We start from the raw sequence: 104,215 nt of genomic DNA, 5'->3' as shown, positions 1-104,215 counted from the left end.
AGAGTATGTATGTAAAACCTCATCATCTTACATAGAGAGTTTAGACCTTTCATGTGCCCGAGAACTTTTTGTCTTTCTATTTGATTTCTTTTCCACCTGGATTTGTGAGAACCTAAGCACCTATATTTATAAGACTCTTGAGGGGGGATCTGGATGCAAGAAAGTTTCTTTGCAGAAGACTCCAGTGTCTTCTGAGGAATTTAGTCCAAGTGTTTAATGCAGCTCAGGTGCCACATTAGTGTCATAAAGCTGGCTGTCTTGGGGAGGCAGTATGCTCCTGCTGCTTCCCAGCCCAGCCTCTCTTGTTTATGATCAGCTCAGATTTCTCCTCGTGGGTGTGCCCAGAAACCTTTGCCATAGAAAGAGATTGTGTGAGGCAATGCTATTATTAGATACCAGTGTCCTTCAGGCACACACTCATCTCACAGAATTTTTTGTTAAATATGGAAGTGGCATTTGTCTGCTGCCTATGGGGATTTTTTTCTTTTAGTAGCCTTCTCATATTAATGTGACTGGTTTTGTTTGCTGTTTGTCTTCTCATTTGGCAGTTGCAAAGCATTATCTATGCTTGAAACATACTGCTGTGAATCAGAGCTAAGTGATTCGAAGTAGTTGTTGGATGTTCAGTGGATTACACCGACATTGTTACGTGCTGATTATATTGCATATTCCTAGTATTATATCCCTTCACAGAACATTGGCGTTCCAAAATGCATGTTCTGCATTCCAGAGAGATATCCTATCAAGCATCATTCTGTTCTAATACTGGGTGCATCTCCTGGTATTCAGGAGAGTTTTGCAAGATTCCCTCCAGACATGAAAAGTACTCTGGAAGTTTCACCTACAGCACAGTCTTACAAGCCTTCTTATAGCCTCTAGACAGTTCTCTTCCTTGAAGACACTGATATTTCTCCAAGGTAGCACTGGTGAGTACTAAACTTCTCAGAACAGTGAGTACAAACAGGCTACTGCACACACAGTCCAAGTCACGTGAATTCCTCAGAAATAGGATTGCAAGACTCTAGAATGTTATTCTCAACCATCTATTTTATTTTCAACAGATATGCCCTTCCTAAGACTATTGGTCACTGTTGTTGCTCTGTCACTTTGGACAACTCAAGGTTAGTATACAAAGTTCAGTGGTAGGCTTCAAGCGAGCTGCTCTCCATACACCATTCTTAGGAGTTTGGTCCAAGGTGTCTGAACTGTAGCTTAGGTTTTCTGCCTAGGTTTCCTATACTGTTGAGGTTAATGAAGTGGGTGGAGAGATTAAGATAGAAAGAATGGCATTTTAATTATGATAGGGGCCGATAAGTGCAGACATGCTGTGGGTGTTTTGGAAAACAAGCTAGGATATTGCAACATCAGGCTAGTAATTACATAAGCATACTTGCAGTTAGTTGTTCTAGAGAATAATTGCCTTGCCTTGCCTTGCCTTGCCTTGCCTTGCCTTGCCTTGCCTTGTCTTCCTCTGAGTTGGAAATGTCCTGGTACAATGGAGTATCCTAGCTCACAAAATCACGACAATTTAAATTGCTGTGAAACACTGAGCTCTGTTTCTCCTCTTTCTGGCTGGCAACTATGTCGGAGACATGTTATTGCATCATAGTGGTGATGATTCTACACTTGCATAGAAATCATCTGAGTGTGAACTGATATTGTGCAGGTATTGTGTTTTATTTCCATGGTTTCTTTTTCAGGAAAGCTAGCTACTTTTTCACTCTCTCACACTAGTCTGTGGGAAAGCTAGTCATCAGTCTGGAAATAATGGAGTTAAATCATTAGCTTTTGTAATTGTAAAACTACTGAAGACCAATACAACTACATCAGTCTACCTATTCATATCAGCAGTATAGCCCATTAACACTATAGTGTTACACACAGTCCTGAGAATGGGGATCTAGCTGAAAAGTTTTCAAAATTTGATGTATTTAAAGTATTGCATAAATGAATAAAAGTAGAGAGGACTAGTTAACTCTGAGTCTTTAGGCTGACATTTAATATTATTTGATTTTTAAACAAGTTATGCTCTATTTCTTTCTTGTGTTTTTCTTTTTTTCCTCAGCGACAATATCTTGTTTTATTGTATGACTCAGTCTTGAAGGAACTACTACAGTGAAAGGTGTCAAGAAAATAAAGGGAGCACCAGCCCCTTTTTAGGAGCACGAGAACTTCAGATAAATCCCCTCAAGAAAGCTGAACCACAAAATTACTTGGTTTTTTTTTTTTATTTCAAGGGCTTGTCAATACTTGAAAGGTATTCCAGATAAAATGTAATTATTAAGTACTATGTTTTGTGCCCAGAAACAGTTTTGTACATTAATGGTGCTTTCATTACTGGTAATTATTTCCTGCATTTGCAGCCAGAAGTGGGAGGATTATGAATTTCTAATCCATACCAATTTTTGCTAACTGATAGTGGTACCTGTCCAGTAAATGATGTTGCTTTTCAGCTATTTGGATTGTCAAAGTTAACCTGACCAAATGGTCAGTTGATTTTAAATTAATGTTTTTTTACACCACCCAGAACTATCTTTCCCATCTGCCATCAGCTGCAAATTTCACATATCTGTTTGTGATTATATTTCTTACCCATGAGTATTCATGCCACCATTTTGTGACTCAGACTGTATTTACTTTCTTTGCAGAAATCTTGTAAATACACTGCTACTCTAATAAGAATCACACAAAATCAGTATTTTTTAATGTGATTGTGGACAAAATGTATGAACAGAGACTTTTCAAAGAACAGACATAGACTAGAAATTTAATATCAGCAACAATTCTATAACTAGTTTCTCACAATAGCACATAAAAAGCATTAAGCAGCAGCACAAAAGCCCCATTAAGTTCAACCTATTGCTTAGAATGGATAACAGGAATAAAAAGGGGCTAAAAAGCATTAAGATTTAAGCATTAGCATTAGCATTTTGCATTAAAGCATTACCATTTAAGCATTATTCCTTAAAAGAAAGAAAATAAAAGGATTGTACTAATACCCACAAGTGTTTTCAATTTTTATAAAAAAACTTAGTAAAGTAATTACAATTTTTGATCAGAAGCTAGGATATGTCTCTTCAACACAGTGTTGTCAAGTAATTTGCTACCTGCCTTTCTCAAAGATTTGCTTTTAAAGGAACACTGCCAACATGCGGATAGACTTTCAGTGAAATAAATACACCACTGAAAAATTCACCAGAAGCAAGTGGAAAGAACTCTAGTTTCTGAATATATACTTGAAATAGAGCTCAAACACACTGGCCAGACTTTATGCTTTCTTATTGTCTTGAGATGCTCTAAGTTAGAGTACAGTGGCTTAATAGATGCCACTGGCATGTGCACTTTGTTTAGCATAAGGTATGTTTTCTGTCCTTTAACATATGCTATCTGACTGAAGGCTACATTTTTTTGCAAGTGAAAGCTCTACAGTTTACTAAATAATTTAAGACTATGAGAGAGCATAATTTTATTTTGCTACAGAAGTATGTCACGCTGTTTTCGCACAATTTTCTTTTATAATCTTTTTAATGGGTGCAAGAGGTTTTGCCCTCATTGTCCTGTGCAAATAGAATCAAACTAGGGGTGTCAACACTGAACACTTCAGAGAAATACATGTAGCAATATGGGTGTGTTACACTGACCATTCCACTACACTTTGTGCTTACTTCTGCTTTATGGAAGATTGAGAACACATCAACCAGCTTAGTACTTCATGGCAGGCATGTTCACAGAACTCAGCATATCAGGAGGAGTTACTTTGGATGGTTCATCAGCCTCATTTTTCTCATATTCAATATTTGCTGATTCACATCACTTAACTTCATAGTTCTAGACAAAGAATAACAAACACATTAATAAAAATACATGAAATAAATACTGCTGGTTTTTCATTGGATCTGATAAGTGGCTGATAATTTCAGATCATAGCCCTTCAGCAGCCCTCCAGTTTGAAAAGGAGAAAGTAATACTATTCAGTTGCTTAATGGGGTACTTTGGAGATGAGCCTTGAGCACAGATGACTTCTTAAATTCCAGTGTTATTCCGGCTCTAAAATATGGGATAATTATGCTTGTATCTTATTTATTAAGCATCCTGTTTATATCTTATTCATTAAGCACAGTAATTGAAGTTCTCAAAATCCATAACCATTGCTGCTTTACTACTGTTGATGTCATTCAGTATTGATTAAAAAAAAAAAAAAGAAAGTCTTGTCAATACTAAGTGCTTTTAAAATGCCCACAGTGGATTTATTCTGGGCAGACTTCCTATTTTATAAAACTTCTGTCTTAGTGAATTAATTTACTACCATTTCTTCTCAGTATTTAAGAATGGCTGCTTTCAATGCTATATAGCTTCAATTTATGGTGGATAAGAGGAAGTGACTGCATCCTGAGCTGAACTGAGAATGGAATCACTGGAAAGAGAGACAAATATCTGTGGATCAGCTGAAGAACAGAAGTCTTAGGGGCAGACTGGCATAGACAGTTTACTACTGGAAGCAGAGGAGAATTCTGAGATGAGGTTGCTTAGGCACATCTTTACGAGCCCTCATGTTGCTATTGTTATCCAGATACTTTGCAGATTCTGATAAAACTCTGTGACCCAAAATTAAATTATCCATACTTTGGTGAACTAGTTTTCTGCCAGACTAGGCAAATGAAGAGTTGAAATCAGCCCGCAAAGGAATATAGTTAGTGTAAGGTAAGCAATAAAACATGAGGCAAGAACTGAGCAGGGAAAAGGACATTGCCGTTTTGGAAACTGGCAAGTTGTTAGATCTGTCGAAATCATCACACTTAACTGTATCTTAATTTCTCCTCTGGAAAAAGCAACTTTTGAATCATGCCCCATAGCATTCCAGTCACAAACACTGGCAAATTATTTCTGTGCTACCTGACGGATATATTTATAATACATGATAGTTTCTAACTAGTGCATGCTTTTTTAAAGAAATTGAATACTAGATGCAGGTCTCTAGAATTGAGATATTCCAAGAATTGAGCAATATTCCAAGAGAAAGAGAAAAATGCACTGGTTTAATTTTAGGGCCTGAAAGTTCTTACAGTAGTCTATTTATTTTTATGGATTAAACAAAATCAGTAAAGCAAGAAAAGCACTTATGGCAAAATGACTAAAAAACAATAAAATGTTCCAGTGTTCTAACCCTGTTATGACTGTTCTTTGCAATACCTTGGGGTTTTTTATCTGTAATGTAGCATTGTAATCTACCCAAAGGCTCATGTGCCAGAGATGTTTATTTCTACTTGACTATTGAGAATGGGACTGCAAGTGGGTCTAGGCACTGTGTCAAATCCTTGCTCTAGGCCAGAGAGCATAAAAGCTTCCTGGATTCTAAGAAAATACACAGTGGTCTTAATGCTTCTGAAAGAGACATGGCGAGAGGCAAGGTAACAGTGTGAACTTAACAACACTGTTAAAAAAAAAAGAAAATTAAAAAAAAGAGGAACATATATCTAGGAAGTATTGCAGACAGCAACAACACTTCTGTGGAAGCAATGCTTCTCCTACCAAGAATCTGCAATGAGTTAAGAAAGGCAAAAACAACCATGCCTCATTTACCTCCACCATTCACAAAATTATTTACTTTAATTATTTAACTGGTTACACCTGTACAAACAGATAGGCATATAGATAAGGATATTTATTTTGCAAACACAGTGCTATGGATTGCTTGGGACAGTAACTCTGTGCAAAAAAGTGGTTACAAGTGGCTGTAATTCCTGCTGGCAGGGGACAAGGTTGTCAGGTTTTTTCAGAGTAGTGTGCACACCAAAGAAACAATTTTGGCTTTAAATACAAAACTTCACATTCAGGAAGAAGTTAATATACTAATCAGTAATATTAACCACTTCAGTCAATGAATAAAAATAACTTCCCTATTCCTTATCTCTCAGCTCAAGCTTTAGGCATGAGTATTTGTTGGGACAAGTTTTTCATGTTATTTTAAGGTTGTCAGCCAAATGATTCACCAGTTCCACACCTGAGTCTGGGCTACTTCTGACATGTTTTAGCAAGACTGATGAACCCTTGCCTCCCAGCCCCTGGAGGCCTGGCAACTTCTCAGCTACAAAGCTTTACTGTGTGTAGCTGTTAATTAGGTGTAGATCTGGTTGAAAGCAATTGAAGACTTTCCACTGGGTCAAAAGCACCCAAATATCTACTGACACTTGTACTGTTCATAAAATCCCTGTGCCTTTCACAAGAAAAATAAACTGGAAAAAGACACTCTGAGTCATGTTTCCAGGTGTCTAAAAGCTGGAAGATCTAAAGCATTCTTTAGAGATGGCTTGTCTTCAAAGTTAAAAAAGGTGCTGGCAAACATATTTTAACCTATGAAAAAGTCTCAATTAAGATATTTCTGAATGGATGTAACCAAACTAAGGCACAATACAGGTTATTGCAGTTGCTCTAAAGATCTATTTAGGGCTTTGAGCAATCCCAGAAATGTTTTATTCTGCATCTTAAAAGAAAGAAAAAAGAGAGAGATTGTGGTAACAGTTGACTTATAATCTGAAGAAAGAAAAAATTTAAAATTCTTCACTTCTACAAATCACTCATAAGCTACAACTAAAAACTGTATTTACTTTATAGTGGAAAGGACCTGAAACTTTTAAGCACTTCTTAAAATAATATTGTAAAAACTCTAGCTTTTTACCAACATGAGCAAGGACGGGCCTTCAAATTAATTCAATTTTTTTCTAAATGACATTATACAAAACTACAGTGAAATCCTTATTCTTCTATTATAGTACAAACAGTGCTACTGTGAAATGAGCTCCATACTTGACTTATTCTGTATGACTAATTCCCATTGTATTATCTTAAAACTTGATGTTAATATGAAAATCTGGATATGGAAATCTCTGTACATGTAATGAAGCATTATCTTATTTTTTTTATCATCCCAAAGATGTATTATATTAATTAAGGATTCTTGATTGGCAGACATGAAGAATGGTGAAAGCAAGTGACGAGGTGCTCAAAAATACCATTCAGGCTTTTCTGTAGTCTCTGCATGACACTGTGTAGAAGCCCAGCAAAGTTAGTAATATAGGTATTGCTTCTTCAATTTACTTAAATATAGGCCAGACAGGATTAGCTCTGGAGAGCTGTCATCCTATCAAAAGAAATGATTTGATAGTTTAATAATTTAAAGAAGTTTTTCTTTTGAGGATGGGCTGTTGTGATATGTTAAGAGGTGTCTGAGAATATGTAAATGGCTATTAAAACTCACTTAGCTCTGTGCCAACATTAGGGCCAGTGTTTAACTCCAAAGACTTAGCGTGAAATATGACTTTGACCTAGATTGTGCGACAACGTTGTCACCATAACGAAGTCTGTGAAACATGATCATGTGTGAAAAAGTGCTCTTCTAGGTTTATGAAACACAGAGAGGAGTTACAGGGTTGTACTAATGCCTGGGATTTTGTGGACTACTGGCCCTTGTCCCTTTCTTTACTCGAAGAATAATTAATCTCAGATTTTTCTATTTTAAAATAAATATGGGGCATTAAATTTGTATTATTTGGGAGTAATCAATTTCCATTTTCTCCTTTCCCAAAAAATCAGTGTTTAAAAATCTCCAGTGTTAAGAAAAAAAGTTAGCCAGTCAATCAGATAATAGCAGAAACGTAGCTGTCAGGGAGCAGACAAGTCAATAATGAGGCTAGGTATTGAACACATATAATTTATGTATGTTCCTTTTTCAGGTTAAGTATACACAGCTGGCCACCTTGATCAACATCAGGAAAATTTTGTCCCAAATTGATGGTATGTGACACACCACACACCATAATTCCTATGTCATCTCTACATACAATCCCTCCCTAATGCCAAGAGGATTGCAGTGGCTTTAGGTTCATGGTGTTTGCCTTCAATCTTGGCTCTTTGTTGATATTCAACCATAATCACAGGCTTTTGTCTCCCATATCTCAGTTCCTCTGGGGTTACAGGGGTTGGCAGCAGGAGTTACTGTCACCTATCAATACTTCATTACAGGTATTAATACATATTATAATAAACACAGGAGTACAAGATGATATGTGGATATTAAATATTGCATAGGTTAAGATGATGCAATACTATGTACTTTACTAGCAAACATGTGCACAATGTTCACAGAAATAAAAAGTGCCCCAAAACCACAGAGCATGGGCAGCCCTCTCTCCTCAAGCTGGAGAGACCCAGGGCCTTCACAATTGCCACAATGGCACTTCCCATGTGCACCAAGTGGAAAACCTATAAACAGAGTATTTGTACCATCTTTTAGTTCTTGAATTTGTTCTTGAAGATGTTTGTACTTCTCTACTTTCCCCACAGTAGCCACTTATACCACTTTCATATTACATGGTGACATCCACCATGGATGCCTGGCTCCCTTTCAAATACCAGGTCTGATTTGTATAACTCATTGTTTTGATCTCCTGTGTTTGGTTCCAGGAACACTATCCAGTCTTTCTTTGCAGCATCACTTGACCACATTTCACGCAGTCGGCTGCCCCTTTCGATTCTTGCGCCTTGCACTGCAGAACACCGGATGACAAGGGAATTATTTCTTTAACTGTTTAAATAAAAAGCAAGGTTAAATTGCAGCGGAAGGCACGCGGCAGCGAGATGCAGGCAAGGCCGGCCCGGCGACACGGCCGGGGCCTGCGCGGCCGCTGCGCAGCGGGCCCGGAGCCGCCGCGCTCGGTGGAGCGGCCCACGGGCCGCCGCGCTCCCGCTCCCCCGTGTCCGGAGCCCGCCCCGGCACCCCCGGCGTGAGGCGGGCCCGTGCGGGAGGAGGCGGTGCCGCGGGGCCCAGCCAGGGGCGAGGAGGAAGCGGGCGCTGAGGCGGCGGCTGGGGGTGGCTGGCAGGAGCTCCTCTCCTGGAAAAGCTGCCGAGCAGGGAGGGAGCCGCGGGCTGTACCGCTGCGGCCCCGGCGGGGCGGTGCTGGCGGTGGGCACGGACCGAGCCCGTCCTGGGAGCATGCGGCGGCAGGAGGAGGAGGAGTGAAGAGCTGTGGCAGCGCCTCCGCTGAGAGCGGACTCCGGGAGGAAGATGGAGCCCTTTCCGAGCGGTGAGTACCCGGGCGGCAGTCCGGGACGGGGCCGCGGGGCCTCCCGGCCGAGCCGCGTCCAGCGGGAGCTGCTTGCCAGGGGAAAACGAGAGGCTTCGTAGGCTTGCTGCCTCCGTGGTCCGCTTGAAAATCGTCTCAGGTTAATTAGGAATAGGTGTCTTGAACGACAGCGGTGAGAGGAGCTCCCTCGCTTTCTCGGCGCTGTTGCGCGTCTCACTGACACCGGGGGCCGGGACCACTTGTGTGCGCACCAGGTGTACACTCGCCGTGTGTGGCACCACTGAAGGAGCCTTACGGCGTCTGTAGTTCCAAAGCTATCATGATTCTGATGGGAAGTAGGAAGCAGAACCGCTGCTCATGGCGTTTTCTTGATCGGGGCATTCTCACCAGTGTGCCCTGCACCTCCCCACACTACCCCCGCCTCCCCCGAGCGAAAGGAGAAATAAAACACAGAAGTAACAGTGGTGTACGAAATAGTATTTCGGGGTGTTCATGGACGCCAGAAAGCTTTCAGAGCTGTCCTTGCATTGACAGAAGTGCTTAAAATACCGATGTGGTTGCATATGCTTAGAGATAAGAATACGGGAGCGTTTGCTGGCATCGTGATACAGCAGTGTGTGTTGCATCCTATGCTTGTGCCTGAAATGAAAAGTCCGTGTTGCTACTGCCTCTACTAATAGTGCATTAAACCCATCGAGGACAGAGGAGGAAATGAAGCTCTCAGATCAAACTGAAACTGAAGTGTGTTTGGTTAGATTCACCACCATGGCCAAATATGGAATTAGACAGTGGGTAAAACAACAGCCTTCCCTGCTGAAAGCGCAGCACTTTGATTACAGGTGGGATTTGGTGTGTTAAATGATAAGCATGTTTAATAGCCATTGCTTAAGTACCAGGTAGAGTTTGCTGCATTGTATTTTAACTCCTCAATGACCTGCGAAGTCAGAATATGAAACTTGAGTCAAATTCAGAAAAAACCCCATGCATTTAAAATTAAATGTTCTATGTCATGGCAAGGGGGTTGGAACTAGATGAACCTCAAGGTTCCTTCTGATCCATTTTATGATTCTACAAACGATGTTATGAATCTTTAAATATATCTTCATCGCCTTAAATTTCCCTTTTTTCAAACACATGATATATCCCCTATCATTTGATGCTGCTGTTCAGAATCCAAAAGAAACTTAGGCTTATGAGCTTTGGGCACATTTGGTAGCACAGCTAGCAAGAGAGACCTTTTCCCTCCTTTTTTTTCTTTTTTTTTTTTTTTTTTTTCTTTTTTCCACCTCTTTGTATTGTCTTGCTAAAATTACAGTTTATACAAGCAGTTGATGTTTTGATTCTCTAGTTAATCCTGGCCTTAGTACCAGGTCTTTCAACTACAGTCTGTTTCAGTCACAGGGTTCTATTCTGCATTCTTTATATGCATTGAAAACAGAGCTTGTCTTTAATAGTACTGCAGTTTAGGGGAGAATTTTATTTTAAGGTCATCTTGCTAAGGTCATTCCCTTTGAAAGAGATGAAATGTTGTTTTAAAGGTCTGTTTACATAATACTATACTGCACTGTGCAGCAAAACTTTTAAAAAGGTCTGCTCCATGCAACCAGAAGAAATGGACCTGTGGGCTTGAGCATGTAGCTTAAGGTACTGAAGAGCAATATTCATGCACTGAGCACCCTAATTTTGTTCACTGAAATGAAAAGCCTTCAGATGATGGTAAGACTGTAAGAAAATGTTTTGCTGAAGTTGGCCAGTAAGTTTCTTCCTGAAAGCTGGCTCTGCTGGCATGGACACCACAGAGAATGTGCAAATATTAGAGCAAAGATGTTTCTTCTTATTTCTGATCTTATTTCGGATGATCTTGAGGCATGTTTGATGCTCAATAGCAGCTGCAAAAATCTGAGGTGAAAAGGATGCTTACATTATTGGCTTTTTGAATAGAATTTTCATTTGCATACCTGGTGGTTTGGAACCTTTTTATTTTTCAAATAAACTGTGTTTTTTGTATACCATAGTTATAAGTTCTGTTTGTAAGTCTGTATTGACTTCCTATGTAAAGTGCTGTTTAAATTCAGAAGAAAGGATGCCTATCACAGGAAGCTTACAGTATTATACTTGTAGATTTCTCTGTAGTTCTTTGGGGCTTTTACACTTTTAAGACATAGGGAAGAGGGAACAGACTAGTTCTTAAGATTTTGCAATAGCATTTTAGTTGGATTCAGAGCTCTGAATACCCATTGGGCAAACTAGCGATGAGACAATTTCTTGTTTTACTTTATGGGAGTAGAGCTGTGTCCAAATGAGTATATATCTTAAAATAGACTTTAAGGCATCAAATGCACTAAAGGGAATATAAATACCGGTTTTTCTAGTTCGCTATTTGGTGGGATTTTTTTTTTCCATAAATAAAAGAAGAAATACAACATTTCAAAAGTCAAACCCTTATCCTTTCCTTGAAATCCTAGTGGGTGTGCTGAACTCTTTACTGTTTGAATAGCTTCTCCAGTCAAAATGTTCAGATAAACTAAATAGACTTAAGATTTTTTTTGTTTTACTTCACCCCTCACCCCTGTACTGTAAACTTACTTTTGGACCTATTTGTTGAGATCTAGGCTGTGTCTTCCCCATTGCCTAGGAATTTAGGTGGAGATAATGTATGAGGTCTGTCTGAGGAAGAACAGTTAATTGCATATTTATTTTTAGCGCCTGGAATAACTGAGTTAATCATAGAATATCTCAACATGGAAAGGAACTATAAGGATCATTAAGTCCAACTCCCTGATCCTCTCAGGGCTATCTGAAGCAAATCCATATAACTAAGAGCAGCATCTAGACATTCTGTGATCTCTGGCAGGCTTGATACCATAACCACATCCGTGTTCCAGTGACCAACCACCCTCTCAATGAAGAACATTTTCCTGATGTCTCATCTGCACTTCTCCTTGGAAGTTATGAATGCTATAAATTAGTAAATGTTCTAGAAATGGTAGGAATTTTTTTTTTTTGGGATGGATTCCTCTATTTTGCATGACTGTTCTTAATTTGAGATTTTTCCCCCAAGAACGAATAATCAAAGTGTAATTAGAAGTTTATGAAAGTCTTCCTTATTGTTACATGCAATTTTTCCCCTCTAAGTTATATAATCTCACATTCCTTTGAATTCTGCTCTGAATCAATGAGCAGAATTTATTTCTTTTGACTAGTTGTTTGTTACCTAAACAGCGTTACTAAAATTTAAAGAAAAAAAACCAAAACTAAGTGAAAGAAGTAAAATACAGATTAAAGGGAATATGTAATGTAATTTTGGACATCTCTATTTTGGACATCGATACAAATTATTTTGCAAGTCTTTTAGTTATTTTTTAGGTTGTATGTGTTTCTGAAAAGTCATTTCATCATTTCCTGTTTAATACATTAAATATGTAACTTCTCTACTTGAGATGGAAGAAAGAGGTAGAAGTGACCTATTACAGAATTTCTTTTGTAAACAGGTGACATGAATGAACTTTCAATTGCAGATGGGATAGCTTGTGATGATCTGCTGAAGTGCAAATAACACTCACATCCACTGACATTTCTGAATTATTTTTATCCTTTTCATATACAACAGATGCAATCTTTGATATTAATTACATTACTAAATTGATGAATGAGGCAAAAAGACTTCCATGGGAAGAAGTGGTGTTTTTCTTGGAAAGTAGTAATTAATCCAGTTAGGTAATGCTCTTTACAAAATGAAAATGTCATCTGCAATGTCTAGGTATTTCAGGTAGTTCCTGTCAATTCTAAAATGTTTTTGTTCTTTGTGTTAATTTTGTTCAGTGCAGAAATGTATTGGAGGTTTCAGGGGCATGTTCCTGTGTGCATAGCTTTAATTCTGTTGGGGACAGCAGGCATAGCCTTGACTGCCAATGTTTTACACTGTTGTGTCATGGAGCAGAAGGGTTCCTGTTTGTCTTAAACTGTTACTCGGTCCTAAAAAACAGATTGAGTAATCTTTTTTTGGTAAGATGGTAGATAGAAAACATCAAAGAAGTCTGTTCCTAATGTATTTTTTCCTGCCCTGTGTTTTGCCTATTCCAACAATTGTTACTAGGAAAAAAATGCTGATTTAATCTGTTCCTAAGTGCGAGTTTTATGTTGTCTGAGTACATGGTACTGGGTAGTAGTTTTCCACAAAGCCATGTTGTAGTATCTGCACTTGTGTTCCTGTGTCAGCTTAGCTGAACAGGAACCTGCTTTTTCAATGTGTTGGGTATGTGTTTGCTTTTACTGATTCACTGTGAACTCCCTGCCAATCAACAGATGTTTGGCAGGGGTATTCAGTAATTTAAAGAATGTCTACAGATTAGAGTATAGGTGCTCACTGCTTAGACTTCTGTCCAACAGTACCTTAAAATAAGATCATACTAACTTTTAAAATACACCAGGATTTTGTGTGATCTGGGTTTTAATTCCCTCAAAAGTATTTTAAAGAGTATTTATGTACCCTTTGAGGTTGTGTTTTGACTGCTTGTGATACTGCTTTAAACAGTGGAAGAATATTAACCTAGAATTGTAATAATCACAAAAAGATTGTGTGTCTTCTTGCACACAGAAGGATGGATACTCCTAAAGGAAGTTTGGAGTAAGGGGAGGAGGGAGCATGTCTGGAAAACTCATCCAGTTGATCAAGGAGACAGGTATTTCAGGGTTATACAGTGTGTTGGGTTCTGTGCAGTTCATGTTCCTAGGGCACAGCTGATCCTTTATTGCTTTATGAATGTTGTCTTAAAATAGATGTTCAAGGAAGACTTCAGAGCCCAGCTCTTCTTCTGGATTATTGGGGCATGTAGTAGCCTATTGAAGCAGTAGTCTGCTTCACTACATCTGGTGGAGAGTGAAGAGGTGGCATCTTGATTCCACTGAGGCACAAGATGCTTTCAATCAGCCATTTGTTCATGTGAAAAGTGAGTTTTGATTTTGGGATTTGGTTTTTTTTATTCCAATCAAAACTGCCACCAAGATATTTAGAGAAGTGTTTCAGTGCACTGTACTAAGCATAACTGTGTGCAGAGAGCTTTCCTTTGGTTGTAATTGCTCTGATATTGAAGGAATATATTCTGTTAACTGGTGTTCTTGTGTAACAATATTTCTACCACAGTGCCATGGAGTTTTATGGAGAATTGATTTTGTTCAAAACTAAGAATGTGCCTAATTCACCTTCTGTTCTAGGGCCTAATAGTGGTTTTTATTTAAGCCTTTCTTTCGTATAAAAACTGACCATTTCTTCAGTAACAATGAGTTGGTAGCACATTAGTAGAACCACTTTTACTATTTTTCACGCATGAAAAGCCAAAGTTCTGGACATAGTAAGATTTGTGTTAGTGGGAGACCAAAATGCTTTGATATGCTTTAGAGGCCTCATACTTCTGATCTGTGAACCATTATAAGAGAACAACAAGAGCAGGTTTTTAGAAAACGGGCCTGCGAATACAACATGTATAAACTGTCAGTCGCTGTCAAAACTTGTACTTTTTATCATTGATAGAGATATTAATGAGGCATTAGTGTCTCTTTTGGCACAAATGAATAATCATAAGTGTGAATCATTGAATGATTTAGTTTGCAAGGGACCTTCTGAAAAGTGTCTGGATCTGAGATGTCCACACCCCCGTGGGTGTTATGATGATAATTTCAAAGCTGTTATATGATACCTGGAAAGGGTTTTAGAGCAATTTAAATTTCAGTGTGTCTTAAGCTACCAGGCAGACACACTGCCACTTTTTTCTTTATCAATACTCTTTTTCATGTTATATCATGAGGCTGAGAAAAATGTAGGTAGATGTATTTTTGCTCCATTAAGATGATAACAAAACTTACTGTATCAGGAATTATAGGCAGTAACCTCTAACATTGTTACATCTTGCTTTCTGTGAAGTGGACTACCAGTTACAGAGCAGTGAATATGTAATGTGTGCTTTTGACCTACAAATGGTTTGGTATGGTTGGAATTATTGTGTATGTATTAAGTAACAATAGTCATCCAGAAGGCACATTGGGTTGCTTCTGTATGGAGTGTTCAAGACAAGAGGATATGATTCTATTAATTTATTGCTAAAAGCAAACAGAAGAACAAAAATATTAGGCAAGCATCAGTTTGTATACAGTATATCAGGTTCTATATCTAACTGTAAGATGTTTCAGAAGACTCTCAAAAATTTTTTCTTCAGAACAACTGGTACCAGCAGAGAGATGTTTTGTATCTGCAGTTGTGATGAACCTGGTATTTATCAGACATGAAATTTATGGACAGATGTTGTGAAGAGGATAGTCAGCAGTTCTGAATATGGGAGTTGAGTAGCTCAAGAAATTTGAGACACAACTTCCCGTGTGTCTCTTAAGACTCAGGACCTTTTCATTAGACCCCTGTGGTTAAACATTCTATGTGATTTTAATTGCAAAACGTGTCTTTGGTAAGATTGGAAACAGGAAACTGAAACAACCATACTGTATAATTAAAGCCAGAAGCTTCTTTCCTATCCTGTTTTTTGTTCAACAAGTGGCTCAGTATTGAAGACTGCCTCAACCTGGTGGAAGGTTTTCCTTCTCAGTAGTATCCAAAAAGGAAAGTATCATTTAAAACCACGTCCTCTTTCCTTCCCTCTGCTTCCCCTTCATTTTCTTGTAGGAAACCTAACTAGTACTAATTTTAAACTTGAAAATATATGGTTAAATGTGAATGGATGTGATATATATCTTTCGGATATCAAAAATCTAGAATAACCTTGGTTTGGTCAGCCTTAGGTTTTCCTCTTATTTCCTCTTGGCTCCAGATAAATCATTATGACAAAAATAATTTATATTTTTTTGCCAGTTGTATAGATGGAGTATTCAGTAAATGTTTCACTCAGTTTTCCCCCTTCTATGATATTTTCTTTTTGTTGATAAAATAGAAGTGAAGATTTGAAAAGAAGTCTCAATAGTGGCCAGGCTATTTACATATGAATCTAACTGGTAAATGGGGAAATGTGGCTGATCCATGTAGTTCTTCAGCCTGAGGTCCTGCCAAAGAAAATGTAGTGGTACTTTGCTTAAAAATCCGGAAGAGACTTTCAGAGAACCTTTTAGAAGCACCCAAGACTAATAAACAATTACTTCCTTGAAATTATGTTCCTTGCTCATGTTTCTTATGGCAACTTCAGATAAGAGAGGGTCTTAAAATACATAATCACACATTGTTTTAATTTCCATGATACAGTGAATTGAAAGGGTTTTGCTGCAGATGCTTGTCACTGCAGTATTTATCTCACATTCATTTTAAAAACTCACATAAACAAATAAACAGCAGAAGTAGACCTTGCAGTATAGCTTGAAGGGATGAATAACCTTGTAAGGCTTGGAACTTGAGTTCTCCTGCGTATTTTGGAATGGAAAGCAAAATATGTCCTCTGTTGCAATACAGGAAAATTTATTAATTTTCAAGTTAGGGTGGGTTTTCTTTTTAAGAAAGAAAGGTTTTTTTGTTTTTTTTTCACAAAATCAGCATTTGTTTTGAAGACCTTTTGTCTGTCCATTGGAAGCCATGATATATTCTTAACTCTACAGATTCTTATAAACCTCTACCAGTTATTTGCAATCAGTTGAAATCAAACCTTTGCAGAGTGGCATATGTGCTTCAAGTGATAAGCAGATAATAGGTACTGTCTGCCTTTTGATTTATTAAAATAATAAATAAATAATGATTTATTAAAATCATACAGAGTCATCATATCTGTTTGCATATAGATGTGGACACTACAAAAAGCAGCACACCGTGTTTCATTTTACTGGCATGTGTGTGTGCCTTTTCAAAAAAAATTTTAAAAATTCTTGATTTTTTAGTTGCATTCAGCATATGAACGTATACATAAGCGTATATATGTCCGGTTTTGGTCTATTAAAAATAAGCAAAGCATATGTAATCTTGCTGCATAGTGGGAATTAGATACATGCTCTTAGCCTACCTGTTGCTTGTCTTCTCTCTCTAAGAGGAGGCAAATCCCATGGATGATTCAGATTCTCATAGTAATGCTTCATATTGCCTAATACTTCTTCATTTTTTTTTTATTTTTTCCATTGGATTATTTCTCTTTTTTTGTCTGAATTCAGTAATTTGAGAGAGAAAAATGGTGACAACTATCTTGTAGCAGCCTAACCTTTTTCTTTTCCACCAGGAATGTTGTTCTCCTGTAAAGATTCTTAAAGTTAGGTTTAACACATTTAAAATAACTGTAGGCATGAAAGTTTTTGTCCTAAATGCAAAGACTTTTGCTTTCCTGTAGGTGGCTATATATTAACCCTTTACACTGACTATACCAGTAAGGAAAAATTCTTTTTAAATGTTCTTATTGTAGGTAAACCCTGATAGGCAGCTAATCCCCACGCAGCCATGTGCTTAATTCCATGCAGCAGGGTGGAGGAGAGAATCAGAAGGGTGAAAAAAGGGAAAAGTCGGGAGTTGAGATGAAGATATTTTTTTTGGGAAAGCAGAAGCTGCATGTACACAAGAAAAGAAGAGCCTCAGCTCCAAAATGGTAGGTGAAACCATGGTGAAATGAAGGCAAAGGGCTTTCCAGTAGTACTTGTGATTTCCTTGACATTCCAGTGGCTTGTGGTGTCTTTTTTAGCTGAATAAAGGTTATAACTGTTTTCTTACTTAGGTACAGATTTGAAATGGCGTGAATGACTTTGCGTACTGTCCTGCTTTAGTAAGAGCAAATAGTGTTTCTATGTAGAGTTGAATTATTTTCTTGGTCAGAAGGAACTTACAATGTGTGGAATGATTAGGGAGACACAGTAGGGAAGAAGGAAATCTTTAGTCAGAATCTTAGCATAACTAATGTGTTTGTGGACATGGGCTTTGTTTGCTGAACAAGCTTGTTGGAAAAGATAAGATAAGCTTTTCTTCATTCCGTCCAAACACAGAATTTTTAATGGATGAGTTGGAGACAGCCCAGAGCATAACAGTGAGGAAGTGATTCACATTATAGAAGGAAGAGCTAAATTGATATGACAGCGAATAATAATCATAAACTAACAAGTTTTTAGAGCATGCTGAAAAGATTGTAAAATTAAAAGGCAGCCTTGTAAAAAAATGGCTGTTTTTTTCAAGTCAGTAATTTTTAATGTCTGATGTGATATATCTATTGATACTTATCCACAAGAAAAACAGTGTAATGCTATATTTGAGTGTTAATACAACGACCTCAATCACTGCTTTTACAAGATACAATTCTGCAGAAAGAGTTTTGAAAAGATAAAGACTTTTACTTGTTTTACTCTTCTGCTTATGTTTTACTTACTGTGTTTTGTTTGTGGAACGTTGTGTATCTTTTAAAAATTAGATTTCATAAGTAAATTTTTTGGAGTTTTTTTGCCTGTAAATGTGAACTCAAATTTGAGCATGTCTTGAATTTAAGGACTTGTGCTTGTCTCCTGTAAGATCCATGCAGCCAGTCTTTAGAGATTTTATGTTGAGTTCTGGGTCCAGAAATGCTGTAAGATGAGTAATTTACTTTCACGAAGACTTTGAATAAATATAACTTTTTGCTTGATGTTCCTCCTCAGATTTCCTTTCCTCTGGGGGAGGAAGGATGGAACCAGAAACATCACTGCTTGCCTGGCCCACGAAGGCTTGAGGTTTTAGTTAGGATTTTGGATAGGTTTCCCAATATACTCAGACATTTGGCATGTGATCATCAGGAAGCTGTTCCAGTACCTTTGTACTCTTTCTGCAAGTGAATTTCTGTATCCCAAAGAGCAAGCAAGTGGCAACAGGGGTTGTTTACTGACTGTGCTGTAAATCAATTGTCTATGAGCAAAATTCAGCAAAGCTGATATAACTTCTGTTGGGTGATATTTTAGAACAGAAAAGCAATTTTTAAAATTAATATTTGTTATTTAAGTATTTTTCCACTTCAAAGTGTTTTTTTTTATAGCTTCCTCCAAAAATTTTAGGCATTTGTTTTCAAGGTATGACCAGACAAGACATACAGTGGCAGAGGAGAGAGAGCTGGCAGTTAAAAAAGCTAAGTGAGTCCTATATCTTTGCATGGAAACCAAGGTAGGGAGGTAGTTAAGAGTTTGTCACTGTCCCAAGGTTTCAGAATAAGGAACTAGACTAATTCCAGTGTTAACTACTCCTGGAAGTAGATGTACAGTCCTACAGTGGATCAGTGAATGTAGCTCAGAGGAGAAGTAGGAAGAGCTTGCTCAAGTTTTTAATTGCTTAATCTTGTAGTGGATAGCAGCAGCTGGATGTCCAGAACTATTATTCTAAAAGGAGAAAAAGAACAAAGGAAACAATGAAAAACAAAACACTGTCTGCATTATTCTGAACACAGGTGTCTGGGATAGGATGGTGGGATGTGGTGAGGGTGTGATGCACATTCTGTTAGAGGAAGTGGTGAGTTGAGTGGGGGAGTAGGCCCAGAAATGTTCAGTGATGTTCTACCAGTTTTAACAGCTGGGAATATAGTATGTCATCAGCAAATAAATTGGGATGGTCTATAAATTTTGCAATTTACTTAATTTATACCTAGTATTAGAAGTTCCCATGCTAGACAATTATTTATTGAATCATAGAATAATTTAATTTGGAAAAGACCTTTTGGATCATGTTTTACAACCATTAACCTAATGCTGGCAAGTCCACCACCCAACCAGGTTCCTTAGTGCCACATCCACATGTCCTTGAATACCTCTAATGATGATGACTCCATCACTTCCTTGGCCAGCCTGTTCCAAATCTTGATAATCCTTTTGGTGAAGAAATTTTACCTGATATCCAATCTAAACCACCCTTGGTGAACTTGGCCCCATTTCCTCTTGTTCTGTCACTTACTACCAGAGGAGGCCAACACCCACCTCGTTAACTTCCTTTCAGGTAATTGGAGAGAAGCTAAGGAACTTGGTAAATTCCAGTCCTACTTAACTGTGGTTTGTTTTTGTGTTTTGATCTGGTTTTTGTTATTCTTCAAAATGTGTAATTGAAATTGGGTGTAAAAATGGGAAATCTCTATCTTACATGGGAACTGGCATTTAAGTAACATACATTACAGTACATTTAAGTAACTTAGCTCAGCATTTGGCAGTAAATTTTTCTTTATTATTTCAATTCACTTAGTTTTAGTCTAATTTACCCATTGATAGAGCAAATGAAAAAGAAATATCCCAAACCAGATTTAACTAAATAATAATTAAATTTCTGGATAGAGGACATTAAATTTATATACTGACCTGAGTTCCTTCATCATGAATATTCAGCAGTGGCTCTGTGCGTTGATGAGGTAATTACTTAAACCAAAGTTCTGCTTTCCTTTAATCCCTATGAAGACAAACTGCTTACTGATAATATTTTTTTCCCAGAAGACTTTTCATGACGGTAACTGAACGTTGAAGTTACACTTGTTTAGATGTTTTCACCCCAAGCCCATACTGTAACTCAGACTCTCTGAGAACTAGGTAGAGAAATGCAAATGATAAAGTTGGCTGTCAAGTCTCTGAATTGTGGCTTTTGTTTTTCAGCAAGAAATTAATTTTAGACTTCTGTTTGCTTGTATCTTCTTCTTTTAAATAACCCACTGTTTGCCCATATTTGATGTATTTTAACTGCAAAAATCTTTATGAACAGGTGTTTTCACTCAAGTTTTAGATTGAACAGCTACAAAAGCAAAAGAGCTGAAAAGTGGAAATGTCAGTAACAAATCATTTTCTGAGTATTTTTGTTGATCTTAGTTGGAGTTTGCATATAATGAAATTGGGAAAGTGGCTCTATGGGCCAAGAAAAATGGATCCATGAACACAAGATGCTGCATGACTGTTTTGGGAAAAATTTGAGAACATCAAAATACCTGCTGCATGGAAGAGAGCACAGATGAGATGCTGATTTCACTTGGAATGCTGAGATTCAGCATAGTTCATATCAGAAAAGATCATTGCTGAACTATCAAATAACAACTTTATCTCTTTTTTAAACCTCTGTTATGTAAGAGGAGAGAGGCCTCTGTCTTGAAGAGCTCTCATCCTTAGGCAGCTATTGTTAAGCATAGCCTTTGATTTTATTTTTCTATTGTCTGCTTCAGCAATTTGAGAAATCAGACTGTCAACTCCTGTGTAAAGATAAGTTTGTAATACGTATTCTACAACTTCTAGGCCTGTTGAGCCATTAGAAGCCTTTTGTCTTCACTTAACTTTTCTCAAACCTCTGCATGCTGCTTTTGACTCAACAGCTGTTGCTGAAGGTATTTACTCTCCCTGCAGCCTAACCTACAGGCCTTACTAAACCTTTAGGCCTAGATTGCCTTGGAGCAACTTACTCTAAATGCAGCTAAAGTAAGAGCAGATATCTTCAGAGGAATTTTCTCAATCCTATATACTAGGGAAAGCAATTTTAAACCTGTCAGAACTTTTTCCCCAGAATTTTATACTCTTGGGCACGGATTTATAGAATGCTGCTTGCTCAGACTGTCCAGAACAGCTTATCAGCAAGCAATGAACAAAGAATTTAAAACAAAGTTCTTTCAAAAGTAAATACCTCTCAGACAAAATCATACAGCAATTCTCCTGTTTATAAGCATAGGTCTGATCAATTGTTACTACCATTTTCTGCGAAATGTTTAAAATGTCTGCCTTTTGTTTTTGTTCAGTTTCAACTCTTTTGTTCCTTTTTTTTTGAAATCAATCTACAGCAACTGCTGTGTGCTGATTTTGACTATCCTAATTTACACAATTCATCAAGAAAAAATAAGACACTAGACCACAGCAATTAACAGTTCATGCAAAAGGCAAATCTAATCCTTAAAGAATGGTTGCTACATTGTAGCGGGGAAGCTACAGTTCTAGGAGTAATTGCATGCTGAGCATGGAATATTGCTAGCAAATAAACTGCAGAAACTTTCCAAGACTGTCTGTAGCATTACTGATACTACTGAGGATTTATTTTTCAGTGCACCTTTTTTTTTTTTTTTTTTTGGTGTGCTGAAGACTTTTTCCTTGGGATAGCTGAGTAATCAGAAATAGACAGAAGGTAGTATTAAGGCTATGTAAAGGGTTGTAGGATATGGCTTCAGATTCATATTTTTTTCACTTTTTTTGGGAAATGGAATTGCATGTAACCTCTGGATTGACCACCAGTTGTTTTGGGTGTTTGTGACAACAGCAACAACTGTATTGCATAGGTCCAGTCTGGGTCCAGTCAGTACTGTACTCCTACTGTTAAATTCTCTGACTGAGCAGAGGTGGGAGGTAGTTCTGCTTCAGAAGTAATTTTGGAGGTGGCTGCCTTTCATCTGTCAGAAAGTAATGGGGCTTCTACATGCTCATACTCAGTGTTCAGGTGGATTGAGGGGCTCTAACCCATAGTTCTGGATTGGCCATGAACAATAAGATTACAAGCACTTCTGCGTATGAGTGGGTCTGTTTGTTAATCTGTTTGCTTAACTGATTTAAAAATATAGAATTCATATTTATGCTCAATGGTGAGAAAGCCTGGCTTTCCTTTCCTAGCTGCTGATGCTTTACCAGCAGTGAATTACAGTTTAAAGGTTAAATACCAATATGGTTGCTTTTAGCCAATTGATTTAAGTGTCTTTTTTATCATTTTTGTTCCTGTTTTGAAGTGCTTGCCTGAGCAAGCAACCTGTCATAAGCCTTATTACAGAGCTGAAGTTATTTCTGATTAGTAGGTTTTGAAATTGCAGCAACACAGAAAGCAGTTCTGAATCTGCATCCAGATGTAACAGAATGCTATTTTGATAGCAGGAGGTTTTTTCCGTCTTAAGCACTTACTTGTAGACTGAGCATTACTGGCATATACTGCCAAAGATCAATCAATGCTAATTATTTGTATTCTTTGAGAATTTTGTAGGTAAAAATGAGATGTCACCTAGTGAGAGATCTGTCATTTATGTGTTCAAATCCTGTGCCAAATAACTTATAATACAACATATAAATAGAACAGAATAGATATATATGGATTTGAATGATGCCCAAGTAAACAGGAAGTGGGACTGTGAAAAACAAAAATCCTATTGCCTCGGTAATCTCTTGAGGGTTTTATTCTTAAAATATTTATCTTTCACAAAACTATTGACATAAAATACTATCAGTTTTCTAAATTATCGCTTCTATATCTTGATCTTTATTTTCCCTCATTTTATTTGCTGGAGCGGTTAAGTAGGGTAGAATGTTGCTTCCTTCTCTGCTGGAGTTTTGGAGCTAATTTCTGTCATATTAGATTATGGAAAACATAAACAGCATTAGCTAAAATTTCCAGCCTTATTAAACCTCTTCAGGTTTAGAAAAGGATGAATTTTATATCTAAGAAAACGCTAATGGTTTATGTTTTAAGTGTGCATTTTCAAAGTCCACCAATTCAGGTGTTTAATTGTCAGTTAAACCTCTTCTTTGCTGGCTACTTTATTCCTCATCTGTTGAAAAAAATTCTGGTTGACAATTGTATTTTATCTGTACCCCTGACTGTTCTTATTTTTGTTTACTTAAACTCTAATCCTGATTTGCAGTATTAAAAACCCTTAACTAGTGATGTTTGAAACTAGTGATCTTTAGTCTTCACTGAGGAAGTGATTGCACTTTCTGAAATATTTCTCACCTTTTGGGCTTCCAGTGTAGTATTTGGAATCAAAGTTTTTTTGAAAAGGCCTGTGTATGCCAGTTTGAGTATCTGTATCAATGAATCTGTTTTTGTATTCCCCTTTTTGGCCTGCCCATCTCCCTTCTCTCAGACAATGTCAAAATAATAACAAGGACAATAGTTTTGGGTTTTGGATCAAGTCTCAGACAATGAGTCCAGCATGAAATGCACAATTAAGAGTGAATGTTCCCTTCTGTCTTCTATAAAAACATTAATGTTTGACAGTTTGGAATTGAGTGTTCGATTTGCTGCTTCCCGTTAAGTAGAATTGGTGATTTGCCATTAGTAAGAGCAGAGCCCAAGTATATAGTTTTGATTTTTACAATTCTGTTGAAATTGTCTTTTTACTAAGTAACTTGGCATAAATAAATAAGCTTATGACTTTTATTAGTTAAATGTGGAAGTTTGGCCTATGCTTAATTTAATTTAAAAATCGCCCAAATTTAAAAAAGGTGATTGAATAACAGATGCTATGTTGCTTTTCCATAGAAGCAGTTCTGAAGTTTTAGATAGGACAGTTTGGAGAGATTTGGTGTATTAAACATTTCTCTGTCTCTACTGTCCCCCTGTTTGAGGTTGAAGATGCAGATTTGCATCAGACAGTTGAGGAAGAAAAGTGTAAACCTTTAATACTGTTTCTAAATCCTTAGTACCTCGGATGTCCTTAAACACATTTTAGATGACTCTTTAATGTGAAAAATCACAGTTTTATTTTTACAGTCAAGTCTAGCCATTCTAGGAGAGAAAGGAGCCTTAAGACTTTTTTTTTTTTTATAGTGACAGCCTTAGTGGTTTGTGCATTTAAAATGTTGAGTTATTTTAAATTTAAACAGAAACTGATAATAGAAACACATAACATTTCTGAAATCTTGCTGAATATTCATTATACTGTTCTCCTATAGCTTGTTTTGTTCCTTCTTGCGTGGAAACTGTTCAATGCAAGTACATCTGGATTTAATTAGGTCTCATATTTCATCTTTTTCTGGTCATTAGCTTGGGATGACTGAAGATGTAAGATATGTGTGAGAAATTTCAATAGGTATATTTTTGCTTTCCTCTCTCATAAATATAGATGAGTACTGTATGGGTAGTAATGTGTTCATTTTTTCCTAAAATAACAAATTCTATCGCAGGTACACCTACTACTTGCAAACTTTCTAGACCCACATCTGCACAAATCATTTTGCCTCTTAAAGACAGTGCAGTTGTAGCAGAAAACTTCAATACATCTGTCATGGCTAATATAATCTTTTTAATTTGTGCAGTGTTTCAAATTTTTTTTCAGATACAATGAGAAATTATTATTTCACTAAGCAAAATAAAAATTTTAAGTTACAGCAAATTTTTTTTTTTTCATATATAATTTTCAACCTTTGTTTTTTCTTCTTTTTCTAGGAAATAGTTTTACTGAATTTAGTGCTTTTGATACAGGAGAAGGCAATGACTCCATATGTATCATTATTTCTGCAGAATTCCTATATGGGCTTTTCCATGTGACATAATATTAGTTACTGACAACTACTAAATGACTTAAAGAGCAGTAACATTGGTGCAGTTTTGTATCCATGGCTATATATCAGTGACCTGCTTTAGTCATAACTACCTAATTCCTTTCCTTTACTGCTTGCCCAAAGGCCAGGTAAAGGAGAGACAGTTAGCTTCCAGGTACTCTAACCAGTCTTACTATTTTTACACTTAAGTTAAATGTGCAAGCAAGCGTGCATCTCTCTGCTTGGAGCATGCTTACATGCTATACACAAAGTATTTGCAAGTGCTCATAAGTGCTTCAAATAATTTTTTAGAGTCTTGGATACAAGGAATTTTATGCTGTTTGCTAAACCTTAACAGTATAGAGCTAGTTCTCCAATTCTTAAGTATTAGTAGAACCTTTGTTCTTTTAGTTTTCAACTGTGTGATGTGGTATTTATGCCCAGTAGCATCTTCTTAAACTCATTTTACCATCCTGGTAGCAAGCTTATTCATGTTTTAGGAATAACGTACTCCGATCTTAGTACCTGTGCTGAAATCTTGCAAATGTTTCACTGCTACTGTATCTAAGGCAACATTTAGACAGGTACATGAAGATAAAAAATATCTTTAAAGAGGAAAAGTCCATCTCAAGTTGCTTTTTGCCCTGCTGGATGGCCTTAGCCAAAGCAGCCAGGCTTTTAATAGGAGCAAATTTATGTGGTTTGTCTATAGAATTTGCTGGTTTTTTCAGCAGCTGTTTCTGCCGAAAAAAAGGCCAATGCTTTCAAATTTGGACATAAAAATTATATATGCAAAACAGTATTATGGCTCACAGTAGCTAATGGCATTGTTAAGCAACTATTCCTGAAATCATTGGATGAAATTATTCTTTGACAATATCAGTGAGTCGCTTGGTAGCAGAGGAAGTACTTGGCTCACAGTTTTTTTATGTTCTTTCCTGACCCACCAGGCATGGATGTCTGGCTTAGGGCAGGCTTAACTCTGCACCTTCTCTCCCATTACTTATATGCAGCTGAAGTAGTTTACATTCAGTGGGAGTCAGTTTTTATTCCAGTTGGTTTTTTGGCCCCTTTACACTTTTGGCCTTGGGTTTTGCTACTTCTGCTGGTACATGCTACCCAATAGTTGTTTTGCTCCTAGGTTATTTCAGAATTACAGAAAGGTTCTCACTTATTTGTAGTGGGAGTTTGGTTGCCACATTGTGTCAGATTTTACTGTAATTCCTTTAACTTTTTTTTTCTGTCAAAATATTGTATGATATCTATTCACTGTTTAAAGATTGTATTGTGCTGAATTTCAGTTTCAGAAAGTGGCAAGTTTGTCTGAATTGAGTAAGAGTAAATAGGATTTTTAGGTTTTATAGTTTTAGCCTCTTAATCCGAATTGAGAAATTGAAAAGTAAAATGAGGTTGGGCATTTTCTGCATATCTTTTAAAAAGGAATGAACTCAATTAATGGGTTACTTAGTTTCATGTAAGAATTTTGAGTGTTGAGATTTCTGCTCTGAGGTAGAATACCCAGACATGATAGACACAGACAAGAGACTACTGATTTTGTTTTGCAAGGGAAAAATAAATACTTCTAGAACTAAACAGAGGTATCAATAGCATTACAGGAAGATACTGTCTCTAAAATATAAAGGAATAATTTCTTTTTGTGTTCTACGGAATATTTATAGTGGATTCCAAAACCCAAACATCATGAGATGTCATTGTACACACTAAGATTCAAAACATTGTGTTGCCTGTTAAAGTTCAGGGAAAAGCTTATATTCTCCTCCTTAGTGAGATTGGAACCTCTTCAGACAAAAGAAATACTTGGAGCAGGTACTAGTCTACTGTTTTATTCCTGAAACCTGATTGTTCCTGTAGGATCATGTTTCATACTGAACTTGATTATTGTGGTAAAGTTGCTTTGTAAGTTTAAAGACTACTTTGTGAAAGGATGTAGAAGTGAAGTATATACATCTTGTATAGGAGTAAGCTGTGTGGTTATTAATCACTTGCCTTTGTGTGCCTAAGTCATGCCGCTCTATACCACCTAGGTCACGTTATCAAAGCCCATGGGGACTACATTGTCAAAGACTGCAGTACACATAGCCAGCTCATTGTACTGTTGTCTTGGTGCAAACTGCATTTGAAGTTTGCGTCTAAGCATTTCGTTCTCTTCACAGGAAATTATAAACCCAGCTTGTTATGATCCCTGAATATTGTAATGAGGTGATATCTTACAATGGGTTTTTGGGAATCTGTGCTGCAGGAGGCAGCTCTAAAGAAACTTTCAGAACCATTGACTTTGAGGAAATGTCTTCCTTCCTTCAATTTTTCAGTACGAGGAAGATTAGTTTTCTGGATTTGTCAATCATTTAGTTGTTAACCTCACATCTTTTCTCAGGATTGTTTCTCACTGTAAGTATTCATATTATTCACCATTAAATGTGATAACAGATCATGTATTGGGGAAGATGTTTAAAATCTCTTGTTTCCAGACTAAAAAGTTGTAGAAGAATTGTTTAAAATCACTTTTGTTTGGGCGTGTTAAAGCTTTTAGCTGATGGAGGTAAAAGCTTAAGCTTCAACCTTTAGGCTCTTAGCATTTCATTTGTTCTATGTAGACAGCAACAACACTCACCTCCAAGACTTTTTTTTCTTTTACCTCCTTGTTTGCTCTTGCACTAAACTTGTGTTCAGCAAAGGTTTAGATTTAAATTGCCATGCCTGATAGCAGATAGCTTTGTAGTACATTTTAGCAGCTCAGATCAGTACTTCACTGGCGTGACTACAAATGTCTCTTGTGCACCTGCAACCCCTGGAATGACAGTGGTAGTTCACTGGAACCATGCAGCTTCTTTCCAGGTTAATTTTCCTACTCCTGTGTTTATACTTATTTGTCCTGTGTTGTATTTGGAATCTGAATTAATCTACTTTGTATGTGTTTTAAAATGGGAATGTTTGCTGCTTGGCCGTACATAGTATAAGAGATGACAGTGAAATATGATGCTTGCAATTGTGCTCCTCAAGCTGCTCCTTATTCCTTGTGGCATGTTTCAGTTTAAGAATACTCTTTTCTACCCCTTCATGTGGCTATTTAGTTCATATTGTAATGGCCCATGGGTTAAAATTGAAATGTCATAAAAGTTCAATTCACTCACACTATCATGTTATCAATGCCAGTGAACCAGCAGGAAGCAAAGAGTTCAGAGTTTATCTGAGTGTTAAAATTTTAAACAAATTTTCCGTGATTCCTCTCCAAAAACTGTATTCTGTGAATAGAGCAAAAGACTTTTATGTAAGCATAAAATAGCTCTAGTAACCTTTTGATACTTGGTCTGTGTTCTTTCCAGTGGAGATTAGTAGTCTGGTGATACTTTCGATATGCAGTAAAATTTTGATCTGACGTAGTTTGATTACTTACAATTTGTGCAAGTATTTCTGTAGAAATTTGCTATAACTGTTATTTTCCTAGAAATTAATGTCTCTAGGTATTAAAACTATGAATTGTCTTGAAGCTAACTTTTAGTTTAACTTTTGTATCTTAGTTTCATTTTGAGATTTTTTGGTATAATTCTTTCTCACTGAAAAAGTTGTTAGTACCTGCATGCAACTTTGAAAATACTGTCCTTGGAAGAAAGTTATTAGAGAATAAGCTCTTCAAAAAGCAAACTGTTCTCTAAGCATCAGAGCTGATGAAACCTACTTTCTGCTAGATTTATGCACTTCATTTTTCTCCTCCTTCCCTCTGCAGTGCCTCCCCTGTCTTCTACCTCTTTTGCTGGCCATGCAGCTGCACATGCCATGGCTGGGGTTGGAGCTGTGTACTGATTGACTGCTACCTTTTGGAGTGGTTAAGATGTGAGTCTTAATACCTGCATTTTCTACATAGCAGATATGGATTTGGGTGTCTTCCACCAGCAGCTGGTTGTTTTGGGGTGGGATTACATTGGGACTTGAAGAAATTTGGTCTTGGGTCTGTTTTCAAACTTGATCAAAGCTAGTTGCCAGATTTCAAAAGCAACCAGCTGAGGGGAGTAATCAGGAACTTCTGTTAGTAGTAGTATAGTGAATTCTTGATAAACTGTTCTTGGACAGAGGAATTGTAGAAGAATTTCTGCTGCACAATACTTTCTTTCCATGTTTTTTCCTCCACTAGTTTGCCTATGCGTTTTCACTTGTAACTTGTAAATGTAGCCTTCTGTCCTCTCTATTCTGTGTGGCCCCCAAACTGTTGTGGAAGTACACATGCTGCAGTTTAGAGATCATAGTGCTAGGCCACTGAATGCAACCACAGCCTGAAGGCTGGCACTTGAGCACTGTACTGGGAAATGCCATAAGGACAGAAAATTCTGGAAGCTGCTTTTGCCTAGAGGTTGGAGCAGATGACCTCCTGTAGTCCCTTCCAGCCTCAGATACCTTGTGACCCTCTGATTCTACTCCTTTTTAGAACAGGTAGATTCAAATGTCACCAAACTCTCTGCTTTCATACATCACTAATACCTCCTGTTCAGGTTGACTAGTGTACCTTTCTCTTACTGAATTTTCTAGGGAAGGATTTTTTTGGGTTTTTTTACCTTGTTTTAGGGCCTTTTCATTGCTACACCTACTGACACTTCGATTTTTCCGAGTTTATGGCCTTGAAACAGGAGTCTTGATACATTTAGAGTAAATGCTGAGGAACTTAGTATATCTGATTTGAAAATATTTTTGCCATATTTTCTTCAAAATGTTTTATTTTCACTTTTGAGATATTCAGCCATTTAGAAACTTGACTTTAACAAAATGAAAAATAAAATAAATAATACATTGGAGGAACAGTTATATTCTGGGTTGTTTATAGATTGGCAAAATGTACATTCTTGCCAAAATTAATAAAAGTCAACTTTACAATAAGTTTACATCCAGAGCAAAAACCAGCTTTCTTCTTCTGGAAACAAATTGTGTGGAGGATAGAGGTGTGATGTGAATATTGTCCAGTTGACAGTAGACATGCATGTCTGAAAGAAATTAGGTTCATTTCTGAACACTTGCAGTTGAGCAGAAGTACTGTGTAGTCCCTTGGATAGAACCTGTGATGGGAGACTAATTAGCTAAAAGATAACCTTTTTAATAAACAATGGCAGATATGATCAGAATTTTCATTAAAATGTAGCTGCATGCTATAAAAATGTGATTTCAAAATTTGGTTTGGATTTCAATTCCTCATTTATATTCACTGGTCCATTATCTGTTAAGTACAAATTTTATGGAGGCAGACAGTCTGATTTGCATTGATTTGACTTCTTAGATATGTGGATTGTTTCAAGGATTGTATGAGCTAGATCTTAAATTAAGATGTCTATTGGAACTACAATTTTTTAACTGCTATTTTTGTGTGAGAAATAGTTCTACTTTTTTGCAATGTTTATGAAAAATTAAGTTTTAAAATGTCAAATAGATGTTTTATTTGTGTGGCTGCCATCATATTAGCAGATTTTCTGCTCTGCTAAAGAACTCAAAAAGTAGCATATTTGAAACACTTCTAGAGCTGTATTGGCTGCTGTGCTTTACTGTGCAATGTAAGAAGTAATCCCACTGAAACAATTTAGTTGAGTACAAGTATAGTTTACTGGAGTAGAGGAAATGCAGCCAAGCCAGTGGCATCAGTGGGCTGGGAGAGCAGTGCTCTGGTGTAGCTGACCTCCAGATATGATGTAAGATGCTTTTGATTATGTACAAGGAAAGCATCCTTTTGAAGATACTGAAAGCAAAATTATGGTATGCAGAAAAGCATAGAAATATTTCCAGGAAACAAACTTAGGAGAGAAGATGGAGGAGATCATGATGGTATGTACTGGAAAGATGTTTCCCATGCTGTAATTCAGTGAAATATCTTTGAGGCCTTACACTCAAGCCTGTTGTTTATGATGTAATATATGGTAATATCTTTTTCAGATCGAGTCCCGTTACCCAGGAATATGATTGAAAACAGTATGTTTGAAGAGGAGCCCGATGTGGTTGACCTGGCAAAGGAGCCTTGTTTACATCCACTGGAACCTGATGAAGTGGAATATGAGCCAAGAAGCTCCCGTCTCTTGGTGCGTGGCCTTGGAGAGCATGAAATGGATGATGATGAAGAGGATTATGAGTCATCAGCAAAATTGTTGGGGATGTCCTTCATGAATAGAAGCTCGGGTCTGCAGAGTAACATGTCTGTATATAGGCAAAATCCAAATGGATCATGCTCAGTGCCCTCTACGAGGACTATGGTGGTTTGCACAGTTGTTTTTGTGATTGCATTTTCATTAATAATAGTGATTTATCTTCTTCCCAAGTGTACATTTACCAAAGAAGGCTGCCATAAAAAAAATCATACAATGGAACTAATATACCCTTTGGCAACCAATGGAAAACTATTTCCATGGGCAAAAATTAGACTTCCTCCTGATGTTGTACCACTGCACTATGATCTTGTCTTGCAGCCAAATTTAACTACTCTGAAATTTTCAGGCTCTGTAAAAATAGTGGTCAACATCCTTCACGTAACTCGGAAGATTGTACTTCACAGTTCAGGCCTTAATATCACCAAGGCAATGATTACTTCAGCACAAGGGCATCAAGCAAAGCCAGTTGAATTCCTGGAATATCCATTGCATGATCAGATTGCACTCATTGCTCCAGAGGCTCTCCTTGCAGGACAGAATTATACTGTCAATATGGAATATTCATCTAATTTATCAGACACCTACTATGGCTTCTACAAAATTTCTTACGAGGATGAGAAGTCTAAGCAGAGGTATGCCCACTAATACAGCTTCTCTGTTCTATTACTTCTAGATTGTGCTTTGATAATAGAAGTAAAAATGTTGGGTTTTTTAATTGGATATTTTATGCAACTTACTGTTGTTGAGAAAAATCAGTCTTTAATCTCTTGATTAATCTACCCGAAAAATATCTTTCATGGGTGAGTTCCTTAAGTCAGGGCAGCTTGTCCTACAGTGAAATGTACTTCAGCATGGAGGTTGTATGTAGTTGTAGGATGACTTTTTTGATTTGTTAAATTTTTAGTTTCTTTCTTTGGAATTTCTCCCCATGATTCTTAAGCCCTTGAATCTCAAGACAGGGACTGAGGAAACGATGTCCTGTCATCATAGGAGGAGGCCAGGTTCAAGACCACCAGAGGAACCCAATGGGGCCCGAAGGGATGCGTCACACAGTCCTAAGGGAGCTGGGAGATGTCATTGCCAAGACACTCTCGATCATATGTGAGAAAGTCACGTCAGTCAGGCAAAGTGTCAGGTGACTGGAGAAAAGGGAAGCATTGCACTTATTTTACAAAGAGTAAATAAGGGCTTTTTAGCAGGAAGGGTATTTAAAATTAGCCTTCTGCCCGCACTTCAAATGAACCTTATGCTGGTCATATACTTAAGAGTGTTCATGCCTTTGTGGGCAAGTAACTATCCATGCAGGTCTTCTAGAAAAAGTGTGGTGCAATAAAAAAGAGGAAAAGCGTGTGGATGAGCTAAGCATCTTACTGCCAGCATTAAAAACATGAATTCCCATGAAGCAGGCATAAGAGTACAGTGGGTGTAAAAGGCAAAAATCACCTAAATGACTGGAACTCAATGTTTTTTTTACTAATCTGATGTAGCTGCAGCTTTCTTTTCTTTTTGTATTTACATTAGTAGAAAGAGAATGCGTAATTATCCACAGAGAAAAAATATGATCTGTGAGTAATCTTTTGAGGTTTTGTCCTCCCTCAGTCCAGTGCTACCTGCTTTTCTTCAGGAGCAGGATGTAACACATGTTTTAACCTGCATGTTTTTCAGTACATCCTTTTCAGATAACTCTTTAGTGATTTCATAATTTCCATTGTCTTGCCTGACTCTTCTTTTTGCAGGGGCATTGTTTCTGTCTGCTTATTGTCTGTAGTTTTACAAATGCAGAGTTCTCTGATAACCTCTGTTGTTACTGTGCTTTCTGATTAAAACTCAAACTATGAAACTGATTTTGCATGAAAATATATGTTCTTTAGCTTAGTTTTACTCTCTTTTGAATATTTTTAATATTGTCACAAAAATACGAAATTACCTGATGGCAAAATAACTTACTTAACTTATTGCCAAAAGCAAAAAAAAAAAAAAAGTACCTTATTTATATTTTTATGCAGAGTGGTTCTTTATTCTTTGTTTTTCTTCTACACAACCTTGGGGTGAAACTGCATTCATTTGTCAGGGAGGAAAAAAGAGTAAGAAGTTGAAAGTAGGTATGCAGTAGGCATCTTGTGAGTTGTCAGCACTGTGCCTTCTCAGAAAAGCTGTATGTCCAAAAATGTTTGAATCATGGTGCAGAACAAATAAACTCCTCAAACACTTGCAAGTAGCTTGGCAGTAGGTTAAAAAAAAAAAAAAAACCAAACCAAGGAAAAACAAAACCACAGTATGTACCATCTTCTCCATTTAGTTCTGGTAAATACTTCAATTAGTGGACTTGTTGAACTCTGTGTTGTCTTGCAAGTGCAGAAGTCAGTGCTCTCCATCAAAAGCCGTATGCTAGTTGGTATAAAAATATTAGAGAAGGAGCGTAATCTCCTAGGAGTCTTCTTGTGATATGAATAGCTGTCGTATTAGAGGCAAGACAGTACATGAACTTGGACAGAATCCCATCTACTAGCCAGCTCAGGGGCAGGCATACGGTTAGATGAGCTGTGGGAACATCTGCAGGAAATGACCTGGCAATTAGATGGAAGAAGCTTCCTTGCAGACCTACTGCAGAGGTCTCCAAACTCTTATTTAGTAGGCACACTCGCTAATTTAATTTTTCAATCTTCTTTTTGTTTCCTCTCTTTGGCAACTGGCTGGCTTATATTTTGATGACTTTTTTGTGAGTGTGTTATTCCAGGTGCGTTGTTCGTTGTTCAGAAAGCAGAAAATAGCCAAGAATTTTACTCCTCAAATAAGTACATTACTGGGTGTTAATGAAAAAATTGTGAATGAAACATTTATTCTGACTAGCCTTGTCATCTACTGTTCAAAAAGCTGTTACCATAACAAGCTCTTAGAATGTTTGGGAGGGAAATGACTGTTCTATCCTAAATAAACTGACATTTATGCTTTCAGTAATTCTTATTTTGCTCTTCTTCACTCTTTCCATTAGGTGGTTTGCAGCAACTCAGTTTGAACCTCTGGCAGCAAGGTCTGCTTTTCCATGCTTTGATGAACCAGCACTTAAAGCTACATTTTTAATCAAGATCAAAAGGGATGAGAAACTTTCCACTCTGTCAAATATGCCAAAGGTACTGCTTTTGTAGGGGAATTTTAGTAGAGCTGCTGCCTAGGTAATCTGTTTCAGTGGTTTTGATTGTGTTTTTATTTCATTAATGTCCAGGGCATTGACCTGAGTGGATAAGCTATAAACTATATGACCTTATCAACTGCTTTCTTCTTAAAGACTTGAACTTTGTAGGAAAAACAGCTGTTCAATTCATTGCTCAGTGTAGGATGTTACTGAAAGACAGTTGAATGACTGAAGGATTCCTGCTGAAATTAAATGAATCATTATTTTGAAAAGGTTATGTTATTGGTGGCATTGGTCTCAAGAGCCCTTAAGGTTTGCTTTCAAGTTTTCTATTAGCTGCTGCTGCACATGTGCAGAGTACTGAAGTACCTTCAGCAGCAGTTTGCATAACTAAGCACCTATCTTTGTGAAAGATGGGCCTGATCTTGAAGGATGTGCTTCTGTGGTTAAATGAGGAGAGGTGTGGTATAAGTACAGATATAGTCAGCTCCGGAATGTGAATGCGGGATCTAACATTCCTTCAGCTGGAATTTTTCAGACTAAATCTTGTAGGAGCATATCTGAATTTTATGGTGATGTTTTATGCCATAATGCCTTTGGACAAACCTTTACGGAGGCCTTATTAATTTAGACAGATGAGAAGGACTAGCATTACCTAGACTGTCTGAGCTAGGTATTCTCTCATCAAATTATTAACACCATTTATCACTCAGCAGAAACTCAGTACTGATACTGGTCTAATCAGTAATGAAGAAATTACACTTTTGGTGTTACTGGAACATTTATGTACACTGTGCAGTGTGAGTTCCCGGAAGTTGTCCAAAACTCAGGTGTTGATGCAGATGCCTTGTTTTTGAAAATCAAGCTAATAATTGGAACCTTATGAAAGAGTATCTATCCACGGTGTATGAACATTTATTTGGATGTGTATTGATTCTTAGCTATTACAAGAAGAAATGAACTCTGGTGGGCCACTCTTCAGTTTATTGTGAACGTGAAAGGGTGCTCACTCACTCTCCTCTGCTAGGAGCTGGGCAAGTGGCTAAGATATCTTTCTACAGCATCCCAAGTTCTTCATGTACAGAAAGTAAATGATGGTTTAGTACTACTGCATACACTCACAGTTAGCTCTGTTGGGTCAGAGCAAGGTACTGATAATGCCAGGGTTATGGGTTAGAGCCTCATATAGGCCATTCACTTGAATTTAGATTCCATGGTCCTTATAGGTTAGGTTCCGTCCGTCTCAGAATATTTTGTCATGTGTGCAGCAGACATTGCTGGAGTACTCATCTATAGCTACATGAGCAAAAGGTCTCAGAAGCAGGCCTTGTCAGTTAGTGTGTACATCACTTGGCAATATATAGTGTCTGACATGGATTAAGGCTAGAAATAAACTGCGTATTTTGGGCCTATAGAGCTACCTTTTGTGGTTTTGTTTGTCCTGTTTTTGGTTTATTTGATTGTTTTTTGTTTTTAATGAGGATAGCTAATTTTTAAACCAGTTTATCTGCAGCTGCAGTAGATTTTCTTAAATAGACTGTCACCTCCTTATGAAACAAAACCTGTACTAAAGGCAGAAATTTGTGAGGTATTCAAAGATGGCATTCTGCTCATATATTATGGTCAGATTAAATTATTTTAGTGGTTATATCTTCAGGTTTAAAAATCCATTTCTCTTTAAGCCTGACAGTTAAATTTTCAGTGACAGTTAAATACCAAAACATTGTTTGGTTTCAAATGGTCTTGTCTAAAACTAAGGTTATTGTTGGTTTTTCAATGTTTGTGGGCTGTGAAAACAAAATCATACGTGAAGTTTCAGAATTTATGTACTGCCATCTCTCTCCAGACTTGGTAATATTCTGCACTATAGTGGTTTTAAACATTTTGCTTTATTATTTTTATATTTTATGTTTGCAAAGGAATACATAGGAAAGTACTTTAAGGCATATAGCCTGCTTTTCTAGGACTAGTATTAAAGAAAGCTTACAAAAAGTAAGTTTCGGTACAGTACAGTATGTTAGTTCTGTGTGGTATCTCACTGTGTGCACAGGAAACCAGGCAACTGCTTTTGTCAGTGTGGATTTAAGCTGGGCATGTTTTTGCTTTGAGTAACTGAAATCTTGGGATTTCCTCAGTTTTTAAAATGTATTCTCTTTTAATTTGTAATAGTGCAATCTGAGGATTACTTTGTTCAGTTTTAAAATAGTAGGTATGTCTGGTTACCTAGTTTTGCTGAGACTTATGGAAAGAGACAAATATTTAACTCATGTAACACCAGTATTTTTAGTAGGTTGTGCTGAACTGTGTCTCTGGTCTAGCCTAATGCTCCCTTGAATTAATGCTGATGTGTTGGTTTTGGATTATACTGGGATTTTATATGCAAACCAAATTACATTAGTTTCATCAACAGAGTAATTGTTTGATAATACTACATGATAAAACTTGGCAAACAATTTCAGTGTATATATGCATAAATGTTTAATGTCTTCTTAAGTTTGTTATATTGTTGTAAATACCATCAATCCCCCTGAAATACAACAAAAATATAAAGATATTATGTAAGCTTGCCTATAAACGGTTTGTAGCATGAAATAATTCTTTAACATTGATTTATTTTATGTCTTAGTGTTCTTTTGTCTGCATTAATAGTACTTCATTTCCCTTGCAGAAAGCCACTATACCTGTGACAAACGGAATTGTTCAGGATGAGTTTTTTGTGAGTTTGAAGATGAGTACCTATCTAGTAGCTTTTGTTGTTGCAGACTTGAAAAACATCAGCAGGATAACTAATGGGACTCTGGTATGTGTTTGTAAGTTCTGCTTCAATCTTCTCAAGCTGACCAGGCTACTAAACAAAACAAAAAGATCCCCAAACCAGCAAGCAAACTCTGTCTCTTTAAAATTTAATTATCTTCTTCATTTCATTATACTCATCATAGCTAGGGGAAAAAAGCCACATGTGGACTGAGGTGATACCAGAATGAATGTACTTTTACAGCAAGAGACTCTGCAACAGGTCTTGTTAACAGTGGAAATTTACAAAATGTAAAATTCCTAAGAACTTTCAGAGCTGGAAGGTTTAAACTCTTCTTTTCGCTGCTTCATCCATGAACAGTAATGTCGTGCAAACCAGGAATTTTTCTGAGGATGTAAAGAAATGTGACAAGTTTCAAGGAACACCTACCTTTCAAGAAGTGCCACAGAAATTTTCTCTACCTGCTAAGATAACGTATCTAAAAACTCATGCCCTACAGTAAAGCAAATTTAGGCTGACTTTAAATCTGCATTTAATCACTTAAATGCAATTATTTAATTTTCTTTTTCCAAAGATTTCAAATATCAAACAGTGGGTCTCCTGCTTAAGCTTTGTCCTTTGCAAGGGTATGGCCTGTTTCTACAGTGTGTGCAGTTAGAGCAACTAAAGAAATAAACATGGTAATATTAGTGTATGCTGCTTAATCTTATTTTAGAAAGTGCAGAAGTTTCATGGTAGCAACGACTTTCATGACTCTTTAGCAGAAGCTGCCCCTTTGTGGTGAAATGTCAGAAGTGCCCTATGTACCTAGAAAAAGCCAGAGGGAACATTGCTAGTAGCATTGCAGAAGAAGTCCTCTCTTTATTCCAATAAACAAATACAAGTAAAGATACTAGACAGGCTTTGATTCTGATCTAGACAAGTATTTCTGTTGAAAGCTGAATAGAACAGATTGTTACACTTTTTTTTTTTTTTTGCCTTTGTCATTTATTCAGGTCTGTGTTTGAGCTGTACTCTGGTAAAATCATACAGTCAATTCTTTGAAGCAGATAAATTTTTAACTTAATAAGAATACTTCTTACTTGTCTGTAATTTATTGTTTTTAATTTCATATTTTTTAAAAAAAACTAGTATTTTAATCTTATTAAGAGTACTTCCTACCTTGAAGGGAAGAAAGCATAAGAAAACCAAGTAAGGTCAGAGTTTTAGTAGGTCTAAAGTAGTCTCATCAGTGTCTAGCAGGCCAGGGAAGTCACTAAAAAGCAAGCATGTATTGACATTTTCCAGGAAATACTGACTCAAAATGCTTCCAGCATTTTATGGCTGGGAGATCCAAGGAATTTGAGCTTCACACAGAATAAATTTATTGTCATGAAAGCTTTAAGATAGTGTAGAGTTGAATTAAAGTTGTTTCATGCTCATAATGCAAAGAGATTTTTCTCAACTCCAGACAATCCTGGGAGGCTCTTATGTTTTTTAGCTTAAAATTGGCAGTGAATAATACTTTTGTACTCCAGGAACATTAGACTAGATTCTTATTTATATGTGCTTCATTCAAACTCAAAAATTGAAAGGACCTTTTCCATCTATTTGAAATGTCGTTTGTTGAACTACTTTATAGCACAGGAGGAGGGAGTCCTTTTTTTATAGAGCTGGGATGTGGTTCTCCACGTATTTCTATGTTCGTGTAAGAAAGGGTGTCCTAAATGTGAATCTGCCTGTAGCCTAATTGAAGATGTTTCCTTGATAGAGACAATTCAACATCAGTTTTTATAAGAGTTTCTTACATTGTGTCTAATGTGGCCATAACTTAGATAGGGATGAGCTTTATGGCAGTTACTATTTTTTGAGATAATTTATTGCAGAATATACTACTGCTATCATACGGTAAATTCTATCATAGCCTAAAGATTAGTTGAGGTGTACAGGGAGGGTCACTTAATAACTCATGGGGGATTTTAAAATTAGTGTAATGTAGACCGTTTTTAAACACTTTTTGTAATGTTGTCATCCTTGAATTGTACTTTCATACACACAGGACAGTGTCCCTATATTTTGACAAGTTAAGAAGCCCTAGTAAGAAAAATCAGGTTTTTGTTGAGTGGCTTCATAACTGCTGTACGTAATTTATGTATGTACTCACAAAAATATGTCTTATCTGTTTCAGGAGCTCTTGCCAGCTGCTCCTTCAATTCTAAGTCTTTCATAGCTACAAGTTTCAAATATTTTCTCTTCTTTGTTTGGACTAGGTATCTGTCTATGCCATTCCGCAGCATCTAAACCAAGCTGGGCATGCCCTAGACATAACAGTGAAGCTTCTGAAATTTTACCAAAAGTACTTCTTCATGAAATACCCTCTTGAAAAATTAGGTAAGTTCTGTAGGAATTCAGAAAAAATCCTACAAGACAGAAGCAGCTCTGATCTGAAAAATGCATGGAAATTTTAATTTTTTAAGAAGTGTCACAATGATTAAATTATTAAATAATTGTAAAAACTAATTGCATGTTTGTCTGAGTGCAAGTATTAAGTGAGTCCTGAAGTTGGAAAGCTTTCGTGAACTTTTGGAACCAGATTTCTTATATTTTTACGTAAATTTACACGGAAGAATTTCTTTGGTGTTACTGAACTTGGTAGTGAGGAAATTCTGTGAGCCCTGTTTACAGCTGCAAAATGTGCAGCCTGACTCCTGCATTCATCAGTTTGACTGGAAAGGTAGTGAAATGCAGTCTTCTAAGACACTACTTTTCAGCAGTGTACTTTTAAGCCATCTCATTTCCATGTTACTTTTGTTCATGCAGGATCCATAGGCAGGGTCTTTTTAAGTTGTTTGTGTCAGAGTACTACTAGAGAAACATCATTATAAATCTGTGGGCCTTATGTACTTGAGATTTGAGTCTATGTTCACCCCACAGGATTTAAATAATTAATTTTTAATGATTATATCGTATAATTGGTAGGCTCGAAAGACAGGGTTGCTTTAACCAGCAGTTTTCTTAATCTTTCTAATCTTTTCCAGATCTGGTAGCAATTCCTGATTTTCAGGCTGGTGCAATGGAAAACTGGGGCTTAATCACCTTCCGAGAAACTGCACTCTTATTTGACAACAACACTTCTTCAGTGAGGGATAAAAAGCTAATAACATCAGTGATAGCACATGAGCTTGCCCATCAGGTACTAGTCTGGAAAGGTTATTGTTTTCTTTTTTAATTTCTTTGGTTTTTAAGTGTAATTCTGTCCTTGAATTTACCTCTCCCCTCACTGTGACTGGGTTGTGCATTGTATCTGTTCAGAAAATCTGTGAGTGTATTTTCTAGAGCAGAGCATGCAGACTACAAGTCTCGTGCCGTGCTTAAAGAGTTGCTGCTGCAAAAGCCTTACTATGGCTTTGACTGACCTTCATTTTACAACAAGATAAGGCAGAGGAGGGATGGAGTACTTCTAATTTGATACATTCTCATTTGATTTTAATTCTAAGAAAATAATGATGGTTTTGGTCTTTTGTAGTGGTTTGGCAATCTAGTAACTATGGAATGGTGGAATGATCTCTGGCTGAATGAAGGATTTGCCACTTTCATGGAATACTTCGCCATGGAAGAGGTTTTTCCAGAATTGCATTCAGTAAGCAATTTCTGTAATTACATTTACTGTATCTTACTATTATCTGTTTATACTGCTGCCTATAAATGATTGATACTTACAAATTGATATTGAAATTAATTTTGGGCACCGTTGAGTTCATTATACATCTCTGCTTTGGCATTTTATTATATTGGAAGTGGCTTTGAGAAGGGTACATTGTTTCTGTGGGTTTTAAAATTTTTTTGCTTTATTTTGGTAATAATCTACATGCTGTCTACTGTGTTTTGTGCAGGTTAAAGTATTCTGTGCAAAATAGTAGGTGTTAAAACATGTAGATGTCTATATATCAAATTATAACTTAAAATCTTTCTAGAACGAATCCAGACATGTTGTTGAACAAGTTTGTCTACTTCTGCTTTTCCTAAAAGACCTAGGAAGCTTTAGGTTATTGAATATGCCTGAGGTTGCAAGTATATGAAACAAACACAGTCCCAGTCATGGTATAACCAGACATGTTTATTAAAATATTATAAAGCTATTACATGGCTTTTTTTTAGAATAGCAGGAGCCTGGAAAGCCAATAGTATAATTGTTAATAGGCTTGCCAGTCAATAATATTAGTGATCGATTCCCTAATTGCAACATCAGACTTTTCTCTCAAGGATAAATGCTTATATAATAGTTCTTTTGGCAAACTACCTGCTCCTGTGTACCTGTTACTTGTTACATTTTTTAAGACTTTATTACAGCTCTGCTGCCTTGACTGAATAGTCTTTTCTTTCTAGCTAAATGCTTTATTCTCTCAATTACAAGTTGTTTTCCTTCAGTATATTTCCCCCTTTCTTTTTTACTTAGTATTGCAAAGCCAGTACAGTTTGTGTCTGCATAAGCATTACCTGCTTTACATTCTGATGGATAAGATGTTTAATACAAGAAAATACACATCATAAACATAACATAATCATAAAAAGTGATTTGAGTCCTACTACAGCAAAACCAGCTACATGTTTGACCTGAGGTCCAAAATTAAATCTTCACAACCGGGAGAATAGGCCAAAAGGATCCCATCTCTTTGCAGTGGTTCTCCAGACAGCTCCTTCAATTCTTGGATGCTTTTGTGAATGGATTCAGAGTGGTCATTCTGTTGCACATTCTGTTGAGGTCGTCACATCCTTGTCCCTGGGCTAACATTAAAAAGTTGATTGCTGCTCTGTTTTGCAGTGTCGCATGATGTACTGAGTTGACATCTGTTAACAATCCTGTTACAGCATTACTAGTAGCATTATTCTCCCTTGCAAGCCAACAACCTAGTTTATTAATTGTGTTCAAGGCATGTGCAGTATCAATAGAGGTAACAAAGGAACTAAAAAAAATCTCTTTGTTTCATTCCAGAATTCAACTTCAGAGTTACAGTCCTGGTTAAATGACTTAGCATCATGTTTATTTTGCTATGTTGTAGTGCCCAAGTGGTTAAGAGTTTCAAAACTGGGATGAAACACAGTCAAACGACCAAAAGTACATGGACTGCATTATTTGGAATGCCTTTCCATGCTCTGTTGCTAGATACTAAAAATATGTTATCAGGCAGACTTATTGCACTGGTCTCTGTTCTGATTTGTGAGGGAGTAGTAAAATTGCACCAGGCAGAGGCATTACAGTAAATGCCAGTACCAGTTATGTCAACCCCTGTGTTGTCTGCTTTTGGATCATTAGCATAGTTAAGGTAAAAATACAAAGGAGGTTTCACAGAGCCAAGTATGTCCAGCTCTTGAGGCTGCAGTGAGAGAGCAGGAAAGTTACTTGTTTTTATCATGCCTCCATCAGTATTGCCCATATACCTCTTCACAGACTGGCCAGCATTAGACTGCTGTGACTCCAGACACCACAATGATCTACACTTACCTGAAGTTGTATAATCACATGTAACTGATTGTATAACTTGTTCCAATTAATCCTTTGTCAAAAGAATGCCAACCAGACATGTTTGAAATGGATTGCTAGGACTGGTGATGGATATGCAAAGGGGAGATTGGTTAATTGCTTTGGCTAATGTGAGCCAAATTTTGATCTTCGGTGGTGGTACCCATGCTTCGTTCACATTCATTGAGAGTATGCTGAGGATGATAAAAGGGTTGTGCCCAAACCCATTACAACTGATTACCAAACTAAAGTTGTGATGCCTTCAAGTATTCATCACTTCTGTGGTGGATTTGATGTTCTTCACAGGTAACCGATGAACTCCTGTTGATAGAGAAACACAGCCGTAACCATGTCCCCATGTTAACAAAAACACAGGGCCTAGCCATTTTCCACTCCGCAAGTCTTTATAATAGACAAATGGCCAAGAATCTGTTAAAGCATCATGGAAAACTTTCTTTCACTTGCTGTTTTGTTATCAAATCTGGAAATACTTAAAAAAATTAAAACAAAATTGCTTTGTCCAGTTGTTTCTGAGGTGTTATACCAAGGGGATCCCCCCTCTTTTGTTTAAGAACATATTCTTTAAAAGGGCATGTATTTGTTCCACAACAGCTTGACCTGTTGAGAAATGAGGTATATCAGTTAAATTATGTATACCCTAAAAATAAAGAAAGGTTTTCATTGGTTGTGAAACAGATGCTGCACCATGGTCGATTTTCACTACTTTTGGGACTCCTAAGATAGCAGTAGCTCACAATATGTGTTCAATGACATCTCTTGGCTCTTCACCTTTATGAGAGAGGCAACCAGAAATTTGGTATATGTGTCAGTTGATACATGCACATATTTTAGGGTGCCAAAAGAGGAAATGTGGGTAACATCCATTTGCCAGACTTCACTGACACCCAAACCTCTTGAATTTGTACTTACTGTGGTAGGTAAGGGTATTAAACAAATACAATCAGGGCAAGAATGAACAATTTGTCTGGCTTGAGAAAGGATAAGAACAAATTGTTTACTCAAAGCTTTTGCATTCTGGTGATAAAAGTATTGTGACAACTTTACTTGTGTAATTTGATTTGAAACTGTTGCCATCATCATCATCAGAGCATCAGCAGCCGCACTGCCTTCTGCCAGAGGTCCAGGCGATGATGAGTGAGACCTGAGATACATAACATAAAAACAGTGAGATCTGCATTGAGCGAAACACAGAGTAGATAATTGCATAAACAAACTGCTTTAAAAAGTCATGTTCAATACAGTTTAATATAGCTAGTCCATACAAGGAATCTAATATTAAGTTGAAAGGTTCATTTTGAAACAATTGAAAAGCTTCTACCATGGCTGCTAACCCTACTAGCTGTGTTGACCTTGGCTGAAAAATCAGTTTTCCCAATCCCCTTGGAGTTTTTCCAAACAGCAGCTGCCTTCTGAGCTTTCCCAAAACCATTGACGAAAACTGTCTATGCTCCAGACAGGGGCTGTGACAATGTCAGAAAACATGTCTGTAAAGAAAGATCTTTTAAAGATTGCAGAAGTTTATTTTTCGGCAAAGAATTAACAATGTTTCCAAAAAGTCTGTCAGGGCGGCCTGTAAAGATGATGATGCTTGGAACATACCTTGAAAATCTTTTGCAGGCAAAGGACTGTGGATGTAAGAATGATCTTCCCCACTTAGGGTCTGGCATCATTTTCATACTGTGGGAACAAGTCTAACAATCAAGTCAAGCAATGTAGTTACTGTTTTTGAAATAAAGTGGGTATTTTTACCTCATACTATCATCCACAGTTGTTATTTATACACCACTGTGGTATTAGTGCATATGATTAGAATTCAACCAGGTTAAGAAAAAGCCTCAGTGGTAACTGCTTGTCATTTGAGTACAAAAGAGATTTAAATTTTATTTGTTACAAGTGCAATGCTTCACTGGCTTCTGCATCCAACTTGTGAGGAGAGGAGATACTAAATCTGTGTCTCCTTTGAGTAAATTAAACAAGGGTGACAGTTCCTCTGTGGAGATACCAAGGGTAGGTGTGAGCCAACTAATAGTTCCTAATAATTTTTGCAAATCATTTAGTGTTTTAATAGAGGTCCACAGCACAATGGGCTGAGGAACAATTTTCTGCTCAAATAATTGAAACCTTAGGTATTTAAATTGTGGGACAATTTGAACCTTGTCTGCTGAGCAAAGAGCAAATTTGTCAAGAGGAAAACACAAAATGACAAAACAGTTTTGCAATACTACAGGGTCATCTACTGCTAGCAGTATATAATCCATATAATGATACAACAAAACCTTAGAAAACTGCTGTCACACCAGTTGTAAAGCACTTGCTGGCAGAAACTGACATGATAGGACTGTTTTTCTTTCCTTGTGGTAACATAATCCTGTGATACTTTTGTGTAGGTTCACTGCTGTTCAAGGTTGGTAATGAAAAAGTTAAACAAGGTGCAGTATCAGGGCGTAATGTAATTGTGAAAAACAATCCTTTAAGTCACTAACTAACATTCCCAATTTTCAGGTATCATTGCTGGATTAGGAATTCCAGGTTGCTGTGTGCTGTTAGTGCACTGATAGCCCTCAGATATTGTAATAGTCTCCGTTTGCCCATCACTTTGGAATCATAACTCTTAGGATGTTCCATTGGCTTGTAGGAGGAGCCATATTTCCCAGATCCAATTGTTCTTTGACCAGTTTTTGTATTTGTTGAGCCATTCCCCTCTGAGGGGCTACTGAGGAGTGCACCACAGAGGGGTATTAGTGTTCCATGTGAGTTTAAGTCTCGGATGCACATCAGTGGCCCCTTTTAAAAATTAGTTGTCAGTGTCAGTCCCATTGTGATAACAATCTCTTCCCACAATGTGCACGTAGTAGAAAGTGCATAGTTTGAGCTGTGCCTGTTTCCCTTGTGGCCCATAAGTGCCTTAGCTGACTGCTGTGGCATCTGCTGACCTCCGGTGCCTGTGATGATCTCTGATGGCCGTGACAAGGGCCAGGTGGGTTCACTGATGGTGGCTTTGTCAGCTCTGGTATGAATCCTGTAAAAAGACTTGTATCTACAACACAGGTTAGAAAAGGTTGCTGTATGGAAATAAATTCAGACCAGTAAATTTGAGGAGTGCCCGTGCTCCCAAAACCTCCAGTGCCTCTGTCAGCACAGACAGATGGTATCGATTGCACGTCTGGTAGTATAGGAAGTGGGATGAGTTGAGCAATGCATGATCCTGCTGGAATAGTGCAAGGTGCATTAGGAGTCCAAGCTATGATTTTTATTTCACCCCTAGAATCAGAGTTGATTATTCCTGGTAAAACAAAAAGTCCACTTTTAGATGATGCTGATCTCCTGAGTAACAATGCATGACATCTAAAAGGAAGGAGTCCATTTAAACCTGTAGGTATAAGGTGAACCAATGTCATTTATTGTGGTTGTGGCATCCCAACACTGCCTGTGGTCCCCCTGATGTTACTTGAGCTTGAGCTGTGTGGGTTTCCTGCCACTGGATCCTGTTTTGTTGTGGGGCACAGGATTCCAAGCCCATCTTCAAGTTTCCCTTCTGTGGCAGAGGTTTGCCATTTCATCATACTTAGAATGGCATTCATTGCTCCAGTGGTAACCTTTCTTGCATCTAGGGCATGGTTTACTAGGTTTTTGTTTCCTCATTTGTTGTTTGAGCATGTTTTTTCATATGACCTTCTGCTCCACAGTCAAAACATTTTAACTGTTGCCCTAGCAACTTGTAGCTGTTGAGCAAAGGCAGCTGCTAGTAAATCTGCTTTGTATTGTACTGTACCAACATGTGCACAAGCTTCGATAAAGTCATGTAAGGAAACTTCAGGTTTGTATTTAACTAGATCAAGTGCCTTGTGACAGTCAGGCTTAGCATTTTCATAAGCTAAGGAGTTTGAGTAAAACTTCTGCTACATCTGATAAATCAATTTGCCTTGTCACAGCTGTTTGCAAATGATCAATAAAAATAATGTAGGGCTATTGAGGTTCCTGCCAGGTTCAGCTTATTAACGTCTGGCACTCTTTTCAGAGTTCTTATAGTCAGCTATCTTACTTGGTTATATGTTTCTGGGGGCAGTCTTAATTCTTCTCTTATCATCGTCTGCTCCAGTCCCTGTCAAATGATCCCTTGTTATTGCAGCATTAGAAGTGTTTACCTTAGTCTGCGCTTGGTCTTCACAAAGCCCATTGTACTCTGTCCACCATAGAGAATATTGTGCTGCTGTCATAGTCGATTTAAATAAAGATTTCCAATCAGCAGGTAACATAACATAGCTCTCTGTGATGGCTCCTGTACATCTCAATGTATAGGAAGATTGCAACCCATTCTCTTTCATAGATTTTCTTAATTCTTTAACATTTCATGGAAAAGTTGCTTGTGTAGAGGCTGATTGCCTTGATAAGCTACAGGCAAAGGATGGAGCAATTCAACATCCCCTTGAAACAAACCTGTTTTTCTACAGTATCTAAAAAGTCAGGGAGCAGCCAAAATTCTGTCATGAAGGGCTGCTTTGGCACCTTTGCATCAGTAGATGGTGCTGCAGTCATAATTTTCAACTGTTGCGAGTATAGAGTACAAATCACAGATATTTTTTCTCCAAGTTCACTTTCTTTTACCTCTGAAGTGGTCCCCTCCACATGCAAAACAAGCAAATTAGAGGGGGAGCATCTGCTGGAGAATTTACAGCTGGGAGTACTGTGTCTTTGGAGTTACGAAAAGTTTACTATGCAGAATACATACTTTTCCATGTTATAAATTCATCTGAGTTAATCTCAGGTGCACATGTTTGACGTGCTTTTAAAGCATCCCTCCACTCACTTCCAGTGATCGAGATCATAGGAGCCTTTAGGGGGGTACCTGGCACAGTTAGTTTTCACCCATATAAGGAGTTGTATTAGTTTCTTTTCCTGGATTTCAAGATTTTGCTCTTTTGCTATATGTAATAAGCAGTTTTTATGGAAGGCTTCTAGTTTAGAAATATACTGTTGCAGGAAAGGACTGTATCACTAACTTGCTTATTAGCCAGCAATGAAAGGACATCCTCAGCGATCCTTGAAGCTCACCATTGGTGCAGTCAGGATGTGCTGCTGATCCAGGATTGCCTTAGAAGATTGTATGTCTCCTCTTCAAGGAGACATATGTGAAATGGAGACATATGTGAAAGAAGCACTGTCCCCATTCATGGTATAACCAGAGACGTTTATTAAAAGTGTCCATAGCTTTTATAATATCTTCGCCATCGAGTTAGAATAGCATGAGCTGGAAAGCTCATAGTGTAACTGTTAATAGGCTTGCTAACCAATAATATTCGTGATCAATTCCCTAATTGCAACATCAGACTTTTCTCTCAAAGGTAAATGCTTATATAATAATTCTTTCCGCAAACTGCGGTGCACCTGCTGGTGGTTACATTTTTTTAAACTTTGTTACATCTTTGCTGCCTTGACTGAATAGACTTTTCTTTCCAGCTAAATGCTTTTTGTTCTCTGAATTACAACTTCCCTTTGTTTTCTTTCCCCACATGAGGTAACTCCTGTCTTCCCATCATCATGGTACTTGCTTGTTTTTGAATCAGTATGGGTTTCAGGAATGAGCGGACCTGGCATAAAAGTATCAAATGGTCCACCACAAAGGATTCTGATAGCCTTGAGTTACATTTAGTACAAAGCACTGCTCCCACTGGCACTTCTGTTTACATATATAGCTGAAGGATAGAATATTTCTGATAAAATAATTTAGCGATTATTTACAAACTCACTCATGTAGTAAGTGACTTAGCTTTTCAGACACTGGAAAACATAATGGATTCAAATTTGGTGTCTGTTCTCCTGGGAAAGCATATCAACTCCTGCTATAAAACTTTATTGTTACTGAGAATGACAGGCAGATAAAAAAAGGTCAGTGGAATTAAATGTAGAGGGTAGTGGAGAGACTAATTTTGCATTCTGGATAAATATATTTCCAAGGAGAGGAAATACTTTAGCCCTGAAATAAACTTCTAGGAGTGTTTATGTCTTAGTCATGGGATTAAACACCTGGTTTATGCCGACTGTGTTCTACCTGACAGAATGTGTTCTTCTCAGCATTCTGAAGAAGTGTGAGTTTTGAGGTCTTAACTCACACTTATTAGTATTAAGAAACTTGAGTTGCTAACCTGGTCCAGTAGAATTCTTTTACAGCACTGAATGTTTCAAAACTTTTCATGTGGCCTAGTTTGGTTGTTTGGTTTCATTGTCACCAAAAGTACGTAGCCAATCTGCTTCTTGGCTGCATATGTGCTGAGAGTGGGACACAAAAGTAATGTCCTTTTTTAGCAAGGACACATTTAACATATGTGTACTTCATTCCAAAAGCTGTGTCATAAGCTGCCTTGACCAAAATCTCATTTCATTATTTGATGGTGCCAGAATGTGTTTTGGTAAAAATAAAAGACATCACCCAGAACTTCTCCATTCAAGAATAACCTTAACATTTTAAACTTTAACAGTTATTTTTATTGTATTTCACAGAGGGGTTTTGTGAGGTTATTATTGTTGTTGTTGTTATTGTTGAGTTTTTTACTGTATGGAGAATTGTTTTCTTGCCATGATGAAGTGAAATGGACAAATACCAATATAGATCAGCTTCTTTTCAGTGTTTGGGGTTTTCTTTATCTGGTACCAATGTATTAAATTCAAATATCCTCATTCTGGAAAAAAAATAAGTGAGAGGCTTTGGTAATCACTAGATAAGGTGCTGTTTACATTCTCCCAAACATTACTGTAGTAAATAATTTCTCTAGACTTCATGCTTAAAGTGCATGAAAGTCATATTTTTATATTCCCTGCTGCCTGTAAATGAACTGAGAACAGTGGTCAGCCAAATGAGAAATTTGACATACACTTATTTAGAGGGTGCATTTTTGTCTAGTGCTAATGGCACACTTGCCTGAGACAGGCTTAAAGCTCTGTATAATAATGCAAACTCAGAAGTGAGATTCCATTGCTAATATGTGTCAGGGAAATAGTAGCTTTTAAAATTGATAAACTGTCAGTTCTTTTGCTGCCTAGAGCAATGGAGAAGCAAAGCAGAGACCACTTTTATTTTTCTGCTTGACATGTATGTTTCAGGTTCCTAAACAGCAAAAAATATTTCTCTTCTAGGATGAAGATTTCCTTAATTTAATTTTCAAGGCTATGATGAAGGATGTCTTGAATTCTTCACATCCAGTCTCTTCTGCTGTTCAGTCTTCAGAGCAAATCGAAGAAATGTTTGATGCTCTTTCTTATATCAAGGTAACTATAAAAACATTGCAAAATATTTGGATAGTGATACATTAGCTATTGAAAATATAAATGTGGAATCACAAGTAAATACTTAAACAATGCAGGATTTCTCAATTATGTTTTTAAGCATCTATGTAGCATTTAATTAGGAAAATATTATCTGTATTTGTGGCCTTACTTACCATCTTGTTGAACGCTTGAGCACAAAATCTAATACTCATGAAGATGTGAGAGGGGAACCAATAGGTAAAACAACATAAACAGTTAGGCATATATTCTTCTGAGAGTAGACTATAACAAGTTTAAAGATTAAAAAAAGAGTAAAAAAACACCAAAGTAATCACTCAATCTTATATTCTCCCTGGTATAAAAAAAAAAACAAAAAAAAAAAAACAGTATTTTAGAAATACCCTGTGCTGGAAGCTTGCCTCTGAATGCAAATTATTTTACTGCATATTCTGGTTGTTTGAAACATAATTATTTCTAATGTCAAGTGGGAGTTGTGTGTGAGGCTTATGTTACTAAAGCATCTCAGTGCCTTGCTTAAAAATGCATGAGAGAGGAAATACCTGTATTCGCAAAATTTTTATTCACATTGTCTCAGGTTTTACATACCAGATTTTGGTAGTGTTGAGGAAAGCCTTTTGTTTGTTTATTTTGGATTAGCTGCCACTTCTTTCCATCACTATCTTGTATTTTCATCTAATTAGAAATCATGGGGACAGCTGTTTTCTGCTAGAAACTAGTCAAATGCCATCTTTTCCTCTGCTGAGTGGAATGCAGTTCCCATGACAGTCTTGGTTTGTTTCCTCTGACTTTGTTTTGCAAGTCTCAACTGGTCAACACCTGTCGTCTGACATTCTTGAATAGTCTGGGATGCCAGATAGATCTACAGTAGTGATGTGCTTCCGTTTATTTTGGACTCTGTTTTCTCACCTGCAAGAACAGATGTGTGTGATTTCCAGGTTACCTTGGTTGACAAATGAATTTGGGTTCTCTCCTTTTATCGAAAGGCATGGCTGTTGTTTCATGCTTCAGAGGTGCTGTCTAAAGTAATTCCCTTTTTGGTGAACTTCTGGAAGCTATGCGTTTGGCACAATTACGTCTGTAGCCAAATAACTTTAGAAATACAAATTCGTCTTTGATTGAAATGTCTCTATATAATTTTAGTGGAAAAGTTCCCTAACTGATTGGAGTTTCATTAAATTAGTATAACATTATATTTGGAGAATTATTTTATTACTTCATTGCTACTAATAAGTGTGTGCACATTTCAAATAGAATTGTACCAATCTACACCTTTAAGAGCTGACCAAAACGGGTTTTGCACGTTGTCAGAAATAGTGTTCTCACAGCTGCTTTCTGTGTTGCAGAGGATTTTATTCCATAGCTTTTTCTTCATGCATGAAGTTTTTGTATTCTGCTACTCTTGTCCCTATAGGTTAGGTGGAGTTCCTGGCAATTCAAGTGAAAAAACACTTGCAATGTAGTCCCTTATAAGCAAAGGGTTGTCTGTTACTGAATTGTACAACAGAATTTATTTTACTGGGCTGCCAACTGACACAGATGAGTGGGTGACCTCTACATTCTGTCTGGAACAGGAGTAATTGTACAATTTTATTTTTAGTCTGACTGTTTTGCATACTGTCAAGAAACCTAACACCCATAGGTTGGACAAGATCCATCTGCAACAACAGAGGGTATGGAAGGATATGACAGTAGGAAAAACAAAGGAGCAGTGCTGTAGGTTAAGTATGGATACGGGAGAGGAAATTGTGTCCGTATTATCAAAAACTGTTGTAAGGGCTACTCCTGACTTTTGATGAGTAGGGAATTACCAGGCAGCCTTAAGTTTCAGATACAGTGTTACTCCTGTTCCAGAACTTGAGTTTGGAATGTGTGAGAACAATGAATTATCTTTCTAAGATTTTCTCCTTTACTTGTTTCTTTCCTAGAAATAGTACCAAAACTGTAAAGTGCACCTTTAAACAATTCTTGATCTATGGCTGCTCATCTGTGTTCAGTTCTAGAGCATGCAAATCCTCAGGCAATTTACTTATTTGTGGCTTTGACATAGAAACATTCACAGCCCTTTTGATACTAAAACTCAGTTGCTGCTATTTTTCTTTATTTACAAGACATAGGTTATTTAAACACATAAAAATGTACTTGTTTTTCTTGTTCTATCATTTTTAAAATTCCAGCTTGCCAAGTGGTAGTGTTATCTCATCTTTTTCCTGTGTTTTTAGGTTTTTAATATAACTGCACATCGTGTGACTGTTAAACACTGACTCATAAGTGCTATTCTGTACCATACAGATTAGTATTGGTAATGAAAAGTGGCAGCCAGCAGAGACATAGCAGGAAGAAGGCAATATTTTAAAGATTATGTTAATTGGAAAAAATAACATATTCTACCAGTCTATTTTTTACTTGTAGTTTGAGCATTTAAATATTTTTCTTTTCCAAAGAAGCTAGGAAAGATTTTCAAATGGCATTAGCTTTTTCTGAACTGTATCTGGAATTTATGAAATAGTAAAAGAGTATTTTTCAAAGGCAACTGAGTATGGTTGAAGGATATTACTGGAATAAGATCTGCCAGCTTCTGACTTACTCCTGTACTGTGAAAGAGCTAAAATATGCATATGCTTAAAAAAGTTCTATAACTTCAATTTACTGATTCATTTTATTTTTTTTCTTCTCCCTACAGGGGGCTTCCCTTCTTTTGATGCTGAAGCATTATCTCAGTAAGGATGTTTTCCAAGCTGGCATTGAGGTATACTTGCATAATCACAGCTACGGAACTGCTCAGAGCGATGATCTGTGGGACAGCATGAATGAGGTATCCATCTTTGACACACGGTTCTTATTTTCTTTTTTTTTTGTTCTCCACTTCTCTGAGAGTATCATAAGTTTGTTGTTTTTTTTTTCTTTTTCCTTGTTCATGAAAAAAATAGGATATTGGACTTCAGGTAAATACTCAGAATTTTTTGCTCATCCTATTCCAAAGTTCTCTTGTATAGATAGATTACTGAAACTTCTAGGCCTACATTGAGTATCATCCCAAAAAAAGCACTATGAGTGGGTATGTACTGCTATGCATGTCCATCCAGTATGGACATATCCTCTCTAGAATTACATGGATAGTGTGTTAAGACCAGAATGAAAGTAATAAAATTCTGGATAAGATTTAGTTTCAAGGGATAGTTAAATCCAACCAAGCAGAGGTCTTGGGTTACTCTCTACTAGTGTAACTTTGTGGTAGCATCCGTTTTAACAAGTGCAATGAAATTTTAGGAAAGCAGACTGTACAGGTAGCTCTCAAAGTGTAAGGCAGGCATAAGGCTGTGTCTAATTGTAAAATGAGTGTGAAGGGCTTAGGAAAGCAAGGCAGAAGAGAGTGAGGACTAGAGTCATCAGTTCTGTGGGGGTCCAAGAGGCTAGGGAAAGGAAGTGGAGAGACTGGACAAAGACGGGGGAAAGACGGAGGGTCCAGGGAACTGCAGGCCTCTTGGCCTGAACTGAGTGCCGGGGAAGGTCATGGAGCAGATCATCTTTATTGCCATTACATAGTACATACAGGACAATCAGTGAATCAGGTCCAGGCAGCATGGATTTAGGAGGCACAGGTCCTGCCTAACCAACCTGGTCTCCTTTTATGACTAGATGACCCACCTGGTGGTTGAGGAAAAGGCTGTGGGTATTATCTGCCTGACCTTCAGCAGGGCCTTTGATACTGTCTCTCATGGCATTTTCCTGGAAAAGCTGGCAGTTCATGGCCTAGGCAGGTGCACTCTTCGTTGGTTTAAAAACCAGCTGCACAGCCAGGCCCAGAAAGTGGCGCAAATTTAAAGTTCACTGTCAGAGTGATTGTTTACAGATGCGGAATCATGCTACCACTTAATTGGTAACTTAAGAAAGTTAAGTATTCTCCATTTTCTATTTTCTTGTTATGTTATGATTGTTTTTACAGATTACCAATGGAACATTAGATGTAAAAAAAATGATGAAGACTTGGATTGGGCATAAAGGATTTCCTTTAGTCACTGTTGTCCGAAAGGGAAAGATTATTTCAGTACAACAAGAGAAATTTTTGTATCGTGTGGAACCAGAGAATTGGACATCAGATGCAAGGTTATTTCCTTCTTAATACTTTTTATCCGTTAAAAGCAGGCTACTGTCTTAGACCTTGTACATCTTCCTTACTTGTATTCAGTTTTTTTAGTGTTTACTTGGAAGGCAGGTAGTAATAGAGAATTCAGCACAGAAATGCACACATCTAGTATCTGCCTAAAGGTCCATGTCTGTTTCCACTGAGGCAACTGGTAAAAATCAGTGACACCCTTTATAATCTCAATTTCTTACATGCATAATTTCCCTGAAGCTTTTAAGCTTGACATCATGAGTTAGTTTTCAATAGCAAAAGGCAGATCTCTTAAGTAAAGGTTTCTCTACATTTACGGAAGTTTTGTGTGTTTAGCAAGACTGAAGAAAGGCAGGTTGTAGAAGTTCTACAGAAGTTACAGATACATGGATCCTGTCTTAAAGCTTGCCCTTCTTACTTCCAAAATTCAGTGTATACCTTGGGCTTTGCTACAAGGAGGTAGAAAAGCTAGAATCAGTGCTTTCTTGGCTTCGAAATTTTAAAATTACACTACTGCATGACAGCAAATGACTGAATATATGACCGAGGCAATATCCATTGTACCAAAACCTAAAAGGAAGTACATATGCAAATACTGAAGAAGCAATGGTGTAGCAGTTGGTAATTTTAAAATTTTGTTTCCTTCAAATGTAACTTACCTCAACAGTGTCTTCTAACAAAAATATGTAAGTGTGAATTTTTTTGAATTTTCTGTTTTTGCTGAGTTGTTTGAGGTTTTAACAGGAGCTGAGTTCATTTCATCATCTTGCAGAAAACGAGGTCTGTGAAAGAGATTTGTTTTTTGAAATATGGGAATTTAGAGGGCCCTGTTTTATTTTTGTTATGCAGAGAAAGAAAAGCTAAGTAATTTTTAAGCTAAGTAATTTCTGTTTCTAATTGAAGTAAATTTGGGGCATGCATGAAAGGGTTTTGAAAAAGAGCACCCTGCGTGAGTCATTCATAGAGGCGGTCCCTCTCAAAATCAGATTAATATGTGCAGCTTTTCATCCCACTCAGATTTGTGTTTTTCTCTAAATATCTAAGTCCTTACTGTCATTATGAGCCTCCTTAGCATTTATTCTTCCAGTTTGCAGTTCACTTAAGAATGTCTTTGTGGTGTGCAATTAATTATGGTTTCTACACCATGATTTGGAATTTGAGTCTTGTACTTGGATCATTTTTAAATTTTAGTTAACTTGTAAAAGATCAGAAAAAAAATGTTGGATTCAGGTAAAAATAATACTGGATGAATTTCTGATGCAGCCGGAGATTTACTGTCTGTATGAGTTTGGACAAACAAGCTGGGAAAGAAGTACTAGGAGAAGTGGAGTCCATCAGGGACTAGTGTGGTTTAAGATCTTCATTGGTGATCTACACAGTGAGATCAAGTTCCCCCACAGAGAATTTGTATATGACAGCAAGCTGAGTGGTGCATTTGGTGTGCCTGGGGGAATGGGTGCCATCCAGAGGAATCTGTACAAACTTGAGCAGTGGGCCCTTGGTCAGGGCAGCCCCTGGTTTCAGCACAGGCTGGGGGATGAACAAACCAGAGCAGTCTTGCAATGGAGAACTTGGCAGGATTGGTGATACTGGACACAGGCTAACTGTGTGTGTTCACAGCCCAGAATTCCAATTATATTTTGGGCTGCATCCAAAGCAGCATGGGCAGCAGGGGAAGGAGTGGATTCTGTCCCTCTGCTCCACTCTGTTGCGACCTCACCTGGAACCCTGCATCCAGCTCTGGGGTCCCAGCACAGGAAGGACATGGACCTGTTGGAGTGAGTCCAGAGTAGGTTCACAAAAACAATCAGATGGACAGAACACGTCTCCCATACAAGGACAGATAGTTTGGGTTGCTCATCCTGGCAAGCAAAAGGCTCTGGTGTGACCTCACTGCATTCTTTCAAGTACTTAAAGGAAAGATCAGGACAGATTTTTAGCAGGTTCTGTCTTGATAAGACTGGGAATAATGTTTTTAAAATAAAGAGGGTAGATATAGACAAGATATAGGGAATAGTATTTTTACAGTAAGGGTGGTGAAACAGTGGCACTGGTGGCCAAGAGAGGTGGTCAGTGTCCCATCCCTGAAAATATTCAGGGCCAGGTTGGATGGGACTCTGATCATCTTCATGATCTAGTTGAAGATGTCCCTGCTCATTGCAGGGGAGCTAGATGACCTTAAAAGTTCTCTTTGAACCTAATCTGTTCTGTAAAATTTACCCATTTCTCAATGTGGTGGGATTAAAAAATATAATTTTTATGCATGTGCATTTATTCTTTCATCATATTCTGATTATATAAGTGAGATTTATACTTTATTATTTTACACAGCATTCAGTTATTCTAGTGTTATTAGTATACAAACGTGCTTAAATTAAAACAAACCATTCAAGGGAGATAATATGTATATAACATGTCAGTAAACATTTGTTTTCCTTTGCAGTTACCTGTGGCATATTCCTCTCACTTACATAACAAATAGGTGCAACTTCACCCATTGTACTAATGCCTATTTACTGGATCAGAAGTCAGGTATGTGACTAAAAGCTTCAGTAGCAAATTACTTAAATATTACAGATAAGTAATTATGATTTCAGAGATCTGGTGCGAAGTACTGCCAGTTTGCTGAAATGTTAGGAAGTGACTTTCCACTGAAATGTTTATTTTATATAATTGTGTAGGAAAATATTGTATTTGGAGGTAGGTGGGGCTGTTTGAAAGAACGACAAGACAAAAGGAGAAAAATTAACTGATGCAACTCGGGGCAGACTGTGACAATGTTCGTTCAATCAGATATAGGAAGAGGGATGAGGAAGTACAACCTCAAATTTTTGAGCTGTCTGTCGAAACATTCATCCTGGCTTTTCCTTCTTCAGTGTAGGGGGAAATAGTGTGAAAGAATTTACTGTCTTTCTGGAACTAGTCTACTTCATAGACTTTGATTTGAACAGATGGTTGTTAAATGTTTGTTTCTGCTGATAACATACTGTTTGTCCACTAGCTGTCATTGAACTTCCAGAAGAGGTGGAATGGGTAAAATTCAATGTGGACATGAACGGCTATTACATAGTACACTATGCTGAAGACTGGAAAACACTGATTGATCTGTTGAAAAAAAACCACACTGCTCTGAGTCCTAAAGACAGAGCAAATTTGATCAACAATATCTTCAACCTTGCACGGTAAGACTTCTGTATTGGAAAAGGTATTTAATATGTGTTTCAAGTTTTGTCCAAGTCAGAGAAGATCATATTTAGTTTCTAGAGACAACTGCTTTAGAGAAAGTTTAATTCAGTCTTCAATAGGCTTGTTAAAACTGTTCACTGATGCTCTAGATGTTATCTGCCTCATCTTAATAGCATCATCTATTTATTTGGATCACAGAGAGCCACATGATAGTTTCCATTTCTGGAAGACATTGTTTTCTTTAGTGTCCAGTAATCTATCTGCTAGACGGTTTTCCTGTACTCTAGTGCTTCACTTTAGAAAAGTAAGCTATTTCCCTCTTAAATTTTTACTGGTGCCCTCTCTTGTGTTTCACTACCACGCTCAGAGCAGGTGAGGCTGACCATTATGGATAGTCTCTTTGGAAGCTGCTGTTCTATCCGAGTACCCTTATTTATGATGAATATTTTCAGACGTCCTTGCTGCACTTCCTTACTCATTTTCAATTTTTGTTAACTGAAGGCATGTTAGTGGCCATTGTTGCTTTGTTATAATCTCACTGAAGTTAAAATATGAAAATTTCCACATGTAAATTGTTTATGTCACTCTCTCTATTCACTTCCCTCTCTGTTACTGTAATGGAAAGCATCAGCTGTGATTTGTTTCAGGAATTGCTTTTGTTTTGCAATCCATTTTAACGTTTGTGTTCATTGGCCCATAGTCTAGGAAGAGAGTCTCTGGAAAAGGCCTTTCAATTGATTGATTACCTCAATGAAGAGAACAGCACTGCACCACTTACTCAAGCTTTGTTTCAGCTGAGTCTTATATACAGCCTTTTAGACAAAAAGGGTGAACAACAACTGGCAGCACGGGTCATGGTATGTCTTAGTTTTTCATAAATTATAATTTTGAATAATTAGCTATAATGTTCTTTATAGTTACATGCTCTTTTTACATGTTGACTGCTGAACATAGTCTTCAGTTTCACTAAGCTGGACGGTGATTCAAGAGAGTTGGCAGTTTGCCAACTTCTTCTAATGATCTCTTACCAAAATGCTACTTTTTGGTCCAGCTTCTTCCCCTCTCCTTCTCCTGTTTCCATACCATACCCATATGCCCCAAAATATTTTGTAGGGAGTGTGGTGCAGTAGGAGCACAGTGATGTCCGGGGCTATCTTAAAGTGCCCATACAGGTCAATTTAATACAAATATGTAATTGAACATATTCCATGCACCTTTATTGCACAGAAAAGTTATTTTCAAAAGTTAGAGTGGCTGGAGATTGTAGATCTAGTTGCTTTGTAGAGATACAGGAGAATAAACCAGAACCGTTTTCTGTAAAAATAGAAACACAAGTATGGTTGTCATAGTCCTGTTCTAGTTGTGTGATAGAGTAATACAATACAGTTCTACAGACTTGACAGTGAAATCAATATTGTAGGTTCTGTTCTTGATGAGTATATGTCTTTCATTTCTCTGTACTTTCATTTTATGGAGCTTCTTCTCCATTTTCATTTACTGGTTTAAAATGAACTTTGCTGCTTTATGGTGTAAAAATGTGAGTAAAAGGGTTTAGTCTATAAGAAAATTATAATATTATTAGATAAAATAGCAGATGTTTTTTCTTTATGATAGGTAGAGATAATCTGTGTTTGCTTAAAGAAACATAAGAAAAAAGTGCACTATTTTAATTTTCGCAAAGTTGCTATGTATCTGCTATAAACAGCCTGAGCTCTGTTTTGCAATGCAGTGTCTATGCAGTTTTATTTCAGTTCCAGAAGTTTCAGCTGAGTTGTGGTAGTTGATCAGGCATCCAGCTGTGGTTTTGGCAAGCTGCAGAACAGTAAAATTGAAGGGTGTTCAGCCTAGAGACATATAGAAGTTGTTTCTCTGTGCTAAATGAAGTCATATTTACTGTGATTTGGTGAAGTTATAAGCAATTGAACTTACAGAAGTTGTAGTACAATGAGATTGTAAGCTGATTATGAGCAAGTCTGAGCCATGGCTCAAAGAGTAGTCTCTGGTTTTTAGGTGCAATGGAAAGATGTAACCTGGCCCATCTTTCAGATTTATGTGGTATCTGTTACTTATTCCTACAGTTGAGAAATACCATGTGTAAGTTGGAATAAATAGATGAAAAACTACTATGTTTATCTTCCACATTTTGAAAGCTCAACCTTTTTTTTTTTTTTCTTTCTTATTTTAAACTGATTTTATATCTAGAAAATCCTCTTGGAAGGAATTAGCTATTGCTAGTAACTTTTTCCTCCTTTAGCATAGGATAGAGCACTTGCTTGGAGATAAAATTGATCAACAGCACTGGACAGATGATGGGACCCTGTCTGAACGAGAGCTCCGGTCAGCACTGCTATCTTTTGCCTGCACTCATGATATAAGAAACTGTAGAACAACTGCTGCCAAGATGTTTGAGACATGGATGAAGTCTAATGGAACAATAAGGTACCACAAAAACTGAGCTTCCACTTCTTTTACCCATCTGTTTTTCTGTTACATTGTATTTGGGAAAAACACCCCAAAAACAAACAGAACAATCGAAAAAAAAAAAAAAGCCCCACCACACCACCTACCACGACTGACTTCATACTGATAAAGAATGTGATTCTGTCTTGAACTGTTTCATGTGTGGAAGTAATTGGTGTTTCACAATGAGGATGTCTGCTAGATTTTGTCTCCAGTCTCATTAAGTTCAGCTGCAAAACCAGCCATACATTTTCTTTTATCTGCCTTTCCTGAGCTGCATGCTGAAAGAAGATTATTTAGTGGCAAAGCCAAAGCCCACTTTTTAATCCACTGCTGTGGATTCATGTGTATTTCGAGCCATAGAAAATTTGCAATTTTGTGTACAATTTACTTTGTTTTCATGTGGCTAAATGCTTTGCTTTTTCATAGTGACTGAAAGTATTAGATCGGCATGAATTCAGTCAAGTCAAATCCTAATCATGCCAATTGCTACAGAATCAAATTGTTCCAAAGAGAGGGATTTACTTCAAGTTAATATTTTAATTTGGTGACTTCTTTTTTCTTTCCTCGGGTGAGTGTTTTTGTGCCCCCTATGTTTATTTGTTTCGTTGCTTTTGGTTTTCTCTGTAGTCTGCCTAGTGATGTTATGAAAGCCATATTTGCAGTTGGAGCCAAGTCTAACGATGGCTGGGAATTCCTCCTGAAGATGTACTTCAGTTCAGTTTCTGAAGCAGAGAAAAGCAAAATGATTGAAGCCTTGGCCAGCACAGAAGATGCCAGAAAGCTAATCTGGTATGAAGGAGCCAAAAAGTTGTATGCTATGTAAATTACAAGTGATAAAATCTTCTTGGAAAAGTTTTGCCTTTTTTCTATTGTTAAAAAAATTTCTGATTGCTAAAGAAAATCCATCTAAATTTTTTGTACAGGCTTCCATACACATGAAGAACCTGATATTTTTCACTCAAAAATGACATGTGTAACAGATCCACACAAAAAACCAAGTTCTGAATATGAATAGAGAGAAAAGAATTAAACTTAAAGGCTTTGCACTGCTGGTAACACGAAATTTCAGATTTTGCAGTGCAGGTAACAAAATTGCAGGCAATTTTATAGAACCTTAAAAGATTGATATATATTTATAATCAAAGTAATAATTAGTTGAGGTATATTTTTTTGTTTGGATTTTTTTCCCCTCTTCTTTTTTCCATTCCTTTCTTTGGGTAAAGATTTGACTTTACATTATGTTCCTCTCTGTAGACTTAATACTGCAAGGAGAATGCAAACTTGTCCTGATAATTTAGTCTTCAGCTTCCCTGTCTTTCCTCTTCGATCTATTGTTTTTCTTTTACAAGTTATTAGAATTTACTTTTCCAACACCAGTGAAAATTTAGGTGCTTGGATTAGAGCTAAGGTCACTCTTCTGATTTCTGAAAATTAAAGCTAAGTAAATACAGTTATTGAAATAAAATGTAACATTGATTTCTTCCAGATGTCAGAAGTTGTTTGCTTGATGTATTATATCATCTTTGCCATCTTATTGAGGACTTTCAGGAAACCCATGTGAACAGACTTTTTTTTTCTGTCTCTTAGCATATGCTTTGTCTCCTAGGCTAATGAAGAACAGTCTTGAAGGAGAAATCATCAGGTCACAGGAGCTCTCACATATCATAGCAACTGTTAGCCAGAGTTTGCCTGGATATTTGCTGGCCTGGGACTTCGTCAAAGAGAACTGGGAAAAACTTACACGAAAGTAAGGTTTTTGATGCAGCTGAAACTTTCAAACTCACAGTGGCAAAAGCACCTGTTTGTTTCTTTCAAACATGACAATAAATAGTGACATTCATATAAGAAGATTAATATTAAAATTCTAAATAATGTTTTAAAATCAGAGTACAGAGTACAAATATAACTTGCTATGTAAAATTTGAAGTCTCAGCAATTGTTCTAGAGCCTCAGAGTAATGCTAAACAATCTCAATTTTTCTTGGAAGGTTGCTGTCTCTAGGATGATTGGTTCAGTTGCAAGATATTTATGTGGATCAAATGGATGCAAAAGGACATCCAGGGAATTAATTCAGCATTTATTGTTTCTGAATTGTCACAGCACTCCTAAAACCAAATAATCAAAATATCCCACTTGCTTCAGAAATATGGTGTCTTTCACTGGCCTTGAAGGGTAACTAGCAGGAAAGCTAGCCCCCACAAGTCTTCAAAAAGCCAACATACTAGAAACTTCTGTTTCTGAATCCCAACTTTGATTTTAAACAATTGCATGCTGCTAAAAATGTTTCTCCTTGTGAAAACTTCTGCTCTAGCAAGTTCTTCATAACTAATATTACAGTTACCTTGCTTGAAAGAAAGCCTGGTGGCAAGTTCAGTTCTGGTAAAGCTTTAGAACAGATACATACCACAAATAGAGATCTTGATATTCACTGTGTGGTGTCCTCAGTTCTTTACTCTTTTATCTGTGATAGGAGTTTGAAAATTTTCCATGGATTTTGCTCTGACATTATATTTTTAGAGGGAATAGGGAGCTAGAGGCTTAGATTTCTAAGTCCATATACTTCTTTTGAAAACTAAGGTATGTAATTGGAATGTAAGGTATTGAATTTAAATGCTTTTAATATTTTCTAAGTTCTAAACAAAAAGGTAGAAATAGTAGAAAAGAATGCATGCATATACCAAAACTGCATCTTAAAATGTCTCCTAGCTGAAAATATTTGTTTGTTTTTCAGATTTCACCTAGGCTCATATACTATCCAGAATATCGTTAGCTGGTCAACTTCTCAGTTTGCAACAAAGGCACATCTACTTGAGGTTGGTGGCTCAATCTAACAGAAAGGGGTATTTTCTAGTGCCAATGCTGCTTTCATTTAGATGAAGGATGAGGAAAACACATGTTCACATGTTTTGTATATCCTTGGCACCCTGTTGCGAGTATTTATATATATATCAGTTGCTTTCCCCATTTGACCCATGCAAAATATATGCACAGACATTGGGAAATTGTATGCTAAGTCTGTGACAGAATTGCATTACAGAGTTGAAACCAGTACTGTTGTGTTTCCTGTGCACTGGAACACACTGTCTCACAAAATAATGATTTGATTTATATGTAATTTTGGTCTAGATTTTGTAAACAAGCTATGACTTCTGTATCTGTGAAATGTGATACTGTGCCATAAAAATTGCTTTATGCTGTTTTTTCCATCAACAATCCCAAAGAGTTATTGTGGAAGTTGATTAGCAGCTGAGAGTTGTTTAATAACTTTTAGAAAGCTCTGTTGTCTTCCGTATCAAGGCCTTGAGGTTAATGTACCAAGAATCGTTTACGGTTCAGTCCAATGTTTTCATTCAGATAATTTGGTAGAGATAGGTGTTAATGGTTTCATCTATAATACTTTAAGTGTTAGTATTGACAGTTACAATGATGATAGGGTGTGGGGACTTTTCCAGAATACTGAAGAGGGTTGCTTACAACAAACAATTCTTGGTCAGAGAATAGGACTCCTTTTCCAGAACACTGCATACTCTCTGTTGGCATTGTGATATGGTAAATAAATGTCTGTTTATTGGTGAAATGAGTTATTGCTGCTCTATCCATGAAAAATGCTTTCCTTGCATTTTGGGAACTCCTTTGAGAGGTTTGCACAGATACAAAGAGTTCTCAAAAATGGGTTTCCTGCAACATGTGCATAGCCTTTGCTGCTGAACCTATTTGTCTGACTAGTGTTAATTTAAATTAATATTTTCTTTTTCTTTCTTTGTTCTTGCTATGCAGGTCAAGTCTTTTTTTGAGTCAAAGTCAGAGGAGAGTTCTCAACTACGTTGTGTTAAAGAGGCAATTGACACAATTCAGCTCAATATCCAGTGGATGGAGAGAAATTTGGCAAAGCTACAAGAACTGCTGTAGTGCATATAATACTGTGCTGTGTCAGCCATTTAGGAGCTCTGTGAGCAGTTACTGAGTTTCATTTGCAAAAGCCAGGGTGAAACCAGGCATCACTGCAACATTGCACTATTAAGGAATCTAGATAGCTCAGGGCATGTCTCAGATAAATTTTTATTTTCCTTGAAGCATTTTGAGCAATATGTAAGTATTTACCCTGAAACTGTTTTCATCTGTAGACCAAACATCTGCACAAATGATTAAATATTATTTTATAAGTGGAACTTACGCTGTTTCCTTTGGAGTTGTGTTACAGTTTCTTGGCAGTGGGTTAATACTGACAGGTATGAAAGAAAGCGTTACCATGAACTGTTACTTCTTTGCAGACTGCTCATTGAGCAGTAGATTTTTTTCTTAATGCGGAACTGTGTGTGGTTTCCATATTTGTAGGTCTAGAAGCTGTTGTGAAACAGAATTGTATTTCAGATATGTAAGTAATAGTGAATGTTATAAAGTTCAAGAGGTGAAATAAATACAATTATAATTCCATTTAAGTTTGGATTTTTTATTTTCATAGTGTTCTTTAGGAATTACACATAAAAAAAATAAATCTTATGCTAATAGTACACAATTTTAGATATAGAAGTGGCTGGATGGTAGTATGGAAAAGAAGAAACAGATAGCAAAAACAGGTGTTTTAGACATGGAATTTCACAGTGGTGTGACTTTGGAACTTCTACTCTGAATTTATCAGATAGTTTTGAGAATCTCATCATTAATGGTTGAACTTTTACTGATTTTGCTGTATTGGTCTCTGACCAACTGCACAAAATTGTATTTTTTTGGGTTGGTTTATCTCTTAGACTGATTCTGATTTGTGCCCTTTTGACTACTGACTTTCACCGCTTGTTGCAGAGGGTTTGCAGTTGATAGATTAGTCAGTCACCTCATTTTTGTAAACTTCTGGTCTTTCATTGCCTGATAACTCTCAAATCATGGTGTAGATTGTCATCATTGCTCACTCTTTAGGCATTGGTTTTGGAAAAGCTTTTAATTTAGATTTCAATGATTTATTTTTCTGCTATTGTAAAAAATCTTATGAGACAAATCCTTAAAGTCTTTTGGAGAATACAAGCCAAAACCTAATGTGCAACCTGCAGTACAGTCTATGTCTTTCAGAAATGGTGGAAAAAGCCATTTTGGAGGTATAATTGTATAAATATGCAATACATGCAAGAGTAAACATACATTTGGTAGCAAAATGAAAAGAGAAAAACGTATCTTTTGCAGATTCATGCAAGCAGATTTAGAACTGTTGTTAAATTATGGAATGAGAATTGCAATTAATATTCTTGGAGTTTTTATACTGTCATGTGTTATTATTTTGATTCATCCTTTATTTTTAATCTTTGAAATTCTACAGAAGTACTATTTCCATATTTTAATATTTGCATATATACATGTGTGTGCATGTGTGTGTATACATATATGTATCATCTTTTTCTTTCTAATCACTTCTTAAATTAAATGAGAAGTCAGTTGTAAACTTCCACTTTTCTATCCCTGCTGTTCCCTCAAACATGTTTTATTTCATCCCTGGCCATAGTATTGAGTCTTGAAACATTTAAAATCAAAACTCTGGAAGAGGATCCCATTTTCCTCCTGATTTCTACTCTGAAATTTTAAAAGTTTACTATTCTATTAAAATGCTTTAGTGACAACTATGAAACAGTAACATGGAATTGAGTTTTAGACAGGAAAGTGTACCAAGAAAATCTAGAAAGTTGGGGAGGTTTTTTTTCATTTTGCCATTTGTTGCATATGCATACATTTGTTATGTCAGTTGTAGAGGTTTTTAAATAGTTTTTCTGTTAGGGAGTCTCCAGCCCTATTAATAAGTTGTACTGGAGTCAATTCCCCCTTCCATGAGAAATGCTTAAATATAATTCTCTTTTTTCTTTGAGTGTATTGGGAATTGATGAAGACAGAAATGGCTAAGACCTGGTGCAAGGCAGATGGCCTTTGAAGGCAAGGTTCATGTTGGACATGGGCTTAGGGTAGGGTAAGGGTCAGGAAATGGGTGAGGTGTCAGTGCAGGACAAAGAAAAGAAATCCAGTGTTAGGAGGGTTGTGAAAAGGCCTCCAAGGGAAGGTAAGGACTGCCACTCCATCTTAAGAGCCAGAGAGTTGGATGTCCCATTAGCTGGATTCTCGTTAGGGCTAGTGCCAGTGTGGCTAGTATGGCTAGTTAAGCTTAGCCATAGGTGCAGGACAAAAACTTGAACTGTTCAAGCTAACCCAGGTAATGCAGGATTATGGAATTCATAGTATTACTCAGTAGTACTTAGTGAGACTACCAAGTGTAGGAAACCAAGTATTAGGGGCTGTACATAATGCAAACTTAAAGGCTGAAGTGTAATAAGCAGATGTTTCCTTGGAGGCCTTATGAATTGACTTAATGAACCAGCCTAACAATGCTAGAGGGGTGACTACAGAATTTAAACGTACAGCAGAACTTCTGAAAAAGGATGCCATTGGGGCAGGGTTGATTTGGGAGTGAAGGGCTGTGTGACAAACCAAGCTTGGCCACTCCTGGAGACGTGTGGCTCCCACATTGCCTTCAGTATCTTTGATGCTGTTTGCACAATTGTCCAGCAACATCCTTTCATTGGTGGTGTAGCTCCTCAGCTCAGATTCTGTGCAAGGACAGAGTGGCCACATAGGGCTTGATCCTGCACTTGATACTGTCTTTCACCTGCTCCTCAGCTCAAGATCTCAAACTCCTTTGCTAAAACTCGGGTAGCAAGAGGAGAAGGCTGCTCACATGAGCACCTGCAGCTGCAGAAAGTGTTTCAGAAAGTAGAAAGCAGAGCCCCAAGGGTACTGCCAGCATGAGCACTTCTGTCCCCTTGCAGCTGGCAAGCAGGATTTGCCTGGCCATTTCTTTCCACTCAGCATCTTCAGCCTCTTTCATACAGATCTCATCCAGCTCAGAGAACAACTCATGGAGGGTGTGCTGCTCATCCTTCATGGTCCTGAGGATGAACTGTACCCATTGGGATGGGGTGTCTGGGGATAGGAGACAAAACTCCATCCTGTTGCTGTGGCTATCATGCTCATATTCCAAGTGGGCATCAGATGCACGCCAGTCCAGCCATTAGTACTGGGCTAGGCCTTTACCCCTAGGTCTGTGCAGGCTGGCCCAGAACCACGCATGTTTCTGCTCTGTGTAAGAATGGACTGCTTTCTTTCCCCACACTTCCATGTTTAAAGGCAGGATCCCTCTAAGGAAGATGCATTTAGCTAAATTATGCACTTAAACTGCCTAAAAAAAAATAAAATAAAAAAGGTTAAAAGATCATCTTGCTAAACAATGCCACTTTCCCTCAGAACAACTAGCCACATGGGCCTGCCTGCAGAAGACCTCACATAGTACCCACATAGCCCCAAGGAAGTTAATGAGTGATGTGGATTGTTAAAGTAGTAGTCCTGCTCTGTTGGAGAGAAGTCCTCCTCTTTCTGATGCTTCCAGCTACGGGGTTCATTATGCCAGTGACTGTGCATGACCAGTGGTGTCTGCACATCCTTGCACAGGGTTCAGAGGTCTGCAAAAAAGTGGCACTTGCTCTTGATATTGGGGAGCCAGCTGATGCAGAAACCACAGTTAAATGAGTGCATCCATCTAAGGAGGAAATACCAACTTCTCTTAAATTCATTTTCCCTGTATCTCTCGATGGTGTAGACCTGTCCTTTCTCCCAAGTCCATTCTGCTCCAGCTTTGCACAAGTGCTGGCAACAAATGTTCCTGAAATTATGAAATTGCTTTTCATATTTCAGCTTTGACTGGACAACTCAGATTTGTTCATGACACAGCAGGTTTTTAAAAATCTTTGAATGGCACAGGATTACAAGATCAAATCAGCATCATGATAATGAACTCAAGAACAAAAAAAAAAAGGAAAATCACAGACTAACATCTGTCTAGCCATCACATTATAGGGAGCAGGCTCTGTGAAAAATCAAACTATGAATTATCCAGCTCTGTGGTGAAGGCTCACAGCAGAACCTTTGGGGAGGTTTTCCCCCTTGGTTAAAAGGCTGTGATACTTCTAAAAGCCTGTGGACATAAATGTGCTTATTCGTGTAGTACCATGGCATTTGCTGCGCATGCACAGTAAGACTGTGCAACAGGCATAGGGACTTTGTGCAACGGACAAACCCACAACAGTGGTGGCCCTTCTCAGGATCTCAGCAGAGACTCCCCTTCCACCTTCTCATACTGAATATTGACCACATTGCTCATCATTCCCTAGTTAGTTGCTGCCTCTTCATCTGTATAGCAGGGGGAAGGTACAAGCTGGGGCTGGGTGTGCACAGCTCTCTTCTCTCTCTACCCAGGCATCATCCACCCCTGTGTCCATGCAAGTCCATAACCATCACACCTCAGCATGGCTTCTCCTCCAAGGCACAGTTCTGAAAATAATGGCTTGCAGTTTTTCCCATACCCATATAAAACAGCCTGTAATATCATGTATATTGTATGCAGTGGGAATCTAAAAATATTTATAACAGAGGGGGAGGCTGAGCGTTTCAGATTAAAAATAAATTTCCTGCCCTTCTAATGGGGTAAAAGAAGGAGGAGCAATGGGGAGGGGTGTATTTCCAAACTGGAGGAAGTGTCAAACCCCAAAGCAAATCCAAAAACCCACAGATTTGACCACAGCAACTTTCAGTGTCCAAAGGTGACACCTGCAGGCCTCCCTAGATCATACTTGGCCACAGGACATGGCCATCAGCAACAAAGGCCCTCAAGAACCTGCAAGGGTGAGACCAGCCACACGAGGTTCAGGATTCCCTTGGTGCAAAGACACTTTATAGGGGAAACCTTTATCCTCTTCTTATTATCTTCTTTTCTCTTGCTTTTTTTTTCTCTTTTTTTTTTTTTTTTTTTTTTTTTTCTCTTTTTTCTCTTTTTCCCCTCTTTTTCCCTTTGCAAAAGCCAAGGCCTAGAGTTCATGCCCACTTCGCCTGAAATACCACTGCTGGCACTGCCTGAAGAACATTTCTGCCTTAAAAGCCAAAGAACTACAGCAACAAATCAAAACAAATATTTTTGTTTCATTTTTCCCATGTAAAGAAGGCAGGGGAAGGGGATTACCAGATTTACTGAGTTCAAAGAAATAAAAACCCAGCCTCATCTTGTACTCAATTTCAACTGCAGCTTGGAGGTGGGAGCCTAATGCATGCTAGGGAAGGACTGATTGGCACCAGTTCAGGCTGCAGCGGAGCACAACCTTTCCTTCTGGGGCAATGCCTTCTGATCCAAAGGAAGCCTCAGTGCCAAAGGCCCACACTGTCCTGCCCACACTCCTCCTCCACATGTGCACAATGGCTGATGGTGACCTAGTTGCTGTAGAAATAAAATGGCCTTTAGTGGCCTTAAGAAAATATATTTTCACAGGTAACTGTGTTTGCAGTTCCACTCATTCTCCTGTGCGAGGCAAGGCCTCCCTGAGCTGGGATCTCCAAAATGAAGCTGAGGGCAGGCATGTCAGGCACACAGGGAAAGAGTCCCTCCAAAGGGCCAGAACTGTGTGCAGTCAGAGAGGAGGGCAAAGGTGCAGTGGAGTAAAGGACTGCAGGTCCTAGGGACTTCTGGGTCTTGGGGACAGCAGCTGGCAATGCAGTGTCTTAGGCTGCTGACACCTGGTCCTTCTGTGTGTGTGCTGTATAGCACACCAGGGAACTTGAAGCTGGACTGTGGGCAGGAACCTTCTATCTTCTTGGTCCTCCCTGAACTTCATCAAAAGAAAGCTAAGAAAATTGGAATTTGGTAATCAAAGAGAGGAACTTGGCAGCCAGTCCCATGAACAGCTGCTGTACCTCTCGAAATAGGGGTAAGCTGTTTAGCAGTCTAATGGAAGCAACTAAATAAACAGGCTCAACTGTAAAGGGGCTACAGCTTCTTGAAGGAAAATTACTTTTAATTAGGGTTTTTCATAGTTGGTTTCTAAACAACACTAAAAGAGCTTGATTCATTGATTTTTCTGTCTCAAGCAAAGCAAATGAAACGATGTCACAAATTGTTTTTAAAAATCAGAATGTGTATTGCTTTTCATTGTTGCTGCAAATTCTGTAGGAGTTTTGGATGAGAAGCAAAATCTTGTATCATTGTCATGGTACTGGCACAGTTTGCCTGGAGAAGCTGTGGATGTCCCATTCCTTTTGCCATTTGAGGCCAACTTGGATGGGACTCTGAGCAACCTGGTGTAGTAGAAGGCATCTGTGCATGGCTGGGGTTTGGAACAGTCAGTCCTAAAGATACCTTCCAGTCAGACTGTTTTGTGGTTCTATGCCCCTACGTTGGCCCTCCCCCCTGGCTCCAGAGGCCAGCTCCATGCCGACAACATGGAACCGGTCCCTCTGTGACATCAGCCCCAGCGCCAAGGGCACTGCAGCGGTGCAAATTCTGTGGGCACTTAGTTGGCAGCTGCCTTGGAGGTGACAAGTCCTCTCTCTCTCTCTCTCTCTCCTTGCTGCTGACTTGGGTCTCTGACAACAATGATTTTGTTGTGCACCCTCATCCTTCTGGCTCTGTGTGGGCCTGCATATGGCGCCTGTGGGTAAGTAGCCCCAGGCTCTGAGGGGCCCAGGCAAAAGCTTAGGGGGTTCCCTGAGGATGCCTGCCTGCCACCTGTGGCCATACCAATTTCTAAAACGCTGGGTGGGAGTCTCAGTTTATGACCAGCACGCAGGCTGCTGGCGCCACTTGTCTACAGGACTAAAGCAGAAACAGGCAGACATACACGCTCCCCAGGAAGTTCCCTGGCCATGCTAGCTTTGCAACCATGGCCTTGTGGGAAGGGAAGCTTGCTGACCTTCAGTCTGCAAAGCAGCAAGCTTTCTCTCAGGACAGTAATGACTTTCTGCTTGCAGGAAGACCTGTGGACTCCGGCCCATGCCTCCTACATTCAGCTCATCACGCGTTGTGGGTGGCACAAATGTCATGCCAGGCTATGGGGCCTGGGCTGGCCTTGCCAGTGTCCGCACTTACTTTCAACCGCCGCTATCTATGCACAACTGTGGAGGGACCCTCATCAACCCGAAGTGGGTCCTCACAGCAGCCCACTGCTTTGACAACGTCACAAAGTAAGGAGGACCTGGGTACAGGGATATCCCCACAACACCAGTGTGTGCTATTCCCATCCCATTTCCTCGCAGTCTGCCTAGTGCCAGGACACTGCAGGGCCCAGCTGAGAGACTGCTCACGGAGAGGACTGGGCTCATGGCCACTGCTTCCTAGCAGCCTCCAGCTTAAATATATCGAGCCTACTTTTGCTCTCTGTAGTGCTGTTTTCCTCTCTGCCTCAGGAAGCAGAAGGCAGGGAAGTGCTGGGCTGTCACAGCACATGACTCCCTCTCACACTTCTCTCCATCTGCCTTCCAGTCCGATCAGGGAGTGGGCCGTCGTGCTTGGAGGTACCTCGTTGGGCCAGATAGGCCCTGAGGTGGAAGTGCACCGGATTAAGCGGCTGATTATACACGAAAAATATAATTTTGAATTAATACTTCACGACGTTGCCTTGCTGGAATTGGAGCGTCCAGCAAAGTGCAGCTTCACCATTCAGCTTGCCTGCCTGCCTACTCCTTCAACAAAACTGCCGGAGCTGACTAACTGTTACGTTGCTGGCTGGGGTGACAGAATCGTAAAAAGTGAGTTCCCATAAAGGACCTGTGTCCTGAGGGCAAGCTTGGAACACCAGGGAGAGATGGCTGGGGCTTCCTGACAGCAGAGGTCAAAATGAAAGCTGGGTTGTGGGATATATGGTTCTGGAGAGATGGGCCTGACCTGCTGCCCAATGCCAGACAGCAGTGACGTAGCACTCCAGCACCACTCTAGAAGCAGAGCCAAGCCCTAGGGAAGGACTTCAACACACGGGCAGGCCAGGAGAATGAGCAAGGAGCTGCTGGGAGTTAATTTCTTTCTCTGCTCACAGCTGCAGGTAATGATATCCTGCAGCAGGCCAAGGTCCCGTACGTGGATAGGAAGACCTGCAACAGTACCGACTGGCTGGATGGGCTCGTCAATGATTTCCAAGTGTGTGCTGGGCAAGGCGGCCTTTCCACCTGCCAGGTAGGAGCATGCTCTGAGTCCCCCAGCCCCCAGCAGTATGGGCAGCCCCACCACACCACCCAAGCACAGCCCAGCACCTGCTTCCCCTGGCCAGTCCCTCTCCCACCCCCAGCTCTGCACCACTTCTGGAGCTTTTGCCCCCTTTGCCATCTCTGGGTCCTTGCTCGGTGAGGTTGCCAACCCTGAAACATCCAACCACAGGGGAGACAGAGAGCCCCACCTTACAGGCCCTCAACCTTCTCCCAGTGGTGTCAAGGTTCTGCGGGTTCCAGCACTGGAGCAGAGCCTTGCTCTGCCAGGAATCCAGTTCTCCAGCAGGGGCTGGGGGAGTAAAGGATGAGTAAAGGATCCAACTCTTAACTGTTGACAGGCACACAAATGCATCTTAATCCTCTCTGCTCTGCTTCAGGGTGACAGCGGGGGGCCTCTTGTCTGCCAAGATAAGAGTCGTGGCTTATACTGGCAAGTTGGTGTGACCAGCTGGGGAATAGGCTGTGCTAGATATAAACGGCCTACAGTCTTCAGCTCCACTCAGTACTACTACAACTGGATCCGGTACAAGACAGGAGTAAGTTTCAATGTTCCAGTAGTTACTCCAGCACCAGCACCAGCGCCAGCCTTTACCTCAGCCCCTCTGCAGACAGTAGCTCCAGGTCCAACACAACCCTGTCCATTTCCACGTGAGAAGCTGCTGCAATTCTTCAATCTGCTGAAGGATATCTTGCGGTACCTAAAGGGAAAAATATTTTGAAGACCAGAACGGACCAGCTGCAGTTTGGGCTGTAGTGGACTACAACCCTTTCATTCTGAGTTATATTAATTTGAATTTCATTAAATTGAATTAAATTTTGAATTGTAAGCAAAAAAAAAAAAAAAAAAAAAAGCACTTTCTGCTTTGAGGATATTCTGTATCCAAATTTTAGAAAATTCTGGCTTGATCATTGCCCAGGCAGCCCTGAACTCAGGGATCCCTTCATCCTCATCTAGGAAGAATTTGGCCTCACACTTCTTTTTGTACAGATCAGTGCTTTCCCTACAGATATTGATACATCTACAGTGGAAAAGTAGCATCTGGCACCTTAAGTCTGCAACAACAAGTGCAAGAAGCACAACACTAGGAAAACAAGAGAAAGGAAAAAAAGGGGTGCAGATGTTGCCCTGTCATTAAGAATGTGAAGCCCTTCTGTGTCCTAAGGGTGATTTTTGTCCCTATCAGATGGTTACTGGGTTTTTTGACCAATGTAGAAACCCAAGCAGTAAAGCGTTAATGCATTGCTGTGCCCTAAACATCAACAGCCATCAACTAGGCAAGTTATAACAGGATGTGCCTGGAAAGGGGAGCTATATGAAGCACCATTCTGGAGCTGAATTTCCTGTTACAGTCCATAGTGATTACACAACATAAAGGACAGTTTAAGTGCAGGAGTGGGGTTGAGGAGCAGGCAAGACCAATAGAGGGAGAATCAAGACCACCAAAAAACCCTCAAAGCCCCCCAGCCCATTTCCAGAAAGGTCCAGAATACTGGGCTGCACATGCTAACTCATTTACATGAAGAGTGAGGAACCTAATACCTATAAAAATGTACCACCATAGAGGCTGGGTGGCAATCTTTTGGGACCCTGAACACCTGTTGGCTGGATCAATGCTGGACTCAGGACTGTGAACTTCCTTCCTCTCCCACCTGATTTCTTTTTCCCTTCTTTTTCCCTCTTTTATTCTTTTGTTTCTCTTACTATTAGAAGATAGTGGCAAAACATATACCAATTGCCATGCTGAGTGTGTAGTTAATAACTTGTGAGGCTTTTTTGGACCCTTTTGATTTTTGCCATTCCTTTTCATCCATGAACATCTATGGAGAAATTAATGTGCAGACAACACTATGTACCAAAGGCAATAGTATAGATTTTATTTAACAGTAAACAGTGAAGAAGAGAGAAGATAGGAATAGGAAAGAGAGGAGGGCCAGAGGGAGAGAAAGAGTGAGACCGTTTAAACAAACAGCTAACACCACAGCCAGGTTAGATGCAGAGCTGGACCCAGGCACAATCTCTCAGCCTCCTGGATAGAAACAGCTGCCAGCACCTTGCAGCTGTTCCTCAATCTTCTTTGCAAGGAGACACTCACCAGGTAAGCAGGGGCTGGCAGCACCCTCGTGGTGGCTGGCAGTGAGAGCAGTCTTGTACACCCTGTGTCTCTGTGGTCCAGATGGGTGCAGCAGGGCATCTCACCCCAGAAGAGCTTATCTGTTGCTTTTATCTGGTGGAATAACAGAGCATCTTGCCCCAGCAGGACATACCTATTTCTTGCTAATTGGTGAAAAAATGTGAAACAACAAGCTGTCTTGTAGTGAGTTATTTTTGCACCATGGGAGTAATACTCCCAGCTGACAACAAACATCTTGCTGTGGAAGTGACATCTGGAAAGATAAGCTGAAATTTCTGACTGATGAACACCTTACCTTACAAACTAGAAAAGCTACACCAAATTTTCACAAAGCGGGAAATGTCCACAAATATGTGGGATTTTCCTCCAAAGTGAGGATGGCTGATTTGTGGTTACTCCTCTGAGGCTGAGTGAAAGGATTTGGTGTACACTATCATCATTTCAGTGGTATATTACATCTGATTCCTAATCTATATTATTTCTTTTTCTAGATTTAATATAGATACAATGGTATTGTGTACTGTTTTATGTAATCTACTAGATTAACTTTTTGTTTTATACCATGTAGTAAGTAACTCCTAAGGCCTTGTTTCAGTTTTCTGCTGTCTGTTCAATAAATAAGTCATTTTATAAATAGACCTGATCTGCCATCCTTAGAACTTGCAGGCCAGAGTGATTTTAGATGTGGACCACCTACATTTCAGGTGTTGCCAAAAATCTGAGTTTAAGGCAGGGCTTGCCTGAAGCTCTGACTTGACCTGTGACAATGGGGAGGTCATGGTCCAGATGCTGCAGCCTCTCCTGGAGGAATATACAGAACAGCTGGTTGATGGCACTGTCAATTTCATTGTGGGCCAATGCAATGAGGAGGCCCAGAGGCTGCTGGGTTCCCATGCTGCTGGGAAGGAGGACAACAGCCCTGAGGCCAGTTCCTGCTCCATCAGCTCCAACTGCTCCCAGGGAGGAACTCCTATGTGGCATCCATCCCCTGCCAGCAGCCCTGCAGGCTCTGACATGGAGGACCAGCCCAGCAAATCAGAAGCTGCCCTCTGTGCCCTCGTCATCCTCCAGCCATCTGTGCCAATTGGTACAGAGCAGGTGAAGCCCCAGAAAGAGCAAAAGGAGGTGGTGGTGGCAAGTTCCTCTACCCAGGATGTTGCTTAATGTCAAAAGAGAAAACTCTTTCAACAGTCTTGAAATAGTAAAAAACCCCCAGGTCTTCCTTGGCATGGTCATGGGCACACCTGGCACAGGATTAATAGAATTTGTCCTGGTTTGAAGAACAGGTGTCTGCCAATGAAGGCAGAAGCTTCTCTTTGAAATGGAGAATATAAACCCCCTCCCTCCAAATTATTATAATTTTGAAATTAAGGGGCTCTCAGGCAAAGATATGGGAATTAGGAATAATAGTTTTTTACTAGGAAAATTAAAATAGAAATACAGTATTACAAAGAATAGAAAATTAAAATAAAAATACAATTTTACAAAGAACAATTACAAAACAATGACAGAGTCAGAATACAGTCTGACACCCTGTCAGTCAGGGTGTTGGTAGCAGTCCCATTAAATGGTGGCTGCAGTTCTCCTGCAGTGGCAGATGTGGTTCAGCTGGAGCAGTGCTCCTGTAGAACAGTGCAGTTTTCCTCTGAAGGTCCGGGGATGGTGTGGAAAGGTCCAGCTTTCCTCTGGAATCCAGTGGAAAGAAGGCATCTTTCTGTCCAAAATCTTGGATTTTTATCTTGGTAGGAAAGGCTTGGCTCCTCCCCTGGCTGGAGCATCTCCCAGTGGGATGATATAATTTTATCAGAGGGACTTAATGGTCCAGCACCAGATGATATCTTCCTGGAGGGAGGATGGGTTGTGGAAAAGATAAAGATGATTGCCTCACCTGGTTTTAAAGATGGCCCATTAGCAGATAATATGTGCCAGAGAGATAAGGGTCACTGCCTCACCCAGCTTGAATAGATGGTGATAGAATACACATTTCTGGTCACATCCTGTATTGCAATTCAAGACACAATTTTTGTGAGTTTAACAAATTAGAATATCTAATAAATATTATCCAATTAGAAGAGCAGTTGGTTAGGTAATTTCCCCCTTGGTTATACCCCATCGGAGTTGTTCCAGGATCTTTCTTGTTATGTCTTCTAAGTTCTAGTGGAAAACACAATGTCCTTGCTTGACTAAAAAGCAAGACTAAACAGCATTTCACGAATGTGTTAGAAGCTTAGCTTACTGTTCTAAAATGTAGGGGCAAAGGGTGGAAAAATACTGGAAGCTATAATCATGTATTAGTAGTCTACAAATCTACAAATATAAGAAAAACTGATAGAAAACAAAAATCTCAAGGCATGAAGAGCAGCAGCCACTGCTCCACCACTCCTTGTCAGGGCTAGGAACACTCTCACAGGGGGCCCTGGCATCCCCCAAAAGAAGAGGGCTGCTGGCCCCAGGATTCTACCTGTGCAAGCAACCCACTTCCCTGGCAGAACTAAAACATTTTTAGATTGGAAAAAGGAAATACATTATTTCTCTCACACAGTCGCTGGCTACTGCTTTCTCCCCCTTCTGGTGCCTTTTCCCTTCCCCTCGTGTCCCACTGTGGTTGGCACTTGCCTGTTAGGGAGGCAGGCTATTGAAGAAGTTGCAGTTGCAATGAGAGCTGCAAGTTGAGCTCTGGATGGGAGCCTGAGGCAAGAGGCCATGAACTGCCAGCTTTTGGCACGGTAAAGGGCACAGGGACCTCTGGCACCAGCCTGGGGACTGGACACTGAGACACAGCAGGAGCTGAGACCCCCAGACTTTGGTGCTGTGAGGGTATGAAAACCCAGGGTTCCTTTGTTCAGGGTCCCTTCCCAGAGGCACAAGCTGGAGCTGGTGTTATTTAGTTATTGCACTATGATTAAGCTGTTTGAAGGAACTGGATGTCTGAGAACCTGCCATGGAAACCTGGGGTGGAGCTGCTGAGGAATCCTGGTCTGAATGTGAGTGTGAGGGGTGTAGCTGTGAAGGGGCTTCAGTCCCAGCTCAGGTGGTGGGAATGTGACTGCCAGAGTGGCTCCTGGGTGGTCAGACAGGAAAGTTTTCTTAACAGAAGGCTTTGGGGCTGGATATAGATGAGACCAGGCTGTGGTTTCAGCGTGGGTCTTCAGAAGCAGCCAGTTGGATAGCAATCTTACGGGAAGAGCAGCAGGAAGGGCAGCATGACCTGGCTGGAAGGGGCCTGGGCCTTACCTCCCATTTGGAAATGTCAGCCAGCCCATGACTCAGATTCCTGATCCTCCCCAGACCCTCTTCTGCACAGTGGTGGTTTCAGAGTTGGTGAAGCCCAGCAGCACCTGGGAAAAGAGAAGCTGCAGGTGAGTTCTGGGAGAAAACACCCTCTCCAGCAGGAGCAGTGAGACTCTACTCCTGGGCAGGACTTGCATGGTCCCTCAAGGCTTTCTCTGACCTTGAGCAAAGGCTTGGTGGGCTTCTGCTCCAAGGGTCCCTTGCAGGCCTGGGACAAAGGCCCCACGCCAACCCTATTGCAAGGCAGATGCCATCCTCTGCAGCCACTGCACTCCAGAAGATCTTAGTGCCAGCCCCTGGTTCTTCCCCAGCGGAATTGAGCACTCTCCCCCACAGCACAGTGCCTGCGTGGCACTGGGCTGGTGACGACTCGCCCAGGAGTGGGCAATCCCTCCTACCTAGGGTGAGGAACAGCCCTGTGTTCATTCTTTTCACAGGCCAGAATTCAAAGATGCCATGCAACACCTCATAGACTCTGGAGCCAGGAGAGCTGAGCACCACTGCTTCCAGCATGGTAGGGTCTCACAGTCGGCAAGGACGATGAAGAATGATCGCAGTGATTCTGGTGTTCCTTCCCTTCCTGGAAGACTGATCTCAACTGTCAGCAAAGGATGTACATGCTGCCCAGGAGAGAGATATGGGCAGAGAGTCTGCTGACTATATATAAATACACAAGTATCAATTTCAATTTAAACATTTAATTTATTGCAGATTGCTACAACTGTACTGCCTATATCAAACCATGCAAATGTCAGTATATCTATCTAAATATCCATATGCCTCTAAGTCTGTAAGTACGACAACAAAATACATCTACAAATATAACTATAGAGAGAGGGATTCCAGGTAGTCCGTTTTCACAGGTTTTCCCTCAGCAGCTTCCCCCCATGCAGAGCAGATGGACATCTAGGAAGCAAAGGGAACACTGAGTCAACACTGCCAACTCCCTTGGCAGTACACCTAGCAATTGTACTTCTATCAGAGACTATAAAACATGGCATGAAAGGCAGGCTCTCTCTTGGGAATTTGAGGCTTGTTGAGGCCATGCAGTTTAAAAGAACAAAAATTCTTCCAAGTTCTCAAAACTTTAAAGTTTTGAAGTACCCTGATAAAAGCTGCAGCACTAGCACTGTAAATGGCACCCACAAGAATTTTGAACAGAGACATTCACATCTCATGAAAAGAACTCCAGCCTTGTTTCTTCTTGGTACTTACAAAGACACCTCAGTCCTAACTTAAATGGTAGAAACTGATGGGTATTGTGAGGTGAGTTATTAACTAATATTGTTACTTGGGATTGAGAAACTACCCTTTGAAGAGAGCAACAGCTCCTCCAACTCTACCATGAGCTATTGGATCAACTACTCTGACCTCCTCTTTCTGTAAAAGTCAGGCTGAGAGTAGCTGTCTCAGTCATCTCTAAAAACATGTAGATTAACTATTTACCAAGGTCCTCTGGATCAAGGGAACTGTTCCCACAGCTCCTGTTGCCCAGTGAAGCTCACTCTTCCCCTGCAATTTCCACAGGCTCATTTCCTGAAGACTCACGGTGACCCAAAATATTTTCCTTAAAAGAAACAAAAACAACAAACAACAAACAAAACAAAACAAACAAAAAACAACAACAACAAAAAGACAAACCAAACCAAAGATCACTTGGATCATTTGCTATTATCTTGTAATAATTTTTTGGACACAATAATAGCTGTTCTTCTCCACCCTGAAATGACATGTAGCACAATGTTAACACTGGTTTACATGGCAAGCGTTTGCTAAATTGAAACTCAAACTCTTACAAAATACCTATAAATCAAACCACAAAATCATAAAAGCAGAATACATCAAGCAAGAATACATGTCCTCACAGTCTGAACTTTGTCTTTGCTTATGACACTAGCTATAAAAAACAAGAAGAAACACAGAGGGAGAAATCAAGGTGCCTTCCTAGTTACCACTAGATTTACATGTGTTACTGCTGAGAGATCTCGCTCAAACCACTGCACAGGTTGTGTGGTACAAAACTACATTCATAAGCCACACATTTCTGGCTGTGAATCTCAGCCCAGCTCATCCAATAACTAAGTCTATTTAATAATTTAATAATTGTGAAATGGTAACATATTGCTTGCTTTTTGGAGCTCTTTTCTCCTGCTCCATATGTATTTTGTAGGCAAACATTTACTGCATGGGTATGTTTCCATGATCATGTGGCAAAAATCTATAGGGTAAAAAAAAGCTCATAAAGCTAGACAATCAAAGTTGTCTAACCTAACCAAAGTTAGGTTTCTGTTCCACTGAAGAACTAAAGGCCCAAAGCTAAGTATTTGGGATTTATCTTTAGTCAGAAAGATATTCTCATTATCACCTGTTCAAGAATATAAGTCTCTTGCAAACAGGTTAGCCTGCAACATTTCCTTCTCTTAAGGAAAAAAAGGCTTTTGAAAACTCCATGAGTTTACAGAAGAGAAAAGGGCATCACACTGGGTAATAGGATATGGATAATTCAAAACAATCACATTCTCCACCTTGAGTCTGCTCTTACTCAAATATTCAAAGGCCATTGCCTGTTTATATTAATAGAAATATGCATTTTTTATGAAGCTGTATAAAAATATGCAAAAAAGGCTGAGTCAATACAGGAACTAAAAACCCAGATAAGTCTGGGAAGAGCCAAGAGTTAAAGAAAGGAGATTTTTAATCAAAAGAGGGAAGCTATCAAACCAAAGCCCTAGTAGTCCCTGAACTATTCTTCAACACAGAATAAACTGCAAATCTTTAACCACTTCATATCCAGGACAAACAACACCCTTGTTATCACCTACAGAATTCATGAGGACTAAAAACCTGAACACCTGTTCCCCAAAAACTCCTTGACTCACACACTTAAACTCTCTATTCCTGAGGAGGAAATCTGGGCCCTAATTGCCAAAGCCTTCAACAATGGAAAATATATACTTCTCAAAACACTCTTCAAAAGCTGTCAAAACTGATGAAGTGCAGGCAAGACAGTTCACTTAGTGAGCAGTAAGGAAGGAGTCCTCCCACCTCTGCGTGCACTGGCTCAAGGACGTGCTCCTGTCTACCCTGCACGGAACAGAGCAGCCTAGTTCAGGCTGGAGCTTTGTAGGGAATTAATCAGATTCTGGAAAGGCACTCAAAAGGAAGATGACTAATTGTTGCAATAGAGAGAGAAATAGTGGCAAGTTTGCACCAGCTGAGGATGTCCCACCTGGAAACTTAGTTGAAGGCATCAGGATACTGAAAGGACAGTAAAATAATAGCTTCAACATATACACAAACATGTAATTTCAAGTGTTTACATACTAGGCAGGTCTTGTGCAGCAGCAAGAGAACAGCCTACCTCTTTCTTTTCCTTTGTGTTCAAAACCAAAAGGAGAGACTGCATTTGGTGCTATAACAGGGGCTGTCCTATGCCCCTCTCTGCACATGAGACTTGCAGTTTTCTACACAGGAAGGAGCAGCCACAGGTAGAGCAAAGGACACTCAAAACTTGTCAGATGCCATAAAGTATGAGCATGTGATCCATGTGTACCAACCAAATGTTCATAAATGGTATTTTCCATAGAAAACATAAAATTAGTAACTCTGTCTAACCATCTCCCCGAATTTTCAACAAAAATGTTTGCCTTCAGTGGCAATTCTCAAAATACTCTTTAGGATCAAAGAGATAACCTAAAAAGCTTCCACTTCATCTGCATGAAGAAGTCTATGATGTGCATTTTTCCCTTGAAAATGAGCACCTGAATTTGGCCAAGACAAGCAATGGTCTAATTTGGTCTCATTGCTCCAGAATGCCGGATAGTTTTGATTCACTTACCTCTTTAAAAAGTTGCTGGGTAGTCTCACAAGGCAGTGTGGGGTGCTGTGCTCCGCTGGCCCTCAGACACTTGGGATGCAATGCCATGCAATGGACCTCTGAACACTGATGGGGTCACCAAACGCAGAAAACTCGGAGCTGAGGAATCGTTCGGGCTGGAAGTCACCTCCCAAGATCTTTCATTCAGCCTCCTGTTCAAAGCACAGTCATTCATCGGGTCAGACCAGGTTGCCTGGTTACCAGTTAAAGGATGCAAAACCTCTCTGGGCCCTCACTCCACCACATTGACCTAAGTTTTTCCTTATCTCCAGCTTATCGTTCTAGCTTCAGCTGACACCACTTTTTCTTTTCTCCTGCCAGGCACATCCGTGAATGGCCTCTGCTCCAGAACCAGTCCTGGACCCATAGCCGCACCTATCAGAGTCAGTGTTCCAGCCCCACTCTCATGGTGGCCTTCCCTGAATTTATCCTGTTTTGCCAATCTCCATCCTTGACTTGTGAATCAGGAACTGGATGCAGGATCCATTTGTGGTCTGACAAGTGCCAAGCAGAAGTGATAACCCCTTTTGTCCTTGCTGAATTTGATGCGATTCCTTTTAGCTCATTCCTCCCCCTACTTCTGGTACCTGTGGATAGCAGCCCTGCTCTCGTACATATTGACAACCTGGTCCTTCTCCTCCTCTTCCCTCATTTATCATCATCTGCAAGCATCATGATGGCTCTCCTTTGCTTCACCCATTGCCCACAAGTTAAACAGGAAACATACCAGGTTAGACCCCTGCTGGATTGCATTTATTGCTAGATATTTCCTCCATTGTTTTGCTGTCAGGAATCATTCTCAGCTTATGCATTTCTGCTGCATCTGGGAAAGCAATACATCTCCTCACCCTGCAGGAAACTGTAAACTTTAAATAATTGGATCTGCACTTATAACAAGGTTTTTGGTTTACAGTTTGACTTATCTTAAGGGTCTTTTCTAACGCAAATAATTCAGTACTGCCGTGTTCTGGAGTGAGGAATATCAAGTGCTTCATTCAGGATGATGAGCAGCTATTGCCTTTGTGCCATGTTATAAAGCATGCATGCACAAGTCCTTGTCTGTCTAGTGAATACAATCACATTGTTTTAGCACATGTTTGGCAGCAAACATTTGAATGCTCTCTCCATTGACTTTCTGCTGTAGGCTGCAGCTTTGGTAGTTCTCTGTATATAAATATCTTAGCAGATGGGCATTGGATTTAACTGACTTTCTTTGTCAGTGTTTGTACCATGATGACTATCCACACCTGGTGACACTGAGTTGGTATCTGTTGTTTAGATATTCATACTTAAGAAAAAGGGCACACAGAGAGAGCCTGTGTTACATGTGAAATTGCATGTGACATGGAAAATTAGGAGTAATTTACTAATTAACAAAAAGCAAAGTAATATTTCACTAGGTGTAGGCTACTAGGCACAGCTAGAATAGCACCAGGAGAAAACACAAGACATATTTATTTGAATTTTTTATTCTGTAATACTCTGTACCACTTATATATATAAAAGAGAAGGATACTACCAGCAAGTAAAATTGGTAATAGAGAAAAATGTCCCTTTTAATGTCTTATTACAGATGAACTAGTTGTAATCAGTTTTCTCAGGGAATATCCTACTGACATTCTGCAGAGCATGATGTTGGATCACTCTTTGCTTCTAGTGAATAAGGAAAGCTAATCTAGCAATCCTAGACAGAGTTGTGTCAGATCCTTTTTTTGGTATGACTTATAGATATTTTTTCCCCAATATTTTCTGACTTTCTTTTCCTTCCTTATACTATTAAATAAATAACAACGTGTTTAAATTCAGTCTTCCATCCATTTCTGGCAAAATACACATACATACACTGAGGATATGAAATTCTGAAGGATAAATTCTATCTCTTCTGCTAGTCTGGTGAGTGGTATCTCAATATATTTGTATTAACCACTTCCAACATGTTGATTGCCAACAGCAGCAAGTCCATTTGTTTGAAGAAACAGATACTACAAGGTTCAAACCCAAACTGCTCATTCTTTGTTAGCATGACTAGTGACTCTGCCTTATTTATCAGAGACTCTGATTATTTACAGTCGTCAAAGGACAGATGCAAAATTTTTACATTTCTGTTTTGGTTATTACAGTTCAAAAGATCATGAAAGTCACAAGATTGTTAATAAAGTTCTGTCTTCACAGAATCATTTGCAGTTATTTTCAGCTTGGGCAATATACCTGTGCATACAGGAGTGAATGCACAAAAACTCCAAGGAAGCATTTCCCTCTCTCTCATTTACTGGAAGTAAGGATTTTTTTCCCATTCCTCTTACATTCCTACAGATCCATGAAATGCAAGGGCTTTTGACCCCATTTTGATCTCAATAATCCATTTTATACACTGAACTTCCTAAATAATTGCTTTAATACACCTCTGTCACATGCTATTGACTGTACTGGTACCATTGCTGTTCTTTCAAGTGATGAATCTTGTTTCACAAGGCTGGGAAGATTAAAATCCATTTCAGAGTCCCAGACAGGGAGTTAATTTATCATTACTTCAGTAAGCACTCTTAGCTGCATAGGGGATTAATTCCTTCTCTTGGTCCATCATATCAAAGGTGGGGGCTTTCCTGATTTAATGCTTATTTGATGAAATACTGCTAATCTTCCTTCATGATGATGGGTGACTGAGATATTATTGTCCAATTTTTATGCTCTTTCCTTTTAGGTCTATCCACTGGATCCTGTCAACTACATATACAATTAACATTAATGTATTTTGTTTACATTTCTAGCAGACGAGCATCCTAGGGTTAATATAGAATTATATTAAATTTGTGTGTAACATAGTTTGAAGCTTAACAAAAAGCAGCTTTTATGTCTGTCTATCTGTTTGTCCAACTATCTAGCTACCTACCCACCTACTCACCTGCCTTTCTACTCAACTCACTATAAGTTTGAGAACAGCTTTTGTAGTAATCATGTGCCTTTACACTAATTTTCAAATATAAACTCAAGCATGCTTTTACTGAAAAACACCAGCTGAGCACTGATTTATAGTGTCCACCTGGTCCAGTTGAATTGTGAGTTGAAAAAAATTCTGCAGCCTAAAAAGGGAGAACATTGAAGTAGAGTAAGAGATCCATTTTGTTGTGGGGTTTCCTTTAGGAAAAAAGATAAATTTTATATTTGTTCTTGTTCTAATTCTCCACTTCTAATGAAAGTTGAGAACAAAGGAAGCAGAAGAGATATACCTAAAGATCCATCCTTCTAATGTGGAAATGAGTTTAAAATCGTTTGGCAAAGACCTCTGTGAATGGAGCCAGGTTGTGGATCTGACTCTCCAGTTGAATATATGTTCCTTCAGATCATTATTTTTGTGGAGTTTGACCTGGTCTCCCTTGTCAAAAGCACTCTATTGTTTCCATCCTGTACACCTTTCAACTGCTTCATTCAAGAAACAACTGTGGCCTCATAAGAGTGCTGAAATGCATGGTAGGAAAAGGGAAAAATTAAACTGAGTGTGGATCCATAAGATAAATCCTGTTCAAAATACTGAATCAAAATTCAGCTAAAAATTCACAAGGATGTCCATAGAAATGCCAGTGATGTTAAATGATATTAAAACTGGAGACATGGCCAAGGCATTGGTGACTGGTGTTTAACTGCGGTGGTGAGCCAAAGACATGAGTGAGAAAAGAGAGTGTAACATGGAGCTGCAGTAGCCCTGGACGTATGTGTAGAGGCATGTGGAAATGCAGGGACAGATATCCTGTTGTAACGCCACTGGGTGGGAGGATGGCATCACCAGCAGACAGATTGTAACCTAACATCCCTCACTGCTTATATTCAGGGGCCAGACATCTATTTGACTGTGACATCACTGGGTGGTGGAGAATACCATCATCAGGAGATGGACTGTGATATCACATCCATCATTGGTCACATGTGTGCCTGCAGAGCCTGGCTGGGCCAGTTTAGCTCAAGCCTGGACTTCTACTGAGTGTGCCTGCAAGTGGGAGCTACTTCTGGCCCTCAGTTCTCCCCAGCCTGCTGCAGCAAGAAAACATGGCCACAGGGGCAGACTGGAGCTGCCCCATCTGCCACAACACTCGGAGTGATGTGGCTTCTGCTCTGCCCTGTAATGACCAGTTCTGCCTGGGCTGCATCCTGCGGTGGGCCAAGACAAATCCAGCATGCCCACTCTGCAGCAGACCTATGGAGATTGTCAAGTTTTCTGAGCGGAGCGAATGGGACTATCTGCAGTTTGCCATTGCAGCCTCAGAAGAGTTGGCAGAGGACAGCAGCCAGGCAGGGAGCACTCCATTCCACCTGGCCCAAAACAGACCCCATCACCCTGGGGTGCTCCCTCCACCTTCTCCACAAAGGATGCTCTCTCCCGATGAGCAGGAGGCTCCAGAGTCAGAGTCCATTGGTGGCCTCCTGCCTGAGGCCTGGGCAGAACTTTTCCAAAGACAACAGCAACTGCTGGACCCTGTGCTTCCCTGGCTGCGCTGGAGGCTGGCAACACTCTACAAGGACCACTGGTGGCGAGCAGAGGCTGCAGAGGGCTCCATCCTGCATGGCCTCTGTGTCTGCGGTCCGAATGCAGAGACCTTAGTTGAGCTGCTGGAGCCTCTCCTCAACGAGCACACAGCATCACTGGTCTATGGCACCATCAATGTCATTGCAGGCCAGTGCAGCAATGAAGTCCGGAGGCTGCTGTGTTTCCACCATGCCAGCACCAACTCCAGTAGCTCCAGCTACACTAACTCCCAGGAGGTGACTCAGGACAGTGGACCCGCAGGCTCTGAGGTAGAGGAAGAAGCTGGTACATCAGAAGCCAGTCTCCAACAGAGTCCCAGCCATGCCCCATCTATGCCCACCTGCTCAGAACAGGACCAGCCCCCGGAAGAGCAGGAGCAGACGGCGGCAAGGGCAGGTCCATCAACTCGGGACTGCAGCCCCTCTGCTCCTAACCAGGGCAGGAACCACTCTTCTAGGAAGCCCCGGCGTGCCCGGAAGAAGAGAACCCCCAGACCTCAGGATTCTCCCCGGCTCAAGAAGAGACCACCCCGCCAGTAGCACTAGCATGCCTCCAGGAGCTCTTCAGCCAAGGAAAAAGAAATAAATTGTCATTCCCCTGACAAAGTCTCTGAGTGCTGCTTTCTCCCCATGCTGGTGCCTTTCTCTGGCCCTCACATTCCACCAGCAGCCAAGAGTCCCCAGGACTCAAGGGCCATTTCAACAGTGCCTCCCCACACTGGAAATCCTGCTGCAGCCATGATAATTGCAAAGCTTTTCAGCAAGCACTGAGGTGATGCTACCAGAGGTATGAGGAGTGAAAGACTGACCAGGCATTCATCACATGAGAAGAGGAAAATTCTGATAGTGCCTAACTGCGAGAGACTCCTGGACTCTTTGTATCAGGGTGGACGCGAGGAACAAGACTCAGACGCTCTGTAAATGCTAAAAGCTACAGTTGCAGTTTATTATAAGGGAGTCTGCAAGGAGCTGCCCGGCACAGCCACGTGCAGATTAAAGAGATAAAAAGGGGGAGAGAAAGAGAGAAGAAGGAGGGTATAGAGAGAGAGTAAAGAAGGTAAAGAGGGGAAGAGAAGAGGAAAAGAAAAGAGAGGAAGAAGAGGAGAAGAGTAATGGGATAAAAGGGTATTGGGGTAAAGGGAGAGGGAGAGGAGAGGAGAAGTGGGAGAAGAAGAGCAAGGAGTAAAGATAGGAAGAGAATGAGAGAAGAGAAGAGAAGAGGAGAGGAGAGGAGAGGAGAGGAGAGGAGAGGAGAGGAGAGGAGAGGAGAGGAGAGGAGAGGAGAGGAGAGGAGAGGAGAGGAGAGGAGAGGAGAGGAGAGGAGAGGAGAGGAGAGGAGAGGAGAGGAGAGGAGAGGAGAGGAGAGGAGAGGAGAGGAGAGGAGAGGAGAGGAGAGGAGAGGAGAGGAGAGGAGAGGAGAGGAGAGGAGAGGAGAGGAGAGGAGAGGAGAGGAGAGGAGAGGAGAGGAGAGGAGAGGAGAGGAGAGGAGAGGAGAGGAGAGGAGAGGAGAGGAGAGGAGAGGAGAGGAGAGGAGAGGAGAGGAGAGGAGAGAGTGACTTCCCGTTTGTAACACAATAAATCCACTTCTATCATGAATATTCTAATCCCTAAGAACCAATCTAATACAAAATACTAATTCTATAGCATTTACATATAACCTATAGGAAATCTTACATTAGCATAGCAAGTGACATTCTAAACTCTAAGATCTAATCTTTGGGTGTGGGTCAGTCTTTTGTGTCTTTTGGCCTTGCCCTCTGGCCAAAAGCATTGTTTAATTAAGAGTGGATTAGCTTCGGTGAGCCATCCTATTGTGTTTATGGTAATTCAGTAACTAGGGCTTTCCTGTTCTACCTTCCCCAACAATTCCCAGAATCTGAGCATTCATATTTGCAAGATTCTTCAGTTTCATCTTCCCCAACACCTAACAAAATTCCTGCCTAAGACATTAGTGAAAAATGTACAGTTTGAGGATGTACAGTCAGAGGACAAGAACAGCCTGAAGATACAACCAATTGGAGTTCATCCAATCACTGGGAGGGAAAAGACCTACACATTAGTGTAGAATACACTATAACCTGCACTAATGTAGAATGCACTCTAATCTATATTAATCTAGAACAATATAAAGAGGAGGAAAAGGAAATATGCATCAAACTGGGGAGTGAAAGAGGAGGTAATATCAGAAGCACTGTTCATAATGACGCTAATTATACATTTTTCAGGTATGTTTCAAAAAACTAAATAAGCAAAAAAACCCCAAAAATAACCAATCAACCAAGAAAACGCCAAAACCCAGCAAAAAAAAAAAAAAAAAAAAAAAAAAAAAAAAAGTGTTGTTCTTTAAAACTTTGGAAATTGTTTTTGGACACATTAAATTTGTATTTTGGGTGATCTGTTTATTGGAGAGCAGAAAGAAATTACTACTGGCAGGAGTCTGTGCTGGCTTCACAGAATAAGTGTGTGCTGTGCACACCACCAACATTCTATGAGGTGCATTCTGAACATGACTCAACCCACAAGAACCTGGGTGGCAAAAAAAATCTCTCAGGAGAAGGGAGGGGTGCCCAACTGGCTAACCAGCAGATATTCATCCAGGGAGAGTTCCTCTGAACAACCTGGCAGTCTTCAACAATGGAGTGACTACACTATTGGACAAGGGAAAAGCCACAGATGTCATCTTCTGGAGTTCTGTAAGGGCTGAGACATTATTTCTCACAACATTCTTTGCTTTAAATGGGAGACAGGTGAATTTGATGGGACTGTTCAGTGGAAGTGGAATTAATTGGACTGTTCAGTGGATGTGGAATTAGTTGGACCAGCATATCCAGATGGTAGTAGTCAAAGTAGACAAAGTAGACAGCTTACTGTCCCTACAGGCATCAGTAAAAAGTGGTGCTCCTCAGGGGCCCATACTGAAATCAGTTGCGATCTTCATCAAGGACAGAAGGCAGAGGGATATAGTGCACCCTCAGCTTGTTCAGTCTTGAGAATATAAGGCTCTGTGAGACCTTACAGCCCTTTCCAGTATCCAAAGGGGCTACAGGAGAGCTGGAGAGGGACACTACAAAGACATAGCTGTGATAGAAGAAGGGGAAATGGCTTCAAACTGAGAGAAGGCAGGGTTAGATAAGATGTTAGGAAGAAATTCTTGATTGTGAGGTTGCTGAAGCACTGGCATGGGCTGCCCAAAGAAGCTGCATCTGTCCCTTCTCTAGCAGTGTTCAAGGCCAGGTTGGACAGAGCATGGACAGCCAGGTCTAGTGGAAGGTGGCCCTATCCATGACACAGGGGTTGAAACCAGATAGTTTTTAATATCCCTGAAATCCCACAGCATTCTGTGATTCTAAAATTTCAGGTAAACCAAGTGGCTTTCCTTATATTGGTGATTCATGCTATTTACTGCATGTTTCACCCTCCTGGCCAGCAGTTCTTCAAGAAACATAAAAGCTACATTCTTCTTTAAAAATCTCACAAGATATTACAAAGCTCCATACTTTCAAATATTACTAGAATAATAAACAATTGGTGTTGTGCACAACAAGATAATAACTTAAATCATCACCTGTTGTAGAGACCAGGCACAAGCATGTTTTATCTCAAACATTCTGACTGTTGCTACAGAAAAGTTGTGGCTGGAAAAAAGTGTTGTGGAGATGGGAAAGCGCTGAGCTGAGCCAACTTCTTTTACTGCCTTGAGACTTGTGCTCAGTGTTGTTGTGTGAACTCCAGCTCCTGACTCCCATCCTAGAAAGCACCTAAGGGCTGACTGCACGTGCCTGAAACAGTGGCAAAAATCTGTTTTAAACATGATGTGTGCACCATGAAAACAGTAAAACGAAGTGGATCAGTCCCCCTGTCTCCCTCTTTGTCTCTTGCTCTCTCCTTGTTCACCACATTTCCAAGAAACAGTTCCTTGACATGTGATCTGGTGTCTTTGTTCAGGATGGAAAGAATTAATAAGGAACATCACACACCATATTGCGTCAGTTGTGACGCCAGAAAAAGAGGGTGGGAGTGCTAAAGCCTTGGAAGAACTTTTGGATGCACTATAAATGAGAGTGGCTATGGAAAATTAATTAAAACTCGGAGAAACTATATTGAAAGCTATATTGAAATCCAGCTGAAGAATAATTGTATTCAATATCCAGTGTAACCCCCTATATATGAAAGCCTGTGATTTTCTTCATTTATGTCAGAGATAATACCAGCAAGGAAGTAATACCCCTTAGAAGTGAAAACAATGCCTCAACAGTGCTGAATCTCCAGTTCCAGGAAATACATTCATAGAGTTTCACAAAGGTTCACCACAGAAAAAGGTGGGACACAGGCCGAAAAAAGGGTAGCATTGATGAGAACATGGAAAACTAAGCAAGACATCCACTGCAAACACACCATGCTGCTGCTGCACTGCCGTGGCATTTCCAAGGAGCCTCGCCCAACTGAGGTGCACCCCTGGGAGCTTCCCTGGCCACATCCGTGCATCAGAGGGAGCCGCCTGCTGTGGATGTAAAGCAAGCAGGAAAAGAATGTTCTAGCACGCTCTGGGGCAGCTCACAAAGTGCTGGTAGGAGGAAAGCAGTGGGCCCAAGTGGGCCGGTCCCAGAAAAAGTGAAGGTGTGAGGCAGAGACCAAATAGATCACGTGCTGGACAGGCTACAGGAAGGCAGGCTTAGGAAAACAGAAAAACCATCACCACCACCATTCCAAAATTTGGATGCTACGTTCTCCCTCCTCTTGCATTAAAACCACTTTTTCTCTATTTCTCATGCTGTGGTTTAACCCCAGCCCGCAAGCAAGCACCACGCTGTCGGGGCTCTGGCTGTGTTGCATGAATATGAGAGACTCTGACTTTAAGAGAACTGCATCATTCTGTACTTTTCAGAGAGAATACTGACACTGAGCTATTCGTGAAGGCGATAAAAAGTAGTAACAATGAGCGGATGGGAAAGAATCAGAGTAGCAACAGTAGGCGGCTGAGGAGGTACATTAAAGTAGCAAGCGAGAAGGTAGAGGGGCAGAGAAAATAGAATAAAGTAGCAAATAGGTAGAAGAGACGTGACTGACGTAGGGTGCTAGGATTGCTTGAGCCAAGAGGTGGAGAAATTGTCGTAACAACGCGTGAAACCAATCAATAAATAACCAATCACTAACCACTGATATGCTTGCTGGCCTCGCGTGTTGCAACAGTGTTTAAGTACAAAAGAAGCAGTGCACAGCTAATAAACGGATAAGCCTTGCACCATACTGATGCGTGAGTCTTTTCTCAGTCCCCATGAAGATCCTTCTCTAGCTACGGCTCCGACACCAAACACAGCCATTCTCACTCAATGCCCCACCAGCAGGCTGGACTGTGCAGGGAAATGGAAGGGTAAAAGCAGGAAAGCTCACAGGTGGAGAACAATTCATTTGCATAGGGAATGCAGAAGCCATGCACACAGGCAAAAAACCCAAGGAACTCCTTCACCATTTCCCATGGGCAGGCAGGTGTTCTGCATCTCCAGGACAGCAGGGCCCCCTCAAGCCTCACAGTGACTTGGAAAGACAAATGCCATCATTCCAAATGTGCCCTCCTACCCCGCTCTTGTGCCCAGCTTGAAATACTGAGCAGGATGTCAGAGGATCTGGAACAGCTCCTCGGCCACTTTGGGTCACCTGCCCTGGCTGTGTCTCCTCCCAGCCTCCTGGCACGCAGCGTGACCCCAGGCAGCTCTGTCTGGGCAGCTCCTTCAGCTGTGGTGAGTGCCCTGCTGACACAGGCCGTGGCTCACGCAGATCCAAAACTGCAGAAGTTTTCACTCCCTCACGTTGGCCATAGTACCCATGAAGGATTCACATTCCTACTGGACACTCACCTGCACCTGAGCCTGTGGAGAAGCCTGGCTGCCTCCTCCTCTGCCCAGAGCAGCATAGACACACCCAACCTTTCCCTGGAGCTCCAACCCAACCACGGCCACAGCGGCGTCCCCAGCAGTGACACCACTGCTCTGCTCGCTTTCGTTCTACTCTGCTCCTCTCTTCACAGCTACAAGCCTGTATCTTCACAGGAGGTCGTGGCCTGGAGGCAATGAAGGAAGAAGAACTCTGCCCACTTCCAAACTGTGCCACAATCTGTGCCCATCCATGGTTTAGAAACGCCTGACCATTAAGAAGAAAATTTAGACCTTGTTCATAGGTTGAGAACAAAGGGAAGCTTCCAACACAGTGAAGGTTTTAAAGTATTTATTTTGACTATCAATCTAAACAAACTACCTGCCAGAAACTAGAAACTACAAACTAGAAACTACGAGCTACAAACTGCAACAAACAACAATGGCCTCTTCCAGGGCTAGTATCTGCTGTCAGCCATAAACTGCTGTGCTGCCATGATCAGAGGCGTCAGGCTGGAGGTCGGCTTGGCTGAGGTTACAAACGGATGCTGCCCAAAGAGAAAAAGAAGACATGAACATCTACTTTCCTCACAGGCTGAAACAGCCTTTCTCTGTCTACCAGAAAGAGACAGAAAGGAGGGCACGCTGTGCACCTCTGTCTCCACGTCCAGGACCCTGCTACCACGGGAAACCATGGCTCACAATCCCACAAAGGCATGAAGCCAGATGTCTTCAGCTTAAGGAGGTTTGGTCTTGGTGACCTTGAAAGGCTCCTTCCAAGCCAATTCTCCCAGGCCAAGATTCTCCTTGCTTTTCCTTCAAAAAGCCCCCAGACTGGAGAATCTTAGGAGCAGGGCCCATCTGACGCCTTGCACTCGAGCCCAGGAGGAGCCCCTGGCAGCGGGCAGCTGGCGCACCCTGCGGCCGCTCTGCCTTTTACCTGCAGAAGTTCCTGGGCACACCAGCGCCTGTCCTCGTCTGTCTGCAGGCAGCAGCGCAGAAAGTCTCGCAGCCAAGGGGACTGCTGCCTGGGGTTCTGCAGCTTCGGGGTGCCCCCGGTGCTGATCAGCTGTCCAACCTGGAGTAGAAGGCAAGGTCACACTGCACCTGTCTCCTTCGCACCCAATACTGCTCACCCACACCCCACTGCGCAAGCTCCACTCTCCAGTGGCGCTTTCCTCCCTGCCAGAGGGTGGCACATGCCTTTCCTAGCCCAAGCAACAGAACGCAAAGCCAGAGGCAAGCACAGCCTGCCCAATATGCAAAGGCTCCTGCCTTGGGCCCTGATTTCATTGCCTGATGGAATTAGGAGCCACTCGATCAGCAAAAGCACCCTTTGCTTCTCTGAGGACTGACACAACCTCTTACAGTCCATTTGGAAGAGGGACTTTGGTCGAACTCTGCTATTGCCAAGGTTTTCTTTCCAAAAATTCAGCTCGGCGCTGCTCGCTGCTCCCTTAGGCAAAGCTTCCATCAAGCAAAGGGCATCACAGATTTTTGGGCTCTTCATAATTAAATGGCAAGGGGAAAAAGCAGGGAACGATGCACAAGAGACTATGCAGCCCAGAACCCATGGTCTCCAGGTGTTACCAAGCTTCCCAGGCAGAAGGATGGGGGCAGATTTTGCTAGAGTGACAGGAGGCTGTGAGAGAAGTTGCAGCGCACCGTGCGGGAGGTTTTCATCAGGTAAGGAGGCGCTCCTTCCACCATCTCGATGCCCACGATGCCAAAGGACCAGATGTCCACTTTGGGGCCATAGGGCTTCCTGGTGAAAATCTCTGGCGCCATCCAGTAAGTAGTGCCGACAGCTGATCTCTGTTTGCTCTGCTCAGCCGTGAGCTGAGCAGCGAGTCCAAAATCAGCTGAGGAGAAAAAAACCACTCTGATCAAGCCAGCGTGAATTAGGAAAGCAAACAGAAGAATTCCCCACTCTAGCAATGTCCAAGAAGGCAGTGGGCAAACCAGCTGCAGAAGGGGCCATGCTGGCCTTCCTTAGGCCTGCAGCTGAGGGAATATGGGATCAGCCATTCAGCAAAAGCCCCCAATTTCACACAGTGGCTTTTAGTCCCCTGAAGCTCGAGAGTGAAACTGCCTTGCTTGGGAAGGGACACACACAAGCCAAAGCCCCTCCTGACACCTTCTTCCCAGCCACACCGCCCTGCACCTTGTGGCTGTGCTCTGCCCTTGCTGCAGGGCAGCCTGCACTGCCACAGGCGCCACTGCCTGGGGATCTGGCAGTCACTCAAAGGCACCCCCACCCCGCAGCCCAGCACGGCTGAGCCTGGCCAACAACACCCACCCAACTTGACAGATCCATCCAAGCTCAGGAGAATGTTGTGGCTTTTGATGTCTCGGTGGATCACTTGCTTGGAGTGAAGGAAATCCAGGCCTTGCAGGCACTGAGGGAGGAAAAAGAAACATGAGCCTAGGAGTCCCTCATCTGATTGCATCCCACAAGCAGGGAAGCGGCACATCTGCAAGACAGACTTGCTGGGCAGTGCTGAGCCGTGGCAGGAAAAGGCTGCTGGCAAGGGCAAGAGCTTGCTGCTCCAACACGAGCACAGCAGTGCCTTTCTCAGTGAGGGTGTATTCATTTTGGAAAGAGAAAGGGCAATTATTTCAGCTGACCAGTGCCCTGCAACCACAGACTGAAGGAGCACTGCTGCAGGGGCTGTGCTCTCTCCAGCCACATGGCAGCGGGTGCTTTTGCAAATCCCACTTTGGGTGCAAGGCTCTCCTTTGAGGCTGAGCTCTCTGAGAGTCCTGCGAGTATCTCTTTGTCTTTCCCACTCTGTTGATATTGTGCCACCAGCACGTTTGCTCTTACCGGGACGGAATGCAGTACACGCAGGCTCCAGGCAAGTGTTTAGAGTGGCAAAGACAAACAAACAGACTAGAAGAAGGGCCTGCACGTTGGCAGGCACTTCAGAGGCTCTTGCTCCTGGCAGTCATAAGAGGAAGGCAGAAAGGAAGCTCGGAAGGTAAAATCAATCCCCTCCTTGCCACCCATCCCACCCAAGGCACGGGAAGCACAAGCGCCGTCCCTCACCTCCCGAGAGACGACTGCAATCTCTCCTTCTGCCATCCTGGTCTCCCTGATGACATCGTGTAAGGAACCTCCGTCCATGTATTCCATCACAAGCCAGAGTTCCTCGTGCACCAGGTAGCTGAAAGGAGGAAACAACAGCCTGGAGATGAATGCGCGCTCCTGCATGACCTGGTGGATTCTTGTTTCCAGTGTCTCTCTCCAAGGAAGACAGGAGGAAGGGAATAGTCATTCACTAGGCTCTACAGGGCTTGAACTCTGTGCAGTCTAAAAGACTGCTTGCTATCCACACCAATGCAACAGGCCAAGGGAACTACATCCTATAATGCTTTGTCAGCACTTCAGAACCTTGGGAAAGAAACCAAACCCCAAAGCCAACAGGAAAACATGGAGGCAGCACAGCAACTTTGAGGCTGTTGGCTCAGTAAAATAGGGCCGAGTCCTGGCCTTTGAAAGTGCACTTGCAACTAGATATGGCAGAAAAAGATTAATGCAGCTCCCAAAGCAGTCTCATCCAAGATGCTGTAGATCAGCCCAGAAACAGGAATAAACAGCTCCACCCTCTGCCAGCAACCAGAGGAGTGGTTGAAGCTCTGCCTTGCAGGAGGTGAGTGACCGCCCATGGCAGAAGAGCAGAACCACTCACCTGTCTATATAGTTCACCAGGTTGCCGTCCTTATTGTCCCGCATGACCTGGATTTCCTTCACGCATAGCTCCTTGCTGCTCTCTTGCAGGAGACTAATTTTCTTAATGGCCACCTAAAATGACATGTAAACCATGAACCAAAGTAGTTTGCCACAGGACCACATAGGGAACATGGGGGGCTTGATCATGACTCCAGCAGCCCACTACACAACAAGAAAGCAAACTTTTACGGACATGACAGATAAAATGTCACCCTAGAAACATCCTCACCTTTATCCACCATAAGAAATACAGCCCTACAGATCTTATGGAAAAAATGCCCTGATGATGACCGCATCGTTAAGGACACCACCAAAAAAGACAATCCCTGCACTTTGTCACTTTAGGAATTTTCATTTTGCTCCACTAAAACACTTTTCTGCAAACCTCTGACATTTAAAATTCCTGCCTGAGTGCAAAAAGAAATAAACCAAGCCTTGAACCTCTAGCGATACATGCCGGCCTCTGAGCAGGGCTTAGGCCCTTGAGAGGCTCCTTGCAGACCTCTCTCTCTAAGCACACTTCCCAAGGGCAGCACTGAAGGTGGCTGAGAAACTACCAGCACAATTCCCATGGATTTGCTAACAGCCAGAAGTGAGAAGTCCAGGGAGCCCTGAGCTGCAGCCCCAAAGAGCAGTGCCATTCTCTGAGACACCACCTCGGCACTAAGACCCACCTAGCATGTCCTCCTCTGCAAAACACCCCTTGGCTTCTTTGCATTCCTTGCAGCAGCTGAGAAGGACAAACTCTGTCCCCACTCTGTTCGGCAGGCTGACTCTGCTCTGCACTGCCTTTGCCTCTCCAGCAAAGCTCTACCAGCGACCCAAAGCTCAGGCACAGCTCACAGCAAGGGGGAGGGCACTGGAGAGCTGCAGGAGCTGCAGCACTGCTTGACGCTTACCTCTTCTCCTGTGGCAGTCTCCACTGCCGTGCACACAGTGCCGAAACCCCTAGAAACAAAACAGCAGCAGAGAAAGGAGAAGGCCTTTAGTCCCTGCAGGTGCCAGACACTGCACTCCAACAGGAAACAAAGTCCTGGGGGAAACAGCAAATGCAACACCACAGATTGTGCTCTGCACTTTATCCCATTACTCTTTCGGGAGCTGTGCGTGTGTGGGATCTTTCCAGACACACACATTCCCGCTGGGCATGCTCACACCTCTCCTTGGAGTCTATCTGCCAAACTCAGGCAGCAGCACACAGGCCTTCTGAGAAGCCTGAAGCCATGCAAGAGCAATCAGAGGAAAGCTTCCAGTAAGAGATCCTTTCTCCAGCTGACAAGGAGAGTAGTCTCCAGCCACAGCTGCTTCTCTTTAGGTGCACCGAAAGACACGGGAAGGACTCCACTTTTCAGGTGACTTCTTGCACATTTGGCTCCTCCCAGAGGAAATGTTGCAAATCAATCCCATTTCCAGTCAGCAGAGCTGCCTTTCAAAAGGGACCAGATTGGTGGATTCTTTCCACTAAAGGCCTAAACCTCACAGGATCCACGAGGGGTCTGACATCAGACAGATGCTGCCTTTTCCTCTAGAGTGCATTGGCATTGGGCAATCCCGTGAAGCCTTGACTTTTTCCACCTCAGCTACAAAAGAGAGCTGCTTCTTTCCTTTCTGCTTTTGCCTTCTAGACTAGAAGGTGGTCATGCTGACCACTCAATCTTGTTTTCAGCAAAATACTGGAAAGAAATTTTACTGACAGCTGACAGCCCTCAGCTACTAACTGGACCTTGGAGGCAATGAAGTTTTCCTCCTTTCATTCCCACGTATTCTGTATTCTTTTGGGACACACAGAAATTATTTCTCCTAAGAAAAGCGGCAAACAGGGGCAACACGCTTGAGGGAACAGGAGATCTGCCAGGTGCTGCTCTTTGCTGCAGGAAAGACATTGCCACCATCCAGGCGTCTTTGCCATGCCTTCGGACCACATGCTGTCAATGCTGAGCAGTACTGAGAGACGGCAGCGTCTCAAGGCAGTGTCTGAGCAGCTTTGGAGCTTGCCTGACGTCACTCTGGGGAGATGTGACACCAGCACAGTACACAGCCCCTCCCTTTGAAGAAGGACCTGTGGCTGCACTCACCCTTTGCCAATGATTTCCAGATCTGTATATTTCGCCTCTGGATCTCCTTTGCTCACCAGCATCCCTGTAAAAATGCAAAGGAAAGATGCTGACTTCAAAACAGAGATCCCACCGTGCAGCAGATCTGAAAGGCAGCCCCACTCTCTGGCCCACTGGGCCCGTTCAACTCACTCAGGAGAGAAACAACAACACCATTACTGCACCACCTGCACCACCAAAACAACAGCAGCAGCAAGAGCAGCAGCTCTGCAGCAAACATGGCCTGCACAAAACTACAAGTGTGAACTGAAATCTGAGCACATGGGGAAACTGTAGGGGAGACAGGGATCAGAAAACCATAACCAAAAGAAGTGATTGTTGTCTAAAAAAACAAAACATTTCTGTTTTGCAAAGAAAACCCTGTGACACTCAACAAAAGCTTTAATCCTTGCAAACAGCAAAGGCACCTTGGGCTCTGGAACCAGAACCTTTCCAGAACCAGAAGAACAGTGCAAAGTGCTCCCAGCAGAGGCGCGATCTCCAGCTGACAGCAGGACTTTGCCTAAACAAGGCCTTTCTGGCTTTCCAGAGCAGCAGCTGCTGTGAGCAGCTCCTGCAGTGGGCCTTAGCAATGAGGGCCCAGCTTTAGGCCTGGGCTCAGCTCTCAAGATGGCCTTGGCCATGGCCCACAGGAGCTGGGCCCCACAGCAGCTCCCTGAGGCCCACGCATTCACAAGGTCACAGCCTCCTGCCCAGCCAGAAACAAGCTCTGCTTTGCCTTTGGCAGCGAGGCAAGCTCAGGCAAAGCCAAAGCAGGCCAGGCTGCCCTCTGAGGCGGGAGCAACAGCCCTGCTGCTCCTTCAGCACCTCAAAGCACAACCACAGCTCCTGTGTGGAGGCCACAGCACCGACACTCAGCTGAGCAGCAGCACCAGGCGGGACAGCTCGTGCTGACACACGCACACACAAGGCCCTGCTCCAGCAGACAGGGATCACAAAGGACATACTCAGCATGGCCTAGCCACTCGTCCTCTGTCCTCTCTCGCAGCTGCTCTGTGCCGCCAGAGGAACTGCTTGTGCTCCAGGTGCACGAGCTGCTCGTGCACCTGGAGCTCCCAGCTTGGGGACTGGCGGCTTCTTCAGAGCCTGCAGCTGCAGCTCGTGCAGGTGCCACGACAGAGGCGCTGGAGCTCTGGGACAAGAGATGAGTTTGGGTCAGAAATGTGCCTGGCACAGATGCCCCTGCAATCCCATCACAAATGCAAGCCCCTAGCAAGATGCTGCCGGCCACATCCAGGGCTCTTCACCTCTCGGCATTTGCTGCCCCTACTCCAATTCCAGGCTCAAAATCCATAGATTGCTTTTACATATGCACAAAATGACACCATAGACACTGCTAAGCAAAGCAGACACTTACTGATGCTGGCAGCTCAGGCCGTGGGCTGACAGCAGTGGCAGCTTCACTGGCACCTTCGTCCTCTTCAGCCTCTTCCTCGGCTGCTGAGGCAGCCAGAGCAGGTGCTGGCACTGCCCCTGTGCTCTGTGGGCAGACAGCAGCATGAGGGACAGGAAAGAACCTGTCCTTCAGAACCTCACGTGTATTCAGCTACAGGCCCCGCTGCATCTCAGCTCTTCCTTTAGCTATCCACAGCTGCTCCATGGACAGGACCAGGTACCTCCAGGGGACAGGGTCTCCTGTGGGTCCTGCAAGGCTGTGAACTGCATGTTTGTGCAGCTCCCCTCACATCGGGCAGGGAGTCTGCACAGCCACTGGGCACAAAGGGCCTCACTTGTACCCCAGGAGCATCCAAAGACACCCCAATGCTACCTCTTGTCTCTTGCTGAGACAAATTCACAGCCCCTGGCAGAACAGTGGGAAATTGATGCCCAAATGCCCAAGTTCCACACCCCATTTCCAGGCCTCACTAGTCGGGAGAAGCGCTCTGCAAGTTCTGGAAAGATTCCAACCCTCAGCATCCTCAGCCACGCATGGCAGGTGCTGTCTGATCAGAAACTTCCAGCTCTGCTTTGTTTCAGCCACAGGGCTACCCAGAGCTGGCGCTTACTGATGCTGGGTGCTCAGGCTCTGCAGTGGCAGCATCTGCAGCTTGGTGGGCATCTTCCTTCCCTCCGGCCTTTTCTTCAGGAGCACACTCAGCCAGAGGAAGCTCAGAGGTTGGTTTTGGGCTCTGCAGACATAAAGCAACGTGAGGGACAGGCAACCTGCTTTATATTCAGCTCTAGTGCCACATCTGCTAAGGAGAAACCGTCAGGAATCTAAGTTGGTCGGCCTCAAGTAAAATGGGCCATGCAGAGCAGACTGCACTCTCTTGGACAGGAGAAATTCCGTCATGGCTCCAAGCACCGAGCAAGCTGACTTTCATCTGCTGAAAAAGTTCTGAAGTGGAACTGGAGGAAACAGCCAGGAATCCTGTGGATGATGCAGCTGTCGCTGCTGGTGCTGCACAGAGTCCTGGACTGTGCTTTCATTCATCTGAGCAGGCTGGCCCTGGACTGCAGCACGCCCAGCTCACGCCGTGCTCCACAACTGTCCAACGCTCCCAAGGCCAAAGGCTCCTTTCCCACTCACCCAAGGAGCGGATTCTCTCCAGGCACGGGCGATGTGACCTGCAACACACAAGGGAAAAAGAAGCGGACGCTGTGAGAAAGCTGCCCGCACTGGGCAGGCCCTCCAAAAATTCAAGCCAAAGACAGAGCATTCTGCTTTCACTGCTTCCCTCCAGCAGCAACCCTTGTGTCACACAGCAAGCAAGACAAGAGCACAAAGTACTGTCTTGTGTCTGCCTTTTGTCCTCCTTGGCCACTCAAGCCACCAAAACCTGATATCAAGAAATTCAAGGGTGTTGTGTAATAGTCACTGTTTCTGCCCCACCCCACCCAGCAGGAGCTACAGCTCCTCTCTTTGCTGGACTTCATTTTCCTGAAGAGATGGCAAGCATCAATTGTCATGAGCTTGCTGAAAATGTTTCCCCAGAAGAGTTTCACCCAAACCCCCTTAGCCATGGTGGCAGTTATTGTGGCACAGCTCAAGAACAGTTGCTGGGCTCAGGAGCATCCAAGAGTTCTTGTGAAATGTTGATTTCAGAGGCGTTTTCCATGTTGATTTCATGATTTTATCACTGAGGGAAGGGTTCTTTTAGCACTCAGCAAGTGTCAAGTTCCACAGACACATCCTAGGATGAGGGCATGCAGACAACAAGATGCTTCTCCCCAGGCCTGGAGAGCAGCACACAATTCTTACAAAGACTCCTGCCAAGCTCTCCCAGGCTTCCTGTCTTGGAAGTTGTCTTGCTTGAGCCAGCAAACTGAGGAGATCCCAGACTCCACTGCCACAGGCCATGCCATGGCATGGGGCAGCACAAGCCCTGCAGGCTACATGGCAAATGCAGCCCACGCCCTGCTGCCTAGAGACACCCCCTGCTCAGCTGAGGCTGGTGACAGCAGCTTTACCCAACCAAAGGCCTCTTCACGGCATTTCGGTTTCCACATGCCGCACCCAACAAAAACCTCTACTTACGTGCCAGGTGGGTGAAGAAGTACCCGGAATAAGCCACGGAAAAAGCCGTGCACACTGCAGCAGCGCACACTCTGTCCATGGTCGCAGCAGTGCTGCTCAAGTCTGCACCGGACAATACCTGTGGGCACAAAGAAAATACTCAGAGTGCTGTCAGGGTGCAGCCTGCTGGCAGACACCTCGTCGAGCAGCAGCTCCCGCCTGCAGCGAGCGTGCCAAAGAGCTGCTCTGCACACTGAGGCCTCCCGAGCCTCGGCACAGCAACTTTGCCGTGACAGCGCCGGGATGCGGCCCCTGACATCACAATAGGAGCTCCACATCACAATTAGGAGGCTGGCTGGTGAGGTCATGTGTAGAAGCAGACCTTCTCTACAGCTAATGCCAAAAAATGCCTGCAAAGTTCTCCTCTGCTACAAATCAACACAAAGGCCCTCCTAGTGCATAACCTCTTGCTCAAGGAGTCTAAGAGTGATTCCAAAGACACACCAAGCCCCTATAGCCCCCACTGAGAAGCTGAACACTGAGAAGGGACCATGATGTGAGGAAAGCAAAAAATAGAATAGGATCTTTGGCCACTCATTCCCCTGTGGTAAAGGAAAAGGCCTCTTCCAGCTAGGGCTCTAAAACACAGTATCAAAGGAAATCTCTGGTTTAATAACAGCAGTGGGAAACAACTCAGGAAGCGCTTTCGTAGACCTTCTTCTTCTCATGTTTGTGGCAGAACAAGGTGGGACACAGGCCTAAAAAATGGTAGGCTTGATGTAAACATAGAAAGCTAAACAAGACATCCATTGCAAACACATCATGATGCTGCTTCACAGCTGTGGCATTTTCAAGGAGCTTCATCCTACTGAAGTTCACCTCTTGGAGCTTCCCTGGGTACATCCATGCATCAGAGGGAGCCGCCTGCTGTGGATGTAAACTAAGCAAGAAAATAAAGTTCCAACATACTCTGGGACAACTGAAAAATGCTGGCAGGAAGAAAGCAGTTGGCCCAAGTAGGCTGGTTCCAGAAAAACTGAAGTTGTGAGGCAGAGATTAAATAAATCAGGTGCTGGACAGGCTACAGGAAGGCAGGCTTAGGAAAACAGAAACCACCACCATTCCAAAATTTGGATTCTTCATTCTCCCTCCTCTTTCATTAAAACTGCTTTTTATCTATGTCTCTTGTGGTTTAACACCAGCTCAAAACAAAGCACCACACACAGCCATTCTCACTCAATGCCCCACAAGCAGGCTGGTCTGGGCATAGAACAAGTGTAAAAGCGGCAAAACACACATGTGGAGAACAATTCAGTTGCATAGGGAATGTAGAAGCTACGCACACAGGCAAAAAACCCAAAGAACTCCTTCACCATTTCCCATGGGCAGGCAGGTGTTCTGCGTCTCCAGGACAGAAGGGCCCCCTCAAGCCTCACAGTGACTTGGAAAGACAAATGCCATCATTCCAAATGTGCCCTCCTACCCCGCTCTTGTGCCCAGCTTGAAATGCTGAGCAGGATGTCAGAGGGTCTGGAACAGCTCCTCGGCCAGCTTTGGATCACCTGCCCTGGCTGTGTCTCCTCCCAGCCTCCTGGCACGCAGCGTGACCCCAGGCAGCTCTGTCTGGGCAGCTCCTTCAGCTGTGGTGGGTGCCCCGCTGACACAGGCCATGGCTCACGCAGATCCAAACCTGCAGAAGTTTTCACTCCCTCATGTTGGCCTTAGTGCCCATGGCAGAACTCATGTTCCCATTGCGTTGGGATATTAATGTTACGAGAGATGGGCTAACTGAGGAACTGTTTAAAAAGTGCTTTCTTGCCTTAAGCCTTCAGTCTCATAAATGGGTGAGACATTCAAGGTGTTCCATCCATTGCTATAATATCAGAAGCCCTTTAATTCTTACTTACAGTGCCTTATGTCAGTTTTTTATCTAATCACATACTCCTATGAAACTCATTAACATCTTTTTATACCAATCATTAATTGCTTTCCTTTCTGTGTCTTTGCCACTGTCACGATGCGCTCAACCCGAGCGGGAGTCGTGATGGTTCGTTTGAGCCCAGGGTGCAAAAGACAAAAGGCAAGAGACTCAGGTTTGCTTAGCAGAAAGCAGTAATACAATTTATTGCATGCTAACAATTAAGTTTTGAGAGAGAGAGAGAGAGAGAGAGGGAAAGAGAAGGAGGGGATATAGCTACCAACAGATGGGACGCATCCTCGTAGTCGTCCGACGAGACGCATCTTCAATCCGTTGGGGAGAAGGAGATCTCAAAGTCTTTTTAGGAAAGTCACTTTTTTTAGTCCTTTTCCAAAGCAAGTGGCCTCTGGCCAAAAGGTGGGGAGAGTTATGGACTAGTGCATGCGGAGATCATTGCTCCAAGAAACAGGTGGAACAGGACGCTACAGCCAGTACCCTGCTCAAGAGCAGCATACCATGGCAAGCACCAAGCACACCTACAAACAGTCCTTGGCAAGCATCTACCTCGGCCAGGCCAGAACGCAGGGGAGTGGTGCAGTGCCAGGGTCTCAGTCTCTGATGATGGTCTGAGACAGATCAGAGAAAACTTCAGACCGAATCTTACAGCCACATGTCATCCAATATCAACCAGCTGTGTAACACTTGTCAAACTTCCATTGATACATCTTGAACTTTTAACTACCCGTGTAACAGGTTCCATTGCTAAACTTTAAAATCCTTTATTAACTTATCTAACATATTACCTTGCTTACAGAAGACATATTTCTCTTTGCTTAAAGCAAATTTCTACTTAAACTACAAACATAGAATCTTGTTTTCTGTCTGCTTCATTTTCACCTTCACCATTCTAAGATTCCAAGCCCTCTCCAAGGTCTCAGGTCAAACATTGTATCCATCTCTATCTCTCAGCCTGTATGCACAAGACCCTGAGAGCTCTCTGTGCTTGCATTTCCCACAGCAAAGAACTCCAGCACCCTTTCCCATGGGCAGGCAGGTGCTCTGAATCTCCAGGACAGCAGGGCCCCCTCAAGCCTCAGAGGGACTTGGGAAGACAAATGCCATCACCCCAAACATGCCCTCCTTCCTCCCTCTTGTGCCCAGCTTGAAATACTGAGCAGGATGTCAGAGGGTCTGGAACAGCTCCTCGGCCACTTTGGGTCACCTGCCCTGGCTGTGTCTCCTCCCAGCCTCCTGGCACGCAGCGTGACCCCAGGCAGCTCTGTCTGGGCAGCTCCTTCAGCTGTCGTGGGTGCCCCGCTGACACAGGCCGTGGCTCACGCAGATCCAAACCTGCAGAAGTTTTCACTCCCTCACGTTGGCCGTAGTACCCATGAAGGATTCACATTCCCACTGGACA

At 40.9% G+C, this 104,215-nt stretch overlaps 3 protein-coding genes across 4 annotated transcripts; 2 read left to right on the top strand and 1 right to left on the bottom strand.

Moving 5' to 3' along the window:
• The first annotated feature begins 8,803 nt into the window (after window positions 1-8,803).
• On the top strand, window positions 8,804-64,271 carry LNPEP (leucyl and cystinyl aminopeptidase). 2 transcript variants are annotated; one of them, XM_056513860.1, is made up of 19 exons: window positions 8,813-9,080; window positions 28,990-29,096; window positions 31,173-32,013; window positions 34,374-34,512; window positions 37,183-37,314; window positions 39,519-39,639; window positions 40,287-40,441; window positions 40,775-40,888; window positions 49,922-50,053; window positions 52,755-52,886; window positions 54,018-54,178; window positions 56,632-56,720; window positions 57,190-57,370; window positions 58,075-58,231; window positions 59,629-59,813; window positions 60,465-60,626; window positions 61,444-61,584; window positions 62,569-62,650; window positions 63,615-64,271. In XM_056513860.1, the coding sequence occupies exons 3-19, from the start codon at window positions 31,196-31,198 to the stop codon at window positions 63,744-63,746; spliced, it is 3,033 nt and encodes a 1,010-aa protein (XP_056369835.1). In that variant the 5' UTR covers window positions 8,813-9,080; window positions 28,990-29,096; window positions 31,173-31,195; the 3' UTR covers window positions 63,747-64,271. The 2 variants fall into 2 exon arrangements, with proteins under 2 accessions (XP_056369834.1, XP_056369835.1); XM_056513859.1 differs by lacking the exon at window positions 28,990-29,096 and having other exon boundaries at window positions 8,804-9,080.
• A 5,829-nt stretch (window positions 64,272-70,100) lies between these two features.
• LOC130265236 (acrosin-like) lies at window positions 70,101-73,423 on the top strand. Its single transcript, XM_056514153.1, has 5 exons — window positions 70,101-70,345; window positions 70,659-70,871; window positions 71,170-71,435; window positions 71,720-71,856; window positions 72,266-73,423. Exons 1-5 carry the CDS (start codon window positions 70,284-70,286, stop codon window positions 72,605-72,607), a joined length of 1,020 nt encoding a protein of 339 aa, XP_056370128.1. The 5' UTR covers window positions 70,101-70,283; the 3' UTR covers window positions 72,608-73,423.
• Window positions 73,424-91,911: 18,488 nt separating this feature from the next.
• LOC130265454 (serine/threonine-protein kinase PAK 3-like) lies at window positions 91,912-101,248 on the bottom strand. Its single transcript, XM_056514554.1, has 13 exons — window positions 100,902-101,248; window positions 99,898-99,991; window positions 99,430-99,552; window positions 98,781-98,903; window positions 98,327-98,555; window positions 97,385-97,448; window positions 96,209-96,257; window positions 95,269-95,381; window positions 94,626-94,743; window positions 93,876-93,975; window positions 93,242-93,438; window positions 92,517-92,654; window positions 91,912-92,124 (listed from the first exon to the last, which is right to left on the bottom strand). The coding sequence occupies exons 1-13, from the start codon at window positions 101,246-101,248 to the stop codon at window positions 92,035-92,037; spliced, it is 1,785 nt and encodes a 594-aa protein (XP_056370529.1). The 3' UTR covers window positions 91,912-92,034.
• Window positions 101,249-104,215: the final 2,967 nt, after the last annotated feature.

This window comes from Oenanthe melanoleuca, chromosome Z (assembly GCF_029582105.1).
Source record: "Oenanthe melanoleuca isolate GR-GAL-2019-014 chromosome Z, OMel1.0, whole genome shotgun sequence".
Classification (NCBI taxonomy): Eukaryota; Metazoa; Chordata; class Aves; order Passeriformes; family Muscicapidae; genus Oenanthe; species Oenanthe melanoleuca.
This window is presented reverse-complemented; position numbering and strand designations above follow the sequence as displayed.

What these genes read in the sequence shown, in the direction of transcription:
- LOC130265454 (XM_056514554.1), bottom strand. Translation starts at nt 101,248, where the DNA reads ATGACCTCACCAGCCAGCCTCCTAATTGTGATGTGGAGCTCCTATTGT. An exon ending in CTGGAAATCATTGGCAAAGG is followed by an intron (nt 96,258 to 97,384) that starts GTGAGTGCAGCC and finishes TTTTGTTTCTAG; the next exon opens with GGGTTTCGGCACTGTGTGCA. An exon ending in AGACTGCCACAGGAGAAGAG is followed by an intron (nt 95,382 to 96,208) that starts GTAAGCGTCAAG and finishes ATGTCATTTTAG; the next exon opens with GTGGCCATTAAGAAAATTAG.
- LOC130265236 (XM_056514153.1), top strand. Translation starts at nt 70,284, where the DNA reads ATGATTTTGTTGTGCACCCTCATCCTTCTGGCTCTGTGTGGGCCTGCA. An exon ending in GGGTGACAGAATCGTAAAAA is followed by an intron (nt 71,436 to 71,719) that starts GTGAGTTCCCAT and finishes CTCTGCTCACAG; the next exon opens with CTGCAGGTAATGATATCCTG. An exon ending in GCGGCCTTTCCACCTGCCAG is followed by an intron (nt 71,857 to 72,265) that starts GTAGGAGCATGC and finishes GCTCTGCTTCAG; the next exon opens with GGTGACAGCGGGGGGCCTCT.
- LNPEP (XM_056513859.1), top strand. An exon ending in ATGCTCTTTCTTATATCAAG is followed by an intron (nt 50,054 to 52,754) that starts GTAACTATAAAA and finishes TTCTCCCTACAG; the next exon opens with GGGGCTTCCCTTCTTTTGAT. An exon ending in TTTACTGGATCAGAAGTCAG is followed by an intron (nt 56,721 to 57,189) that starts GTATGTGACTAA and finishes TTTGTCCACTAG; the next exon opens with CTGTCATTGAACTTCCAGAA.